General features: G+C 41.2%; 2 protein-coding genes across 5 annotated transcripts; one reads left to right on the top strand and one right to left on the bottom strand.

The window, feature by feature from the left end:
* Positions 1 to 3,123: 3,123 nt before the first annotated feature.
* CAPSL (calcyphosine like) lies at positions 3,124 to 55,076 on the top strand. 3 transcript variants are annotated; one of them, XM_036767242.1, is made up of 6 exons: positions 3,124 to 3,221; positions 35,679 to 35,904; positions 40,901 to 41,078; positions 41,487 to 41,696; positions 45,204 to 45,307; positions 54,570 to 55,076. In XM_036767242.1, exons 2-5 carry the CDS (start codon positions 35,768 to 35,770, stop codon positions 45,303 to 45,305), a joined length of 627 nt encoding a protein of 208 aa, XP_036623137.1. In that variant the 5' UTR covers positions 3,124 to 3,221; positions 35,679 to 35,767; the 3' UTR covers positions 45,306 to 45,307; positions 54,570 to 55,076. The 3 variants fall into 3 exon arrangements, with proteins under 3 accessions (XP_036623137.1, XP_036623128.1, XP_036623120.1); XM_036767233.1 differs by having other exon boundaries at positions 3,128 to 3,221; positions 35,768 to 35,904; XM_036767225.1 differs by lacking the exon at positions 3,124 to 3,221 and adding an exon at positions 3,276 to 3,376.
* Positions 55,077 to 65,500: 10,424 nt separating this feature from the next.
* IL7R (interleukin 7 receptor) lies at positions 65,501 to 95,183 on the bottom strand. 2 transcript variants are annotated; one of them, XM_036742406.1, is made up of 8 exons: positions 95,102 to 95,183; positions 89,021 to 89,159; positions 81,691 to 81,851; positions 77,291 to 77,448; positions 74,044 to 74,212; positions 70,616 to 70,709; positions 68,879 to 68,954; positions 65,501 to 68,152 (listed from the first exon to the last, which is right to left on the bottom strand). In XM_036742406.1, exons 1-8 carry the CDS (start codon positions 95,181 to 95,183, stop codon positions 67,664 to 67,666), a joined length of 1,368 nt encoding a protein of 455 aa, XP_036598301.1. In that variant the 3' UTR covers positions 65,501 to 67,663. The 2 variants fall into 2 exon arrangements, with proteins under 2 accessions (XP_036598301.1, XP_036598302.1); XM_036742407.1 differs by lacking the exon at positions 95,102 to 95,183 and having other exon boundaries at positions 81,691 to 81,830; positions 89,021 to 89,090.
* Positions 95,184 to 121,896: the final 26,713 nt, after the last annotated feature.

The raw sequence follows: 121,896 nt of genomic DNA, 5'->3' as shown, positions 1-121,896 counted from the left end.
GGTTGCTCCCCCCTCCGACCTAGTATAATCCAGCTTTCAAATAGTTCTTATAGAGAATGCACACAGTGTAATTGTATCTTTCAGAGCCAACATTGAATGTTGAGAAAAACGGTTTGTTCTGACAATTTTGAAGTGACAGTTGAAAAAGGGGTTATTATAGAGAATTCTTTATGGAGTGAAGGACAAGGTGTGCATTTCATCTGTGATCTGTGGGTAGCTATGAAGAATCTGTGGAGAAAACTGCGATAAAGAATGTGATAAAGAAACTTTTCTTGTCAGAATTGTCATAAGTGATATAAAAAGACACCTTATAAATTTGTCTTGGAAAAATTTGTAAGGAGTTGGCAAGTAAAGTATATTTTGGAAAGACTACTTTCTATGATTGATGAAGAGGAAACAGAAAAGAGACTAATCCAACTTATTTTCTAAGAGATTGAATTTAACTTTTATTGTAGGGAGAAATGCGAAGAAGTTTCTTAAGAGACTTTAGTCAGTATCTGAAGTGAACCCAAAGATTAGGGACTATTTCCAGAAGAAGTGGAGTTATGCATGGTTATACTATTTTATCATCATATCCAATAACAATACTAGCATTTACATGGCACTTTATTTTTTTTTATTTTTTTAAATTTATTTATTTAACATATTTAGTTTTCAGCATTGATTTTCACAAGAGTTTGAATTACAAATTTTCTTTCCATTTCTACCCTCCCCGCCACTCCAAGATGACGTATATTCTGGTTGCCCTGTTCCCCAGTCAGCCCTCCCTTCTGTCACCCCACTCCCCTCCCATCCCCTTTTCCCTTCCTTTCTTGTAGGGCAAGACTGATTTCTACGCCCCATTGCCTGTGTATCTTATTTTCTAGTTGCATGTAAAAACTTTTTTTTTTGTTTTTGAACATCTGTTTTTAAAACTTTGAGTTCCAAATTCTCTCCCCTCTTCCCTTCCCACCCACCCTCCCTATGAAGTCAAGCAATTCAACATAGGCCACATGTGTATCATTATGTAAAACCCTTCCACAATACTCATGTTGTGAAAGATTAACTGTTTTCCTCCTTCCTAACCTATCCCCCTTTATTGAATTTTCTCCCTTGACCCTGTCCCCTTTCGAAAGTGTTTGTTTTTGATTACCTCCACCCCCATCTGCCCTCCCCTCCATCATCCCCCCCCTTTTTTTATCTTCTTCCCTCTTCCTTCCTGTGGGGTAAGATACCCAGTTGGGTATGTATGGTATTCCCTCCTCAGGCCAAATTTGATGAGAGCAAGATTCACTCATTCCCCCCTCACCTGCCCTCTCCCCTCCTCCCACAGAACTGCTTCCTCTTGCCACCTTTATGCGAGATAATCCACCCCATCCTATCTCTCCCTATCTCCCTCTCTCAATATATTCCCCTCTCATCCCTTAATTTGATTTTATTTCTTTTAGATATCTTCCCTTCATCTTCAACTCACCCTGTGCCCTCTCTCTCTCTCTCTCTCTCTCTCTCTATATATATATATATATATATATATATACACACACATACATACACATTCACTTATATATATATGTATATATATACGTATATATATATGCATATATATATACATATATATATATGCATATTCCCTTAAGCTACCCTAATACTGAGGTCTCATGAATCATACACATCATCTTTCCATGTAGGAATGTAAACAAAACAGTTCAACTTTAAGTTGTAAGTAAGTCCCTTATGATTTCTCTTTCTTGTTTACCTTTTCATGCTTCTCTTGATTCTTGTGTTTGAAAGTCAAATTTTCTATTCAGATCTGGTCTTTTCACTGAGAAAGCTTGAAAGTCCTCTATTTTATTGAAATTCCATATTTTGCCTTGGAGCATGATATTCAGTTTTGCTGGGTAGGTGATTCTAGGTTTTAATCCTAGCTCCATTGACCTCCGGAATATCATATTCCAAGCCCTTCAATCTCTTAATGTAGAAGCTGCCAGATCTTGGATTATTCTGATTGTGTACATGGCACTTTAAAGCTTGTAAAATGCTTTGCATGTTATCTCATTTGATCTTCTCCACCACCCTACTGGGCAGGTGCAGTCATTATCCCCATTTTACAGATAAGGAAACTGAGGCACACAGAAGTTAAGTGACTTCACCAAGGTCACATGGATAGTAAGTGCTATCTGAGAGAGATTTGACCTTAAGTCTACAAAAAGAGTTTACAGTGACTGTGAACTTTCATACAGTCAAAATATTGTAAATAGTTATTTTTGTTCTTGATTTCTTGTTGTTTTTGTTAATAATTTGCTCATATCCACTAATTTGGATATTTATAGAATTATAGGAAAATAAGTAATGGCTCTTGGGAAAGAAAATTTCTCTAATGGGGGTCTGAGTCAATTAATTGCTGAGAAAGAGACTGCAAATGAGTAAGGCAATGTCCAGACATACCGTCGGATCACTATGGAGTTTGGTCTTCCCCACCTATATACTGCAAGGCTGCCACACTGGCAAACCTATTGCCACATTGGCAAACCTATTGCGCTCTTACCTTGTACAGGGTGAACAAATGGGACCTATTATCTAGTCCCACTTGATAGTATGAGGGGTGGGAGAAGGGTAGATAGAAGATGAATCACCTGTAATGTTACCTGGCTACTCTGCGGTGTTGTCACACACTGTAACAAGATCTTTCCAGTGTTAAGTCTCACACGGTAACGAGATATTCCTACAAAAAGCCATCTGAAGAAGTCAAAAGCCGAGAAAAGGTTGCTCGGAAGAAAGGAGTCCATTTTGCGACATGACATTACCTCTCTACGAAAATCATGTCGGGGAGCGGGCAGTGCAAAGAGTACTGTCCTTCTAAAACTCAAATGTCAGATTGTTCAAACTGCACAGTTTCTAGATACCCTCTCTAAGAGGCGGCGTGGCCTTTTACAGGGATTAGCATTGCCTAGACAACAGGTTTGTAAACTTCAAGCTCCGAGGTGGGGGTGGAGACAGGGATTGCCTGATGGAGAATTCTTCCAATCAGTCTCCAGTGTTATCTGTGGGCCTGAACCCGGGAGCTCCAACCATCCAACTGGAGCTGAGAGGGAGTGCCTGGGAGTCCGGAGGGAGTTGGGCAGGTGAGTCTGGGTGGGAGGGGAGGGGAGGCGCAAAGGGGATGGGAAGAGATGGGTTTTCCCCTGTGAAAGAGGCAGCGTCCATAGTTTCAGTTTGAAGCAACTGTTTGCAACAGGTTTGAGGTAAATTAATGGCTTGATACGTTATGCTATTGTGATCCAGTTTATTTTCTCCTATCCTAAAAAAATGACAGATGTTACGGCACCTTCTGAAGGGGAAATTTTCAAACAGTGAAAGTATCCGTGTTCTTGTTGCTACTGGGACGTCATGCTTAGAGGTAAACAGGTGCTGGGAGCTGGGAGAGGCTCTTGCAAAGCTTTGCAGAATGACGGTGCCTCAGAGCTAAGCATTTTGTGTTAGTGTTAAATTGCAGAATTAAATCACATTCAATCGGGGACAGCAGGATGCACTGGAAAGAGTGCTGAACCAGGAGTCGCAGGACCTTAGTTTAAATTCCTGCCTTTGCTGACTACTGTCAGTGTGACCTTTGACAAGGCTCTTCACCTTGCGGGACATCAAGTGCAAAAGAGGTCTGGGCTGGATGTCCCTTCTGGCTCTAAATCTACCACCCTGTTAGGAAGTCCTCACACTAAAGGAAATGATGGATGCTCTTTGTTAAACTCATAGTAAAGGGGATTTCTGCCTTTGGATCCAGGTAGGACTAGGCAGTTCACGAGGTTCTATAATTATTATATTGTTCTTTTTGATTCGACCAAAGAATCACAAATGAACTCTGAGAGGCCTTCTGCTCCATCCATTCTGTCTGTCAGGAGCACCGGCAGACTGGAATCCATTTGTTTTTAAAGGTTTTGTTTTCTCTTAAGTCTTACTAGGATACTTTCACTTTATTATTGTGAATTGTGGGTACTGTGCCAACATATCTAACACTGTTTTGTATCAGATGTTACATGTTTATAATTGCTAAGGAAAGGGTAGGCTACTTAATATGTGAATTTTAAGCAACCGTGTAGTAGAGAAAGAGGAAAGGAGGAGAAATAGGGGATGGTGTGAGTGGGGCATTCATCTGAACGGCTCAGGTTGTTTTTCTAAACTCCTAGAATCTTTGAGCATCTTTCTGAGTAGGACAAGCACTTTATAGCAATAGTCTTTTTTTTTTAAAGTGTTACTTCCTCTTGTTAGACTTTGTAATGGAAAATGACTGAGGAAAATGAATTACCAAGGAGGTCACCATCTAGAATATAATAACACAGTAACCATTGCTTGCATTTATATAGCCCTTCCTTACCTTGTGCCAGGCACTGCCCTGGGCATTTTACAAATATTGTCATTATTACAAATACTCTATATGACACAGGAGCCAACCCAGTGTTTGTGAGAAGAGGATCGGTCCTATTTGCAAAGTGAATTGGTCACACAAGAGGGACAGATTGAATTCAACAAGCATTTATTACACGCCTACTATGTGCCAGGCACTGTGGTAGTTACTGGGGATACAAAAACAAGAAGTAAGCAGCTCCTGCCTTCCAGGAGGTTACACTCTACTGGGGGAAATGACATGTATACATACGGATGAGTCAAAACAAAAAATATACAAAGGATTAGTGGGATTAAGAAGAAGTATGAACAACAGAAGAAATCAGGGATATCTTCCTGTAGGAGGTGGCACTTAAGCCTTGAAGGAAGCTAGGGATTCCAAGAAGTAGAGACGAGGAGGGGGAGCATTCCTTGAATGGGGTTTGCTCCTTATCTGCAACAGCTTTCCCTGTTTATAGCTCCCATGTCGACATGCTTGCAGAAAGGATGTCCGTGGCAGACTTCGTGGAAAATTCTCCCAGGCCTATTTCAGGTTGACGTCTTGTCTTTTGTCTACTCCCTGGCTTTCCTTGCTTTCCAGTTTGGGAATATTCTGATATAGGTGTTCTTTATTTCCAGTGTCATGGGCTTCCAGGGCAAAAGGTCAAGTCAAACAGAAGTTTTTAAAGTGTTGCCAGCTGAAAGACATAATTGTGGGAAACAAAATGATTGATTCTGTGCTGATTGGGAATGTGAAGGAAGTAGTGGTTAAAAAAAAGTTGTCATGCTGCCTTTTGTTTTAACATCACAACCATTTCTGTTTGGGGTCCCTTCACACTAAACCCTCCCTTAAACAGATCAAAAACAACTAATATGGTGACTGCAGCTGACTGTTATATATAGCATTCTGTTTTCTGCTGAGAGGAGGAAGATATGTGTTATTATCTGTTCTTAGGGATCAGCATTGTCTATTATAATTACTCCCGAGTCTTTCTCTTTCTCCTCCTCCTCTTCCTCCTCCCCCTCCTCCCTCTCCTCTCTCTTCTCTCCCTCCTCCCCCCTCCTCCTTTTCCTCCTCCTTCTGTCTTCAGCATTTTCAGAAAATCTACATTATTGTTGTCATTGTGTATATTATTCTCCTGATCCTGCCTCCTTCGCTCTTAAATTTTTACACCTCTCCTTGTGTTTCTCTGAATTTACTATTTCTCTTTTCTTTGCAATATTATTTTATTACATCATAGACCACAGTTTGTTCAGCCACTAGATAGACTGATCTGATTGAACATCCACCTGGTGGTATCACCCTCAGTTGAGGTCCCTCCGACTTCGGAGGAGGCTCTGCCAACATGAAAGATACGTGGGCACTCTGGATGATATCTTAAACCTTCAAGCTAGGTTTGCACTGGGCTTATTCTTGCCAACTTTGACAGGAACTTTTACATGTGAAGAGCTCCCCTGTAACCCCAGTGATGTCTCACTTTATATGATAAATGTATTTCTGAAAAGCTGCCAGTTTACCTAGATGCCCAAAGATTTAGAACAGGAAAAGACTTTAGAGATAATCCACTCTAATACTTTAGTTTTAAAGATAATGAAATAGGGGCTCAGAGAAAGTAAAATTTCATTTCCAGGTCCCACGAGGTCTTCTTGTACTGTTCACTCTCTTCCATGTGGAAGGAGGGGGAATATGTCAATGCTGGATGGATGGCCTGCAAATTTTCTTTTCTTTTTTTATTGGAAACTATGATTTCATTCAAATTCACTCAGCAAATTAGCAACATGGCTGGGTCTCAAACCCACATTTTTCTGACTTCTTGGCCAGAGTTCTTTCTGATATATCAAGCTGTATGTAAATAGGGTCAGATTTTTAATTCACTAGGAAATCTATGCCTGTCAGCCCCTGATATCCATACACCATAACCATGAGTGGCATCATGGGTACTTTTGATGCTTGGAAAAGTCAACATCCAGGGACAGGTTAGTAGGGGTGGTTGTGGGTAAGTGATAAGTGGCCCAGTTTAGAGATGGTCTGTAGTAAATACTAGACCAGTGGAGAATAGCGAAAGGGTGATGCTCACACTTATCATATAACCTTACTGCTAGTATTGAGTATCATTCGCATCAAATACTGGCATTGTGGTATTGACCTTTGCCTGTTAACCCTTCTGGTTTCCTTGGGAAGTGTCACTTATAGCATTTTAGGGTTGTAGGTTAAAGGCTGAACATCTGAGTGAATATAAGGTAAATTTCCACAGAATGACTGATTGTATTATTACTGAAAGAGCAGCCCTTAGGGCAGGTGTACAACTTTACCTGCATCCATGTTTGGAGAAGACCAAAGGAAGGAATTTCAACTTGAATGTGTCTAACACGGCCCACAGAATGGGTTTGAAAATGTGGGTCTACCTCTGCCCTGAGAAATGTCAGTTGATTTGCTTCAATAACCATTTATTAAACATATATAATATACCAGGTGCTTTGTTGGGTTCAGGGGTTACAAAGATAATTAATGAAAAGGTCCCAGTTCTTGCAGGAAGTTCCATTCTACTGAAAGAGTTTACATTGAAGATAGTGAGTAATTTACAGAGTTTCACCTACTCAAAGCAATATAGTCTCTCAAACTAGTTAATTCAGGACCTCGGCTCCCCTGCCCCCTCCGCCCAGCAACTTGTTTATATCAATGATCAAATATGTGCTTGCCAATTTTTTTGCTTTCCTGTGTGTAATGATTTCTTTAGTTTGCTGACTTTCTGTCTCTTTAGGATAAAGATCTGGCAGATTGCCCTGGTTGGGAGTAAACTGTGTTTTCCTGGCAAATGCCTTTGGGACCCAGGCCAGAAGAGAAGAGGAACACAGTGACATAGGGAGAGATATAACTACTAAAAATAGGTTGGACCTGCTGTGATCCCCAATAGACAGCCAATCTAACGAGAACTCTTTATCCCACAAGAATTTAAGCCTTTTAAAACCTGGAAATATTTTGCTACAGCTTCTCTTTATTTCAAAGACAATAAGCTCCTAGGACACAAATCCAATAAAACAACTTTCTAAAGCATTATACACTAAAACTTTTAATTATGGAGGATTGGAATTGTATAGACCAGACCTTATTGTTCTAAGGGGAATATTAATCTTACTTGAATTTTCACACGGCCCTACCAGCTTCTACTAAAGAGGTGTCTTGAATATAGCTCAGTGAGTTTAAATAACTTCCAGGTCCCACAAGGAATTTTGTACAACTTACTTTCTTCCATTTGAAAAGGGAGGGCATATGTCAATGCTGGACGGATGGCCTGAGCGTTTTTGGTCTGAAACTATGGTTTCATTAGTCAGTCAGCCACTACTCATTAATTAAGTGCCTCCTAGGTGTCAGGCATTGTGCTAAGTTCTGAGGATACAAAGAAAGGCAAAAAAAAATAGTTCTTGTTCTCAGGAAGCACACAGCTCAATGAGACAACAAACAAGTACACACAAACAAAATACCTACAGGGAAATAGTCAATAGAGGGAAGGCACTAAAAGTAAAGGGAATCAGGAAAATCTTGTAGAAGGCACGATTTCTATTGGGATTTGAAGGAAGCCAGGAGGTGGAGATGAGGGAGAGGAATGAGGGACATCCAGAGAAAATGCCTGGAGCTGAGAGATGAAATGTCATGTTTGAGGAACAGCAAGATTCAGTGTCACTGAATCACTGAGTATGTGGAAGGGAGGCAAGAATACTAGAAAGTGGGAGGAGCAGAGTGTGAAGGGTTTTTAAAGCTCCACAGAGGATTTTAAATTTGATCCTGGAGGCAATAAGGAGCCACACAGTCAGACCTCTGCTGTAGGAAGATCACTTTAATAGGTATGTGAAGTATGGATCGATGTGGGGAGAGACATGTAGCCAGGTGATCAATCAGCAGGCCGTTGCTATGGTCCAGGTGTGGGATTATGAGAGTCTGCACCAAGGTGGTGGCAGTTAGAGAAGAAAAGGGAGTATATGTGAGAGATGTTACCAAGACAGAACCAAAAGGATTTGTCAGCGAATTAGACATGGGGACAGGGGGGCGGAGAGGAGTCAAGAATAACATGTAAGTTATGAGTCTTGGGAAACTGGAAAAATGACAGTGCCCTTGACAGTAATAAGGAAGTTTGGAAGGGGAAGAGTTAAGAAGGAAAGCTGATCAGTTTTGGACAGGTGGAATTTAAGAAGTCTCTGGGACATCCAGTAAAGGTGTCCAGTAGGTAGTTATAGATATGAGACTGGAGGTCAGTAGAGAGGTTAGAGATGGATGATTTGAGGAATTATAATCGAATCCATGGGAACTGATGCGATCACTAAGTGAAACAGTATTCATACAATAGAGGGAGAAGAGAAGATGGTCAGGACAGAGTCCTGAGGGACACCCAGAGTTAGTGAGTATGACCTAGATAAAAGTCCAGGAAAGGAGACTGAGAAGGAGTGGTCTTATAGGAAAGAGGAGAACTAGGGAAAGTCGTGTCACGAAAGCCAAGAGAAAAGAGAGGTGCTTGACAGTGTCAGAAACTAAAGAGAAGTCAAGAAGGATTAGGACTAAGAAAAGGACACTAGATTAGGCAATTAAGAGATCTATGGTAGCTTTGGAGAGAGCAATTCTGGTTGAATGATGAGGTCAGAAGTCAGGTTGCAGAGAATTAAGAAGAAAGTGAAAAGTAAGTGGAAAGACAGGAATTGGTAGAGACACCTGTTGTAGATGGTCTTCTCAAGAAGATTGGGAGAGGAGAGGGATAGGAATATAGCAGGAAAGAAGGATCAGGTGAGAGTTTTTTGAGGATGAGGGAGACATAGGCATGTTTTTGAGCAATAGGGAGGCAGCCAATAGACAGGGAGAGACTGAAGGTAAGTGAGAGTGAGGGTGATGGAGGGAACAATTTTCTGGAGAGAACCGGATGGAATGAGATTACCTGTGCCTGTGGAGGGCATTTCTGCTTGCCTTGGCAAGGAGAGAGGGCAACCCCTTTATGTGGGACAGGGCGAAGGTGAAGAAAGTGGCAGAGAGCATTTGGCAGATATGTGGTATGAATATCCCCAATTTTTTTCAGAGAATTAGAAGGTGAAATCCTCAGTTAAGGGGGTGGGGGAAAGATGAGGTATGAGAGATTTGAGGAGGGTGAATAGGTTTGCAAAAGTGGGGGAGATAGTGAGTCAAGTAATGAGGTATAAAACAATTGACTTGCTACAGTAAGGACCCAGTTGAAATTATTTAATATTAAGTAATAATGGATTTAGTCAGCATGGTTTTGTTATTTTCTGCAGCTTTGTTGGGTGGTATGTGAGGAATGAAGACAATGAATGGTGGGAGTAATTCAGGGCTGAGGCTTATGTGTGAACTTCTACCAATCAGTAACTGTGTATATATGTATGTGTGCATGTAGGTGCACACCTATGTATATATGTATATACAGTGTGTATATAGTACACACACACATGTATATATACATCTATATATACACATATGTATATATGTCTATACACACACGTATACATCTGTATGTGTATATACATATATAGATTTTTTTATGATTTAATCAGCAAAATTTTGCCTTCTTATCCTCCCACCTCCTAACAGACCTAAAGAAAAACACAGTCCATTACAAACATGTATAATTGATCAAAACAAATGTCAACATTAGCTATTTTAAAAAAATCATATCATTTGTGAGTCTTGAGTCCTTTGCTTATAAGGAGAAGGTAGCATGTTTCAACAATAGTTCTTTGGAATCATGGGCTTTTATTGGGATGGTCAAGTTCCTAATTCTTTTGAAGTTGTTTGGCTTTACTACGTTACTGTCATTTTATAAATTATTCTTCTGGTTCTATTCACTTTACTCAGATTATGCAAGTCTTCCCACATTTCTCTGTAACTATCCCTTTCCTCATTTCTTAGAATACGATAGTATCTGATCACATTTATAAACCATGACTTGTATATATCCATTCCCCAACTTGTGAATACCCTTCAGATTCCCATTCGTTGCCACGTTGGGAGAGTGATAAATCTTTATGAGCATTCTTAGAATTTGTTTTGCTTAGGACTTTTCCCTTCTTTGATATACCTTCCCCCTAATTCCTCTCCCCTGCCCCCTGTCTCTTTCCCACCTATTCCTCTGTTAAATGAAATGTATTTCTGTACCAAACTCTCTCTCTCTCTCTTTCTCTCTGCCTCTTTCTTTCTCTGTGTATGTCTCTCTCTGTATATATTTTTACTCCCTTTAACCAGTTCAAATAACAGTGAGTTTGAATTGTTAGCTATTCCCCTCACCCCCTTTTCCTTGTTTATATAGATGTATACTTGTGCACCTTTATTATGTGAGATAATTTCCCCTAACTTTCTTTCCCTTGTACTAACTTCCCCCTCTTCCCTTGGCATTTTCCCCCACCTTTTTCATTCTTCTTTTGAGATCATCCAAACATAGCAGAATAACATCTAGGTCCTCTGTCTAATTAGATTCCTTTCATGATCCCTAATGATGGTAAGGCTCAAAAGGGACACATGTATCATCTCCCTATATTAGAATGTAAGTGGCTTATCCTTGTTCAGTCAATTGTCATTTTTTTTGTTCATGTTTACCATTTTGTTTCTCTTTACACCTATGTTTAAGCTTCAAAGTTTCTCTTCAGTTCTAGTCTTTTCATGAGGAATGCTTGGAAGTTCTTTGTTTCATTAAAGATCCATTTTTCTCCCTGTGGGATTATACTCAGTTTTACTGGGTAACTTATTCTTGGCTGTAAACACAAATCCTTTGCCTTCTGGAATATCATATTCCAAGTGTTCAGTTTCTTTACCGTGATAGCTGCTAAATCATCTATGATCCTAACTATGTTGTAATTCTTTCTTTCTGGCTGATTACAGCCTGAAAATGTGTTCTTTGACCTGAAAGCTCTGGATTTTGGCTCTGATATTCCTAGGAGTTTTCGTTTTGGAGTTTCTTTCAGGAGGTGACTGGTGCATTCTTTTTATTTTTGCTTTGCCTTCTAGTTCTAGGAGATCTGGGCAGTTTTAAGATTTTTTGAAATATGATGTCTTCTTTCTTTCTCTCCCTCTCCCCCCTTCTTCATTTTCCTCTCCCTTCCTCTTTCCTCTCTACTCTCCTTTCCCTCCTCCCTCCTTTCCTCTCCTTTACCTCTCCTTTCCTTTCCTCTCCAGCATCCAGATAATTTGATGATTCTTAAATTTTTCTTTTGACCCATTTTCCAGATCAGCAGTTTTTGCTATGACATACCTTACATTTTCTTCTATGTTTTGACTTTTGACTTTGTTTTGATATTTGTTGTTGTTTTGTGGAGTAGTTGGCTTCATTTGGTCCATTCTAATTTTCAGAGGAGTGTGTTGATTGCGTAAGTTTTTGTACCTCTTGTTCCAAACTGTTAATTCACTTTCCAATTCTTTCTTCTGTAGTTCTCCTTTCTTTTCCAACTTTTTTCTCAAATAATCTCATTTCATGTATAAGTTTTTAAAACTCTTTAAAAACTCTTGCTTTATATTTTCCAGGAATTCTAGTTGAGTTTGTTCCTAAGCTCTGTTTCTCCCTGAGGTATTGTGTGTGAATGTTTTGGAATCATTATCTTCTTCTGGGTTTGTGTTTTGAGTATTGCTGTCACCACAATAGCTCATTATGGTAGCGCTCTTTTGTTTACTTTTTCTTCCAGCCACTTCCTGACTTCAGACTTGATATTAGGGCTGAGTTCTGTGGCACTTCTAGAGGGAAGTTCTGGGCTGTTCCTCTTTCTGTTTTCTTGGATTTTTTAATATTGTGCTATTCTAGGATCTCAAGGATAGACTGGGGACCTACTGTAAGCTTTCAGTGCTTCCAAAGTGGTTTGATTCAGGCCAAAGTGTGACCATTGTCCCACTAGCCCGAGCTCTCCAAGTTCTTGACCTGAGTTTTGATCAAAGCAATAATAGAATGCCAGCTGGGAAGTTGATCTGGTTCCATAGAAAGAGAAATATAAGGTCCTCTTTGGCCTGGGATTTCTCTTCTTGGTATTGTTCTACCAACCAGCTAGATGCTAAAACTGAGATCCAGCTCTGCTTCTGTGATCTGAGCGAAACTATTGCTTCTTAACTTCTTCCTTCTTAGATATACTACCTTGGGCCTCGCAACCTCAGAATGTCACCTCCCTGAGGCAGACCTTTATAGTTTGCCAAAACTGAGTAGTGGGCAGCAAAGCTGCCCATTGGCACTTGTACCTATTACAGAACCTTTATATGGGTCTGAGGCTAGCTTGGTGTGGGTCTGAGATCTCCTCTTGTCCTTGTGCACAGCCTTTCCCTGGGTGTTAGAGTGCTCTGAGCCCAGCATACTCCTGCTCCAACCTAGTCTTCAGTGTCTGAAAATCTCTGTGTTTCTCCCTATGCTGACATGGGCTGGACAAATGACTCACTGTGACCTTTTCTGAATTTCTCCATCAGAATTAAGTCTGGTGCCCTTTCTAGATCTATTTGGAGGACTTATGGGTGGGAACTCAACTTCCTTGTTCCCTACTCCTCTGCCATCTTCCAATCAGTAACTCTGATCAAACTTATCATCGGGAGTGGGGGGAGGGTGAGTCACTGAGCTGTCAATTGATATGCCCAGAGTCACACTGGTAGTAGGTGTCTGGGACAGGATTTCTTGATTCTAGGCCTGGTTCTCCACCTAACGCCCCTTGCTGCCTTTCTTGAGAATAAATATTAATCAAATTGTGAAAAGAAGTTGGAAGGGATTTAAAAAAATCCTTTCCTAATTCTCAGAGAGCTGAGACATTCCTCCTGAAATATTTCGACTCCTTTTCTCCTTCCTTCCCCCAGGCCTGAAACAGAAAAATTCAAAAAGAGTAAGCATTAAGCACTGATTATATGCAATCCAGGGCAGCGAGATGGTGCAGTGGATAGAGCACCAGATCTGGAGTCAGACTCATCTCCTGGAATTCAAATCCAGCCTCAGAACAGTTACTAGCTGTGTGACCCTGGGCAAATCACTTAACCCTATTTGCCTCAGTTTCCTTGTCTGTAAAATGAGCTGGAGAAGGAAATGGCAAACCACTCCATTATCTTTGCCAAGAAAACTCCAGATGTGGTCACAAAGAGTTGGTAATGACTGAAAATGACTAAACATACATACATACATGTAATGTATTATTCTGGGCACAGCGTGTATGGATGTGTGTTTGTGGAGATATGAAATAATATATGATAAATAAGGAAGCATTTCGAGATAGAACGGCCTGCCCTAGGAGGTAATGTGTTCCTCCTCACTAGCTGTCTTCAAGCAAAGTCAAGATGATCATTTGTTAGTGTGTGGGGTGAGACTGTCTGCCAGCAATTAATTAAAAAAATCAGAGGGCCCTCAAATTCAGGAACAGAAAAACTTCATTATTACGATCCCGTGGAAAAGGGCGGTCTCTGAACTGATAGAGGATGAGTAGGAAGAGGCGGGGCTCAGAGGGCCAAACCCAGCCTTATACTCTAACGTAAACAAGCCCCCGCCCCACCACCACTGGTCTTTTACTCTCTGGTGGAGTCCAGGCTCACAATTTCACAGAAATCTACTACCCCAGGTACAATTTAGCCAATGCGAAACTCTTAAAGACACTTTTTTCCTTATTTGGCGAGGATACAGTTCAGGTAATTTCTTAGTAACCTGAGACTTAGGCCTAGCTGTCAATCAGAAGCCCTGAGCCATGTCCCCACTCCCATTCATTCCACTCAACCACAGAAAGGCCGAGATCCAGATTCTATGAGAGGGCTTCTCCATCCCACTCATCAGGGATGTGATAGAAGGGACCCTTGTTCAGGGACAAGTTGGACTAGATTTCCTGGAGGATTCTTCAAACTCTGAGTTTCCGTGATTCTGTGACTTCAAAAGATGTCATGCTTGCCTTCAAGGAGCTTCAATCTAGTCAGAGTGATAAAGCATTTACACAAATACAATACCTAGCTGTGATTTTTCTCCCTGTAGAGGGCTCCCCAGGGAAGGACATTTTTCTCTGCCAGAATAGATCAGCAACTGTTCTGCAATTTATAGTCTTAGAGTCACTGAGAGATTAAGCCCCTTGTGCAGGCTCAGACAGCCAGGATGTATAAGGGACAAGACTTCAGCTCAGATCTTCCCGACCCTAAGGCTGGTTCTCTGTCCATTACACTGTGCTGTCCATATTAATACAAATTAGAATGGGGTGAGTGAAGAATATGTAGTGTTATGAGATTAAATGAAGAACTGTATGGTTGGTGAGATTAGGGAAAGTTTCATGGAGGAGGCGACGTTTGAATTGGGACTTGAAGGATGGTTAGGATGTCAATAGAGAGAGATGAGGGAGAAGGTATTTCAGGATCACAATGGAAGAGGTGTAAATAGAGGATGAAATAACAGAATCTATCCCTTGGCAAGTCCTAAGCTGTGTGGGACAAGAGAAAGAGAAGGACTGAAGTGACTCCAAAGTTATGAGTGTGGGTTAGCTGGGAAAATCACAGAACCTTAGAGTTGGATAGGACCCCTCTCCCCCGACCCCCAGGTCATCGAGTCTAATCTAATCTGTACTTGTCTAGAGATTCGCTCTAGCACATTCCCAGCTAGTGGTCATCAAGCTAGTAAGGGTGAACCCATTGTTTTCTGCGTCACTAAAAAGGAGCAGAAACATGAGAGCCAAAAGGAAGATTTAATAATAGCAAGCATTTATATGATGCTTTATGGTTTGCAAAGCATTTTCCAAATATTATCTTATTTGATCCTCACAATAATCCTGGGAAGTAGGTGCTATTATTATCCTCATGAAGATGAAGAAACTGAGGCAGACAGAGGTTAAGTGAATTGCCCAGGGCCATATCCCTACTAAGTATCTGAGGCTGAATTTGAATTCAGACCTTTCTTATCCACGGTACCAACTAGCTATACTCTAAGGCCCAGCCAAACTGATCTATCTGCTCAGTTCCTTACCCACAACACTCCATCTTCTACCATCTTGGTCTAAAAGCCTCTGATGTCACAAACATGCCACTCAAACCCATGTAAACTAGGCTTTCCCTTGAGGCAAGGAGGTCATCAAAGACTCCTAATTTTATCAAGGAAACAAAGGCCAAACTCTTCAAGGGCACTTGATTGAATAAGTGCTAAAAGCCCTCCTTAATTACCAATACATTATCTTCCTTGCCTAAAATGCACTCCTTCCATATCTCTGTGTCTTAGACTCCTTAGCTTCCTTCAGTACTTAGCTCAGGTGCCACCTCTTTTCCTGAAATCCCCCCAGCCCCAGCCCCAGCCACTAGTGCCTCCTCCACAGCAAAAATATTTTGTATTTATTTACTTGGTTTAAATATTCTGTCTACAATACTTAGTGCCTGGTACATAGTATGGACTTAATAAGTGCTAATTGATTGACTGACTATATGTATACATAGTCTTTCTTACATAAGCTCCTTTAGACTAAGGATTGCTTCATTTTTGTCTTTTTATCTCATGAAACACAGTAGGTGCTTAATATATGCTTGCTGATTATTTGAAAAGAAAGTTTCTTGGGGGAATTGATAAGGAGTTCAAATTTAGGCAAATTAAGTTTGAGCTGTTAGTTGGATATCTAGCGAGAGTGATACGTATGAAATATTTAACATGAACCCAGAGTTTTGGGGAGTGATCAGAGAGGGCTGGGATATGGATTTGGGGGGAGTCACTTATAGAGAAGTGATAGTTGAAGCAGTGGGAGTAGATGAATTCACTGACAGGTATGGAGAAAGAAGAGAGGCCTGAGGACCTAGCTTTGGATAACAACCCCCACTAAGGGATAGGAAGATGAACCTAGCAAAGGAGACAGAAGAAAAGAAGTCAGAGAGGTGGGAGGAGAACCAGGGGAATGTAGTGTCCATGAAGCCAGTGGAGGGGAAGGATCCAGAAAGAAGGGATGATGCACAGACTCAAATGTGGCAAGGTGAAGATGGAGAAAACATTATATTTTTTGATTAGAAGGGTTATTGATCACCTTGAAGAGAGGAGTTTCAGGGGAGTCTTGGGTACAGAAACCAGACTGCCAGGAGTTGAAGAGGAAGAGTTATAAGGAAATGATGATGATACCTACTGTTCATCTCAAATATCGCAGGTAGAATCATAGAAGAGTCCAGTCCTTTGAGGGATCCTTGAAAAATTCCATGTAATTTAACTCAGCAAATATTTATTAAGGGCCTGCTATGTAGGGAGCATATAGGAGAGACAATGGTACAGTAGATGAAGCCTGCTCTGGAGACAGAAAGGCCTGGGTTGAAGTCTCATTTCTGACACTTACTGGCTGTCTGATTCTGGGAAAAATTACTAAATCTTTCAGTGCTCCAGGCACTCTTAAGTTGCAGAATAGTTGCTCATCCGATTTAATGTTTCCTTCCTGAGAAATTGCCTCCACCAATGAAATCACAGTTCTGAACCCAAAGAAAACAATGTTTGGAGTACTATGCTAAGTGCTTGCGGAAACTTTAGATAACACACAGTCTTTTATATTGTGGAATAGAAAGTCAAATGAGGAACTATGGTGGAGCACAAATAGCCACAGGACTGGATGATAATAATGGTTGACAATGATATTGCACTTTAAGCTTTGCAAAGCACATTAATTTTATTTGATTCTTAACAGCAATTTTATGCGATAACTTTCTGCTGGAGGTATTATCATCTCCATTTTATAGTTGAGGAAACAGGGTTAGAGAGGGCAAGTGGCTTTCCCAATGTGGCATCGCAAGCGATGATGTGGAATGATGGGGTGAGAGCCGTGCAGTAGGAAGGACGCATTGGGAGGGAAGCTAGTTACGATGATGATTGCAACAGTCCAGTCAAGAGTGAATGAATGCCGTAGTCAGGATAGTTGTAAGGGGAATGATAAGGAAATGACAGATACAAGCGATAATATGTAAATTGCTATTCCTGGAAGCATTGTTTATAATAGAAAAAAATGGAAAGCAAACCACGTACCCAGAGATTGAGGAATGACAGGACAACTTGTGGTACGGTATCATGGGAAATGAAAAAGTAGGAGTGTGTTGGAGCCAGCTCCCAATGGAGAGAGACAGAGAGAGATGATAGAGAAGAGAGAGAGAAAGAAGAGAGGGAGAAGAGAAGGGAAGAGAGAGAAAAGAGAGAAGAAAGGAGTGAGAAAGAAGACAGTAGAGAAAAGAAATGAGAAGGAGAGAGAAGAGAAGAAAAAAGAGAAGACAAAGGAGAGAGAAAGAGAAGAGAAATGAAAAGAAGAGAGAGGAGAAGAGAAGAAAAGAGAAAGAGAGGAGAAAGAGGAGAGGGAAAGAAGAGAAGAGAGAGAAGAGGAGAGGAGGAGAAGAGAAGGAGGAGGAGGAGGACGGAGTGGGAGGGGAAAGGAGGAGAGGAGAGATGCTTCTGTGGAACCTGCAAGTCTTTGGCCTCTCTCATTCCTTCTCACTGTCCTTACTTATTCCCAGTCGTCCTTGTATCATGGTTATTAACATAAATATCTCACACTGTTAGTTTGTAAACTCCTTGAGAGTTAGGTCTTTGCTATATATTTGTGTATCCTCAGCGACTAGCACAGTGTCATTAAAAAAACAAACAAAAAACAAACCAAAACCAAAACCAAAATCACAGTTGATGCTTTCTGTTTTTATATCACAGTGACTGTTGAATATATTCCTCTCTCCTCCCCTCCCCAGTGAGTTTGCAACAAAGATTAAAAAAGGAAAAAAAATCCCATTTAACAAAACCAACCAACCCATCACCTGAATCCTCCAGCCTATCCAAAATTCAATACCCACAGAACCCCATCTTTCCCTCTGAAAATGTGTAACTACATTTTCTCATTTCTTCTCTGGACTCAACATTGGTCATTTTAAACATACATCATTCAGTCGTTAAAAAAATAATTCTTTTAGTTTACTTTGTTGCTATATATATATTGTTTACTTAGATTTGCGTATACCCTCTCTATGGATAGAGCCCTGGGCCTAGGGTCAGGAAGACTGGAGTTTTTTTTAAATTTATTTATTTAACATATTTAGTTTTCAGCATTGATTTTCACAAGAGTTTGAATTACAAGTTTTCTCCCCATTTCTAGCCTCCCCCCCACTCCAAGATGGCGTATATTCTGGTTGCCCTGTTCCCCAGTCAGCCCTCCCCTCTGTCACCCCGCTCCCCTCCCATCCCCCTTTCCCTTCCTTTCTTGTAGGGCAAGATAAATTTCTACGCCCCATTGCCTGTGTATCTTATTTTCTAGTTGCATGTAAAAACTTTTTTTTTTTGTTTTTGAACTTCTGTTTTTAAAACTTTGAGTTCCAAATTCTCTCCCCTCTTCCCTTCCCACCCACCCTCCCTAAGAAGTCAAGCAATTCAACATAGGCCACATGTGTATCATTATGTATAACCCTTCCACAATACTCATGTTGTGGAAGACTAACTGTATTTTGCTCCTTCCCAACCCAACCCCTTTATTGAATATTCTCCCTTGACCCTGTCCCCTTGCCAAAGTGTTTGTTTTTGACTACCTCCACCCCCATCAGCCCTCCCCTCCATCATCCCCCCCCCTTTTTTTTTATCTTCTTCCCTCTTCTTTCCTGTGGGGTAAGATTCCCAATTGGGTATGTATGGTATTACCTCCTTAGGCCAAATCTGATGAGAGCAAGGTTCACTCATTCCCCCCTCACCCGCCCTCTCCCCTCCTCCCACAGAACTGCTTCCTCTTGCCACCTTTATGCAAGATAATCCACCCCATTCTATCTCTCCTTATCTCCCTCTCTCAGTATGTTCCTCTCTCATCCCTTAATTTGGTTTTATTTCTTTTAGATATCTTCCCTTCATCTTCAACTCACCCTGTGCCTGCTCTCTGTGTGTGTGTGTGTGTGTGTGTATATACACATACATATATATATATATATATATATACACACACATATACACACACACACGCACACATAGATATACATTCACCCATATATATACATAAACATATATGTATGCATATTCCCTTCAGCTACCCTAATACTGAGGTCTCATGAATCATACTTGTCATCTTTCCATGTAGGAATGTCAACAAAATAGTTCACCTTTAGTAAGTCCCTTGCAATTTCTTTTTCTTGTTCTTTTTCTTGATTACCTTTTCATGCTTCTCTTGATTCTTGTGTTTGAAAGTCAAATTTTCTATTCAGTTCTGGTCTTTTCACTGAGAAAGCTTGAAAGTCCTCTATTTTATTGAAAGTCCATATTTTGCCTTGGAGCATGATACTCAGTTTTGCTGGGTAGGTGATTCTAGGTTTTAAACCTAGCTCCACTGACCTCCGGAATATCGTATTCCAAGCCCTTCGATCTCTTAATGTAGAGGCTGCCAGATCTTGGGTTATTCTGATTGTGTTTCCACAATACTCAAATTGTTTCTTTCTGGCTGCTTGCAGTATTTTCTCCTTGATCTGGGAGCTCTGGAATTTGGCGACAATATTCCTGGGAGATTTCTTTTTGGGATCTATTTGAGGAGGCGATCGATGGATTCTTTCAATCTCTATTTTGCCCTGTGGCTCTAGAATGTCAGGGCAGTTCTCCTTGATAATTTCTTGAAAGATGATATCTAGGCTCTTTTTTTGATCATGGCTTTCAGGTAATCCAATAATTTTTAAATTATCTCTCCTGGATCTATTTTCCAGGTCAGTGGTTTTTCCAAGGAGATATTTCACATTGTCTTCCATTTTTTTCATTCCTTTGGTTCTGTTTTATAATATCTTGATTTCTCATCAAGTCACTAGCTTCCACTTGCTCCAATCTAATTTTTAAAGTAGTATTTTCTTCAGTGGTCTTTTGGACCTCCTTTTCCATTTGGCTAATTCTGCCTTTCAAGGCATTCTTCTCCTCATTGGCTTTTTGGAGATCTTTTGCCATTTGAGTTAGTCTATTTTTTAAGGTGGTATTTTCTTCAGTATTTTTTTGGGTCTCCTTTAGCAAGTCATTGACTTGTTTTTCATGGTTTTCTCGCATCCTTCTCATTTCTCTTCCCAATTTTTCCTCTACTTCTCTAACTTGCTTTTCCAAATCCTTTTTTAGCTCTTCCATGGCCTGGGACCAGTTCATGTTTTTCTTGGAGGCTTTTGGTGTAGGCTCTTGCACTTTGTCGACTTCTTTAGGCTGTATGTTTTGGTCTTCTTTGTCAGCAATGCAAAGTCTGAGACTGAATCTGGGTGCGTTTTCGATGCCTGGCCATGTTCCCAGCCAACTAACTTGACCCTTGAGTTTTTCAGTGGGGTATGACTGCTTGTAGACTAGAGAGTTCTATGTTCCACGTTTGGGGGGGAGGTGCCAGCTCTGCCACACCAGCACTGCTCCTTCCCCAAGAACCCCCAACCCAGACTGGGCTTAGATCTTCAGCAGGCTGTGCACTCCTGCTCTGATCTGCCACTTAATTCCTTCCACCAGGTGGGCCTGGGGCCAGAAGCAGCAACAGCTGTAGCTGCCCCACCTCCGCTGCCCCCGGGGCTGGAAGCCGAACCACAAACTCCTTCCACTCCCGCAGCTTTTCCCACAAACCTTCTCCCACTAACCTTCTCCGCAGTCTTTGGTGTTTGTGGGTTGAGAAGTCTGGTAACTGCTGCAGCTCACTGAATCAGGGCGCTAGGGCCCCCTCCGCCCGGCTCTTGGTCTGGTTGGTCCACGCCGCTCAGGCTGGGCTCTGCTCCACTCTGTTCCCAGCTCCCAGCTCCGTGTAGGATAGACCTCACCCAGAGACCATCCAGGCTGGAGCCCTGCTTCCCTCTGCTGTTTTCTGGGTTCTGCCATTCTAGAATTGGTTCAGAGCCATTTTTTATAGGTTTTTGGAGGGACTCGGTAAGGAGCTCACACTAGTCCCTGCTTACCAGCTGCCATCTTGGCTCCGCCCCCCCGAAGACTGGAGTTTAATTACTGCCTCAGGCACTTGGTAGGTGTGTGGCCTTGGGCGAGTTATTTAACCTGTCTACCTCAGTTTCCCCATTTGTAAATGAGAAGAATAATAGCCCCTGCTTCACAATGCTGTTACCAGGACAAAATGGGATAATATTTGTAAAGCACTTTGCAAACTTTAGATCACTGTACAAATGCTAGCTATTATATTATTTTCCTGATTCCCTTTACTTTGACCGTATCATTTCATATGTCTTCTCGTCTTTCTCTGAATTCTTTATCCTTATCGTTTCTTACTATGCAATAATATTCCATTACATTCACATGCTATGATTTCTCTAGCCATTCTCCAAATGCTAGATATTTATTTTGCTTCTAATTCTTCCAGCATGGTGTCTTACAAACTGTATGTGCTGATGTTTATTGAATGACGTTATTAAATGAAAGCTATTATGAAGCCTTGGGTTTTGGTCTGAGGTTTTGTCCCTTTTGGATTTTCTAGCGTTTGGAGTTTCAGAGCAGTTTTGGAGATTGCTATTAGACTCAGGCCCTGTCAGTGAGCAGCAAAGTTCTACTGGTTCATTGACAGAACTGGAGGCTTCTCTTTGGTGTTGGGATTCTTGCTCTGGGATTCCGCTGCAGGCTTCAGACTGGGTTGGTAGTTGGAGCTGAGATCCTGATCTGCCCCTCAGGTTAGGGCAGCATAGCTATGGTTTGCTTCTAAGCTTGTTCCTTGCTCAGCATTACAGCCTAGCAGGGGTGGGGAACCTGTGGCCTCGAGGCCACATATGACTTTTCCCTCCTCTCTCTGTTGACATCCTAATCCTTCAGGTCCTAATTCAAATGTTGCCACCTTCATGAAACTTCCCCTAATCTCACAACCATATGGTAGGTCCTGAATGGATTCAAAGGGCTGCGCTTGAGGACCTAGAGGGCCACATGTGGCCCTGAGGTCACAGGTTCTCCACCACCGGCCTAGGGTCTGTGACCACTCTTTATCCTGGAATGCCACCACAGGCATTCTGGGATACAATCCTCACCTCAGATGGGCCCCAGTGCCTCAGTGTTAAATAGTGAGTGACAGTTCTCATCTGTTTCTGTACCTGTATGGGGATGATGCCCTGGTATGGCTCTGGATCCTCATCTTGTCCTTGGCACAATCTTGGTCCTCTTTTAGTCCCTAGGTGCTAATATACTTGTGTACCCCTGCATTTCTGGCCGCAGGCCTTTCCCTATGTCTCCCTATGGTGTACTTGACTGAAAAATCACTCACTGTGCTTTATTTTCTTGTATTTCCCCAGCAGAATTCTACCTGGTGTGAAAGAGTTTGGGAGGGGGGTTTGGAAGTGAGTTTTGAGCTCTCCCCTCAAGGGTGAGATAGGGGGATTGTGTCTGTCTGGGAGGGGGAAGGAGGATATTCACAGGAAGAATAGGAGGGGAGAGAAGTGGGAGAGCCCTCTTTGTCACTCATCCCATTAGCACCCTCTTCCCTCGGCCATCCCAGCCTCAGATGCCATCATGGCACTCTACTGGAAGTCTTATGTTATTCAGTACCACTCAAGGTATTTGGTAGGCACTTAACAGGTTAAAAGGATTTTCTTTCAATGTTTACTCGAGTTTTGTTTAAAGTGAAGCCTCTTTTTCTTCTGCCTGACGCTCTTCAGTCTCTCTCAGCTGTGGGTACTTCAGAGTATCATGGTCATCATCATAGATTTATAGCTGGATATTAGATATGATCAAGTCCAATCTTCTCAACTTACAGATGAGGAAACTGAGGCCCAGAGGTGTGAAAGGCCTTGCCCACATATTGTAAATGGCAGAGCTGGAATTTGAACCAAAAGCCACTATTCCTGGACTCCCAGATTTCTGCAGTTTTTCCTTATTGTCTTCCCATAGGGCATGCCACAAAAAAGCTTAGTAAAAACCAATATGCAAGAAATAAAAAGATGTGAATGCCCAGGAAACAGTGGATAAGCATTGCATTATGAATTCAAAGGACTTATTAGTTAATACCTGCTTAGCAGTAATATGTTATTATGCTACGCTGATGATCAGGGTTGTCCATCACTAATATTCACTCCCCCTACCCTCTTTGTGGGGGCTGGACTACTTTCCATCTTGGTTGTAACTGTCTCTCCAATCACTCCCTGGCTGCTTTTCTGGGAATGGCTTTCCTTTCTAACTAAGCTCAGTAAAAAACATGGAGGAAGCTCTATCTCATTAGTACTGTGAGGAAGTTTGGTAAAATGCCCCAGTCCCCTGTACTTGCTGCCTGTCTTCCTTTGGGTACCTCCAGTTAAGTCATATGGCTTTTCCTCCTGCTTTCAGTATTAACTGGCCCACAGGACTCTTTTGTCAAGCCTCTCTGGACGTAGAAACAGTCTGTGGCAGGAGACACGAACGAGTTGTGATCCGTATTGTTAGAAGGAACATCCTTAATGACCAAGGTCACAGTTCTAATGGAGTTGTTCCTAAATTGCTACAAGTCATCCTTACACCTTTTCCCACCCCAGAAATGCAACTTCATCTTAGTTTAAACAATATTTGGGTAGTAGGTAGGTGGGCTATAGAGGCAAGAAAATGGGGCAGTCAGAATATGTCACCTCTAGCCAGGGCACTGAGATACAGTGGCCACGATGCCGTGGGGACATGGGGCTAAGGAGGAGAGTTGCTTCCACATAGCCAGACAGTGCGGAACGGTGATGAAAAACTTCATCATAACATCTTGCATTTGTTTGGTACTGACCATAGCTTTCTGCTAGTTCTCTCTGCCCCAACTCTCTCCGCTCCAACTTTACCCACAGCGGCCAAACTGGTATGCCTGAGGTATAGGTCTGATCATGTCACTCCCCTGGGATTTAATAAATGCCAGGGGGTCCCTATTGCCTTGAAGACCAAATGTGAACTTCCTATTTGGCATTTAGGGCCTTTTATGATCTGGCCCTAACCTAGTTTTCCATCCTTGTTAAACTCAACACCCCTTTGTGTGCTGTACCGTCCAACCAAAGTGGTCTTCTTGTTCCTCAACCTGACATTCCACCTCTGTGCCTAAAATATACCGTCTCCTCTTCTTCATCAGTTAGAATCCTAATTTCGTCCCAAGTTCAGTTCAAGTGAAGCCACCTTCATGATTTACCTCTGTGAGAAGAGGAGCACTCTGAAGAGTTAGGTGAGGTGGTCCTCTTGTGTGAAGCATTCCAGCCACTGCTGGTGATACCCTCTCTTTCCTAACATGACATTTGGGATCTCTCTCACTGTAATACTGAAGTTGGAAAAATCACACACAAAATACATCAGGGATGGGGGCAAAGGAGACCAGATCCATCAATCATAATTCATATTTCTTTTTAAACTTTTCCGTCTATTTGTTCTTTTCCATGTTTAACTCATCCTCTCCTGTTTCTGTACCTGTAAGCAGGCTATTTGTCCTGATTGGAATATCTTCCCTAGTTCTCTCTGTTGACCTATGGTCTGCCCTTCCTTTCTCATTCTACTGGAGTCTCACTCTCTCTCTCTCTCTCTCTCTCTCTCTCTCTCTCTCTCTCTCTCTCTTTCTCTCTGCCTCTATGTTTCTCTGTGTCTCTGTCTCTCTCTTCTTACCTTCTCCCCTTCATTCTTTCTTTTTCTCTGTTTCTGTCTCTCTATCTTTGTCTGTCTGTTGGTGTTGTTGGAAGAGGCCATTTAGTCCAAAGCCCTCATTGTGTGGATGAAGAAACTGACCTAGGGAGATGATGTGATTTGCTTAAGGTCACACAGGTAATAAGCATAATAAGCATTGAACCCAGGTCCACTGGCTCCAGAACTAATTATATACTTCTGTTCCATCTAGTCACTCCAGCAGTATCTAACACCTCCCACCCTCCCTCCCTCCTTTCTCCCCTACCATTTACATCACTATATGACTGAAGTCAGTTGTGCATGTATGTGCATAAGCACTTGTGTTTATATCAACTTGCATTTGTCTCCTCTCCACCACAAGAAGTAAAGCAGGTCAGGTCCTGTGGTTTTAAAACAGGTATTAAATCTCAAACTTAAGTCTATGGGCTGAGTTAGTGTCAAGACCTGGCCGACTGACCAATGGCCCAGGTGGACCTTGGGAGGCAAGTACAAAGCTTTATGGTAATAGTGGAATGGCTTGGTGATGGGCCCCATCAGAGGGACATACTTTCAAAGGCATGTTCTCCCATGTTTTTCCATTTCTACTTCTTCTCGATTCCCAGGGACATTGATACAGCTTTTGTTTCCCTGTTGCCTGGTAAACGTTTCCTTCTACTCTACTTTGAGAAGAGGCTAAGGCACTGCTTCTGACAAAGAATGCAGCACTGTTAATAGTCTTGGAACATGGGTAGGGACTGTTTGTCTTTCTTTGACTGCTCAGTTCTTAGCACAGTGACTGGCCCATGATGTGCATTTAATTGTCAATAAAACCTGATGAAAGTGAAAGACCCCTGTGCAGAGTGCAAGTGATCCCTTATCCATCTGGACCTAGCAGTTAAGAATCACAAGTCTTACCAGAAACCTGAACGTGGGCTTTGGGCCCAGTGGCTTGAATGGCATCAATGTAGTTTATCTAAATGTCACCAGGGGGCGCTCAAAGACAGCTTAATCTGGAGTAGGTCTAGGTTTTCCAGAATCCTTGTTGAGTTTCTTTTCTTTGAGACCAACTTGATTCTTTCTTTTGGACATTGACGGACACTGCTCTAACCATTTATGTCTAAGCACGAAGAAGAGACAAATCTCCAAGTTCCTTCGGCTGCTCACTCTTGATCAGACCCTGTCATCATCTGCTCCCTCTAGAAACAGCAGAGAGTAATTGCACAGGCGCAGGCTGCTGGGTTCCAGCTATCAATCAATCAACATGCATTTATTAAGCACCTACTGTGTTCCAGACACTGTGCTAGGTGCTAAGGATACACATATAATGATTTAATGTCTCCTGGCAAGGAGGTCACATTCAAATGGCTAAGACAGCGTGTCCACATGTAAGTATATAGAGAGTAAAGAAAAAGACTGAGAAACTTTCCAGGAGAGGTAGATGACAGCTTCCAAGTTGACTGGTCCCTAGTGGCTAGCGCAGCAGAGTCTCTTGGGTTCAGTGCCTACAGCTCAACCTTGCTTGCTGCTGCCCAACTCAGGGCAGTCAAGGCCGTGCCCCATTTCTATCCTGCCTGGCCTGGGAAATTTACAGACACATCCCGACACACAGTGGCACTGTAGGAGTAGAAAAAGGGTCAGTTCTGTTTTATTCCCTGCCTAAGGATACTGGCCCACAGCTGCTGCACCTGCACCTATCTGTAGGTAAGCTTTTTGACATTTGGTGCAGGCTTCTACAGCCAAGGATATTCACTGTAAGAGGGCAGACTTGTTATAGGCAACACTTTGAGGTACCTAGAGCTTGTTTGGTGAGTTTATGAGCGTGTGTGTGTATGTATGTGTGTATGTGTGAGGGATGCACCTCCTTGTGCGGTGTCTTCCTCCCTTTCTGGTCTTTATAGCCGTCATGGAGGCAGAATGGTATAGTGGCTCAGACGCCGTGCTTAGAGTCAGGAGGACTTGGGTTCAGGTCCCCCTTTGTCTGCTTAGGAGCTGTTTGATTCTCAGTAAGTTAGCCTCTTGGAGTTTTAATTTTCTTCTCTGTAAAGTAACGGTGTTTGTCTCAGAGACCTCTAAGATCCCGTGTACCTCTACGTCTAGATTCGTATCTATGATCCTGTGGTTCCCCCATTTTGGGAAAGGGAGATTTGGGGTCAGGGGAAAGAAGACGGTTTTTGAGCATTTTCAAACACAGTCTAGAATGAGCTCCCTCCTCTACGTAAATCCTGTCAAGAGGAATATGAGAGTGCTTAGTACCCGGGCCCATAGACTAATAACTGAATTAGAGACTAGAGTTTTGTTTTTCAGTAAATTCAAATCTGACCTCAGACACTCTGACCCTGGACAAGTACCTTAACATCTGCTTGCCTCAGTTTCCTCATCAGTAGAATGGGTTTATAATGGCACCCACCTCCCACGGTTGTTGTGAGGTTCAAATGAGATAATGTTTGCAAAGTGCTTTGCGAACCTTAAAGTGCTGTATCAATGGTAGTTATTAGCTATTTGTTTCCGTTCTTCAGAGGGAAGAGGGCCCTTGAAGTTAACACCATGCTAAGAAGTAAACCTATCCCTACACATACTGTAATGAAAAGGAGTCAGAGAAACCACAAGTCAGACACTGTCAAATAATTCATGACAGGCACAGTTTAAGAGGCCTTGCAACAGAACTGAAGATGACTCTGAGGCTAGAAACCTGGGCAACCAGAAGGATGCTGTCAACAGAAATAGGGAAAATAGGAAGAGAAGGTTCGAAAAAGGGGAAGATAATTAGTTATGGTTTGGACCTCCTGAATTTAGGATGTCTGTGGATTCATTTGGACAGGTCCAAAAGCCACTTGGTGCTACAGAACTGGACCCCTAACTGGGGATGTGGATTTAGAAGTCATCTGTATAGAGATGATGATGGAATCCATGGGCAGTGGTAAGATCTCTGAGGAGAGATATGGAGAGAGAAAAGGGGGTTCAGGACAAAGCTGTGGGGCTAGCTCCATCCCAGTTGGGAAGCAGGACTGTAATGTTGTTCTGTCAAAGGAACCTGAGGAATCATCAAAAAGGTAAGAGGAGAAGCAGGAGGAGGCAGCACATCACACAGGGAAGAGAGAGTATAGAGCAGAAGGGGGGTGGTCTTCCATGGCAAATGCTCTCTAAAGCTCAAGAAGGAACGGGCTGAGAATATACCATTGCTGTGGGCAACTCAGACGTCCTGGGTAACCTCGGAGAGAGCAGTTTCAGTAGAATGGTGAGGTTGGAAGCCAGACTGCAAGGGGTTGAGAAATGAGTGGGAGGAGAGGAAATGAAGGTAGTGAGGGCAGATAGCTTCTCCAGGATACCACCCTGTACCCCCGCTTCCCCTCCCCCAGTTCCTTCAAGTGATCTTTTTTTTTCCTTTTTGCATAATCTTCTATCCCCTCATGTTGCAGCACCCTCCTGTAGACACAATATTTTTCCAATATCCTTCCTAAAAGGTGGTATCCCCAAGGCAGCACAGTACTCCAGGTGAGGTCAGAGCATGGACTAGTAAAATAACACTATCACCACCCTTGTTCTGCTTAAGACTGAATTAGCTTTTGCAGCTGCTCCGTCACATTGTGGAGCCATATCAAGCTTGCAGTCCATTAATATTCCCAATTTTTTTTTAATGAATTGTCATCTAACTACCCTTCCCCCACCTCGTGTTTGCAAGGTTGGCTTTTTTTTTTTAAATTGAAGTGCAAAAAGCAAAATGTATAGCTAGGCAAGGCTAACCATGCAGATCTGGCAGCAGTATACTAGGTTATCATACCTCCCTTCTGGGAGCTGGCAGTAATACCTGTGTTATCTTGTGCCCACAATACCCTTTGATTCATCAATCAGCCTTTTTAAAGTGCCTGCTATATGCCAGGTACTATGCGGGGGTGCTGCAGATAATAAAGGGAAAAAATCAAATCTTTACCCTCAAAGAGCTTAGTGGTGTTGAGGTTTAGGAGTGCTGGGACCCAGAAATAGTGACACGAGGGTTCCACCTGAATAAATTCGACCCAAGCCTCCTTTCAGCCAAAGAAAAATAAGGTTTATTGAAAATCCACCATATTGGCCAGATTCTTTTTTTTTCAGCTCTTTTTTATTTAATATATTTAGTTTTCAGCATTGATTTTCACAAGTTTGAATTACAAATTTTCTCCCCATTTCTACCCTCCCCCCATTCCAAGATGGCATATATTCTGGTTGCCCTGGTCCCCAGTCAGCCCTCCCTTCTGTCACCCCACTCCCCTCCCATCCCCTTTTCCCTTTCTTTCTTGTAGGGCAAGATAAATTTCTACGCCCCATTGCCTGTGTATCTTATTGTCTAGTTGTATGCAAAAACATTTTTTTTGTTCTTGAACATCTGTTTTTAAAACTTTGAGTTCCAAATTCTCTCTCCTCTTCCCTTCCCACCCACCCTCCCCAAGAAGTCAAGCAATTCAACATAGGCCACATGCATATCATTATGTATAACCCTTCCACAATACTCATGTTGTGAAAGACTCACTGTATTTTGCTCCTTCCTAACCTATCCCCCTTTATTGAATTTTCTCCCTGGCCCCTGTCCTCTTTCCAAAGTGTTTGTTTTTGATTACCTCCACCCCCATCTGCCCTCCCTTCTATCATCCCCACCTTTTTTTATCTTCTTCTTCCTCCTTTTTTCCTGTGGGGTAAGTTACCCAATTGAGTATGTTGGTATTCCCTCCTCAGGTCAAATCTGATGAGAGCAAGATTCACTCATTCCCCCTCACCTGCCTTCTCTTCCCTTCCTACAAAACTGCTTTTTCTTGCCACTTTTATGCGAGTTAATTTACTCCATTCTATCTCTCCCTTTCTCCCTCTCTCAATATATTTCTCTCTCATCCCTTAATTTGATTTTATTTTAGATATCTTCCCTTCATCTTCAACTCACCCTGTGCCCACTCTCTCTCCCTATATATATATATATATATATATATATATATATATATACACATACATATATACATACATACGCACTCACATATACATACATATATATGCATATTTCCTTCAGCTACCCTAATACTGAGGACTCATGAATCATACACATCATCTTTCCATGTAGGAATGTAAACAAAACAATTCAACTTTAGTAAGTCCCTTGCAATTCCTTTTTCTTGATTACCTTTTCATGCTTCTCTTGATTCTTGTGTTTGAAAGTCAAATTTTCTATTCAGCTCTGGTCTTTTCACTGAGAAAGCTTGAAAATCCTCTATTTTATTGAAATTCCATATTTTGCCTTGGAGCATGATACTCAGTTTTGCTGGGTAGGTGATTCTTGGTTTTAATCCTAGCTCCATTGACCTCCGGAATATCGTATTCCAAGCCCTTCGATCTCTTAATGTAGAAACTGCCAGATCTTGGGTTATTCTGATTGGGTTTCCACAATACTCAAATTGTTTCTTTCTGGCTGCTTGCAATATTTTCTCCTTGATCTGGGAGCTCTGGAATTTGGCAACAATATTCCTAGGAGATTTCTTTTGGGGATCTATTTGAGGAGGCGATCGATGGATTCTTTCAATTTCTATTTTGCCCTGTGGCTCTAGAATATCAGGGCAGTTCTCCTTGATAATTTCTTGAAAGATGGTATCTAGGCTCTTTTTTTGATCATGGCCTTCAGGTAGTCCAATAATTTTTAAATGATCTCTCCTGGATCTATTTTCCAGGTCAGTGGTTTTTCCAAGGAGATATTTCACATTGTCTTCCATTTTTTCATTCCTTTGGTTCTGTTTTATAATATCCTGATTTCTCATAAAGTCACTAGCTTCCACTTGCTCCAATCTAATTTTTAAAGTAGTATTTTCTTCAGTGGTCTTTTGGACCTCCTTTTCCATTTGGCTAATTCTGCCTTTCAAGGCATTCTTCTCCTCATTGGCTTTTTGGAGCTCTTTTGCCATTTGAGTTAGTCTGTTTTTTAAGGTGTTGTTTTCTTCAGTGTATTTTTCAGCATTTTTTTGGGTCTCCTTTAGCAAGTCATTGACTTGTTTTTCATGGTTTTCTCGCATCCTTCTCATTTCTCTTCCCAATTTTTCCTCTACTTCTCTAACTTGCTTTTCCAAATCCTTTTTGAGCTCTTCCAAGGCCCAAGACCAGTTCATGTTTTCCTTGGAGGCTTTTGTTGTAGGCTCTTTGACTTTGTTGACTTCTTTAGGCTGTATGTTTTGGTCTTCTTTGTCACCAAAGTAAGATTCCAGAGTCTGAGACTGAATCTGGGTGCGTTTTCGCTGCCTGGCCATATTCCCAACCAACTAACTTGACCTTTGAGTTTTTCAGTGGGGTATGACTGCTTGTAGACTATAGAGTTCTATGTTCCAAGCTTGGGGGGATGCACCAGCTCTGCCACACCAGCACTGCTCCTTCCCCAAGAACCCCCAACCCGGACTGGACTTAGATCTTCAGCAGGCTGTGCACTCCTGCTCTAATCCACCACTTAATTCCTCCTACCAGGTGGGCCTGGGGCCGGAAGCAACTGCAGCTGTACTTCTGTAGCTGCCCCACCTCCACTGCCCCCGGGGTGGTAGTGGAACTGTGAACTCCTTCCATTCCTGCAGCTTTTCCCACTAACCTTCTCTGTTGTCTTTGGTGTTTGTGGGTTGAGAAGTCTGATAACTGCTGCAGCTCACTGATTCAGGGTGCTAGAGCACGCTCTGCCCATCTCCTGGTCTGGTTGGTCCGTGCCGCCCACGCTGGGCTCTGCTCTGCTCCGCTCTGCTCTGCTCACAGCTCCCTGTGGGATAGACCTCACCCAGAGACCATCCAGGCTGTCCTGTGCTGGAGCCCTGCTTCCCTCTGCTCTTGTGTGGGTTCTGCAGTTCTAGAATTGGTTCAGAGTCATTTTTTATAGGTTTTTGGAGGGACTCTATATTGGCCAGATTCTTAAAGAATCTGAACATTTGTAATGTTAATATAAGCAGGCCAGATTGAATCCGAGCACTTTCGTGGAAACGTGATCGATCTTATATACGGAAAGACTGTGGAAGGATCTAGGGTTGGCCAAGTAGTGGGAGGAGGATCTAGGGAGGATCTTGATGGGAGTGGCCAGTAGGCTGGGATGACTAGAGGTTGCAGGCCAGGAACCAACAGAATGGGGTTTAGATAGGATCAAGGATGGGAAGTAGTAGCTGGAAGCAAGGGACAATGAAGGACTTGGCCAGGTTAAGGGTAACAGAGTAGGATAATGAGAGGCCTTGAGGGCTTTATAGCCTTAGGAAAAGGCCAGATCAAGTGGGAAGATTCAAGGAGAATTCAAAGGGGTTTCCAGAGCCCATGCCCTGTCAGTGGGGGAAGCAGTTTGTGCACATACACATATATACAAAGTAGATACTAGGAAAATATCAGGTAATCATAGATGAGAGACATGAGGTGTAGGACAAGATCAGGAAAGGTCTCATGTCTGAGCCATGGCTGGAGCTGAGCTTTGAAGGAAGCTAGAGATGCTAGAAGGTGAAAGTGAAGAGGGAGGGCATTCTTGGTATGGGGAATGACCTGTGCGAAGGCATAGGAGATGGAATTTGAAGTTTTCTGGACAGACAGGTGCCAGCTGCTGTTACTATTTCATTTTAAAGATGTGAACACTGAAGCAACAGATGTATTTGAATGATTTAGCAGAATGGCTAACAGACTTCAGAATTCCTGGCTCCAACCACTGATTTAAAGGAAAAAAAAAGAAAGTAAATTATTGATCAAAGAAAGGGAATAGAGCAGAATAAGGAAGAAGAAAGGAAAATTGTGAATGGAGACTGTGCCAGTTTAGCAAATTAGTTCCATAAACAAATCAATGATTCTGTAGGGACAAAGTTCGGGCTGGAAATATTAAGCAAATAACTATAGGAATAGGTATGAGACCAAGCAGAGGGACTAGAGTCCATCTAGAAGGGAAGTTGGGAAGCCTATTTAGAGTCCAATAAGAAGCAAAAGAAGGATGAATTTGTTGAGGCTTTGATTCTAGGGAGGGTTTTCAATAGATTCAATAGTTTATGGTCTATGACATTTAAATAGTTCTGGCTTCAGAAAGGAATGAAATGGAGGGTCCAATAAGATTTTTTTCTTTGCCAAAATCACCCATTCCTTCAGAATGGTGGTGTCAAATAGAAACGTGGCTATTAAACCAAGACCCCCAGCATTTCATTTTGGCTTAGAAAACCACAAATTAACATTACCTACATCCTATTGTATTTTAATTCATTTTATAAAATATTTCCCAATTACATTTTAATCATGTGTTTGACACCTCTGTTTTAGACTTTCCCTCCTCTCCTATAAGACCATTTCACATTAGCCAACAAACCCTGGGCACTTCCTTCCCGTCTCATACCTGTATCTCCATTCCTCTGTTCAGAAAAAAATGGTCTTCCTAATGTAAACCCAATCCCAAAGCCAATTGGTGTGGCTAGATCAGTGATCCTCACTGATCTAGCTGAATGCTGGGCGGGGGGAGAGGACATCTCTTCTGTCTTCTTCAAGTCTTCTTGGAGTCTTCTTTGAGTTTTCATCAAGTAGCTGAGTCTCTTCAGGCTCTCTGGTCACTTAGGTTTCAGGGCTGGGGTTACACCAAAGGACAGGCTTTTTCTTGAAGACCTTTAGTGAAGGGGAAGCTGCCTACTACCCTTCTAGGCAGCCCATTGTACATCTGGATATTTCTCATTGCTTAGTTGTAAGACTATAGTAAGCTTAAATTTGCTTCTGCAACTTCTATTCACAACTGCTAGACTGGCCTGGTCCTCAGGGGCCAAGATGGACTAGTCTAATGCCTCTTCTACCCAACAGGATTGAGGACAACCATCGAAGGCTCCATTAAATCTTCTCTTCGTAAGGCTGGACATCCCCACTTCCTTCATCTGATTCTCACGTGGCCTGTACTCACCACCCTTTGCCATATTGACTATTGTTCTCGGGATGCTTTCCAGCTCATGACTGTCCTTCCTTAAATGAGAGGTCTGAGCTGTACACAGTGCTCTAGATGGAGCACATACTGGAGCACAGTATGGCAGGGTCATCACCTTGTGATGTTTAAAACGTTTGAGAGACATCATTTCTGAGTACTTTAATCATTTTATTAATAAGCCTAGCATGTTTATTAATAAAATAGGTCAGTGGCACTCTTTAATGCCGAAGACCCCTCATGGTGGTAGGCTCACAGTTTATATACCCTTGGAAGAGTAGGTGTTCCTGAGCACCTGCCACCTGAGGTGGCAATTAACTCTGATTGGTTAATAATTAATGAGAGAATGAATATGATAATGAGAGGTGGGTTATATTCCAATAAGAGTCTTGCACAATGACTTGGATCACCCAAGTCTTGGTCAAAGAGACTTCTCAATTTCCATATCACCTGTTTACCAGAAGGGAGAATCCACATTTTCCCAGACCTGTCTGAGTAAATACAGTGAGCAGGAATCCTATTATTAGCCTAAACTTAGAATTTCTTTTACTGTCTTTGATTCAGTCTTTAACCTGGGTAAGTCTTTGAGAAAGATTTCCCAACTGGGTGATTGCTGGATGAGGAAGTAGAAAAGGGGAAAAACTTTGGTCCTGATTCAATTAGTTACTAATATATCTGCCTAGTCCTAGACATTCTGCTTCTCTTTTAAAAAATAATAGATTCTACTGATATCTTTTTACATCACCTAGATTTCCTCTTGTATCCATCACCCTTCCCCTACCAAGGAGCCATTCCTTTTAATAGAGAATTTTTTTAAGTGGGGAGGGGAGAGCCCTGATCAACATATTGAAAAACTTAGGCATTTTATGCAGTGTTCAACATCTGCAAGCCTCCACCTCTGCCAAGCAGTAAGGGGAGGTGTCCTCTCACATCTCTTCTTATGGGCCAAGCTTGTTCTTTACACTTTTGAAATATTTAATTTTGTTTGTTTTGTAGTTGTGGTCTTTCCAGTTCCATTTCTATACTAATAGTGTCTGCTGTTTTCCTGACTCAGTGACTTCATTCTGCACCTGTTCATCTAAGTCTTTACATGTTTTTTCATTCAGTCTGGTTGTCTCATTCTAAGTTTTCTAGTTGTTGTTTGGTTTTTGCCTGACTTGTGATTTAAAAGGTTGGGGGAGTTCCCTGTAAGGAAAGTTTCTCTCCCAGTGAAGGTCAGCAACTGATTTACAGTTTATGGTCTTAGAGAGTGGCCTTGGGACACTGAGAAGTTAAGTGACTTGCCCAGGGTCACACAGCCAATTTGTGTCATTGATGGGACTCAAACCCAGTCTTTCTGTCTCTATCTTCTACCAAATCTGCCTCTCTGGTTTTCATTAGGACTTGATAAATACAATCCAATCAATAAAGGGAAATCTATAGGCACAGACAGGTTCAGTCAAGACCAAATTGCTAATTTCAGCAAAGATAAAATCAACAGAGAGCTAGTGCCTATGGGTCCTGCTTATCACCAGGCCAAGCAGAAGAATGCAAAAGTAAAGGCTCAGGTCTTTGAAGAGTAAGAATTAAGGCCATTGATTCAGGGAGGCAGGTGGTAGATACAAAAGCTTCATAGAGATGTTTTCTCCCAGAGTAAGAAAATTAGTTTTTGAAATATATGACCCAACAAAACCTAGTGGAAATTGGCTGAATATTTTAGAGCTACTGAGTATTGTTCATCTCTGAAACCAGCTGTACCCAAGAATGGATAAATAAGTGATACATATCCCAGACACATTGTCTGTACTCCATAAAAAATATTAATTGAACTGGATAAAATTGAATGTGGGAAATTGTGGAAACTGAGTCAATTCTTGTGAAGGTATGACAAAGCAAGCAATGAATAAAAGGGAGCTACTCTCCAGGTTAGCCTGATGTAAATTTTGTGTAGATAAAGTACAGACTGCATAACTGATCTCTTCTAATGTATACAGTGCTGTGACCAAGGTTCTAGCCCCAGCCCCATCCTGCCAGGCAGAACTCCTCAGGAAGGATTTGGTGACTTGTGAAAATCCTCCTTCAGATGGCTGGGACTGCAAGACATGACAGAGAGATGGCGATCCAGGCCAAGAAAAGGCTTGCTACAGCCACAGACCCCATTGAGAGACTTCGGCTCCAGTGCTTAGCCAGGGGGTCAGCCGGTATCAAGGGCCTTGGCAGGTAAGAAGGAAGCAACCAGTGACATCGTGGTGTGTTGACCAGAACACTAGACTTGCACTGGGGGCAAATCCTGGTTTTGCCAATAATCAGTCGTTTTGATTTCTACACTGAGAAGCAAGAAAATCACTTCAAGCTCTTTGAATCTTAGTTTTTTCATCTGCAAAATGGGGGTAGTTACACTTTTGCTACCTATCTCAATCCAATACACCTGAACGTGAGCACTAATAAAGTGCTTGCTATGTGCAGGGCATCATGGCTGGGTGCTGGAGATACAAAGGAAGAGCTTATCCATATCCTGTTCTTGAAGGATATAGCAACGCCATAATGGAAAAAAAGACAGGCCAATGCATAGCTAGGATACGAGTACTATGTATACTGCAATGTTCTGGTATTGTATTAGATGCTGGGAATGGGAAGAGAAAGCCTGGAAAGTCCTTGCCCTCAAGGAGCTTGCTTTCTATCTCAGACTGTTGTTGAGAAAAAAGTACTTTGTGATTATAGTCAGTGTGGAATAATGCAAAGAGGGCCAGCTTTAGAGCCAGAGGACTTGAATTAAAAAACCCTCAGCTCTGCTGCTTCCTCCTATGTGTGTGACCTTGGGTAAGTAAGTCACTGACGTGCACTGGATCTTGGTTTCCTCAGTTTGTAACTGAGTTTCCTCAGTTGTGAAATGATTTGGCTGGATGACCTCTACATCTATGATTTTATGAAACCTTGAAAGGTAAATAAATCTGAGTTGTTACTCTCATTTTTGCCTTTTTATCATCCATAAAATAAGGGTGTTGGGCTAGATTATTTCAAAAGACATTTTCAATTTTTGGATTCTTAGTGGCTGTGTCCAGAGGAGCCTCTTTGTCATACCTGAAAAGGACTGCATGACTATCCCAACCTCCCTGAGACAGTTTATTCTTTCCATCCCTCCCCTCTCCTCTACTCTATTAAATCAAGCAATAAAAACAAAAACAAAAAACCCTAAAACACAAAAACCCAGAACTCTACCTAGGCTCTGAGTTTATCTTTGTTTCCTCTCTGACTGTGAAAGATAGCGGGTTTTTGAAGGGACAGTGGTTCCTTTCCCCCTCCGTTTGTTCCTAACTCGATCATCTTGTAGCCCCTTCAAACTACTCAAATACAGTTTGATTCAATTAAGCATGAATTCATGAAGCATCTATGTGCTAGGCCAAGTACCATGCCAGATGCTGGGAAAACAAAAGACAAAAACAAAGAAAAAACACACCAGGCAATCCTTTCTCTAAAGTACCTTATGTTCTATCAACACATGGGACCAAAGTAGATGTCTCTTGTTCCCTTGGCAACTACATAACTTTGACACCAAGAAAAGGCACTCTCAGGAACCTGAGAAACTCCTTGGAACACTGAGGCATTCCTTGCTGGGTCTGACAGCTGCTATGCTTTGGACTGACCTGTGCTTGCTCGAGAAGGGATTGGAGCCTCGGCCGTGTATTGGTCAGTTTACTGCTGTGTCTGTGGGGGTGCCCCTGTGTTCAGAGCACAGCCCAGCTCCTAGAAACCGAGGAAAAGATTTGAATATGAAAAAACAGGTATATGAGGGAGGCACAGGGACCAGGGAGAATAGATTTTTGCAGGTCAGAGAGGGGAAAGATGTTTGTTCTCCAGTCTCCTTCAGGTTGGGGACCTGGGGTTCAAGGCTGTCTTAGTGAGTTTGCAGTGACAATAGTTCCCTGTGGATCTGCAGATGAAGGTGGGGCATGTCCTGCTGGCTGAAGATGACAGACTGAGACAGGGCCAGGAACTTTTAATACCCTGATATGAAGGCACCACAGTCACTGTCATTGTTTTGTCTGGCCACATCCATCATCCTTGGTGTAAATCTAGCTCATCTTTGTTCACTATCCAAACTCATTGCCTCATCAACTGTTTCCTAGAGTGGGGCAAGGCCCCCTTTCTAGGTTGTGCCGTGGCAGTGGTATCTCTGATCTAAAGAACGGAGGCAGAATTTAGCTTGTTTGCACTGTGAGTACAGGAACTACACCTTTCATCTCTGTCTTATGCCCACTTCAGTGCCTCCAATAACCTCACATTTGTAAGGTGTTTTGTGGTTAGTGAAACGTTTTACAAGCTATCTCATATGAGCCTCCCTGAAATAGTGTGAAGCAGGCGTTGTTTTATAGACGAAAAAATGAAAGCCCAGAGATATTGAGACTTGCCTAGGATCACACAGCTAATAAATTCCCAAGGGAGGATTTGAACCTCCTTCCTGACTCCAAGTGTGGCACCCTATGCTGACTGCTGTGTCAGCAATGTATTGTTATTCTTTTTTTTTTTTGAGGCAAATTGGAGTTGTGTTGCCTAGGAGCTCTTAAGTATCAAGCGTCTGAGTCTGGATTTGAACTCAGGTCCTCCTGACTCCAAGGCCAGTGCTCTATCTACCGTGCCACCTAGCTGCCCCCAAAATACGTTCTTGATAAATGCTTATTGATCTGACCAGATACACCTTAATTCTCTGTTCCTGGAGGAAACTGGTAGGTTCACTCTCTGTTGGTTGCCCTTCCCTTTGCATTTTCTACTAAGGTGGCCCTTTAGGGTCCCTTCCAGCTACAAATCCTACAATTCTATGAAATACAAGAGATGCAAAGACTTGTACTTGTAGCAACAGAGAAAAAAACTGGCATCTCTCAGGGACTCTTAAATTAGGGGTCACATGGCAGAGTGCCTGGAGGGCCAACCTTGGAGCTGGGAAGACCTGACTTCATACCCTACTTCTGGGTCACAATTACTGTATGGTTCTCCACAAATCACTTAACTTTTCCGTACCCCCAAGCAGCTTTCTAAGCTTACCTTGACCAATGCATTGCTGTTCTCACTTGGGGAATGGATTTTCACACTGGGAGCAACTCTGCATTATAAGAAGGAAGAGTGAATATTCTTTTGGAGATAGAAAATTATGAATTATGAATTCTTTGAAGCTGATTGATATAGGTAGGTAAGAGTCAGCCAGAGACAGTATTTATCAAGAAGTAATGAATTTCCCTCAATTCAACAAGCATTTATTAATCTTATTAATAACACTCCAACTTAAAATTAATTGAGCCAGAATAAAACTTATCCCTTCCCTATGCAAATTATGAAGGTGCTATTAGTCAATAGCCTTTTGTTGTTGTTCAGTCATTTCTGACTCTTTGTGACCCCATTTGGGGTTTTCTTGGCAGAGATACTGGAGTAGTTTGCCATTTCCTTCTCCAGCTCATTTTACAGACGAGGAAACTGAAGCAAACAGGGTCAAGTGACTTTCCAGGTTCACACGGCTAATAAGTGTCTTTAGTTGGATCTGAACTCCAGGCTTCTTGAGTCCAGGCCCAGTGCTTAATCCATGGTGCTACCCAGCTGGCCCTCGCTAGGACAAGGCTTCTCTCAACACTCTCTGTATTGTAAAGGGGCAAGAGTATCACAGAGTAGGAAAGGTTGCAGAAGATGTTCTAGCTGACCTTGTACCAGAATAGAAATCTACAGGATCAGTGATAAGTAGTCAGCCAGACTTCACTCGAAGGCCTTGAATGGGGTGGCCTACATCCTGGGGCAAACTCATCCCACTTTTGGGCATGTTTAATTGTTTGGAAAAATGTTCATGCATCGAGTGCATGCAACTTCTCCTCAGTGCTTCTAGGGCTCTGCTTTGAAGACAGATAGAACAAATTCAGCCAAGCTGGTCTATACCTCACACATGAGATCTCCCATCTTCATGCCTTTTGCACAGGCTGCTGTCCATACATGGAATATGTTCCCTCCCTCTTTAGCCCATCTCTTAGAATCTTCAGTTTCCTCCAAAGTTCGGCTCACTTTCCACTTCCTATTGTACACAAACCTCCTCGCCAGATGCAAGCTCCTTTTCCCTGAAATTAATTTGTATTTCTTGTATCTCCTATATTCTGTATCTATGTATATATTCTTTGCTCTCCAGAATATAAGCTCTTGGAGGGCAGGGAGGTGTTTTAGCCTTGGTCTCTCCAATACCTGATGCAGGTCCTGAGACATACTAAGAGTTTAATAAATGCACTCCGTGATTGATTGACTACTGGAAGTCTTATCTCTTTTTTGTATAACAGCTCTTTAAATGCTTGAAGACAGTTCTCACATCCCCTTAAGTTTTCCCATTCCTCAATTTTCCTGGACAGGGTAGTTTGGCAATGATAACTTGGAAGGCTACCAGACTCTTTCAGTCTTGTACTAACAGTCAGAACTTGATGTTGTGGCCCATTTTGGTGGTTTGGTCTTCATTTCAAGCCAGTTTTTTTCTTCCTACAATGGGACTCTTCACCTAGGAATGGACTTGCCCTCTGTGAATGGGAAAAGTTGCTCCATGTCCTGTTAAGGAAAATGAACATTAGCAGGGAGGCTGTCGTGGGGAGGTGGAGAACTTGCTGGGTGGGTAGTCAGAAGACTTGGGTTTGCCTCCTGGCTCTCCCTCTTATCAGCTCCTGGAACCTTAGGCAAGTTCCTTAATATCTCTTCACCTCAGTTACCTCATCTGTAAGTGAGCGGGGTGGATTAGGTGACCTTTACTGTCCCTTCCAACTCTAAACCTGGGATTCTGGGGTCATCAAAGACCTAATTTCTGCGTGGTTTGGTTCCCTGCCTGTGGATGGTAGGTATTGCTGCATTCTCCCCAATGGAAGACAGACAACCATAATGTCTTTTAGCTAATGGCTCATTTCAGGGAGAGAACTTGCAGCATGTCCTGTCTTTTTTGTTTTAAGTTCCATTTCCCTTTTTGAAAAAGTTTAGAAAACATTGTTCTAGTTCAGTCAGACAAGACAGAACAGAGGAATAATGCTAGTGACTCATGTTTACATGGTACTCAGAGTTTTGCAAAGCACTTTACATGCATACATTATCTCTTTTCTAAAGTGTCTGTATTTTTATGATGAAAAACCTTGACATTGTTTTTTTTTGTACTCCCACACCTATTTTGCTCTTAGTGGCTGTGTATGTGTTTGCATGTGTGTGTTTTCTTCAGAGTATTTCGGATCATGGATGATGATAACAGCCGAACCATCGACTTCAAAGAGTTTGTGAAAGGGTTAAATGATTATGCTGTGGTGATGGAAAAAGAAGAAGCACAAGAACTCTTCAGTCAATTTGATAAAGATGGAAATGGGAAAATAGATTTTAATGAATTTCTTCTCACATTAAGGGTAAGTATCAGAGCACTACATCTGTACTTGGTTTTCCAAATGTTTGCTCTATAGTGTGGTCTTTGTCTTTGGTACCTGTTGGTACATAATGAAGGTGACTAGGACTAGGTGACATCTAATGTCCCTTCTAACTCCGAACCTGGAATTGAAGGGTCATCAAGGATCTAATTTCTGCATGGTTTGGTTTCCTGCCTGTGGATGGTAGGTATTGATGTATTCTCCCAAATGGAACACAGACAACCACAATGTGGTTCAGGGGAGAAGAAAGGAGAATGCTGCCTGGGAATTTCGAAGACTTACCATCATTTGGTCCATTTGTAGATATGCAGTAAATGACAGTAAATGAACTCATCGCACAGTACAGCAGTGCTTTTCTATTAGGTTTGCATTTTTTTCCTCTTCCTGTAGCCCCCAATGTCCAGAGCCAGGAAAGAGGTCATCATGCAGGCCTTCCGGAAGTTAGACAAGACAGGTGACGGTGTGATAACAATTGAGGATTTACGTGGGGTGTACAATGTAAAACACCATCCAAAGTACCAGAATGGAGAATGGTCAGAAGAGCAAGTTTTCAGAAAATTTCTGGATAACTTTGATTCACCCTATGACAAGGATGGATTGGTAAGTGAAGGGACTGAAGCTAAGTGGAGCTTGGCTGATTCAATTTTAATTGTTCAATGTGAAAAGGAACTGGTGAGTTCAGAACTAAACAAATTTTCCATCATATCTGCCTGTAAATAGAAAGAAAGAAAGCAAGGAAGTTCTTTACTAAAGTTTTAAAATGTTGACAAATACTGAAGTACTAAAAATAACTAAGGCAGCCAGATATGTTGTCATAGGTAGCCACAGAAGGAAAACTCTAAGTTATCTGATCTCCATGCATGGTGGGGGAATGGCCTGCTTTGTTTAATTCTACATTATTCTGGTTAACAAAGTATCATCAGTACTTTGGTACATCTGGTACCATTAGTACCATTCATGGATGATCAATTCCTCAAGAGTTAGAAGACAATAAAATATACAAACTCTGAAGACGTTCACTGACCTATGTTTTAATCTCAATATGATCCAATCTTTCTGAGCATGATTTTGAAGGCATTTCAAGATCTTCAGTTCTTCCAAGTCACCATTACCAATATCAGCTTTTGGCTGCATACTAGAGAGGTGAAAGCAGCATCTCCCAGAGTGGTCCTTAACCCATATTTGGAATTGCTTTCTGTTCCCGTTGCCCGCTTATAATGGACATTCCTGGGGAAAGAAATACCAAACATTCCAAATGGAGAAAAGTCATTCCCCATGATTAGTCATGAGTCCTCAGACCTCCTTCTGCTATTTGGTTTTCTGACTTATAACAGCAGCTGGGAAGTTTCTTCCTAGGAGAGTTTTAGGACCCTTAGGGATCTCCCTGGAAGGGACTGAAAAGGTCATCTTTTTGTTCCAATCCCCTCATTTTACAGATGGGAAAACTAAGACCTTGAGAGTCATAGAACTGGTAAAAGCATAAAATCAACCTCTCTTTTACTAGGAGAGGGATATGTGCTAAAAGAATAGTTTGACAGGAAGGAAAAATGGAGATAGGAAAAGGAAAAATATATTATCTTCTGAAGTTTTCCCCAGCTTTTCCCAGAAATCTGTGGCGAGCCTTTATTACTACATTGGCAGCCTCCAGCATTATAGACAAAAGGGGCAATAGAAGCTTTTACATAAGCAATCTTCCTTTTAGTTCAGAAAAATACTTCAGAATGGTAGAAAATACTCTAGCTTTGGAGTCAGGAGATCTGAGTTCTAGCCTTCACTCTGCCACTAGCCATCTGACCTTGGATAAGTCACTTAAAAAAATCTGACTTCAGTTTCCTCATCTTTAAAATAAGGGGCATTGACTAGATCTCAAAGGTTTTTTCTGACCCTAAACTTATTTAGCCAGGAACTATTTTACTCATTGGTTCAATCAATAGTATCAATTTTCTCGTTGACAATTCAGCTTAACTTTTGAAGTATAGTGGTAAAAATGTAGGATGACATTTATCCTTCACATAAAAGAACTCTTTACTTTTGTGGTGGCAGAAGGTACCAGAAGTAAACATTTTAATATCCAAGATTACTGGGTTTAGAGTAAGCCTTTCTTTAAATATTAGAAGTATTCCTGAAAAGTTTCATGAAACCAAACTTTTTTGAATTGTACTATGTTTTAATAGTACTAGGGAAACTCACCATATGAAGGGATCCTCCACTGAATCCCTTTGTAAAGTAAGTTATCAGCCCCAGACTTTTTTTTAACTTGGGTTCTTTCAGAGTAGACTAGCCACCAAACTACTTTGAAGTTTAAGAAATAGCAGTACAAAGCGAATAATATTCTTTTATTCTATATATTCTATATATATTCCATATATATCTATATATTCTACATATAATCTATCTATCTATGTATATTATATATATTCTAATGCCCCTGTAGCCCCCAACATCCAGAGCCAGGAAAGAGGTCATCATGCAGGTGTTCCAGAAGTTAGACAGGACACGTGACAGTGTGATAACAATTGAGGATTGGGGTTTAGAGGATTAGAAAGGGGATTAGAAAGTAAAGACTAGGAAACCTATAAGATGAGTTGGTAGGGGACAAAGATATTTGGAAAACCAAGCGAGGAGAGTGCTGAACATAGTAATTAAACCACAGGGGAAACCAAATATTGGCAGACAGGGGTCTAGGTGGAAGTTGACATTTTAAGAAGGAGTATGCAAATTGGTTATTATATAAATGAGCCATTAGTGAAACTAAGAGCTCAAATAATAATGATTTCAAATTTCCCTGGATCCTATTCATACCCATTGAAGAGAACAAAGTCTCTGACAAATGTTGAATTCTGAGCTATCTAACCGACTTTTTCTCTTTCTGTTTCTCTAGTTACTGTTGGATTCCTTGGAGGATCTTCTCTGTGGATTATTCAGACTCAGTTTTGTGTCTTCTTCCTGTTTTAGGTGTACTCTCTCTTCCTTTCTCTCCTTGTCCTCATTAACACTTTCACAGAAAGACATGAAGATGAAATTCAAATCATTATTACTCTTAGTAGCAGTAGAGATTTAAAACATAACAAAAATGAAGTAGGTTGAAGCTATGGGCTGCAAAGGGGTTTTTAAAAATTCCTCTGTGAATTTCAGATGTCCCTGCCATCCTGAATCCTTAAGGTATAATCAAGGATTGACTAGGAATGTGAATTTCTTAGATAGCCACTCTTTCTACAGGTATAAACGGTGGTACTCTTTGAGTTGAATTCATGGATAAAGTTAGTCAAAAAGCCAAGCAAATCAGTTAGATAATTGGTTGGAATTTGATGACTTTTCCCCTCTCCCTGCCCCCAAATCAACTGCTTAGATAGTTAAATTGGTTATATCTACTGTTCTGGCCTAAAAGGCTTATGAAATAAGATAGATAACATTTCCCCCTCTTTTTCAAAAAGCAAAATGGCCTAAAGTCTACACTTAGAGGAAGGATCCCATTGGCTTAATAAAACTGAGCATAAGCACATGTATAAAACTGAAAAAACAGAAGCCAGTTATGTCTTCTGCTCTTCATACAGTGAAACATTTGCCTCTGATGAAAGCAAAGAATAGAAGATCATTAAACTGGAATTCTGTCTCAACACTTAGAACTAAACTCCAGTCTTTCAAAGGTAGAAAACCCCTTTGCCGTGCTTAGCCTACCATAGCAACAACCTGTTCAATTTCAGTTATGTCGCAGAATGACAATCTTAACCATAGTTAAGTTGTGTTTTGAGTATCAGTCTCACATATCTTCAACAGGCATGCTCTTGATCTTAAGCAAGATGACGCTGATGGTGTGCCACTTTTAAAAAATCTAAATTGGCCTAGAAATTGTCAAGCCTTCTTTATTCATTCTTTGTATCCTTCTCTCCTCCCCCGCTTGTTTTTCCTTCAAAAGGCACATTCCCTTTGGAAAGTGTTTTCCCCACGTACTCTTTACTGTCCATTATTTGGATTCTCTTATTTCAGGTCCATTCCTTAGCTGCTTTAACTTGAAAACCTTTTGGATTCTAGTTTTCTTCTATATCTGGGCAATATAGCAACAAGATGTGAAGATTTCCCTTTCTGTTTTAAATTTTGCCACTGCAGGTTACACCAGAGGAATTTATGAACTACTACGCGGGAGTGAGCGCATCGATAGACACGGATATCTATTTCATCATCATGATGAAAACCGCGTGGAAACTCTAAATGTATGACCTGGGGAACCAGGGTTCTCTTTCCAACTACTTGCTTCCTAGTGATTAACATAGGCTAACCAATGGGACCACATTCACTTCCATTTTTATCTCCATGCCACCAAGCAGTGTGTAGTTACGGCAAGAGAAAAGGGCAAAAAGCGGAAACCCAGCAACAAGAACCTTTCGGTTGGCATGTTTGCTGTAGATTCCTTCCCCATTCTTCCCAGGTATTCTAATTCTAGAAGGACAAGCTAATTAGTTTTAGTTGCTGTGAATCTTCAGTTGGTTTGTTCTAACAAGTTATGTTTTTCCTTTGCAATAGAAGGGGACAAGGTAGTTCAGTTTTGCAGAAAAAAATCTTTAATTTTTTTATTGTGGTGGTTGTTGTTATCACAGTCCATAGTTGGAGTGGATCTCTTTGGAATGCATGCTTCTTCAGAACAGAAGGCAGGAGATGTTTTTTTTAATGTTTCTTTGTGTCCCCAGTGCTTAGCACTATTCTTGACCTACAGTGAGTATTCAATAAATGCTTGTTGATTGACTGAATGGTCTCAAATACCAGCAGCCAGGTTTTAGGGGAAGGAGCAGTTACAATGAAGAGGATCTGGTTCTGGGAAGCAAAGGACCCTGAGTTCCAGTCCTGCCCCTGTTGCTTAGTTCACCTTTATGACATAGGATAAATCACTCAATCCCTCCCCAGAATCTGTTTATTCTCAAAATGAAGGAGTTGGATGAGATTGCCCTTGAGGTTCCTTCCTACTCTAGATCTATGAGGCTGAATAACATTTTGGTGAAATACATGATTACAGAAGCAAGTTTTCTATGAGTTACTGAAATTTGCTTGTGTAGCCGTGGGTAGGTGAGACACCTTGCCTTTTGTAAAGAAAAGAAGTTGAAAAGAAACCCTATATCTTCTCCAGCCTGCAGCCTACAGATTGTGAGCAGCAGTTGGCATTGTATCCATTGGTTCCTTGGGTTCTAGATGCTGTTTCCCGATGCTGGATGGGCCTTGCTCCTCTACTCTGCTGGTACCTATTTGCCGGAGTGACTCATCACCAGGACTAGGTGGTGGATATGATCTTTGTCTTCCCCAGTTGTGTTTTGTTTCCTGTTTTACAGGGGCTTGAGGTGTCACTATCAGATCTCAGCCAACCAACGTTTGTGGCGCTGGAAGGTGTATCTCATCTGACTCAATAACCTCCTTTCTTACTGTTTAAATTCTGGGCCCCATGAGTCAAAAATTCAGAGTAGGCTTCTTGCCTCTGTTAATAATTATATTTCTTATTCCCCTGAGAGGACTCATTTCTTTGAAATGACCTAATGTATTTAACATGCTTTGTATGCTATAAGGCTAACACAGAAGTTCAAGCTATTATCATTATTTTTGGGCAGCTAGGTGGCATAGTGGTTAGAGTGCCAGACCTGGAGTCAGGAAGACTCATCTTCCTGAGTTCAAATCTGGCCTCAGACATTTACTAGCTGTGTGACCCTGGGAAAGTCACGTAGCTCTGTTTGCCTCAGTTTCCTCATTGGTAAAATGAACTGGAAAAGGAAATGGTAAACCACTCTGGTATCTTTGCCAATAAAACCCCAAATGAGGTCATGAAGAGTCAGACATGACTGAAAACGACTGAACGATGGTGATGGTGGTGCTTCCTCTTGAAATACAAAAGTGGCAGCAGGCTCCCAGCAAGGTCCGGAATTCTGTCTTTGTTTAACATTTATACCTGGTACAGGTAGGTTAGAAGGAAGAAGAAAAATGAGCATTCATTTTCAGAACTCTCCAGCATTTTTTCCTTAAATATTTTCTATTTGGTAAATAGTCATGTTTTAAAAAATCACATCGTCTTAGCCTTGAGGTGCCAGTTTCAAAAAGAAGAATGCCTACCAACTTACCTGTCATGTTGGGTATGTGTCACAGATACCCATCAGCTAGGGGAGCAATTAAAATGTTAAAAAAATGCATGATATTAGCAGCCTCAGCTGTGCTTCTCCTTTATCATGGGGTCACGTCGTCTGAAATAGACAAGGCCAAGAGCCGCAAGAGGAAAGAAGAAAAGCATTCCCCAGCTAATGACTGGCATCTCATTCTTCAAAGCACCAGTCTGTGACCAGTTGGCAGGAGTGGTTGACTGACCTTAAGTATTTGTAGGCTGCAGGGGGCGGGGAATAGACAGCCTCTGAGCCACCCTACCCTAGTGGGGCTTTACAGATCAAGATCAATGACTTGATTTGATTGCAAGAGAAATGGCCTACCTATGGGGTACAAGGATGTGATTTGTTGTTCGAAGCGGAATGCTGACTGTGACAGACTCTCTCTTGCTCCTAGGCTTGGCTACCTTACGAAGCCAAATTAAAATATCAATTAAATAAGTTATTTTAGGAGATTCTTTCTGGGGCATTACTAGTCATATGAAAGCCGATTGATTGGTTAATTGTTGTATAGCTGCAGATCTTGGGATCACACTAGGATCATAGATTTAGAACTGGAAGAGATCTCCGAGATCATCTTGTACTCCCAGGAATTTACCTGGGGTAGAGCTGCTAGGGGTTGGGAGAGGAAGATTTACTATCAGATAGCTTCTTATTTTATTTAACTAGTCTTATTAGCAAGACTTGTCAGTTGTTTTTATGTTATTGAAGGATTGCAAGTGCTATCTGCACCCTTTAAATTTCAGTACCCTGAGGCAAAGCCCTGACCACCAAGCCTAGTTTGGGTCTGCCTAGAAGGAGAGCCTGATGCCCTGTGTACAGGTTAGAAGATAATTTTGCCCATACACTTGGACTTTGGGTGCCAGAGACGAGAAAGGGTGAATATAAAGTGAACTATGAGCTAATAGGAGCTAATAGCCCACAAGAGGCAGGGAAGAAGTGGGGAAAGCATAAACATAGCGCTGCTAGAGCTTTGAACTCCAGGGCAATGGGAACACTAAACTGTGTCTGCACAAAGAAAGTCTGAGTTTGAGAAATCAGATTGTGAACCTGATGGAGGAAGAGAGGATGGTACAAGTCAAAGAGCCCTGCTCTTCTTCAGAGCTGGTAATCGTCTCCTTCCTTTTCTTCTCTTGACCTGTGTAGATATAAAGGGAAAAGGTTTGTCCTTTCCCACAGTCTCTGAGGACTCCAGGTTATCACTGGGCTTACCTTTAACCAAGTGCAAAGATCATGTTAAGCACCATATTTCTGGACTCTGGCGTGAGGTTACAATCACACCTTTATAAAATGCTACTAACACTTTTCTGGCTAACAAACCCTTTTTGAGACAAATCTTCCTGTGGGAATTACCTGCCCCTCCCCTTTTTTTCCAGCCCACTTTATTTGTACAGGGCACTCCTGCTGAGGAAGTTTTCTCTACCAACACAGGACTACAACTGTTGTACAATTTGTAGCGTTGAAGAGTTGCCTGGGCCACTGAGAAGTTGAGTGACTTGCTTGGAGTCACACAACCAGGGGTGGCAGAGGCAGTCTGAGGCCAGGTTTGTATCATTATTTCAGCCATCATGTGTTGGGGTGGGGGACTTGAAGCTAGGTGTGTCAGATTCCCGGGTAGATCTCTATCCATTGATGCTGTTTCTTCCCTCCTTAAAACCTGAATGTTAAAACCTCATTCCTTTCAGCTCTGATGACAGAATGATGATTCATACCTGATATTAATTTCTAGACAGTTTCTATTAAGAGTGGGGTGAATGTAGCAGCAAATTAAAAAATTATTCTTAATGACCAAAAATCCATATTTTCTCCCTTTCACCTCTTATGTTCCCATTGGAGAACAAAAGAAATACAGACCCCTTATAACAAGTATGCATACTTAAAGCAAATTCCCATATTGGCTGTGTATATCATTCTGCCTCCCAAATCACCTCTCTGTCAGGAGGTGAGTTGGAAGTGTGTTTTATCATTGGTCTTCTGGAATCATGTTTGGTCATTCCATTGTTAAGAGCTCTTAAGTCCAAAGAAAATTTTGTGATTCAAAGGAAAAAAATAAACATGTGCCTGTGTTTTTTTTAAATAAAAATGGTCCTTGGAAAGCTTCTGTTTTTGAACAGAATGGCTTTACTCCTCCAACTTCATTAGGAAAACAATTCTACCCTTGTAAAAGACTCTGCTGGGTTGTCACAATTGGAAGAATCATAAATTTGGAGCCTTTAAATGTCATTTAGATTCACTATCCTCATTTTCCAGATGAGGAAAGAAAGCCTCAGAGGGTTTACAAGACTTGCTTAAGGTTTCACAGGTAGTAAATGCGGGTGCCAGAATCTGAACCCAAATCCTCTGACACCAAATTCCTTGTTCATTTGAATGCACCCACAGCCTGAGAGGTCATCTAATATCTGTTTCCCCACTCCCACCCCCATCCCTAAGAGGTGAGGAAAGTGCTAGTTTTTGAAAAAAATTAAGTGCAACCAATTCACTGGTGTGACTTTTGCCTAGTAAGTATAAGGGAGTGACTTCTAGAACATAGAAGCAAAAGGGCTGATAGGTCCTAAGTTATGAGATGGAGAAGCTGTGAAAGCCACGGATTCTGGTTGGCACTCTCAGTGTGGGCACTGAGTTGTGGTGAAACAATTCTTTGGATCAAAGTTGCCTGAGCTGCCTCCTTGCTTTATGCACCTGCTTCATCCAAATTCTCTTCCATCCCTCAAATTGAGGGGGAAGCCTCTTTCAGAGCATAGCACAACCCAGCGAGAGTGGGAGTAAACATCATGGATTCAGGTTTTTGAAGCAACCCTCCCTCATGACTGCCAGAAAGGTACAGTATATTGTACTACGAGAAAAATGACCTGGAGATATGGGATGTATCAGACCTTAAACTCCCTCCTTTTCTCCCTCTCCAATTTTTACCTAAATGGAATTTGCTGCTTTATTTCTCTAGCAGTTTATAAAAATGGCAGGTATACAGGGGCAGCTAGGTGGCACAGTGAGTAGAGCACTGGTCCTGGAGTCAGGAGGACCTGAGTTCAAATCCGACCTCAGACACTTGACACGTACTAGCTGTGTGACTTTGGGCAAGTCACTTAAACCCCAATTACCCTGCCAAAAAAAATGGCAGATATGGAAATAAACTGACCAAACATCTACAAAACTACAGAATTTAGTGCCTGGCCTGGCTAATCCCATTGGGTCCCAATAAAAATATTCGGATGCTTGGTCAGGTTGAGGGCAGCAGCTTTGAACCTTGAAGACTCAAATCGAGTTTCACATGAATCTCTCCATATCATTATCATTTATATTAAATTTAGGGCTTGATGTTCAGACTTGCATATCAAGTATGGCAAAATCCTGATCTTAAGCTTGAAATGAGTTGAGCTGGTTTTCTCTTGGAAACTCCTAGTCTACAATGCAAGCAATTTGCTAGAGACATGAACTGGATCTTTCAGGTTATGCCTCAAAGCAGAATTTGGACCCGCAGCTGAGCACGTCTTAATGGGTGCCCCTTTTTAATCTAAAAAAGGAAAATGATAGCATTTATATAGCATTGTAAGGTTTGCACAGTGCTTTATACATATCTCATCTTATCCTCACAACAACTTGATGAGGCAGGCACCGTTATTACCCCCCATTTTACAGATGAAGAAACTGAGACAGAGTGAGGTTAATTTGCCTGCCCAGGGTCACAGAGCTGGTGAGTGTCAGTGGCTGGATTTGAAATCAGATCTTCCTGACTCCAGGTCCAGCAATCTATTCACTATGCTACCTACCTTTCTGCCTAAAAAGCGCTAGAAAGACAACATACAAACTAGACATCAAAGGCTGGAATTTATGAAGCAGATACTTTGTGGTTTCCCAAATACTTTATATGGATTATCTCCTTGGTTTCTATAGCAATACTGTGAATGGTTAGTACCACCCTTACGATTCTTCTACCTCCTCAACTCCCACCTCAGCTGTCAGTTGGCACGGGAGCACCTCGCTGTCTCATGGAATTTTATTATCTTTAAGATACAGAACTTGGAAATTCTGCTCACTGACTATGAACTCCTATCCTTCCGGGGTGGGGAATCTGCGTCCTTGAAGCCACATGTGGCTTTCTAGGTCCTTGAGTGTGGCCTTTTGACCGAGTCCAAGTTTTACAGAACAAATCATTTTATTAAGGGGATTTGTTCTATGAAGTTTGGATTCAAAGCACTGCTCTTGAGGACCTATGGGCTCAAGGCCGCAGATTCCTCACCCCTGCTTTGACCTCTCCTACTTTCTCATTCCCTCTAAGTTTGGGCTTTGACTTCATTGTGACCTTGATCCTTGGATCAATCCCTCTTCTTCCCTTATTTTATCTTTACTTTGCTTCCCACCCACCTTTAACTCCACAGTCTATTACTCAAATAGTAGTCAATAGTAGACTTCACTAGTCATCATCCTAGAAAGATTTAGCCCCATACAGTTCTCAATTAATTAATTCCCATTTCTCAGAACTCCTGTCACGCAATTTCTCCCCTCTTATTCCTGGGCTGCTAAATACTGCTAGAAAAAAGTCATGAAATTTAACTGATTTTACCTACTAGAAATGTGTGGGACAATTCTGGAGTCTCCAACCATGGTGAGGGTAGCAGGGCATGTACTCTCTTCAGGTTTCAGTTAGTGTGAGCAGATGATGGTGTGTGGGGGGAAAAGATAAAACGCAAAGAGAAGGGTTAGTAGCAGACTAGGAATTCTAACGGGCACAGTGGAAGGCACAGGCAGAGTAGGAGAGTGACTGAGGAGGACAGGGATGAATCCCAGGGGGAAGACTATCCTGTAAGAGACTTCGGAATGTGTGCATATGGAAACACACTATACAAACATATGCCCACCTCAGCTCCTCACTAGATGTGACTTAACCTCTCTGAGGTTCAATTGAAATAAGGATAATAATAGCACCAACTTCACTAACAGTTGCAAAGAACCAAATGAGATTATAACGTAAAGTGTTTTGTAAGTGCATATAAAATATGTGTGTGTCTGCCATTAAATGTCCTCATATGGTACACCTGTTAGCAGTTAGCAGCATTTTGCTAAAATCATCTTGGAGTTTCTTAGACTCAGATAGCCTGATACATATTCATACAGTTCAATAGAATATAATCTATAAATAGAACAAATATAAATGTAGGGATAGCAATTGGATCTATGATCAGTCAAAATGCCGCACCCAAAGACCCAGAAGACCACATGTGGCCTTGAGGTCACAGGTTCCCCACCCCTGGAAGGATAAGAGTTTAGTGAGCAGAATTTCCAAGTTCTATATCTTAAAGGTGGTACAATTCCATGAGATAGCAAAGTGCTCCCGTGTCAACTGACAGCCGAAGTAGGAGTTCAGTCATTAGAGTTGAGAAGGTAGAAGAATCCTGATGCCTGTACTAACCATTCACAGGTTAGGAGAAGGGGGAAGGGAAGAAATATTTATATAGCACCTACTTTGGGTGCTATAGGCCCTGTGCTAAGCACTTCACAAATATTAGTAATCATTGATTTGTAGGGAACTCCTGGTGAGGAAATGCTTTCCACCAAATGCAAGTTGGCACCTTCAAGTCTTCAAGAGCTGCCTAGAGAAGTTGTGTCAAATTCAAGTCTAAATAGATCTCTGCTGGAGGCATGTTGACTTGCTAATGTTGCTCAGGTTTTTTTCAGTCCTGTCCAACTCCCCGTGACTCCATTTGGGGTTTTCTTGGCAAAGATACTGGAATGGTTTGCCATTGCCTTCTCTAGTTCATTTTACAGATGTAGAAACTGAGGCAAACAGGGCTGAGTGACTTGCCCAGGTTCACACAGCTAATTTGGTTAGATTTGGATTCATGAAGACGAGTGCCACCTAGCTGCCTTATACTGACTTAGCAAACCACAAATTAACATCATCTCTGTTACAGTTTTATTATTTTCCAATTACATTTAATCTGGTTCTTGGGAGCTAAATAATGTTTTATTTATTGTTATAGGTCAGTATGACACTCTGTACTTAATAGGCAGTCAGTAAATATATGTTGAATGAATGAATGGGCTTCGTTTATAATACAACCTGACATTTTGTGTCCATGTTGTTAATTTGTGCTTTGCCACAACAGTCTGATGCTGGCATGTTTCTTCTACTGAAGGACTTGGAATCATCTAATATGCTCTCGCAGTTGTATGAGCAGGGAGCGGAGACACCTTTGGCAATTTCTACTGACGCAGCAGTTTCTTTATTTTTGTAGTTTCAGTTTTTAGCTTATCCTCAGATAAGCTTCCTCTTATTTGCTAATGTATTGTTGTATTAACAGTGCTCTTCAAAATGTCATTTCTTACCCCTGATAATGGCTTTCTTAATTCTGGATCAGGAGTAGCATGTTGCTTCAATGGTAATTGAATTACTAGGTGTTACTTCATTCACTTATATGGATAAAGTTCTATTTAAGTAGAATTCTCTCATTATGCTTTTTAAACTTGGTAACTCCTTCCTGCCTCCCACCCAAAACTAAGAATAATCATTTTGAGAATTTGATGTAGGCTGGATGGCTTCCATTGAGTAAGCCAAGAAAGTTCCTAGGGAGCTAGTAGTTTTTATGACTTCCGAGGATTAGTGACAATCTTTTCTGACGTTGCTAAGCTGGTGAGGTTGAGGTGGGAAGAAGAGCAGAGCTCAGAGATCCCTCCTTCCTTTAACTTCATGGCCCATTGTGGATGGTATAGGTTAATCCACAGACAACACCCTCTCCTCCCCTCCCTAGCACCCCAGTACCCAAATAGGCTCTTCAGGCTTTGCCAGTCAGATTGTGAAGTCAGAATACATAGTTTTCTAGCAGTCTACCATCTTGTAGGTGGTCTTTCCCTCTTCTCAGCACTTCATGCCACTGGTTTTTGTTTCTTCCTGTTACCCTTGGCTGGTCAGGCAGTTCCTATTTCAGTGCCCCAGTGAACCTTCCCTACATGAACAATATCAATGTTCAGTTCCCCTCTGGGTGCCTCTCCCCATTCCCTAAAGGCTCTGCTCTCTGCAAGCTCAAATATTAGCATGTGTGAATGAGTTAAAGTATTACATCTCCAAGTTTACTCATAAGAACTTTAACAAGTATTTCCCAGAAACAAGTCTTAACCCACATGGCTCTTATCTAGAATTGTAGGTACTCCATGCATGGTGTGGTGATGTTTAAATTTATCCATTGTCCTATTCATGCACACCATTTGGGTTCTGCTTTTTGGGTTAGGCAGGTCAAACCAGGATCCCAGTAGCAACTCCAACCTGTCTTTAACCCAGAATGCTCTTTGGTGGCACCATTTCCTGACTTTGCTCCCCCACCCCCTTTTTCTTCCCTTCCATATGCAGGTTTCCCAAGAGGACTTTCTGGACTATTATGCTGGGGTTAGTGCTTCCATTGACAGTGATGCCTACTTCATTCTTATCATGCGAAAGACCTGGAGATTGTGACTTTTTGGTTCTTGCTTCTTTCTGGAATCAAAGACTGTCCATGGGATGATTTTTGAAAGGATTTCATCACTGTTAATTCTGACATGATCATATGTATGTGGACTTCTGAACGATTTGCTTTTTCTCCTCCTACACAGCCATTGGCACCATTTCCTTAAGGAAAGTATGTACATGGTATTGTTTCCTCACAAATAACCAAAAAACTATCCTAAGACATTAAGAGAGAAAGAACACTTGGCTAGTGTTCAAATAAAATAACCACATGTTAGCATCTTTAAAATTAAGACTATATCTGTTACCCTACAGCTTCCTCTTTTCCCATCTCTTAGATTCCAGGCTGGAAGGAATCCACATGAGAACTGGGGAAAATAAGTAATGTCTGTTTCATAATCACTCTGAACTTACTGTGTGTTTCTTAGTGTATTCTTGACAATCGTTTCTAAATAACATGAAGACATACTTCATCCTAGGATTATTAAAAACTAAAACTAAAACCAGACAACTATATTCAGACTTTAAATTGGGGTCTTAAATGCACACACAAAGGCTTTACACAGGGACTTATATACAAACACATGCACTTGGGTGGACCAGGTGAGTAAGTGTGGTTAACAAGGATAGTGCTGGGAGGTGCTACCTCCTCTAGGTGAATTTCCATAATTTCATATAGTAAGAGATGGACACCATGTGCTGTATCAGCTCATTAGGCTACAAACAAATACAAATACCAAGTATGTGAGGATTCATACTTTTGATGCTGTCTATGGGGCATTAATCTCTGGGACTGTATCCTCTAGTCTTCCTTGAGACAGGTCAGGGTCAGCCTTCTCCATTCCCTCCTTTTTACAGATGAGAAAACTGAGGTACAGAGAAATTACATGACTTATCCAAGGTCATTCAGATAGTGTCAAAGGAGGAGTCAGTCCTCTGACTCTAGAATCTGACCTCTTTCCACTGCATCCCAACATCTTTGAGCCATTTAAAGGAATTGCTGGAAGGGGAGTGGAATAGAGAGATATTTATTTTGCTAGGTGAAAGAAATGAAAAAAAAACCCTTGATTTAGGAATGATACTATAAATTCTGATTGCAGTAAACTAGTGAAGGTAATTGGATATTATTTCAGCTAGAAAAGAAAGTTTGAAGGGAAAAAAAACTTGGTGCAACTATAATTAGCTTTCAGGTTTAACCCTCAGCTTAACCCTTATCCAAAAGAAGAATGTACACATTTACTGGTTTCTTGTGGATTTGAGAAGTTCTTCTTTATCTGAACATGAGAAATTGGAAAGGGAGAAGGGAAGAATGGGCTAAAGTCAGAGATGTCCAAAGAAGGGAAGGAAAGAGCATGTGTAGGTCTGGTATGGTGCAGAGGCTCAGCCCCACCCTGAGAGGCTTCAAGATTTTCAACGCTCATCACTTTTCTAACTCAGTGAATCCCACTCTCACAGATGGCAACAAAACAAAGGGAACTGCTATGGAAATTCATTTTCAGAAAAAAGTGGAAATTTACCTTAAGAATTTTGTTGAAAAACTTTCCATTGTTTTCTATACTAGGAATTCAAACATGAGCTTCTGTTAGTTTTTCGAATTAGACTACACAGAATCCCCAAAGGCAGCTAGTCATTCTTAAACTGACTGTCGCTCTCAGATGTTTTCTTTTGTCGGGAACACTTTTCTATTGAAATGTTACTACGCACATATGGGATGTTGCTCTCCATGCACTTATGCCTGCCAGCCTCATCCCTGAACGTACAGTGGTACTGTCTCTAATTAGTGTAGCTGGTCCAGGGACCTATGTGAAAGTCTTCATTTCTGCCTCTCAGGGTAAAGTGATGCTTCTTAGTATTATCTCTAAATGGAAAACATTTAACCCTTTGTGTCCAAGGATGAACCAGCTGCAAGGAATTTTTCTTTGAAACAGGAGAAACTCCACACTTTCCTTTCCTGTCACAGATGATAATGAAACAAAGGGAACTGCAATGGAAATTCATTCTCAGAAAAAGTGGAAATTTACCTTAAGAATTTTGTTGAAAAACTTTCTGTTATTTTGCCAAAGAGATCTGTGCATAGGGCAAAGTGGAGTTTAGAGTTTCACATATTCATTTAGGTAGTCCTGTGTGTGTCCCTTTACAACTGAGCAATTAAAATCTTATTTTTCTTCAAACTACTGGAGATTTGGATGTTTTCTTTACAGATGTCACAGTGAACATTAACATACTCCCTGGAGCCTGCCATAATCTGTACTTCTGTTGTCCGAACAAGTGTAGTAGATGTGTTCTGCTGCTTCCTTGGCTAAGTCACTGACTTTTTTGGGTTCACCTCCTAGAGTCCTTAGAATCCTTCAGATCTGCTCAAATGCCATCTTCTTCGGGAAACTTTTCGTTTTCGTGTCTCATTCTCACATTACTTTGTGGATGGTTTTTCTTTTGGGGATAAACTTATTTATACGTATGCATGTTTCCACCAGTAGAATATAAACTCCTATATTCTGTAGACTATCTTGTATCCTATAGAATATAGGAGGGATGGTTTCCATTTTATCTTTGTGTTCCTAATGCATGGCATGATGCTTGGTATGTAATAAGCACTTAATAAATGCCTCTTGATTAATCTGTAAAATAAGGGTCTGCACTATATAGGATTTAAGGCAACTTCCAGCTTTAACATACTGTATGCTATTATTTTTTGAAAAAAAAATCTGTAATGAACGTACTTGCGACATAGTACACTATTATAGTTTCGTGGCTATAGGGGAATTCCGGGTGAGGAAACTCCCTTTACCAGTGCAGTTTGGCACCTTTTCTGTCTAAATGATATGGTTTTTTTTTTTGGGCTCAGAGAGCCCGATACATGCCCGTACATAGTTAAGTAGAATATAATCGATTAATGTAACAAATATAAGTGTGTAAGGATAGCAATTTGATTTGTGATTTCATTGGTCTAGGGAACTCCTGGTGAGGAAACTCCTTCTACCAATGCAAGTTGGCACCTTCTCTGCAACTTAGAGTCTTAGAGCAGCGTCTGGAGCACTTAGAGTTTAAGTGGCTTAGTCAGGGTCGCACAGCCAGCATGTGTTAGAGGCAGGACTTGAACCCATTTCATTTCCGTGGCTTTTCCTTTATACCATGCTGCCTAGGTGGATAGAGTTGTCAGGCTTGGAGTCAGGAAGACTCATCTTCCTGAATTCAAATCTGGCCTTAGGCATTAACTAGCTGTGGGATCTTGGGCAAGTCACTGAGCCCTGTTGCCTCAGTTTCCTTACCTGTAAAGTAAGCTGGAGAAGGAAATGTATCCAGTATCTTTGCCAAGAAAGCCCCAAATGGAGTCAAGGAGAGTCAGATACAACTGAGAAATGGCTGAACATCAGCAACAACAAATATTGATTACAATTAATATAAACATTTATAGAGAGCTTTAAGGTTGGTAAAGTACTTTATAATGATGATCTCGTTTGATCCTTACAACCACCCTGTGAAGCAAATGCTATAGAGGTTATTATTCCCTTTTTATAAACAAAGAAATTAGGAGTGAGAGAAAGGCTAAATTACTTTCCCAGGACAACACAACTAGCTGTCTGGGGCAGGATTTGAACCTGTCTTTGAGACTGCAAGCCCAGCACTCCATCTCTTTGCAAATAAATGCAGACATTTAGTAAAGTTGGGCCTTAGGGAACTCTCTTTCCTTTGTGGCTGCAGTGGTTAACAATACAGTTGGAGAGGTGACTGTGAACTAGGCAGCTGGCTGATTATTTGAATGTCACTCAACAGATGTGCTAACTTTCCCAGGACTGAAGTTTCTGACTCTGTAATTTAGTGTTTAGAGACTGGGCTTCTGACTTGGCCTTCAGGGAAGATGCTGTTAAGTATATTACTAACATGGCACCTAGACAGAGAAATAATAGGGCATCAGGGCCAGTCAGAGGCAAAATTATGCAACAGACCTTTGTTCATGCTTTGTTTCCTGTTCATAAAGTCCTCTCTCTCTTATTTTTCTATGTCTATCTTATTGATTCTCAGAGCTGTCCTGGATTGCTCCAGTCAGAAGTGATATCTCTCTCCTCAGATATCCTACAGCACATATTGTCTGTAAAGTATGGAGTTGGACAATATGGCCTCTAAGGTACCTTCAAGTTTAAAATACTATATCTATTTTTATTGAAAAAAATCTTTTAACAAATAGATAGGGGCTGGATCTGTGATTTCGTCAGTATAGGGAACTCCCAGGTAAGGAAATTCCCTCTATTAACAACAGCTTCTTTGTAACTTATAATCTAAATGGTACTGCTACTTCACAGGCTCATTTAACTAACAATTCAAGGCGATAAATGAGGGCAGGAGCCACAATACCTTGTTTATGGTTGGTGTTTAATATATGGTTTAATTGAAGTTGCTTTTATGTAGTCTTCCTTTCCCTATATCTTCTCCCCTCCCTCTTGACCAGGCACAGGTCTCTCCTTTTTAAATATCTTTCTCAGTTTATAGCAATTCCCTTCCTCCTTCAGACGCTCCAATATCCCCTGATGTCTTCTGCCTGCCCTGTAGTTTGACATTTGGTCCTGTCTTCCTTAAAATGCATCTGGTGTTCTAGACCTGTCACTCCATTTCTCCTCTCAGTGTAATACCCAACCCAAACTAACCCAGCCTTTGTTCCGTTCTCACAGGGATTTGCTTTCACCTAGTTAGACCATTTGGACATCAAACTGATAAAGAACCTATTAATTTCTTAGTAGCTAATTTTCGCTTCGTGTGTTTTAACTCCTAAAGGTCTTTATAAAGAAAAATATGACATACATTGGTCAGGATCCTAAGAAAGTGTTGAGATTGTTAGATATGCATGAAAGAGTTTGGAAAAAAAGCTGTATTACTGTGTCTGGCTGGCTTTATCTAGCTCTTTAGTTCTTGTCTCTAGGATAATTTATGTGGCAACCAGGAGCATTTTGGGGCAGAAGGGAGTCTTATCATCCTAGCTTCATACAACTTCTTTGTAGTTTCATTGAGTGGAGTCTCCCAAATTATTTGATGAGATACAGCCTGACAATTAGTGGTTTGATATGAAAAATGTTTAGAAAAAATCAGAAACTTTGAATTAAAAAAAACTTCTAACCCTAAGTCAAAGAGTTGACAAGCTCATGGACTTTGAGTAAGAGTGATGGTTCCACTGTTAAAAGGGAAGGAAACAGGCATTTGTTAAGAACCCAGTATGTGCCAGACACTGTGCTAAGGGGGATTTTTTTCATACCTGTATGAACTTGGACAAATCAATGAAATTCCCTGTGATTCTGTTTCCTCATCTGCAAAATGGGGGAGAAGGATTAGGTTGGTTTGCCTCCAAACACTGTACCCCCAAAGGATAAACCTTGGAATAATGTAAAGAAGCAGATGTATGATTGTTATAAGAAAAATTCCCTAACAAATTGGAGGTATCGAATAGTAGAATGGGCACTAACAGTGGAGCGAGTAGGTGGTGAGTTGCCCCTCACTGGAGGTGATGACTTTTCAGGTGAAGAGGATTCTTGTTCAGGTTCGATTAGACAGCTTCTGAGGTCCCTTCCAATTCTCATATTCTGTTATACTGTGAATAAGGCAGAGAGAAGGCTAAGCATCTCAGAGGACTATATTAAAATCAGCAGCAACAGCACCCTCAACTCAAGGTCAGGGAATTATATATAAGCCTGGGACCTTTTCTTTAACCAAGCAATAAATAAATCAACACCCATTTATTAAGTGTCTACTATGTGCCAGGCTCTGAGAATACAAGTATAAAGAAGGAAACAATTCCCCCTCTCAAGGAGCTTATATTCTAAGGTATCATTGATAAGAGTATTCTCAAGGTTTCTTTTGAAAAGTGGAGTCAGGAAAAGGACCTATGTGTACAAAAATATTTATAGTGGCTCATTTCTGGAAGCAAAGAATTAGAAATTGAGGGGATGCTCATCAACTGGGGAATGGCTGAACAAGTTGTGGTAAATGCTATTATGATGGAATACTATTGTACTAAAAGAAACGATGAGCAGGATGCTCTCAGAAAAACCTGGAAAAACTTGCATGAACTGATGCAAAGTGAAATGTACTATGTACGAAGTAACAGAAATATTCTAAGATGATCAGCTGTGAATGACTTGGCTATTCTCAGCAATACAACGATCCAAGACAATTCTGAAGGACTTAGGATGAAAAATGTTATCCATCTCCTGAGAAAGAACCAATGGTATCTGAATACAGATTGAAGTATACTTTTTTTCCTTTATGTTTTTTGAGGTTTTTTTGGGCTATGTTTTCTTTTACAGCATGACTATTATGGATATGTTTTTCATGACTACACATGTATAACCTATATCAAACTGCTTGTCTTCTCAATGAGTTGGGGTGGGGGTAGGGAGGGAGGAAGATAGAGAATTTGGAACTCAGAGTTTTATAAATGAATGTTAAAAATTGTTTTTACATGTAACTGGGAAATTTTTGAAAAATATATTTATAAAAAGAAAAGAGTCAGGAAAATGGAGATGAGATGAAGTATTGATTAATAATAATTTCACTTTAGTAGAAAAATACCAGACTGCATCTAGTTGGTTGGGAAGATAGTGGTGCCCTTTAATAGTAATAAAGAAAATGGGGAAGAAATGAGGGTTTTTGGGGAAAGATAATGAGTTCAGTTTTGGGCATGTTGATTTTAAGATATTTATAGGACATACAGTTTGAGATATCCCACAGGCAGTTTGAGATATGTGATTGAAGATCAGCAGGGAGGTTAGGGATGGATAATCCCTAGGGATCGAGAATTATCTTCAAAGAGGTGATAATTCAACCCACATGAGCTGACAGAGCCTTAACAACACCCACAGTTAGCCAGAATGACCTGAATGAAGATCCAGTAAAGAAGACAGGTAGGAAGAGAACCAGATGTGAATAGTTTCATGGAAATCTAGAGGCGAGAAAATATTGTTGAGAAGAAGGGTGATTGACAGTGTCAAACACACAAAGAGGTCAAGAAGTATGAAGATTGAGAAAGGGCCATTAGGTTTGTCAATTAAGAGATCATTGGTAACTTTGGAGAGAATAGTTTCAGTTGAATGATGATGTGGGAAGCCAGACTGCAGAGGAAGGAGTGAAGGAAAGGAAGCAAAGGCATCCATTATAAACAACATTTTCAAGGACTGTAGCCATGGAATGGATGAGATAAAGGATGATAGTTAGCTGGAGTGGGCAGCAGCAAGGAAGTAGCTGATAGGGAGAAATTGAAGATAAATGAGAGACTAGGGATAATAAAGGGGCAATCTGCTGGAGAAGGTGAAAAGGAAAGGGATCACTTGTGCCTATAGGGATGTGTCTTTGCAAGAAGGACTACCACTTCATTTGAAACAGAGGAAAAAAGAAATAGTGGCAGAAAGCATTTGAGTGAAGTGAGATGAGAAGGAGAAAAGAAGGAACTCTCAGTTAATGGCCCTTTTTTCAGTGAAAAATGAGACAAGATTCTCAGTTGGCAGAGGGTTGGCAAAGAGGGAGCCATGGCAGGTCTAAGGATGGATGAAAAGGTTTGGAGAACCAGGTGTAGCGAATGGAGTAATAAATCAATTAGGGAGGTGTAAAGTGATTGCTTTGCTTCTGTGAAGGCCCAGTTGATATTATGTACCATAAATCCATAGTGTACCCAGTCAATAGGGTTTTGTGATTTTCTCCACCTCTGTTCAGTAGCATGAGAATAGGAGCAAAGGTGGCAAATGATTGGAGTAATCCAAGGTTGGGGCTTGGCAGGGCATGCATAACAATGGAATAAGGAGGCAAAGGTCTGCAGAGCAGAAGAGTGTGAAGAATTAAACTAGGTTACCAAGGGGTCAAGATGGGGAAAAGAGGAGAGCATAGTCACTGCAGGGATGATGGCCTAGGGAAGGACTGAGGGGTGGAGGAATAGGGATCACTGTGAGAATGAAGAACAGGGAGGATAAGGCAGAGGGAAATATAAAATGATAAAGGATTTTGATTAAATTAAGGAATTTCAGAGTTCATGAGTGTGGAAGTGGAACATTTTGGGTAATGGCAAGCTTAAAGGTATGACCACTTCAGTTCCTAGATGAAATGGGGTGGAGGAGTAAGTAGATCATAGGAAATGAATAAACTGAGGAATTTGGAATTTAGGGTGTTTGAGGGACTATCTATATAGAGAAAAACCACAAACCAGGCACTGAACTCACCGAGGAAGGAAGGAGAGGGTCCTAAATTGGTAGACAAAAGCTACCAGAATCTTGATTGAGGTATAAATATGGATTGAATGAACCTCAAAGGAGGAGAGATTGCTGAGTGATTCTGGTAAAGGGAGATCCTGGGAGTAACAATGGGAAGCAAAGAGTATTTCCACTCCCTCACCATGACTAGTGATTTGGGTATATGAGTGAAAGTGCAACCAGTGTTGGGAAAGGAGGATCAGATACAGCATCATGAGGAGGGAGCCAGGTCTCAGGGAGCACAAGAAGATGGAATGAGTGATAAAGGAAAAAGTTAAGATGAAACAAACTTTCTAACTCATGGGTCAGTCATTCCAGAGAGCATAGCAAAAGGATGCGGGCTGATCTGGAGTGTGATGTTGGGGTCATCATGTCGAGAGGAATTGGGAGTCAGTGGTGGACCAGGAGCCGGACTTGTGCAATGACATCCGGAGGTTCAGAATTACTGAGATCAGGGTTGATCAGTAATGGGATGAGAGTATAACTACTGAAGGATGTATTCAGTCAGATTATCAGTGACTGGAGAAAAGTTCATTTAGGGAGAGGTGGTTAGACTCTTCAGGGCCTTCTCTTGATGTTCAGCTTTGTGAGAGATGTTGCTGCTGAGTTTTACAAGGCCTGGAAGACCTACCCCACACTTGGCAGGAGCAGGGAAAGGAGCAGTGCAGTCTGAATAGGAGGCAGAAGCCAGCAATTTGAGGTGGTTCTAGTCTAGGAAAGGCTTTTAAAGCACTTGGGTTGACAAGAAGGGGAAAAAGGTAGGGAAGCCGGGTGGGGCTGACACAGGCTACTTTGGGAGGCTCAGGAGGCATTGGGCTGGATTGGGGCTGATGCTGGGGTGAAGGCAGAGGCCCTAGGCATGCAGGTGGAATATGAAGCTCCCCAAGAAGTTTCAGGGACAAAGGCACAAAACACATGCAGGGTGGGACTGCATTGGGGGAAGCAGCATTCTCTGGGTAGGCCTAAAGGCAAAGACAGAAGCCACAGGCTAGATGTGTGTGTGTCTTTGTTCTTCTATGGCATTCTTCATATTGCCATTTTGCATTTGACTAGCATAGCCTTCAACAACCCAGGCTCACCTATGGGCTTTAATGAGACACAAATAACACTTTAGCCAGTATCTTGTGTCAATTGTTATTAACTGGTGAAGCTAATATTCAGGAAGGTAATTTAACAATTCATTTGCTTAGAAAAATGAAAGTGCCCGTCATAACCTAGAATCCTTTTCTTTCTTAGTTATCCATGCTCATGAAAAGCATTCAGATGATACAATCAGAGCTCAGACATCACTGCTCCCCTTGTTATAGTGACTCAAATCTTGGGCACATACTTAGGATGAAGAGAAAGAGGATATGAGTCAATCTGAAAACCCAAACTTACAAAGGGGTAATAGTTTTCAGAATCATAGGCCAATGACTGAGGATGGCTATACAAATCATTCATCTCAAGGAGGTCTTCATTACTGATGCTTATAGAAGACACAGAAGGTAACACTTGAATTTTGTATCATTTAATTAAATAAACCATAGAAACATACATTGGTTATTGATTTGGGCACTTAGCAGCTCTGCAAAATATATTTCATGCATATGGAAAATGTGAGCCCAAGCCATGATCTTTGGAGTAGTGAATTACAGGTTTGTTTTTTTTTTAGCCTTCATTTGATAGGTAATGCTTTGCTTTCAGTACTTTTCCTGACACTGACATTCTCTACTGTCCTGACTAGCCTCAAGTCATTCTGCCCCTTGCCACATTGGTACAGGGAACGTCCAGTCTTATGCTGTATCAAGTTCATGGTCCATTCATCCATTGATGAAGATTACCACAAGGAAACCAAAGAGGAACAAGAGGCAAGGGACCACAGGCAGCCAAAAAACAATAATTCAGCCCTTTCCTGCCAAAAGCAAACTAATTTAGGGCTCATTTCCCTTCTTTCTTATGCAGTGCAACCATGTCCAATATCATACCAGCCCGATGCTTTATAAATCTCTTTACTAGTCACGCTCAGTGTAGATCCATCTTGTAAGAGAAATGACAATATTCATCTTTGTTTCCAATGCGATCTGAAGACCTTTCTTTCTTTCAAAAGTCCAAGATTAGGCAGATTCTCTGCTTCAACAGGGAAAGAGACTAGTTAAGTTTAAATGCTATATAGTGCAAGTCAGTGTGTGCATCAAGCATTAGCAGCAATTATACATGTAATGATCATGTTTTTCATATAAATGTGGCTTCTTTCCTTCCTTCCTTCCTTCCTTCCTTCCTTCCTTCCTTCCTTCCTTCCTTCTTTCCTTCCTTCCTTCTTTCCTTCCTTCCTCCCTCCCTTCCTCCCTTCCTCCCTCCCTTCCTCCCTTCCTTTTCCTTTTTCTTCCTTTCCTTCCTTCTTTCTTTGTTTTTCCTTTTTTCTTTCTTTCTTTCATCTCCTTTCCTTTCCTTCTCCTTTCCTTTCCTTCTTCTTTCCTTTCTTTTCCTTTCCTTTCCTTTCCTTTCCTTTCCTTTCCTTTCCTTTCCTTTCCTTTCCTTTCCTTTCTTTCCTTTCCTTTCCTTTCCTTTCCTTTCCTTTCCTTTCCTTTCCTTTCCTTTCCTTTCCTTTCCTTTCCTTTCCTTTCCTTTCCTTTCCTTTCCTTCCTTCCTTTCCCTTCCTTTCCCTTCCTTTCCCTTCCTTTCCTTCCTTTCCTTCCTTTCCTTTTCATAGAAGTTTTGTCCCACTCCATTTCAAACCTGAGCCCATTAATTCCTCTTTAGGCAGCCTGTTGACCCTTCACTCATGGAGGGCTCACCACATTGGTTACAGATTTAGTGCAGATGCCCAATTGGTTTGTAGTCCTACTGCAGCTCAGAACTTCCACCAGTTTCACCCTTCCAACAGTAAGGACTACAGGCATGTGTCTGTTCTCAAATGTGTCTATTTTCACTCATGCTCAACGTTTCAAATGACAACATTATATCAAATCACAGAATTATAGAATGCTAGAGAGAGAAGGGATCTTAGAAGTCCTCTAGTGGAGTGTTGGAGTTCGGTCCAGAACATAGGGCATTTTTTCTTGGCTCTAATCCATTACTCATATAAAACACACCCTTACACCTGGGTTCTCATGCTGACTCTACCACCAACTTTCTGTGTGATCTTGGGCAGATTGCTTAACTTCTTTGTGTCTTGTTTTTTGGCATCTTTCAAATGGGAATAATTATACCAACCTCACAGAGATAATACAGATCATTGTACAAAGCATGTAAGGTAGTAAAATTATCATCATCATGGCATTAAACTAGGTAGGGGAAAGGCTGCCCTAGATCTATTATGCAACATTAATTCCCCAGCTTCACCTCTCCCATTTTAACCTCTCTGCGTTATATTAAGGGATGGCCCTAAGAGGAGAGGGACAGGGGACAGCAGCAAATGGAGGACTGCAATAGCCAGTTGCTTTAATCTCAGTCCTTGAGATTTGGATTAATTCCTATATCTGTCATCTTCCTTCTATGCTTGTAGCTTGCTATACATCCTTGAACTTCCATCAAACTAAGAGAGACAAAAGGTAAAAGCAACCATGTCTCTAAGGTGTCCACAAATTGTGACTTCCAATGAAATCCAATGAAGATCCCTAATATGGCCAGAACTTACTAACTACAAATAAATGTAACATGCTCCATTTCTTAAGTTTTCAGAAGAGCAGGGCAATTCATGGATAAATGCAGGTTGTTGATTGACTAATGCTAACATGAAAGCTTATTCACTTACTTCATGTACTGAAATGCCCTGACATCATAGGTTAGCAATGAGATTTCTTCCAAGAACCAGTAATGGCTACAAACTTTGATAATAGCTGGTCACAGTGAACCCCACAGCCTTGGTAATTCAGAAATCATCATTTTTTCCTACCATTAATCAATTTCAAGTTGAGGACTGTCATAGAAAAATAGAAGAGGTTTTGTTTTGTCCCCAGATAGAATGTAGACAGTGAGATGGTGATTTCCTTAGACTGTAGAGAATTGGGTGAAAGTTTGACCTAGATGATTGTTAAGGTCCCTTTCAGAGCTAAGATTTGGTGATTCTATGTTTCAATCTCAAAAGTCATTTGTATTTTCTATCTTCAGACTCTGCAGATGTGATTCTTGAACCAGAAAAAAGCTCATTTCCCTTCTTTCTTAGAACTGGGGTATATTTCCCAAGACATGGACTTCCTGCTTTGAGTGTGGCATTTCCATTGCCAAAAACTGTCTGTGGTTAAATAGTAAACTACAAAATGGTGTGTGACAGGTAGTTCAGAGCAGCTGGGAGACAAGCTAGAATCGTAGAGTGTCTTTGGCACTCTCTATTTCTATGCCCACATTGCCAACTTTTGATTATGAGAGTGTATCCTGGGTTTATACTTGTGGGTCTCATCCATCACTTGTCCCTCATTTTCTTCATTTCTTCCTTCTTTTCCTCCCTCTGTCTCATCTTTCTTTTCATCATTCCCTCTTCCCTTCCTCCTTTTCTCTTCTTCTTCCATTTTCAAAGAATTGAATAGCTTGGTAATTTGTTTTTGAAATCAATAACAATAGAAGCAAGGGCACTCTAATCTTGTTAGAAGGAAGCATCACTTAACTAGAGAATGGCCAAAGAGATGTTTCAAAATTTGGTTTATGTAGATGCATTACAAATAGAAAAGTTGCCTTTTCTTTTTTATGTTGAGTTATTATCAGAGACTAGATTCTGGCTGGGAAATAGGGTCTCCAAGCAGCCCCCTCTGTTGTTTTTGTTGGCTGTGATGCTCCAAATCATGGATTTCTTGAGGCTCACTTGTTTTGGTAGAAGCTGGACATAGTGACATATGCTTCTTCTTGACTTAACCTCAGATTTGCATTGATGGGTTGTCCTTGGGCAGTTGGATTTGGAGCCAAGACTCCTAGTCTGAGTGGAAAAGGGAATGCCAAGGCACTGTTTCTGGAGTCAGAGCTAAGAAGCAGGCCTCCACAGAAACGAGCTTCATTTTTGCTGTTCTCCTGGTGGTTGGGTGGCTTTGGGGCCATGACCATGGAAAGATCGCATGTATTGAAGTTCCCATGCAGGCAAACTGGGGGTGAGTTTCCTCCATAAGCCACTGGTGGGATGATGTTATTCTCAGATGGCCAGTCAGGGCTGAGCCCAATCTTCTCTGTGACATTGAGGTCTCGGGGGAGCGGGACTTGCAGAAAACCTTCTACCTCTTCTTTGGCTTGAATGCCATCCACTTTATGAATTGGATAGTCCAGGAAGCTTTCTGGATTGAAGCTGATGTTGAAATTCTGGACAAGAAAAGAGATAATGTGTTCAGACATTGAAGTAGAAGAACGTGCTAACAAGAATTCTGGAAAATCATTCTTTCTGACAATGGATCAGGATATATTTCCACAGAATATAAAAAGTGCCCCTCAGCAGATAGTGTTATTAGGACATAAGCCACCAGAAAGAGTTATAAACTCTGGGCAGTGATTTTCTGGTCCTATTTAGGGGTGGGGAACCTGTGGCCTCTGGACCACATGTGGCCTTCCAGGTCCTCAAGTGGGGCCCTTTGACTGAATCCAAACTTCGCAGAACAAATCCTCTTAACTGAAGGATTTGTTATGTAAAACTTGAACTCAGTCAAAAGGCCACAACCAAGGACCTAGAAGGCCACATGTGGCCTCGAAGCAGTTCCCTGCCCCTGAGTTTAACTCCTTGTGAAGCCCAATGTTCCCCTGTCTGTTTTACTCTCTGATAGTATGGTCTTTGGAGGTGCTGTAGCTCTTTTAGGCCCTGGTGGTGCTGTGGTCATCCTCTACAGGCCTGGGAAATTCAGGGATAAGAGAAAGAGACTAGTATCTTATTATGGTCTTCTTTCCCAAAAACTTGTTCATAGCATCCTCCTGGTCACTAGGGAGTGTCTCAGAAAAGGGCCAAGACCTCAAGTTCCACTATCCCTTGTCCTGCAACCCCTCCCCTGGGATGCTCTGCTATCCAATGTCCTGAAAGTTTCAGAAAAAAAATCCAACCTTTTGTGGTTTCCTACACAGCTGTTCCAGAGTCGTCTTGTGGTCAGGAAGGTTGGGCCACAAAACAGGTTTAATTCTGAAATAACAAAATGTTTATAATAAAAGAGGCAGTAGATGCAATGTGGCACAGTGGCTCTATTTCCTACTGGATCAAAATTCATAAGAGGTGTAGTGGATAGAAGGCCAGTTTTAGAAATGGATATCTGGGTTCAAGCCTTCCCTCTGATAGCCCAACAGACCATGGCAAGTTACCTAATAATAATAGTTAATTTTATATAGTGCTTTAAGGTTTATGTAGTGCTTTACAAATATCTCATTTTATCCTCACAACAACTCTGGGAGGTAGGTGCTATTATTAACCCCACATTTCAGATGAGGAAACAAACAACCAGAAATAATGTGACCTGCCCAGGGTCACACAACTAATAAACGTCGTAGGCTGGATTTGAACTCAGGTCTTTCTGACTGTGAGCCCAGTGCTCTTCCCACTGCATTACCAAACTGCCTCCCAGACAATCCTCTAAGATAAAATGAGAATTGGATCTAGTGTTGGAAGAAGCCTCCACATTGGGATTTCCCTACATCAATGAAATCCCAGATCTGGACCAAATCGATAAAAGTATTTATGAGATTTGGGGTCTGTAATTAACTAATTGTGGGATTATGTATAAGTCTTCACTTCCCTTGGCTTCAATTTTACCTTCTGTAAAATAAGGGGGTCTGATTATATAATCTACAGGCTCCTCTCCTGACTCCCAACTTTCTCTAACATGTCACAGAAGCCTCTTTACCTTCCCTTATGGATGTGACTTGTCACCCTGGAAGTGTAGTCCAGCCCTGCAGCCTCTTCCTCCCAGAACCTCCACTTGAAGACAGTTGTCTAGACCAGCCATGTCTTCATTTCTCTTCAGGGTCCATTCCTGACTCTCTGTAATTTCTCTCCCACACACCTTTAGGGCTATCTTTTCCTCTGCTCTCTTCTGCCTTTTCATCTTCTTCTGTGCTATCTTCCCCTATTAGAATATAAACTCCACGAAGGTAGGAATTGTCTTCCTGTTTGTATTTGTATTTTCAGCACTTAGCACAGTGCCTGCCACATATAAATGTTTACTAAATGTTGACTGACTGACCAAATGATCTCTAACCAAATGATCCAGCTTTATCATCCTATGGTGCTAGGTCACATGGTGGAAACAGTGTTAACCTTGGTGCTGAATTTGCTAGGCATAAATTTGCAAAAAGGAAACTCTGGACCATTGTGAAAGAGACTCTTAGTGAGGGAGCAAAGCTGAACACCAACACAATATTTTTGATGCAGACATGGAACCTGAAGTTGGCCCAATGGACCACCTAGAAATAATTGTCAGGTTATTCAAGGAGATAACTTTGAGTGCTCCTCTTTCTTGGACTCCAAACTGTGTCTTGCTTATTGTTTTTGACTTCTTAAGAAATGACTTAGGGGACACACGTCACACAGTGGAAAGGTTCCTGGATTTGGAGTTTGGATTAGAGGACCTGGGTTCAAGCCTACCTCCCTTACCCTCTTTGGTCTCTTGATTTCCTTCCCTGTAAAAAGAGGGAGTTTGGCTAAATTAACTCTAAGGTGTTTTATAGCTCTTGATCATCCAGAAAAATGTCACTGGGACTGAGAATTAGCTGAGAATGAGCAGGGACAGTTGGCTTTTCAATTCCTACAATGCCTTACTACAATCCCTCTGAATGAGAAAAGGACCTTACCTTTTATCCCACAGCAAACAGATCACAACAATCCCCAGGATCCCAGAGAAGCAGCTCAGAGTGATGATGATGGGCGTGACATAGTCCAGCTCCTCTGGAAACCAAGGACAAGGCTATGATTATTTATCCTTTTATCAATATCCTCAGCCTGCTATGGCTTCAGTTACTTGGCAAGTCCATTTTTTTCTTCAGAGTGGTTCTGTGACTTGGAAAATAATTCATGCAGCAATAACATTATTGAGATAAACTTATTCTGAAAGATTTTATAACTATGATTAATGAAATGATAAACCACGAGACCTGAAGACTGAAGATGAAATGGGACATTCACTTCCTGCCAGAGCAAGGATGGATTTAAAATGGAGAGAGAGAGAGAGAGAGAGAGAGAGAGAGAGAGAGAGAGAGAGAGAGAGAGAGAAACCTTGTCAGATATGGCCAATGTGGAAATTTGTTTTATGCAAGTATGTATTAAAGGCTTTGTTTTTCATTTAAAATAATTCACTGAATGGAGGGATAGTGAGAGAGACATTAATAAAAGAAAAAGATAAGTATTTGAATATGAATTTGAGTAGCAGTGTAGCAATGTCCTTAAAGATAACATGTTTGGGAAACTACACCCCCCAAAAGTCCATCAAACACATCATCATCACCATCATCATCACCACCACCATCACTATCCTAATCATTATTGTTATCATCATCACCATTATTACTATTATTTTATAAATATCTATTATGTTACATTATTTTATTCTATGTTTAGGATTGATTTGTATGTTAATAAAATTGTAATGCTTTTTTTTAAACAAAAAAGGGTCCTGTAGCCACAGGCCCGAGATTAAGTGATTTTCTGAATGTTTTGGGGAATTGTTGCTCCATCAAATAGCATTAATTTGAGTGGTGGAGTTAAAACGACTTGCAAGACCAAATATGAACAATCATCAAAGATGTCCCCCACTTCACCCACAATAGGCAGATAATTATTGAGCAAAGAACCTTCCTGGGAGTGAGGACAAGCTGTGAGCTGATTATAAAGATTCAGATAGTCTAATCTAATTCAACGAGCATTTATTAGTGCCTCCTACATTCAAGGCACTGTGCCGGCTACTTAGGAAACTGTAATGGTAATTTAAATTTGAAAATCTTTCCCACCTATTAATAGGCCCACATGACCTGCTCATATCACAGGAAGCCTAAGTCACATGTGGTGGGAGGGGCTTCCTGAATGAGAGGAACAGGAAAGGGTGGAGGAGGAAATGCGCAGAGCAGTTAGAGCTGAGGGAGAGAGCAGATGCAGGTGAGCTAGCTGTGCTGTGAGTGTGTTTGTGGGAAGGCCCCAGTGGGGGGGGGGAGGAGGAAGGTTATGGGATGGTGAGGCTCCATGTTGTGATGTTGTGTTTTATGTTCCTTGCTGTTATAATAAGGTGGACTTACTGGTTTTGGGATTTGCTTGCTGCTTGGATGGATTGGATTTATTGGTTATGGGATCTGGTCCTCTGGTGTCTGAATAAATGTTTTACTTCTTCTACTTTCTATATGGAGAGTCTCATATTCTGTGACGCAGAACTACATAGGCATATTCACAATTATCATCGACATTGTCTTTATTTCCTTGCTGATACAAAGGCAAAATGAACAATCATCTTTGCCCTCAAGGAGCTTATATTCTACTGGGGTGGTTTAACATGCAAAATGATTAATGCATGTTGTCTTTCCCAGTAGAATGTGAGCTCCTTCAGGGTAGGATTTTTTTTTTTTGCTTTCGCTTTGTATCCCTAGTGTTGATCAGTGCCTATGTTCACCGGTGACTGAGAAAGGAAAGAATGCCAATATTGGGGTGGGGAATCACAAAAGGCTACTCCTGGGAGAAATATGTGAACTGAACTTCAAAGGAAACTAAGGATTCTAAGAAGTAGACATGAGGAGAACTATTTAACAAGGCGAATTGAGGAGACCTAGGGAGGACAAGCTGCTGGAAAGTGGGAAAAGGAGGGTCAGAATCAGAGCTATTGGTAGCCCCTAGCATTTTCAGGACAATAAAGTCAGACACTCTCCATTTTCATTCTACACTAGGGCTCCATTCATTTTACGATCTGTGAAATGACAGACTCTCATGTTATACAACCATTAAGTAACTTTTAGGGGTTTAGAATCTTTCAGGAGTTGGTCAACTATAGTTTACAGGCTTTAATTTTTTCAATACTTCCTTTACATTTTAGCTACTTCCTTCTCATTTTCCCTAAAGAAGGTACAACAACAGCATCATTTATATGGCTCTTATATGGAACCTGGAAAATGGAATGCCCTGGTGGGGGCAGAGTAGTCCCGCCCTGCAGAAGTCACCTTCTTCTTCTTCCTCCTTCTTCTTTCCTTCTTTCTCTTCTTTCCTTCTTCTCCTCTTCTTCCTCCTCTATGCCCCATCCATCATCTATCATCCATCCATCTATCTATCTATCTAGCTATCTAATAAAACTAGCTAGCATTTATATATAGCTTTACAGGTTATCTTTATTGATTCTTACAACAACCCTTTGAGGCAGGTGCTATTATCCCCCCATTTTACAGATGAGAAAGCTGAGACAAGTTAAGTGACTTGTCCAGGGTCACATAGCTAGTAAATGTCTGAGGCAGGTTTGAACTTGGTTCTTTCTTACTTCAAGTCCGGTGCTCTTACCCACTATGCCACATAGGTACCTCAACATTGGATATGATTATCAAGTATCCATGTAAGGTGCTGTGGGTGCACAGTGCCTGGCACATAGTAGGTGCTATGTAACTGCTAACTATTATTAAAGTAGTGGTTGGATAACATAGTGGATAGAGCACTGGACTTAGAGCCAGGAAGACCTGAATTTAAATGTTGCTTCAGACATTTCAGATATCAAGTGTATCATCCTGAAGAAGTTACTTAACCTCTGTTTGCCTCATTTTCCTCAACTATAAAATGAGGCTGATAATAGCCCTATCTCTTAGAGTTGTAAGGATCAAATAAGTTAACATTTTAACTGTGCTTAGCATAGTACCTGGCACATACTAGATGCTTTAAATCCTTCCTTCTTCCCTCCCTCCTTCTCTTCCCTCTTGCCTTCTTCCCTTCTCCCTCCCTTTCTACTTTTCCTTTTCTTTACCCTCCCTTTTTATTTCCCTGTCTCTCTCCCTTCTTCTGTCTCCCTTCCTTCCTCCTCTCCCTTTTTTCCTTTTTCCCTTCCTCCTTCCATTTTTCCCTCCATCCCTCCTCCCTTCCTCCGTCCCTCCATCCTTTCCTCTTTACCCTCCCTCTTTCCCTCTCCTGTCCCTCTCCCTTCTTCTATCTCACCTCCTTCCTCCCCTCCCTCCTTCCCTTTTCCCTTCCTCCTTCCTTCCTTCCCTCTCTCCTTTCTTCCTTAAGACAGGCCACAGATATAAACATAGACACAGTCATGGCATACCTGCTTTGGGTTTCAGTGATGTCCTGAAGTAGACACTGGGGCTCCAATCACTCCAGAACCCGGCAAAAAAGTTTCCACCAGGAAGTGACCGTATTTTAACCTCATATGTTGAATTTGGTTGTAGCTTTCTTTCCAGAAGTATTACAAGAGGATAGGTTGAGTTTATGTGCTAAAGAATGAAAGATATAATTTTTGTTATTCTTGTTCATGATGAAAAAATAGGTTATACCCAAGTTTAACAAAGTACAAGGTGTTCCTAAAGTCTGGACACATAGGCAAAAGTGCATATTTTCAAGAAATGAAATGAATGAAATTTTCATCAATATTTTATTTAATTGGAATATTAACAAATAACATCTTCAATATGGCTTCCATCATTTGTGATGCAAAGGTTGATGCGCTTTACAAGATTTACGTGAACTCGATGCAATAACTCCACATTGCCGTCAACTTGAGCACATTCACTCTTTATGCGTTCAATCAAGTGTGTTGCATCTGACTTTTCATTGAGTATACCTTCTCCTTTAGCATACCCCAGAAAAAGAAGTCAAGGGGGCTAAAGTCTGTTAATAGTCCAAATATTTCAAAATATGCATCTTTGCCTCTGTGTCCAGACTTTTGGGACACCCTGTATAACAAGCCAAATTTAATTCAGTAATGTTGCATTTTTGTGGGCTTATCATTTGAAGATCAAATTCCTTGGAGGTCTCTTAACAGGTATTCGCAAGCCCATAGGTGTTATACTGGGCAGGTGGTCCTAACTCCTCACATCACATTATATAGGTGACTGTCTACTTTGTTCATGGTCAGTCCTGACCAGAGGAAAAGGAAAAGTAGATTAGATAAGAAGACCTCTGAATAGGGTCCATTTCATCCATCACTTTACTTTCTGTCTCTGAACTAAAAGAGAAGGCTGAGGAATGTGAAGGATGAACCAAAGTAGGAAATCTTTCTCCTGAAAACCATGAGCCTGATGGCAGATGATGGTGATAATTGCAAATATGTGAGGATACGAAAGGCAGATGGAGGGATGCTTTTGACTTGGAAGGTAGAAGCAATATCATTATGCCCAGAATAAAGATGCCTGGACTATTTCTTTCATTAGCCCAACAGAGGCTTTGACTTAGTGGAGACATTCAGGGACACTCTCATGTTCACTGTAGTGATATGGTCCACCTTGCTTATTGTTTGTGTGGCTACATTTTATATTATGTACTGTATTTCCCTAGTCTTTCTCCAAAATAATTTTCAATGAGGAATCTCAAAAGCCATTTCCCCAGGAGAGGGCCTGAGGCTGGGAGTTGGGGGTTGGGACAATTCTGGGAAAGGGAGGGCAGGGGAAAGGTGACCACTATTGACTGGGCCCAGGAAGTGTCTACTACTGAAGCTCAACCTATAAGCTGGTTATATTGAGGTCCAGACTAAGGAATATGGTGGGAGGGCCACAAGAGCACACAAGTAAAATTTTTAAGACATTAAAATAAATTCTGAACTAAGACACCAAATAAAATGAGCATTTTCTTATACATAACAAAACAGAAGAAGAGGATTGTACATGGAGTGAGATAATACATTTTGAACAATGAGAGAATGGAGGCAGAAGGAGAGCCTCTACTTAATTCTGAAATGGGTGAGTCAGGTTTAAGGAGGTAGGGTTATGTTGGTTGTTAGGATAAAGGGGAATAAGATCTTCCCTGCCCACTAATAGGCCTCAGGTGGAGCCCATTAAGGGAAGCTTGCTCAGGGGAAGCTTTCTTGTAGGAAGGCTTCCATACCTTTTGGTACTAAGCTAATTAGGCACTGAGTCAGGAGGGTTGGGATGCCTTCTGGCTCTGAGCCTATTAGCCAAAAGATTATATATATTCTGAGAGGTGAGCATTTGCTTTGGGGGCTTACTTACAAGAAGGACCTTGTGATTCCCTGGTTGGGACTCTGAGTGGTTGCATGTTCAGAGCTCCCTGCCTGCTCAGAGGTAAAGGCTCTCTTGATTCAGTGGTGGATGTAAAGTATATAGCAGTATTGTTTTGATTCAGGCAGTAGAGCCTGTCTGTTGGTTTTTATTTCTCTGCTTGTACGTTTTCTCATTATTTCTCTGTATTTTCTCTGTTGGCATATGTAATTAAAGAAGATCATTGACCCCTTTAAAGTTGTTTTCCTTACTAAAGCAAATAAAAGAACCTGCACTAGTAGCCATCCTGTCTATGCCAGTGTGGTTGCTGTTACAGTGGTTCAGCCCAAAGTGGATGATCTGGGAGGGGAGGGGAAGAATAGATGAAGGGAAAGTACAGACAAGTCTGAAGCCCAAGAGGAAAATTAGAAAGCCACTCCCTGCAAACCCTGGCAGTATTTATTTTCCCTTGCAATTGGAATAATGGAAGCCCTTTAAACCACTTTTTAAAAGAGTGATGAATTATTTTCAGGGTGCAGGAGTAGGAGAAGATGTGTTTGTTGCTATGCTGACCTACTGGAGTCTTTCAAGTCCTTCAGGCCAGAGGAGGGAGGTGGTATCAGCTACAGAGAGCAGAGGGAGGTGGGCAGCTAGGTAGTGCAGTGGATAGAGCTCTGGGCATGGAATAAAGAAGACTCATCTTTGTGAGTTCAAATTTGGTCTCTAGCTGTGTGACCCTGGGCAAGTCACTTAACCTCGTTTGCCTCGGTTTCCTCATCTGTTAAATATGAGCTGGAGAAGGCAATGGCAAACCACTCTAGTATCTTTGCCAAGAAAACCCCAAATGGGGTCACGAAAAGTCCGATAGGACTAACAACAACAGAGGGAGGGGTCCTGCAAGCAAAGTCTTGACATTTGCTGTGCTGCTAAGCCTTGCTCCAGTGGACCCTGGTCACTGGGGAGTTTCATCCATCATTTGGCCTGGTTTAAAGGAAGTCATTATAAATCATGACTGCATATCCTAAAGCCACACAATAGAAGAGAACTTTGATTCTCCCAGATCTCAGAGTTGGAAAGATGTGTAGTCCAACTTCTCTCCATCTGGTATCAGAGACTCCTCCATCACTTATTGAAAACCTTCCTTTGGCTCCATAGGTAACAGAAGAGAACAGTGGACTTTAAGGGACTCAGAAATGTTCAGAACTGACCTGGCCCTAATATCCCCACAGAGTCAGACTGCCTATTCATTGTGGTCAGTGGATAAAAGTGTAGCAAGAAGACACAAAATAGGAGATTTTCCCTATTAGCCACATATCTTGGATATTCAGAAGGCTTTCAAAAATGCTGTTATCTACTTACCATCCAGTTGCTTTTACTGTTTTCTTGGCGATAGGCTATATCATGGATTAACTCTTTTACATAGTCATTCCATAAGTGTGTTGTATTGAACGTGAGCACAAAGTCATTTGCTGCTTCGCGGTAAGTGATATTAATGTCAAAAGGAGCTTCAGGCTTCACTAGAAATGATAACAGAAAAGAGGTCAGTACATAGGGAAGATAGGAAGCATAAGCAAAAAAGCAACCCCTTCCTCTAGGGCTTCCCCTTCTCTGAATCCTTAATTCTCATCCCTGCCTATATTTCAGGGTCGGGTGGATCAAACGAGATTATATTTGTAAAGCACTTATCACTTTTGCCAGGCACATATTCTGGGTACAAGATATGCTTGTTCCCTTCCTCCCTTCACCTGCCTGGCCCCAAACGGAGAGCAAATCAACTCAATTTCAGTAACATTATTATATTCAATGGCAGCTAGAGTCAGATTCCTCAATATTTAAGCACCCTCAATGCTCCAAATAAGCATCACGTTGGCATGGCACAGGAGGCAGAGTGGTGTGGGGTGGATGTCTGACCTAGAGAGGAATCCAGAGACCTGGGTTCTAGTTCTGGTTCTACCACTGTGGGACCCTGGTCCAGTCATTTATACTGGCTATATTTCATGCCCTCCAAGAGCTGTAACTAGGGCAGGGCTGCCAGGTCTTAGGTCCTAGCCTCTATACTTAGAAGATACCAAAAGCACTTGCAGCCTTCAAAAAGAAAAAAACCCAGTAACAATAACAGAGCTTAGTACTTAATTAGCAAGAAGAATTAGTTTAAATAGGAAGCTAACAGAGACCTCACTTTTTTCCTCCCAGGTGAATGCCTGCCTGGCCAGCCCTGATCTGTTCTCTTTCTTCCTGCCTACCCTCCCATAAGCAACAGGCCAGGGGCAGGGGGCAGTGTCTTAGCTGGAGGACACCTTCCATATCATTCACCCAGCCACGGTTTAGGCCGTCCCAGATTGCTTGGGCTTACTCTATGGCTACTTCTGCCCAGATGCTAAAATTTTTAGGCCCCTGGCTCCTCATCTGAGGATGACATCTCAAATCATTTGAATAAATAATTTAGTGACCAAATGAGAGCCTGCTATGTTTGAGTCAGTGAGGATATGATGATGAAAAAAATAGGTTTCTGCCTCCAAGGAACTTAGAATGGAGTTAGTAGGGGGACAGGATGGATATCCAAATAACTATAATGTACAATAATAATAATAATAGATGTAGAAAGTGCAATGAAGAGGTCCAAGTGGAGTGGTTAAAGAGATTCTAGGAAGGAGACATAATTTTTAGCTTGGAGGTTCATGGAAGGCTTCAAGCCAGGTCCCTGCTCCTGCCAGGGGCAGGCAGGAGCATCCAACCAAATGCTCCCCAAAGGGAGGCAACCCCTGAACTAAGCCTGGAAAAGAGAGAGGGGCAAAGACATGGGATGAGCCTCCATCAAGATCATAAAAGATAGGTGAACTTCAGAAAAACCTGGAAAGATTTATATGAACTGATGCTGAGTGAGGTGAGCAGAACCAGAACATCGTACACACTTAGCAGACATATTGTGCGATGACTGACTTTGATAGGCTTGTCTCTTCTCAACAGTGCAAGGATCTAAGATAATTCCAAAAGACTCATGATGGAAAATGCTATCCACAAGAACTCTGGAGTCTGAATGAAGATCGAAGCATACCTTTTGCTCTCTCTCTCTCTCTGTCTCTCTCTGTTTTGTTTTGTTTCTTCTTTCTCATGGTTCATCCCATTGGTTCTAATTCTTCTTTACAACATAACTAATGTGAAGATATGTTTAATATGAATGTATATGCAGAGCCTATATCAGATTGCATGCAATCTTGGGGAGGGGGAGGTGAGGGAGGTGGAGAAAATTTAAGACTCAAAAGCTTGTGGAACTAAATGTTGAAAACTAAAAATAAATTAATTATTATTTTTAAAAAGATCATAAAAGAGGACTGTAGAAAAGCACAGTAAAGTTTCAGTAGTACAAGGGGTTGTTAGGATAGCAAGCTTCTTTCATAGTCTTCCAAGCTTGGCAGCTGAGCTGGAGAGACCAGGCTTCCTGCCCATCTCTTGCAGGGTTCCCTGTTCTGCCTCAGCCAGGAGGTCGCCCACTCACTCTAGCTGAAGGTGTGGTTGCTGCTGAGTGGGTGGCCTGCTTGTTTACAGGGCTGATCTCAAACAGAGATAGGATCCTTGGAAGGTTTGGCATCTGACCAAACGTAGAGGTACAGAGAAAAGCGATTAGGTGCAAACTTATCTCCTGTGGCAGCTGAGCCTGCTTCTCTCCTGTTGTGAAGGTTCAGTAGAATCAATTCTACGTGATTGGGTGAGGAAAGCTATTATAACATATGCAAATGACCGCTGTGGCCTCTGAGACAATGCATCCGTACTAAAACACCACTCACGTGGGCAAACACATTAATAGTAATTAGAAAAGCAAAGTAAGGAGGGAGATGCGGACAAACATAGAAACCATAGAGGGAGTAATAATCTTTACTCCTGACTCCATTGCTGGTAGACCACTCCTTTCCTCCAATCCAAATCCTTCTCTACTTTCAAGATCCACTAAAAATCTCAGCACCTAAGCCCATTCCCCAAGGCCTTTCCCCCTCCCTATTCCTCTCCCTTTCCCCCACTTCAGGAATTCCTTCCATTTAATGGCTCCCCTTTGCCCACAGAATCAAGTCCATTTTTTGGGGGGGGAGAGGCAATTTCCCCCCCAAGTGTCTGAGGCCACATTTGAACTCAGGTCCTCCTGACTCCAGGACTGCCCCACCTTCAAGATCTCCTGCAATCTGGTCCCAGACAATTTGATGAATTCAGTTCAACTAAATTCAACAAACATGAATTGCTTAACTGAGTTAGGCTGCTGAGGACCCAAAGATAAAAATAACACCAACCTGGATCTCGAGACATTCTACTCTGAAGGGTGTAACACACACACACACACACATGCGTGCGCACACATGCATGCACACACACATACGCACACACACACATGCACACACACATACGCACACACACACATGCACACACACATACGCACACACACACATGCACACACACATGCACACACACATACGCACACACACGCATGCACACACACATACGCACACACACACACAATATAAAAGTTGAAGGAGTGAAAAGGAGAGATCCAAGGTGCCTAAGAATATTTGAGGAGGGAGAGATCATTCTCAGCTGAGGAAATCAAGGAAGGATTCATGGAGGAGACTGCTTCCCGTTAGTAAAATGTTAGCTTCTTGAGGGTGGGGATTTTCAGATTTTGTCTTTTTTTCCCCCAGGGCTTAGTACGGTGCTTGGCATACACTGATAGATGCTTGTTGAATTGAATCACAAGAGAGTAAATAAGAAGGCAGATATTTAAATAAGTTCCCTGACTCCAGAGGCATCTTTCTATTATACCAAGTTAAAGCATTAAATAAATATTAAATAAAACAAATTTATTATTATTTGACTCTGTCAACACAGCGATGTGCATCAATAAGCAACTAGCTGTTTGTCTGAACCAGTTGGTTACCAAGTAGTTATTAATATGTATTAAAAGTTAATAATGATTGTTCATTAACTAGCCAAGTCAATCAAAGTGGTTAAATTAGAGGGGCATCAAGGCATAGACTTAGAAGAATAGGCTTCCAACCGAAGGAGATTAAAATTACCAAGTAGTTTTATTCATTATCTCATTCTAGCTTCATTACAGCCCCGTGAGATAGGTACTAAGGGTCTTGGTATTTTCACTTATAATTGAAGAAATGGAGGTTCAGAGAGCAAGTAAATAGCAAAGCTAGGGCTTGAATCTCGTCGGTTTCCTTGTAGCATGCTAAGTAACAAAAACAGAAAATACTCTAAGAAGAATAAAGGAAAATGGAGAGTGAGGAACTCTGTGAGTGGTAGAAGCAGAAAAGTCTATTCTTTTTTTAAATAAAAATATTATTTAACTTTAAAAAAAAATTGAATTCCAAATTCTCTCCCTCCCTTCCATTCCCTTCCCAACCCATTAAGCAGACAAGCAATGTATCTGTTATGCATGTGAAATTACGCAAAAATATTAGCCATTTTTTAAAAAAACAAGAAAAATAAAGTGAGGAAATTATACTTCAATTTGAACAAAGTCCATACTAAAGGTCATAAAGTGTCACTCCTCCTGCCCTCTTTCTCCTGAAGTACATCGCCTCCATCATCACCTCCTCAGAAGTGTTTTTCCCAGTTCTTTGTGAAAAATCTAAACTCTTAATATAAACTGCTTTCACAATTAGTCATCTCAGCACATTGTAAAGGGACTGTGCCTTGTAACAGACATTATCTCCAGAAATTTAAACAACCACAACCTTGTCCCTTCCCATTGGGTAAGGTCTTACCTATTCTGGTTATCTTCAGTGTTTTGCAATGCACCTTACTTTTTCCAAGTATCACGCATATCTCACAAGCACTAATCAGCGAAAATGATCTTGTTTTCATAAAATAATCCTTTTCTCTTTTCTTCATCATCTCACATTGTCTGTTGGACATAAATGCACCACTGTGGAATGAGATACAGAGCCAGTATAAACCTAGGAATTCTTGTTAACAATTATGATCAGTAGATCTGATGCTGTCCCCTCGTGGCACCCACCCCTCTACCAGGATTTAGGTGTTAGAAAACTAAAGGTGAGTCCTCTGTCCCTCAGCTTCCTAGGTTTGAATATAAACCCAGCCAAACAACCTTGGCAGACAGGAGGGCCAGGGCAAACCAAGGGTGGGTTTGGTGCCCACAAATGACTCAGTGACATTTAAAAAAAATAGGCTGTGATCACTCCCCATAGAATTTTTTTGCATTAAAAATATTTTATTCATGACTTTTATATGACTAATTCTCTGATGAAACCCCCACCCTTATAGAACCCTCCCTTGTAAATAAAGAAAACAGTACAATCAAGTGAGACAGTGACTTTTTCTAACAGAGTATCCCCTATTCTGCATCAATAGTTCCCAACCAACACCAGGAAGAGGGAGGGATAACATTATTTTTAAAGGAAAATGATGCTCTCCTGGGATTAGAGATAAAGAAAGGGGTGGAACAAAGTGGAAATTACATGAGGGACACTTTCTTTCCTCCTTTACAGAAAAATGCATATCTTCAATTGTTGGATTTGGGTTCTGGGTATGACTGAATGGTTTTACATATACTCTTCTCATTTTCTTGGTATAATCAAGTTGGAATATTATGCATTGTTCCTGGATCTTCTGAGAACTGCCTGTCTACCACCTATGAGGTGGCTGAAGACTGGGAATTAATTCTGAGGTAAATCTGCCATATTCATATGCAAAATCCCCCACTATCAAACCACTGTGACACAAGCTTAGAAATAATTAAATGTATTTACTTGTAGGGAATTACTTAAAATCACCCCAATGCACTAGTTTAAAAAATCATTATATATAGTTTATCAATAGAAATTTATACAAAATAAGGCAACAGCGGTCAAATCCTATATAATCTCAGTGTAAAAAAATTTGCTAAGTATATTCATTTTATTGTCGCTACGTCTTGGGATTTTGAAACTCCAAGCAAAAGCCCTAGGCCTTTTTATGCTCACGTATAGTTGTCTTGACTAAGGTCATTTTGAAATGCTGCTACCACACCTACTTCAAAAGTGGGGGTTCCCATTTTGCCATCCCTCATCAATCCCCTTATCCTTGCAGGGTAACCCTTTGAGAGTATTTAATTTCCACTCTTCTTGCTACATTTACCATCCAAATAGTTCAGTTGTAGCATACTTTTGACATGGAGCCTGGCTGCCTAAGTTCTAGGAAGTGTAGTTTGAAGAAGGCGAAATTGTCATTTTCCTGTTCTGGAAGAAGTTCCTGGAGACAGGATGGAGAATTTGAGCTCAGTTCTTCCTGGGCTGCTGAAGAGGAAGGGGCAACCTTACTCTGAAGGAGACTGCAGTGGCATCGAGCAGCACAGATGATGAGGAGAAAGTTGCTGTGGGAGAAAGGAGCACCAGATGCCTAGTGCCTTCATCCATCAAGGTAGATGGCACAAAAGGGACAGGTGGGATCAGTGAGGGGAGCTTTGGTATATTTCTCCCTGGCCAAGAAGCGAGGCAGCCAGCCGGTGTGGTGCTTGTTATTTATTCCTTCCTTTCATGTTTTATACCCAGATGAAATTCCCTGATACCCTGGACTCCTTCACATGACAACACCCTGTTAGCATTTCCATGAAGCTCTGTCAAGGTTTAACTGGCGTAGCCCAACCTAGCCCAAATATTCCTCATGATTCTCTCTCATTGTCTCAGGTGTCTGGAAAGATAGATTTTAAGCTTTTACAGGACAAATTTTGGCTGTTTGGAAACGATCTCACATTTTAGTGTTGCTGCTATAGAACTGGTTGCTCTTCCCCACTTCTCCCACATTTCATTTGAAATCATGTCTTCACAGAATCTATCAATGACCTTTGGTGAATTAGACCTGTAATATTTTTAGTCCAAAGGGATGAACCTGGATCAATGTTGTTTTTTATCCCTTCAATTCATTTGAATATTGGCCTAGTTTAATAAACTAAGAACAGTGGTGCAATAAGATATTTGCCAGATCATGTTTATGATGGAAATTGACTTTAGTGATTTAATGAATTTGAAGCTTATGGTGTATTCGAAGATAGCAGCCACACTGTTGTGGCTCTCTGCCTCTTGAGTGGATCTGATTCCACATGCTCTATGTACACCTGATAGATGTGTGGATCTTCCTAAAGAGGTTTGGAGTGCTGGAACCCCAAGAATGCCAAGGCAGAGTTGCCTGGAATGAATTTACACACTCAAGCCTTCTTTCAGTCAAATGGCAAGGTTTATTGTAGCACCAATAGTAGTGGGCAAAGTTCCTTTGGGGAGCTTGCAACTTAATTGGGGTGAATCTAAAACTTATATGGAAAAGGGGCAGGGAAAGGAATGTTAAGGGTGCTGATTAAGTAGTGCAAGGGGTCCAGGTGTCATTGGCAGCAGGCCTCAGTGACCTATGGATGGGAAAATTCAGGGAGTCAGTAGAGACAACTTTGTTGATACCAGACACAGAGAGAGAAAGGACAGTTTTTTTTTTGTTTAGCTGCCATAGGCATGGACCTTGGGCACGTGCCAGTGACAAGATCCTTAGTCAGGCACCCTGGGAAAGAGTCCTTGGGCCAGTGCCCTGCACTGATAACTTTTATCTGAGGAATTAACAGGGTCAACTCTGTTTGTGTCTGTAACAAGGAGGGAATTTTCTCACAAGGTGTGTGTGGTGGGGGTGGGGGGGTTACTTAGACACGATCTTAGGGCTTTTTAGGGTCCAGGTCCACCACCCCATCATTCCCACCAAAATGGTTTCTTTTAAAAGCACCTTAATCCACCTACTGGTTAATGCCAATTACTACAGAGTCAGGTTTTCATATCATTTCCCAGAACCATTGGGGTCTAGCATCCTCATAAGTAGCTAGGTGTCTCAGTGGAGAGAGTGCTGCATCTGGAGTCAGGAAGACCTGAGTTCAAATCCAGCCTCAGACACTAGCTGTGTGACGCTGGGTAAAATACTTAACCTCTGTTTCAATTTCCTCATCTGCAAAATAGGGATAACAATAAGCACCTACCTTTCACGGTTATTGAGAAATTAAGATGAGACAATTGTAAAGCACTTTAGAAACCTTAAAGCATTATAGAAATATTGGTTGCTATTGCTACTACTACTACTACTACTACTACTACTACTACTACTACTACTACTACTTCTCTACTACTACTACTATATTACTACTACTACACTACTACTACTATACTACTACACTACTACTAGTACTTCTCTACTACTATACTACTACTACTACTATACTGCTTCTACACTACTACTACTATACTACTACTACACTGCTACTACTACTACTACTTCTCTACTACTACTATACTACTACACTACTACTACTACTACTACTTCTCTACTACTACTATACTACTACTACACTACTACTACTACTTCTCTACTACTACTATACTACTACTATACTACTATACTACTACTACACTGCTACTACTACTACTACTTCTCTACTACTACTATACTACTACTACTATACTACTACACTACTACTACTACTACTTCTCTACTACTACTATACTACTACACTACTACTAGTACTTCTCTACTACTATACTACTACTACTATACTGCTTCTACACTACTACTACTATACTACTATACTACTACTACACTGCTACTACTACTACTACTACTTCTCTACTACTACTATACTACTACTACTATACTACTACACTACTACTACTACTTCTCTACTACTACTATACTACTACTACTTCTCTACTACTACTATACTACTACTACACTACTACTACACTACTACTACTACTTCTCTACTACTACTATACTACTACTACTTCTATACTACTACTATACTACTACTACTACTATACTGCTACTACACTACTACTACTATACTACTACTACACTACTACTACACTACACTACTACTACTACTTCTCTACTACTACTATACTACTACTACACTACTATTACTATACTACTACACTACTACTACTATACTACTACACTACTACTACTATACTACTACACTACAACTACTACTACTATACTACTACTACACTACTACTACTTCTCTACTACTACTATACTACTACTACTACTATACTGCTACTACACTACTACTATACTACTACACTACTACTACTACTATACTACTACTACTTCTCTACTACTACTACTACTACTATTATGACTACTACTACTACATTACTACTACTACTTCTCTACTACTACTATACTACTACTACAACTACTACTACTACTACACTGCTACTACACTACACTACTACTACTACACTACTACTACTACTACTTCTCTACTACTACTATTATACTACTACTACTACTATACTGCTACTATACTACTACCACTACTACACTACTACTACTACTACTACTACTTCTCTACTACTACACTAGTACTACTACTTCTCTACTACTACTACTACTACTACTACACTAGTACTACTACTATACTACTACTACTATGACTATACTACTACTATACTGATACTACACTACTACTACTATACTACTACCACTACCACACTACTACTACTATACTACTACACTACTACTAGTACTTCTCTACTACTACTATATTACTACTACTACTACTACTACTACTACTATACTACTACTACTACTATGACTACGACTACTATACTACTACTATACTACTACTACTACTATACTACTACTACAACACTATTCTACTACTACTACTATACTACTACTACACTAGCACTACATTACCACTACTATGCTGCTACTACTACTACTACTACATTATTATACTACTACTACTGTACTACTACTACTACCACTACTACTACTACTACACTACTACTATACTACTACTACTATTATTGTACTACTACTATTATTGTACTACTACTACTACTACTACTACTACCACCACCACTACACTACTACTACACTACTACTACTACACTACTACTACTATACTACACTACTACTACTATACTACTGCTACACTAGTACTACACTACCACTACTATGCTACTACTACTATTATTTGTACTATATAATATTTATATTATATATGATACAGTATATTATTTATATTATATATTATTATATTATATTATTTATATAGTAACTTATTATTTATTATATATTATTATATATTATCAATATATTAATATACAATTTAGATATTAATGACAGCCAAAAGATACTTTGATAAAGCAAGTTGCCTTCCTACTGAACTAACAGTACCTCCCAACTATACTATCTCATGTCATCTTTACAACTTTGTTGAGGTGACAATAAATCATTTCTTCAGACAATGAAACAGGCTGAAAAAGGTGAAGAGCTGGGGTGGGTTCCTCAAGTGCAGCCCTTTGACTGAATGCAAACTTCACAGAACAAATCCCAAAGCCCCATTTAGTTTGTCGTATAATGGAAAGAACATGAATCCAGAGACCTGGGGCCCTGCTCTGTCTCCTCCTACCTGTGTGACCTTGGCAAGTCTCTTCACCAGGGGAGGGGAACCTGTGGCCGCAAGGCCACATGTGGTCCTCTAGGTCCTCAAGTGTGGCCCTTTGACTGAATCCAAACTTCACAAAACAAATCTTTGTTCTGTAAAACTTCGACTCAGTCAAAAGGTGGCACCCAAGGACCTAGAAGGCCACATGTGGCCTCGAGGCCACAGGTTCCCCACCCCTGGTGAAGAGACTTGCCAAGGTCACACAGGTAGGAGGAGACAGAGCAGGGCACCAGGTCTCTGGATTCATGTTCTTTCCATTATACCACAAACTAAATGGAACTTTTTTGTTGTCGTTCTTCTCTTTGCTGCTCGTCTCCTAGTACTCATGAGAACCACGATCCCAGCTCTGCCCGTGGCTGTGTGTACATTTAATTCATTTAAGCAGATATTCATTAAGCATCTACTATGGGCAAGGCGCTGTGTTAGGAACACGAAAGCCACTGCGGTCTGTGGTCCATGCAAAGCAATATGGCGAGAGGGCAGCCAAAGAATCTGACTCAATTGGTTTTTTTTTTTCTTTTCTGAAATTGTTTCTAGGTAGTTTTCCCTTAATTCACTTCAGCTAGGGTTTGTGATTGAGGTTCTATAATTTGGACTTTCAGAATCATTGAAATCTATTCCATTTTTCATCTTGGTCGCTCATTCTATAGGTAGGAGTTGATAGGTAGAGAGGAATTGGTATTTCTCGCTTGGGGAAATGAAGGGTTTTAATAAGGATTTCATAAAGATGCTCTAGGTATTTGGGTATATTGTGAAAGAAACAGGTAAGGAATGTCCCCCTCTTCTTATGGCCAAGTATATAGTTGTGATATAGAAATCCTAGGCTTCATTCATACCTGGGTTACCTAAATATACAGCACGGTTGAGATAGGGCTGATTTGGCATTATCGGGGTGCTTTGGCAGTTGGCTTACTGAAGAAAATGGACTAGATGCAGCCTGTGGCACAATGAATAGAGCACTAGACCTCAACTCAGGAAGACCTGAGTTCAAATACATCCTCAGATACTAGCTTTGTGGTTCTGAGCAAGTCGCTTAACCTCTGCCTCAGTTTCCTCATCTGAAAAGGAGGGGATAACAATAGCACTATATCCCATTGACTGTATATCTTGTTTCCCAGTTGCATGTAAAAACAATTTTTAACATTTGTTTTTAAAACTTTGAGTTCCAAATACTCTCCCTTCTTCCCTCCCCACCCACCCTCCTTGGGAAGGCAAACAATTCCATATTGGTTTTTACATGCCCTTTCACATGCTTTCCTAGCATCTAGGATCTAATATTAAGCTAAGGAGGAAACAGGAGCTCTAGCACTACCAAGGAGAGAGTGTGAAGATGAACTAAGGATCTGTGTGTTTATGATCGCACAAAATGTGTGTGTGTGTGCATGCAGGCATGTATATGTGTGTGTGTGTGTGTGTGTGTGTCCAGTAACAAGCATTCTAAGGCCATTTAGGGTGTTCATGAAATGACAAAATTGGATAATTCTGGCATCAATATAAGAAGTCTTTTTTATCCCCCCAGGAGCATGACCCACAGAAGTACTAATAGAGGCTTTGAAACTTCTATCCTCCCCCGCTCCAAACAAAAACAAAAAACCACAGTAGTTTCTCACCATATCTGGAGCCCCAAACTGGTGCTGTTGAGTGACGAGTCATTGAAGGAACAAGTCAGAGTGTGCTGCTGGCCATGGACTTGCAATTGGCTATAGCAAGTGAACTCATAGTCATCTTGTTCCTCATCTTCAAATCCGTCTAGAGAACAACACAGAGATTATAGTCAAGCAGGAGATTTCGTTAATTTGAAATGTGGTATCTAGCAGTGAGTAGACTTTTGGTTTAAGATATTTTTGGGGGGGTACCAAAGGGTAAAGTTGGGTTTTGTTTATAAAACAATAAAAATAATCATGAATGGGGTGGCGTCAGGGAAAAGAGGGATGAGGTTAAAAAATGATCTAGCATGTGCCCAGACATAATTTCATGATTTAAAAAACACCATATGCTCTCTTCAGTTATTGTATCTAATTTGTGTCATATTTATTTATGAACATGCCATCGATTACTTAGAGTAAATAGCAAAGTCTTAGAGGGAAGGGATTGTTGTCTTTATCATCGTATCTCCAACCATTCTTAGCATAGCATCTCACACGTGGTATTTCTACAGGATCATAGGGTTAGAGATATAAGGGAACTTGGAGGTCATCTTGACCACCCTCCTCTATCACACAGATGGGAAACTGAGTCTCAGAGATGTGAGGCGACTTTCTTAAGGTTACACAGGTACCAAGCAGCAGAGCCAGGGTTCAAGCCCTGATTGTCTGGTGATACATCCAGCATTCTGTCCAGTACTCCATACTATGTCTTAGCCATTCAACAAATCAAAAAAAAAGTTTGCTGAATGGATGGAAAAAGTAAAAAATAGACATTGTGCAATGACTGAATGCATTTCTTCATTCAGACTGAGTTTAGCTTTGCCACTTGAATGCATTAAAAAAACATTTCTTAAGTACTTTCAATGAGCCAAGTGCTGTGGATGAAATCAGAAAAACCAAAAGGCAGTCTCTGCTCTCAAGGGGCTCGTGCCATAATTGAGGAAGATGATAAATGAAATAAAGTTCAGCTTATCCTCTTGGGGACTCGTTTTCCTGTTCTGTAAAATGGTAGATAAAACAACTTCTAGGGTCCCTGCCAATACCTGAATTCTCTGTGATCCCTTAGTTGATCTATTTGCAGAGATAATGTATACCAGTGCTTTTGTTCTTAACCTTCAACATGAATTTAATATTAATTTTAATTTTCCTTTTTTTTTCTTATTAGGGGAGAAGAGCCAACAAGCCTAATAACATAATAGGAATAGAATGGGTATTTATTAAGAGCCTACTCTGTACCAGGTACTGTGCTAAATATTTTACAAATACCATCTTATTTTATTTATTTCCACAACAACCCTGTGAGGTAGGTGCTTTCGTTGTTTCCACTTTATCGTTGAAGGAACTGAGGCAAACGGGTTAAATGACTTGTTCAGGGTCACATAGCTAATAAGTTTCTGAGGCTGGATTTGAACTCAAGTCTTTCTGACTCCAGGCCCAGTACTCTATTCACTGTGCCACCTAGCTGCCTCTAATAAGAACAAGGGTATGTAATAATTAATAATAGACATAATGATAGCTAACATTTATGTAGTACTGACTATTTGCCGGATACTGTGCTAAGCACTTTATAATTATTATCTCATTTATCCCCTCAACGGCAATGTGAGGTAGGTGAAATTATTACCCCCTTTTTATAGATGAGGAAACTGAAGTGGACAGAGAGGTTAAGTGACTTTCCCAAGGTCACACATCTGTTAAGTGTCTGAGGCTGGATTTGAACTCAAGCCCAGTATGTACTAGACATTGTACTTACCTAGCAGCCTCTAATAATTAAACAGTTGGCTTTTATGTAGTGCTTTAAAGGTTTGCAAAATGCTTTCATAAATTATCTCATTTTATTCTCATAACAATCTTATAAGTGCTACAGATCCCTATTTCACAGGTGAGGAAACTGAGGCTGAAAGGTTAAGCGTTTCTGAGGTGGTATTTGGACTATGCTTGTTATCACAGATCCAGACTCTTGTGTCAATGGATCACTTTTCCTACCCACTTGCTAAGGGATCTTAGCTAAGATGCACAACTCCACTGACCAATGGTATTGCGATAATTTGTTTCAGGGACCTACTGGGATGATGAAAAGATCCTAGGTTTAGAATGGGAAGGCCTTGAGTCTATGTCATATGAGAATTAACTTTAAGGAACAGGAGATACTTAGCCTAGAGATGAGAAGACTTTGGGGGGACATGATAACTGTCTTTAAGTATCTGAAAGGTGGTTCTATTGAAGATATATATATATATATATATATATGACTAATTTTGTTTGGCTCCAACAGGTGGAACCAAGGGGAATAGGTGAAAGCCACAAAGAAGCAAATTTAAATTTGATGACAGGAAAAATTTCCTAATGCTTAGAGCTGCCCAATTGGCTCCCTCAAGAGGTGGCAGGTTCTCCCTCCTTGAAAGTCTTCAAGTACTGGTTGGATGACCATTGGTTGGGTATGTTAGAAAATCTTGTGGGGGTCTCTACTTGGGTATAGGGTGGACTAAGTGATTTCTCAGTTGCCTTTCAACTTTAATATTCTGTGTTGGTCCCATGAAGGCATAATTTCTGTGTAAGACATTCTCTAGGAAGTTAAGAATGATCACACTGCATCTAATCCATAGACCATTCAGCCCAGGGCTATAATTTCCAATGGAGGGCCAAGGGACATGAATTCTTCCTTTCCCTGACGTAAGCCTTAAAAAACAGGCATATTCAAGCCTCTATTAACCACTGTTTCCGGCTAATTAGTTAGTCACAGCTATTTGATTTGACTTCTATTGGATATTTGTACTACATCTTAGGATAAGGAGGATTTTTTAAAATATTTCTTAACCACTATGTGAAGCAGCTTTTTCCCTTATTTGTTTTCCTTTACCTTGTTCAAGTTTCAAAGGGTACAAATGTAGGTTGACCTGAACCATACTTCATGAATTTATAAAATCAATATCTCCCTCCTCATACTTTGCTTTCCCAGACAGAAAAGATTTCCTCTTCTCCCTCCCTCTCCCCTTCCTCCTTCTCCTTCTCCTCCTCCCCCTCATTTCTTAATTCTTCTTCCTCTTTTTCCTCCTCCTCCTCCTCATTTCTTCATTCTTCTTCTTCTTCCTTCTCCTTGTCCTCCTCCTCCTTCTTCCTCCTCCTCCTCTTCTTCCTCCTTTCCTTATTTTTGGCCCTAGCATTTCTTTTCCCATCATTCTATCACCTCCTCTTTGGACCTTCTATAGTTCTGTCATGCATAATCATTATAACCTGTCTTGTTAATCCTCAAAGGAAGATAGGCTATGGGACAAATTTGGGGGAAGGCTGGGGTTCACCAGGTGGTTTAGACCTGTGATTTCATTGACATGAGGGAACTTCTGGTGTGGAGACTCCTCTCTCCTCTTACTGATACACATCAACTACTTCCCTGTATTTTATGGTCTTAGTTGCCTAGAGCATTGAGAAGTGACTTGCCCATGGTTCCATAGCTCCATCAAAAATGAAACTTGAACCCAGGTCTTCCAAGACCTGCCCTCTGTCTGCCCTCTCCCCATGGGTTAGATTAAGTCCCTCTAAATGTATCAAACTCAGAGCAATACAAGATTAGTCTGGCATTATAAAGATGTTCCACGGAGCTTAGTTTGCTTCAATGTATCAGCTACACCGTGTGTACAGAGTCTACCATCCTTTCATTAAAGCGCTTGTTTTTAGAAGCAATTTCTTCACGGTTACCTTACATCTTGGTTCTGGCACATACTAGCTGTGTAACCACAGGCATGTTTCTCTATTCTGCTGAGCCTTAGTTTACCCATCTGTAAAATGGGGATAATACTCGGTACCACCTATCCAGCAGGGTTGTTGTCAGGAAGAAACTTTGTAAACCTGTAGCCGTTGTATAATGGTGAAAAGGATGCAGCAGTGTAAGATGCTGTTGGGGACCATCATCCCTGAGCTTACCGGAGTTTTCGGGTTTTTTTTTCTTTACAAACAGCATCTGGCAAGTTACTGGAATTCTCCAAGTCCAAGGAGGCTGGAAAGTCTTTGGATGCCTCAGGAGGTAATTTAAACAGAAATTCCCAAGTTCAGACCTTGCTGATGGTCGAATTCTTGGCTCCCTGCCAGGCTCAGCTCAAGCACCACGTCTTTCGAGAAACCTTTCTTAAATATGCTAGTTGTTAGTGCCTCCTAACCAATTACTGTTTGGTCATCCAGTTGTGTCCAACTCTTTGTTACCCAAAGCCCATAGCATGCCAACACGGTCCACGGAGTTTTCTTGGCAAAGATACTATAGTGGTTTGCCATTTCCTTCTCCGGTGGATTAAGGGAAACAAAGGTTAAGTGACTTGCCCAGGGTCACAGAGCTGTTCAGTGTCTGAGGCTGGATTTGAACTCAGGTCTTCCTGATTCCAGGCTCAGTGCTCTACCCACTAAGCCACTTAACTGTTTCACAACCAATTATTTGTATTTATTTTGCAAACATTCTATATTTATTAATCTAAGGTCATGTATGTTGTCCCCTCTTAATCGTATATAAGCTTTGTTTCTTCAGCACTTAACTTAGTGCCTGACACGTCATAGGGGCTAAATAAATGCTGCTGAAGAGTTGATTAATTTATTGACTTGTATGCAATCACTCCCAAATTAAAATGTGTCAGAGTTGAGGTGACTGTTCCCCGAAGGCATATGTAGTATTCTCCCTCCCTTTTCACCGGAAGTTAAAACACATTCCAAGTAAAACCAAATTTTCCACGTGAGTCACAACTCGGGGTTTTAAGAGAGATACGGTAAAAAAAAAGATCACAATATAAGTTAACATGCATTTTCTATGTTCAATTTTCATTTTTGTTCAAAGTATGGACTACATTTACTCTTAACTAATAAGCATCTCTGTGAAATGATTCATAATGTAGTCAGACTATGAAAAAATGTTAACTATATGACTTTTGTTCTGTGACGAGAAAATGTCAGTGATTTTCCCTATTTAGTAGTTATATTACGTGAAATATCTAAACTGAGTCATTAGGGTTGGTGGGTTTGATTCCACCTCTCGGGAAACGTTTCAAACTATCAAAGTAAAAGAACTTAATTTACAGGAATGAATTGATATGAACAAACTCCCCAAAGTGCTGCTGTTCGCTTCCTTCTTGCCAACTGTTTGCTGGAATTCCTATGGATTGGGCTCTCTCTTTGTATCTATGTTTCCTAGCATTAGGATTATCACAGCAATGATTCATCCCTTCATTCAGACTCTAATAGTGGTTTGCTAAAGAAAATTAACCTATTCAGGATCTCAGGTAAGCTGATTTCAAGGAAAAATTCAGTTTTTTTCTTGACTAATATGTTCTAGAGATTTTAAAATCAAGTGGTGGGATCTAGTGGAAAGAACAGTGGCTTGGGAGATAGGAGAGTTGGATTCTGGTCCCATGCTTGCTGTTTTCCAGCAGGACAAATTGTGTGGAACCTCCTAGATGGGAGGATATCTGAGATCACCCAGTCCAACCTCTCCAGACTTTTTATTAACTGCAGAATGAAGAGATTGGACTCTACCACTTCTAATGTCCCTTCATGTGCCAATATTTTGTGATCTCTTCTGTTAAAAAACTTTAAGCTTTAGTGGGGAATCTCAAGCATCGTGGTGTTGTCACCAAGTCTATGCTTTGGGAGTTCCCTAAAGCCCTATTGAATAAACTCATAAGGTGCAAATGGCTTGGAGTTTTCTACTTGGGATTAACTCTTAAAATCTATTGCTTATGGAGGTTACAGGTCTCTATCCTTTCTTTAAAAGAAATTATATCCACCCAGATTTAAGGTCCAGCTTTCAGAGAGGCTAGTTCCTTTCTTCTGGATATTTAGGAGTTAAATTATAAAGCAGGAGTCAATATGACTGCCCATTCTCCAATGCTCTTGATTCCCAGAATAATGGTTTTTAAGTCATCATCTAAATCCTCAGTCCTGATCAGCAGCACATGCCAAGGTCCTTATCACTCTCCGTGAGTCCCTAAGACTCTCATGGCTCTGAACAACCCCAAAGAAATCTTCAAAGTCCCATAATCCTAACAAAAAAAGTTTGAAATGACTCACCATCCTGTTCGAAGCCACTTTCTCCAGAAGAAGAGTGAAGTAAAAAGAATATGATACCGATAGTTGTACTAAGAACTGTCATTTTGAGAAAGAAAGAGAGAGAGAGAGAGAGAGAGAACAAACTGGAGCTAGTGAGAATCTGTGCCTGTGTTAAGTGAGAGAAAAAGTTGGGGATGCAGCTTTATAAACCAACACTAAGTAACTCTGTCTTGCTTAACCACAGCCAGGAGGAAATATAAACACATGAGAAATGAAGACAAGTGTCAGTAACAGGAAGCCTGAGTATTTGTTGAATTGTAGTAAGTAGAGAGGATGGCTGAGTTTTTACTGGAAATGGGGGCTTGTGAGCTCTTGTTTGCTGCAGCTCCTGGGGGTTCTTCTGGTCTCCCCTACTTCTAAGCTTATTGCACACCAAGGCAGTGGTTCCAAATAAAGTACCTAAGTGGCTACGGATGAGAAATACCCATACAGGCTCCAAGCAGGATACAAAATCCCTGTTGTTAAAACAGAAAAAAAAAAAGTGAGGGAAAGATTGTCAGGTCCCTTCCAGCTCTCTAGAGGGTATGATTTCTTAGCTGAACAGAGAGATTATGTGCCCTCACAGAATTCTTTTAAATAAACTGGCTCCTTAGTGCCCTTAAAGAGCCAACTCAACGGCTACCCAGTCAAATGCGACCTCCTCGAGGGCAAGGACTGTCTTTTGCTTTTTTGTATATCCCCTGCACTTAGCATAGTGCCTGGCACATAGCAAGTGCTTACGAATTATTTGTTGAGTTGGATTTACAAAAACCTGATTTAACCACAACCTTCTAGAAATCTTTTGTACGAGAAGAATTGTTCCCTTATTTTAGGCAGTGTTTTACACATTACTTCTCTAAGGTCAAATCATTAAATAAATTGAAATTTAGTGGATAGAGAGCTGGTCTTGGAGTGAGAAGACTGAGGTTCAAGTCCTACCCCTGACACATACCGACCATGGGCTGGCCAAGTCACTTAAGCTCTCAATGCTCTGGGCAATGCTCTAGGATTATAAAGGTGGCGAGAAGGTGACACCTGAATTTATAGAAGGAGGCTCTTCGTATAGGAGATCCGTATACCAACAAAATCATAGATCCCTATCCCTATACGTGTGTGTGTGTGTAATATACACGTCTGCCTATAGATACTATAGCAATCTATATCTATCTATAATATATACACACATATCTATATAGGATAGATACTGTGCTATAAGATATTGTAGATGCTGTATTACAGCTACAATAGAATATATATGTATACAGGTAGTATATATCTACATATCAATATCTACATATATTATTTATGACATATATTTATAAAATATATAATTACATATAACTATATGTAATTATAAAAATATATTTTAATATAATTTATCTCTATATATTTATAGCTAGCTGTTGTCTATCTACCTATTATCCATCAATCTATCTACCTGTACTAATGGGATTCGAAAAAAACATGGGAGGATGAATTATCAAAAAATAAGTTGGCAAATGAGTGTGTCTGGTTATCTGAGCCATGATCATTGGCACATCTCCTTTGTGCGAGTAAGCTAGATTCAAGAGAAGACCCTCAGAAATAGTATAGAAATAGTAACATGGAAGTCTGACAGAGGTCAGGAACTTTGAAATATATTTAGAGTTCAGTCACAGAAACAGAGTTGAAAGGGAACCTAGAGATCATCTAGTCCAACTCTCATTTTGCAGGTGTGGAAACTGAGATCCAATAGAGTTGCTATTCAAATCTAGGTCTTCTGACCCTAAGTCCTTGACTTATTCCCACCATATTGACTATTTGTGGGTGATATTTGCCTTAGGCAAAACTTCTTTAAAAATATAATGGTCAAGATGGAGATGGACTCCATCTGCTTATCTGCTGGACTCACAATTTTTAGGAGGAATTAAGGGTAGATACTGTCCTGGGACAAGAGGTAATGAAACCAAGCCTCGTCCAAAGGGGTCAGATCAGTCATAGTTATTGGCCAATTAATTTACTTCAGGAAAATCAATCAGAAATAGAAAGGTCAAATGTGAGTGAGGGACCTCTGGGATGGGAACAGTAGAAACCTCCAGGGACAGTGAAGGAAGCACAAGTCACCATGAGGCTCATGGAGATGTCTCCTGGTCAGGCAGAGTTCCACATCCAGATATAAGAATGGGAAGCAGGTTCTAGGAAGAGTAAGAAAGCTAACCCTCTTGCCACACCTCACCCATTAAACAAATCTTGGTCTAGGAGCCTAGGAGTGTGGTCTATGATCCAACTGAGATAGGATTGGGGCCAGCTCAAAAAAAAAATAATAACGGGGTTCATTTGGAAGAGCAGAGGGTCAGGAACTTCAAGGACACCAGGAGAAAAAGATGTTAAGAACTATATTCAGTAGTATCAGACTTTAAACCATATTATAAGGTGAGAGCTGTGTTGAAGCATAAAATGAATAATATTGATGGTTTTAAATTAAAAATTTCCTGTATAAATAAAACCTATGTAGCCAAGAATATAGGGCATGAAGAAAATAGGGGAGAAAACCTCTCATAGACAATCTCCCAGTTAAAATGTGATTGGATCTGGAATATTGTTGTGGTGTAGGGAATGATGAGCTGGGGGGGATTTAGAAAATTATAGAAAGACTTGGACTTAAGAAGGAAGATGCTATCTACCTTCAGAGAAACAGATGACAGGTGGAAATAAGCATAATATGGTCATATGTATATGCACTTTAGTATATATGTGTCTGTTTATGGATCGCATATGCACATATATATGGGGAGTAATTATATATACATATACACACACACATATGGGGGAGGAAGGGGAAAAAATAAAATAAAAAGTGCGCAGCAGAGAACAAAAGAAAATCTACAAGAAAGCAAAGAAAAGCTGGACAACTTTGAAAACAATGTGTAATGCTTATTACATAGATTTTTTTGAAATGGAAATTTATTGCTTTATATTGAATCTTCTCATGTTCTGCTGTGCATATGGTAATTTTTTCTTGTTTTGTATTTAAGTTTAAAATAAATTTAAAACTTTTAAAAAAAGGATTGGGACCAGCTGATTGGGGTCATAGGGATGTAAAACCTGAAGTGCTGACCAGGTTAGGGGGAGGAGGTCTGTGACAGAGTAGGGGGACCTAAGAGAGATTTAGACAGCACTCTCAGTAGTGTGCACAGGAGACCAACATTAGTTTGTCAGACTTTTGCCACTTTTTCCCTTTGGCGTGTTATTTTTCACCCTTATTTGGGTAAGCTGTGTAACATTTCTGGGCAGAAGTTACCTTATCTGTAAAATGAGAGGGATGAAGAGAGCTCCGGATCTAAACTCAAGACCAGGGTTCAAATCTTAGTTCTTTTACTCTTTGACTACCTGTGTGTCCTTGTGAAAATCTCTTAATTCTCTGGTCTTCAGTTTTCTTGTCTGTAAAATAATGAGGTTTATTACCCTATTTTATGACCTCTGAGGCCTTCTTCTAAATCTATGCTCCTGTGATCCTATAAGACCTAAGGTCCCTATCAGAACTAAATATATGATGCTATGATCTGTCAGACAAGTAGGAAGCTTTGTATTCAGGAGGCCAGCATCTTCCTCACTATACCACACTGGATCTAGACCTGTCATTACATAGACTTGGAATCTGTGTCTCTTCAAAACCATTAAGAATTGTAAAATGACCCTCAACCTAAAGCCTGCATGTTGCATGAGCTAGTCTGTCTCTTTCTTCCCCATTCTTATACAAGCAGAAAGGCAGGGTGAGGAGGTTTGTGGGTTGCTCTGGGTTGTTCTCAATGAGAAGCTTATGAATAATCCCAGCCATTGAAGTCCGTCTTCGGCTGGGAGAAAGACACTGAACAAGAGGGGATCTTTCTTGCTTCTGGCCCTTTTTTAGACTTGATGGCACCCATAGAATATTCCAGGGTGTAGAATGGAGGAATGATGGTGGAGAAAGTGGTTAGAATGGGCAGCAGCAAGCCAGGTAATTGGCTCTGCCTTTGAGAAGTTTTCCCCAAAGGTTCAGAAAGGGCCAAACTCTAAATGATCCTTTCAGCATCTTTGTGATCTCCAATAAGAGCTACCCTCCTCCTTTTAATATCGTTAATTCAACAACCTGGCTAGGAAAAATAAGAAACCAGGTGATAAAAATCAATACGGGCTATTCATGGGGGTGAGTCCTTTATGAAATCACAATCTGTGAGTTAACCAGCACCGCATCCACTGCCAATATTATATTTACACCTCCCTCTGTAGAGTTTGCGCACGAATCAGGAGCTGAACTGGGTCATGTCTCTTTAAATTGTCTTGTTTATCACTTAAATGGACTATCATTTTGATTTTATCTCCTTCCTTCAGATGTGAAGAAGCAAAAGAACAAAAAAGGGCACAATATTTTGGTTTAGTGTCTGATCTTCGCCTCGGGGGATTTCCACTGGTGTGTTCTCTTTGGGTGGGGACAGGGGATGCTCTAGGAGGAGCCAGAGAGAAGGGTCCAAAGTAAACTGCCCCAATAGATGAGGAAATGAAGTTGAGGTCTTTGAGGATTGAGGAAATGGAGGAAAGACGACGTTGAGGAAATTGCCTGAGGTCTTTCCCAAAGTCTGGTTGCTGGACGATAATCTGACTTTCTTTGAGAGAATGAAGAGGGGCCAGGGGAGGGAAAGGCAGGAGCAGTCCTTTGATTCTCTGGACTCCAGGGACAAACACTGGTATCCATGAGAGAAGCTGAGACATAAAAAGGGTAGCATTGGGTGGGTGGGGAGGATGGGAAGGGGAAGGTTTCCCTCCTCCTCTCTTATCCCCTCCCCTCTCTCCCTCTTTTGTTCCCTTCTCTCTTTCCTTTCCCTGAGGGGGAAATAATATATTCACAGATTAGTAAATACAAAATATACATTTGAGCATATATAAAAGTGTATAAATGACCATTTTTAGTGGAAGAAGGGGTTGGAGTACTAGTAACCGAAGGGATTAGGATCAGAAAAGGCTTTTTATAGGAGGTGGCACAACTTGCCAGGGGACAGCTAGGTGGTGCAGTGGATGGGGGGTGGGGGTCAGGGAGACTCCTTTTCCTGAGTTCAAATCTGGCCTCAGACACTTGACACACTTACTAGTTGTGTGATCTTGGGCAAGTCACTGAACCCCAATTGCTCTGCCTTCCCCCTTCACAAAAACAAAAACAGACACTTTTATTAGCTATGTGACCCTGGGCAAGTCACTTAACTCGATTTGCCTCAGTTTCCTCATCTGTAAAATGCTCTGGAGAAGGAAATGGTAATTCACTCCAGTATATCTGCCAAGAAAGCCCCAAATGGGGTCACAGAGAGTAGGACAGGACTGAACAACGACACAAGTCTGTGAGGCAGCGAAGCCTTTCTAGAGGGGGAAGGAAGAGGGAAAGCATTCCGAGCATGTGCATGGAAATGGGAAATGGAAGCCCTTGAGCAGTGGGATATTTAGCAGGACAGCTGGGCTGAACTATAGAGTGTGTGAGGGCCCTTAAAGAGTCTCAGCTTCCTCGTGGGTAAAATGGGGATAACTCCCTGAAGGCGATTATGCTTGTCATGCAAAGTGCTTTGTGAACTAAAGTACTACACAAATGGGAGCCGTTATCTGTATTGCTACCGCGCCTTATTGTTGCTATTAGTTTGGTTTTTTTGGAGGGGGGAAGGCAGGGCAATTGGGGCTAAGTGACTTGCCCGAGGTCACACAGCTAAGTAAGTGTGTCAAGTGTCTGAGGCCTCATTTGAACTCAGGTCCTCCTGACTCCAGGGCCGGTGCTGTAATCATTGCACCACTTAGCTGCCCCAGTGTTAGTTATCACATTTCAAAGGCTGACCCAGATTGGAAGGCTCCTTAGACGACATCGAGTCAATGCCCCCGTTTCCTGCCCTTTCCTTCCACTTGAGGAAATGATGCACACAGGTGAGTAAAGGCAAATCTGGCCCGAGGCACTTCCTAGCTGTCTGGCCCTGGAGGAGGCACCTGGCCTCCTTCTGACTCGGTTCCCTCATCTATGAAACAGGGACAATCGTAGCACCCACATTTCAAGGAGCCAGCATATGTAAAGTATTTTGCAAACCTTAAAGTGTTATATAAATACCAGTGATTACATTAGGCAGCTAGGTGGCACAGCAGATAGGGTGCTGGGCCTGGAGTCAGAAAGACTTGAGTTCAACTACGGCCTCAGACACCTACTGGCTGTGCGACCTTGGGCAAATCACGGAAATGCTGTTTGCCTCAGTTTTCTCTTCTGTGAAATGGGTACAATAACACCCCCCCCCCCCCCCCCCCCCCCCCCCCGCCTCCCAGGGTTGTTCTAGGGATAAAGCCCTTAGCACAGCGCCCAGAACACAGTAAGCGCTGCATAAATGTCCACCCTCATCATTGTTTCTTTTAAAGCAGGATGGTGCATCTTCCCTGTTTCAGAAGCAGAGAATTTCAATTCTTTTAAAGCTACCATTCCTTCACAACTTTTACGACTTTCGATGCTTTTACCACTAGATAGACAAAAAAAGTAATTTCTTTTCAGAGTTGCACAGGAAGACATTGCAGCCCAGGAAGCCCGATGGCATCATTTTGACTCCCAAATAGTAAGTTCAGTTCCCACTGTTAATGAATCCATTTGAAAACCTTATTAATTCCTTGTAAGGATAAATCCTGGCTGAAGTTATGTGATAGGATCGTATATTTAGAGCTGGAATGGACCTGAAAAGTCATTTAGTCTGACGTCTTCACTTTCTAGATGAGGAAGTGAAGACATTCGAGAGGATGGGCTCACCCACGTTCACACAGTTAGTAAGCATCACCCCCGGCCTTGACCCCTGACTTGCTGACTTCATTTCCACTCCACCATGTTTCTCTCTGGCTATAGGTCTTTCTTTTCTGCCCTTATCAGAAGGTAAAAGATTTGGGAGCAAAGACCAGCACAATTTTTTTTTTCTTTCAGCAGTCCTAGGGACAGGATAGGGATGAGAGACAAACTCTATCCACAACACATATATTTTCCTGAGTTAGATTTCAGACAAAGCTCAGGAAATAGAACCTAAGGACTTGCCTTAATCCTTCAAGGGTATTTCAGTGTGGGTACTCCTTCTGATGTAGAGCAAAGGATCCCTCCTAAGCTGGGGATGGTCTCTGCGAGTCGTTGTGGCCAAAACAGCATCGCTTTGGGGTGACTCTGTTGGGAGCTCTCCAGGCCTTGGATGCCTTGGATGACATTTCCCATCTCTGGGCTGCCTTCCTTGTCTTTCCAGCTTGGATAGGACCTACCAGCATTTGTATGGCCCTTGTGAATCTGTATCTATCTCCAGGCTACCATGCTGCTGTAAAGTAGGACTTTCATTAAGGTGACACACAGTGTCCAAGAGAAAAGGGTAAAGGGTTCAAATTTACTCAGCTGGTGATACAATGACAATGAGACTGTTTTTCAGTCGTTTCAGTTGTGTCTGAATCTTCATGACCTCATGTGGGTTTTTCTTGCAAAGATACTGGAGTGGTTTGCCTTTTCTTTCTCCAGCTCATTTTACACATAGGGGACTGAGGCCAACAGGGTTAAGTGACTTGCTCAGGGTCACACGGCTAATAAGGGTCTGAAGCCAGATCCAAACTCAGGAAAATGAGTCTTCTTAATTCCAGGCCCAGAACTCTATCCATTGCACCACTTAGCTGCCCCTAATGAGACAATTAGGGGCAAAACTAAAGAAAAATTGTTATGATGTGCTGGGAAATCTGAAATGCAGATAGCAGGCCAACAAAATTCTTGGAAAAGTCTGATTTTTGTAAACAGTTTGAAAAGCTCCAGCACACTTATATCCCAGTGATCTCCTATTCTGAGCTACAATGAGTAATATTTTCACATGGGACAAAACACAGTGTTGGGGGCGGGGTGTGGCACAGAGGACAATCTGACCACAGGTACAATTATCTTGGCTCAAAGGGCAGTCTGATTCTTCCTTCTATATGGGTTAGAAAAGAAGATGAGTCCTTCAAAAGAGGTGGCATGGTGATGGGACCCCATTAGGGGAGGGGTCCCTTGGAGGTAATTACACCATATAGTGGCCAGTAGAAGACACTGAGGAGGAAGTACATTCCCTGTGTGGGTGTCCTTGGGCAAAGTCCTATTTGCCTCATCCTAGTTGCAATTCTGGCTTTATTTCTGACCTTCTTTTCCTCGTGATAAAGACTAAATCATAGAAATAATCTTCCCTCTCAAAAACACGGTTCTCGCTCAATGGGAATGGTCCTGTTAGGCTCTGAGACCCTAAGGAGCAGGGTAATGAGGTCTGGGAGGGTAAAGCAGACTGGAAGAGCTATGAGGAAATCTGACTTGGTTCCAAGGTAAAATGAGTTAGCCTCATCAGCTTATCATTCTACGCTGACTCAGTCTCTGGGGTGATTTGGGGGAGTCCCATCATTTTGAAGTCTCATTTCCAGAAGTAAAACATTTTCCTTTTTTGTGGCTCTTCTTTCATCTCCTTTTCCTCCCTACCCCATATCTTTTGCTTTTGTACCTTTCTGTCTTTTGCATTCTGGGCAGTGTTTGAAATGTCAGAGAGACCAGGGTATCCTGCCCTGGTGCATTTCAATACTGTGTCTCCAGCTGTTACAAAAATGACTTCTATATGAGTCACTTACTACTGAAGAAGTTTTTGGCAGACAGCTAACAAGGCAGGTTTCAAAATTTGGACAATTGGGAAAATGCTTTTCGACAAAGTGTCTTTCTAATTACCTGATGCACTGGTTTATTGATTGGGAGTTTATTGTAGGCACAAAAAGTATGAGTGCTGGTATGTTTGACTCTGCCTGTCCCCACCCCATTTCAGACCAAAGGGCCCTATCAGGTCTGCCTGGAACCCACCTAGAACTCCAAGATGGAACTCGGCACAATATCACCATAGGACTTCCAACTTCTTTGTTTGGCATTCAAGCTCTTCACAACCTATCTGTCAATACTTTTTATATGTCCCTCCCCTCTCTTACATATGGCACCGCATATCCCATCTGTCTTTGGACCGGCTGCCCCCATGCCTGGAATGCTCCCCCTCCTTACCACCTTCTCTTATGATCCCTGGATTCCTTCAAACCTCCGCTCAAGCTATCCCTTCTGCAAGAAGCAGAACACAGTAGGTCCCTTTTGCTGCTAATACCTTTCCCTTTAAGGTTACTTCCCATCTCTTTGGTGTGTATCATATGTGTAACTATGGACAGATGACTCCCCAATTAGAACATAACCTCCTTGAGGTCAGCACTGCTTTTGATTTTTTTTTCCTTTGTATCACCAGTGTTTAGCACAGCGCTTGGAGCATAGTGAGCTTGTAGAGTGATAAGATCTGCCCTGGTCATCTGGATGAAGATCAAACAGATAACTTGCTGGCAGGCAGTCAGAAGTAAGTAGTAAGCAGAAAAGAGCAAAGGAAGTAAAAAGGGAGGGTGCATATAGGACAGATATAATCTCTTTTCATCTCTTCAAATTGTTTAGATGGGTTAATATGGCTGCAACCTCTCTCCCACCCCCCCAACTTGATTTGAGACCACAAGACCTAAGGTTTGGGGTGGGATGTGGCACAATCCCTCTTTTACCAATCACTAACTTTGGGACCAATGACCAACCCTTAACTGCTACATGCCTTGGTTTCCTCAACTGTAAAATGGGGATAGTAATGCCTTCAGTACTATCTTATTGGGTTGTCGGAATGATCCAATGGAGTAATGTAGATGAGGTGTTTTGGAAACAGTAAAATGTTATGTAAATAAATGTCAGCTCTCATGATCCCTTGGATATAACGAAGATGGAATTGGGCATGATTTGCTCTTTCTGGAAGGAGTTCATAGACTTTCACACTTGGAAGTAACCTGAGAGATGATCTAGGATAATCTGTATTTGTAATAGGAACCTCATCGAGATATCCTAACTGGAAGTTTTCCAGCTTTTGCTTGAAGACAGAGAGTGAGGGTACACAAATAGATCAGCTCGATGAAGGCAAGGACTGTTTTTCATTTTGTTTTGTGTTCCCCACACCTGGCACAGTTAATTGCAGGTATTAGATGCTTAAGAAATGCTTGTGGAATGAATGAATGAGTAGATGAAAGAAAGGAAGGAAGGAAAAAGGAAAGAAAGAAAGAAAAAGAAAGAATCCACCACTTCCCAAAGCTCAGACACGCCGAACCTAGGGTTAACATAATACAATTTAAAAATCTATTTTGTTTTGAAATAATTAAAATCCATCTTTTCTCCCTGACAATAGAACCTACCTTGTGGGTTTGTTGTGAGGATTATGTTACGGGCTGAGTTAGAGCTGAGCCCTGCTCTCCTCAGACCTCCAGGCCCAGGGGCCTGCTGAGATAGACTCAGGGCTTTGGGATGTGGGTGGAGCCAGGAGGAGGGGTCTCGCCTTTGTTGCCTCCCTAGCAATTCCAGGTCGGACCTGCCTGACCACGTGGAACTTCCAGCTCTCTGGCAGAGCATGTGGAACTTCCGGCTGCCTGACCAAGTGGAGTTTCCGGTCTTTGCCTGGACTGCCTGCCCGCAGGGAGCTTTGGGTAGTGTGGGAGGAGAGGGGGAGGAGAGTAGGCAGAGTCAGGGCGGTCCTAGGACCCAGGTGTATTAGCTTTACCTGTCTTTCACCCACGTAACCAAAGAGTGTACCTACGTCACTAAAGGTATAAATATGCTGCTTGCTGAAATAATAAACGGAGTCATTCACCATCTTGTTCGGCTCCCGCCCCGTACATTGTCCGCGAGATCAGGTCCTTTGCTTAGGCAGAGGCCTGGGGCTTGGGGGGAACCCCGAGCGTAGTCACGAGGCTTCGGAAGCTCGTGACAGATTAAATGAGATAATATTTGTAAAGCACTTAGCATAGTGCCTGGCACATAAGAGATACCTAACAAATGCTTGTTCCTTCTCTTCTGTCTCTCCCTCACCCTCCCTTCCTCCCTATCACCTCTCCCCTACTTAAAAAGAAAGAAAAAAGGAAATTCTTGTAACAAATATGCATACTGAATCAAAACAAGTCCAGTATTGGTTGGGTCTAAAAATGTGTGTCTTGATCTATCCCCTAGGGTCCATCACCTCTCTGTCAGGAGGCAAGGAACATTCTTCATCAACAACCCTTTAGAATCATGGTTGATTATTGCTTCGATCAGAGTTCTTAAGTCTTTCAAAGTTGTTTTTTACAATGTTGTTATTGTATAGTTTGACATAGTATTTTAAACTTTCATCATATCTATTTGGGCTTTTAGACTCTCCAACTGTCACAAGGCACAGAATTGAAAGGTACTGTTCGTGAAGCTCAGTAAAGAAATGTTGCTGCCAGGAATGATGATGAATACCTGTAGCCTTTGCTGCTGTGAAGGTTGGTGTTCTGAGGTAAAGTAGGGTTAAAGCTGACTTGGTGCCTACACTCAGTCTAGCAATCAGGCTGCCCAAGAAGGGGGTGAAATGGCCCAGGTCAGAAATGCAACAGGACAAAACTTCTGTGCTAAATAGCTGTGCAATCTGGCTATGAGTGCCTGCTGTGCTTCTAGCCTAGTTGAAATAGAGAAAGAAGAAGGAGGAGGAGGAAGAGGAGGGGAAGGAGGAAGTAGAGGAGGAGGAGGAGGAAGGGGAGGAAGAAGGGAAGGAGGAGGAGGAGGGGGAGGAGGAAGGGGAGGAGGAGAAGAAAAACAGGTGAAAGAGGAAGAGGAGACTTTGGCTAAGGGTTGTGAATATGGCTATTTGCAGGAAGGGCATTTCTAAGGCAGTAGTCCAGTATCTGTCATCTGTCCCTTAACCAGTGCATGCCTACATTCACATTGCTTTTACTAGGATAAAGAAATTCTGCATTCAGAATTGTAGTGCTTTTGCTGTGATCATTGGAGCCCTCCAGGTTAAAGGTTTGAGGAGCAGCAGCGGTAGGGTGCTGAGAAGATACTGAGGAGTGGGATAGGCTGGGATTGGAGATGGGTAAGCCACAATGTGGACTGAGGTCAACTTAGGGTAGGGCTGGCTTTTGTGAAATAATGGAATCTTTTTATTTTGAAGGTGAAGATTTTTTTTTAATCCTAAACTGTATTACCAAGTCAGCTTTAACCCTACTTTAGTTCAGAACACCAACCTTCACAGTAGCAAGGACTACAGGTATTCACTACCATTCCTGGCAGCATTTCTTTACTGCGCTTCACAAACAGTACCTTTCGATTCTGTGCCTTGTGATGGTTTGAGAGTCTAAAAGCCCAAATAGATACGATGAAAGTTTAAAAATATTATGTCAAGCTATACAACAACAACCTTGTAAAAGCAACTTTGAAAGACTTAAGAACTCTGGTCAATGCAATGAACAATCCTAAACTTATTACCACAGTGAAGGTTATGATTTTTGATCCATAATTCAAGGATAGAAAACTCTAAAGAGCCATTGGCAGTGTTTTGGTAACAAGGAAAACATATGTTTTCTGGAAACAACAGGGATTGTTTCATTTTTTGCCTTTGTATCTCCAATACTTGCATCGTGCCTGGCACATAGAAGGCACTTGATAAATTGTTTGATCTACCAATACATCATCTTCATCAACATTATTATTATTAATCATTACCATGTCATTACCATTTCTGAGGAGCAAGAGGATGATGCTGCAGAGTCCTCTGAAAGTCCTATGTGGAAATTCCATCGTTATTCAGATGGTTGGCAGAGTTGTATCTGCCAGAAACCATTAGGAATACTTGTCCTTTATGACTGACCTTTATGATATTCTACCTGTCAATTACAGGGGAAGAATAATTACAGTTCACTGCCTTATATTAACATGAGCAAAATGGTCTCGCTGGAGCAAGATGAATTTGGGTTGAACTGGTCAGCTGATAATCAATCAATTTGTTAAGGCACCAAAAATGCTCAGCATAAATCCTATCTGTGATATTTATCACCTGTCTGACTTTGGGCAAAGTACTTCACCTCCTTGGCCTCATCTGTAACATCCTCATCCATAAAATTCAACCCTGGACTAAATGGCCTCTGGATCTCTTCCAGCACTAGATCTATAATATTTTTCTCCTGAGAATGTGGTTGCTGAATGTAATTCTTAAAACCCAAAATTTTCTAGTTTTAGCTTTTTCTCCAGAACTATTTAGTGTTATGGTTTCACTGTATCATTTAGCCAAACATAGCTTGTATTGAAGAGTATAATGTATGTGTGTGTGTTTATGTATGTATGTGTTTTGACATACCCTAACTTGGCCATAAGCTGGTAGTTCTTGGGTGTTTTCTTGTGGGGACAAGGATAGGGGTGCTGGGGCAGTCAGGCATGGATAGCTACTTTAACACAACTAACCTATTAAGGGATAACCGAGGTTTGGGGGACATGTATGTCAACACACACAATTATAGTTCCTGAGCCCCCACCAATATGCTTTCTATTTATTCAAGTCAGTCACAATAATATCATTAACTCTTTATTTTTTTCATTTTTAAAAAAATTTATTTAACATATTTGGTTTTCAGTACTGATTTTCACAAGAGTTTGAATTACAAATTTTCTCCCCATTTCTACCCTCCCCCCCACTCCAAGATGATGTATATTCTGGTTGCCCTGTTCCCCATTTAGCCCTCCCTTCTGTCACCCCACTCCCCTCCCATCCCCTTTTCCCTTCCTTTTTTGTAGGGCAAGCTAAATTTCTACTCCCCATTGCCCGTGTATCTTATTTTCTAGTTGCATGTAAAAACTTTTTTTTTTCATTTTTGAACATCTACTTTTAAAACTTTGAGTTCCAAATTCTCTCCCCTCTTCCCTTCCCACCTACCCTCCCTAAGAAGTCAAGCAATTCAACATAGGCCACATGTGTATCATTATGTATAACCCTTCCACAATACTCATGTTGTGAAAGACTAACTATATTTTGCTCCTTCCCAACCCATTCCCCTTTATTGAATTTTCTCCCTTGACCCTGTCCCCTTTCCAAAGTGTTTGGTTTTGATTACCTCCACCCCCATCTGCCCTCCCCTCCATCATCCCCCCCTTTTTTATCTTCTTCCCTCTTCTTTCCTGTGGGGTAAGATACCCAATTGAGTATGTATGGTATTCTCTCCTCAGGCCAAATTTGATGAGAACAAGATTCACTCATTCCCCCCTCACCTGCCCTCTCCCCTCCTCCCACAGAACTGCTTCCTCTTGCCACCTTTATGCGAGATAATCCACCCCATCCTATCTTTCCCTATCTCCCTCTCTCAATATATTCCTCTCTCATCCCTTAATTTGATTTTATTTCTTTTAGATATCTTCCCTTCATCTTCAACTCACCCTGTGCCCGCTCTCTCTCTCTCTCTCTCTCTCTCTCTCTCTCTCTATATATATATATATATATATATACACACACATACATATATATATACACATACACATATATAAACATATATATATGCATATTCCTTTCAGCTACTATGATATTGAGGTCTCATGAATCATACACATCGTCTTTCTATGTAGGAATGCAAACAAAACAGTTCAACTTTAATAAGTCCCTTATGATTTCTCTTTCTTGTTTGCCTTTTCATGCTTCTCTTGATTCTTGTGTTTGAAAGTCAAATTTTCTAGTCAGCTCTGGTCTTTTCACTGAGAAGGCTTGAAAGTCCTCTATTTTATTGAAAATCCATATTTTGCCTTGGAGCATGATACTCAGTTTTGCTGGATAGGTGATTCTAGGTTTTAATCCTAGCTCCATTGACCTCTGGAATATTGTATTCCAAGTCCTTCGATCTCTTAATGTAGAAGCTGCCAGATCTAGGGTTATTCTGATTATGTTTCCACAATACTCAAATTGTTTCTTTCTGGCTGCTTTCATTATTTTCTCCTTGATCTGGGGGCTCTGGAATTTGGCAACAATATTCCTAGGAGATTTCCTTTTGGGATCTATTTGAGTAGGCGATCGGTGGATTCTTTCAATTTCTATTTTGCCCTGTGGCTCTAGAATATCAGGGCAATTCTCCTTGATGATTTCTTGAAAGATGATATCTAGGCTCTTTTTTTGGTCATGGCTTTCAGGCAGACCAATAATTTTTAAATGATCTCTCCTGGATCTATTTTCCAGGTCAGTGGTTTTTCCAATGAGATATTTCACATTGTCTTCCATTTTTTCATTCCTTTGGTTCTGTTTTGTAATATCTTGATTTCTCATCAAGTCACTAGCTTCCACTTGCTCCAATCTAATTTTTAAGGTAGTATTTTCTTCAGTGGTCTTTTGGACCTCCTTTTCCATTTGGCTAATTCTGCCTTTCAAGGCATTCTTCTCCTCATTGGCTTTTTGGAGCTCTTTTGCCATTTGAGTTAGTCTGTTTTTTAAGGTGTTGTTTTCTTCAGTGTATTTTTCAGTATTTTTTTGGGTCTCCTTTAGCAAGTCATTGACTTGTTTTTCATGGTTTTCTTGCATCCTTCTCATTTCTCTTCCCAATTTTTCCTCTACTTCTCTAACTTGCTTTTCCAAATCCTTTTTGAGCTCTTCCATGGCCTGGGACCAGTTCATGTTTTTCTTGGAGGCTTTTGGTGTAAGCTCTTGCACTTTGTTGACTTCTTTAGGCTGTATGTTTTGGTCTTCTTTGTCACCAAAGAAAGAATCCAAAGTCTGAGACTGAATCTGGGCGCGTTTTTGCTGCCTGGCCATATTCCCAACGAACTAACTTGACCCTTGAGTTTTTCAGTGGGGTATGACTGTTTGTAGACTATAGAGTTCTATGTTCCACGTTTGGGGGGGATGCGCCAGCTCTGCCACACCAGCACTGCTCCTTCCCCAAGAACCCCCAACCCGGATGGGGCTTAGATCTTCAGCCGGCTGTGCACTCCTGCTCTGATCTGCCACTTAATTCCTCCCACCAGGTGGGCCTGGAGCCAGAAGTAACAACAGCTGTAGCTGCCCCACCTCCGCTGCCCCAGGGCAGTGGCTGAACCGAGAATTCCTTCCACTCCCGCAGCTTTTCCCACTAACCTTTTCCACTGTCTTTGGTGTTTGTGGGTTGAAAAGTCTGGTAACTGCCGCAGCTCACTGATTCAGGGCACTAGGGCCCGCTCTGCCTGGCTCCTGGTCTGGTTGGTCCGAGCCACTCAAGCTGGGCTCCGCTCTGCTCCACTCCCAGCTCCCAGCTCCCAGCTCCGTGTGGGATAGACCTCACCCAGAGACCATCCAGGCTGTCCTGGGCTGGAGCCCTGCTTCCCTCTGCTGTTTTGTGGGCTCTGCCGTTCTAGAATTGGTTCAGAGCCATTTTTTATAGGTTTTTGGAGGGACTCAGCAGGGAGCTCACGCTAGTCCCTGCTTTCTAGCTGCCATCTTGGCTCCACCCCCGCCCCCCATCATTAACTCTTTAAAAAAAGAATCTGGATTCAAAATTAGAAGAGATCTTATAGATTGTCTAGTTCAATTCCTTCATTTTATTTAAAAATATTTTATTTTCAGATCTGCATTCTCTCCCTCTCACATTTCCATCTCATCTCAATTAAGAAAGCAAGAAAAACAAAATTGCTCTTACAAACATATGTAGTCAGGCAAAATAAATTTCTGCATTAGCCATGTTAAAACAAATAAACAAACAAACAAAAACAAACTCAGTCTGTCCTCTGAGTTCCTCACCTCTTTATCAGGAGGAGAAGAACATATTTTATTTTTAGTTCTCTATAACTGAGGGTGATCATTGTGCTGATCGGAGTTCTTAAGCCTTTCAAAGTTGTTTGTCTTTATGCTGTTAGTGTTTTTGTATAAATTGTTCTTCTGGCTCTGCTCACTTTGGTCTGCATCAATCCATACAAATCTTCCAAGGCTTCTCTGAAACTATCTCCTTCATCATTTCTCACAGCACAATAGATTCATTACACACATATACCATTGTCTAATTTAGAAGCAACACCCTTAGTTTCCAATTCTTTGCCACCACAAAAAGAGCTGCTATAAACATTTTTGTACATATGGGTTCTTTTTCTCTTTGACTTTTGGGACATAGACTTAGCAGTGGTATTGCTAAGTCAAAGGATATGCCCATTTTAGTAGCTTTTGAGTATAGGTTTAAATTGCTTTCTAGAATGTGTGAAGCAGTTCACAGTTTCATCAACAATACACTTATGTTCCTGTTTTCCCATAGCCCTTCCAGCATTTGTCATTTTTTCTTTTTTTTTTTGTCAACTTTGCCAATCAGGTAGGCTTGAGGTGGTGCCTCAGGGTTTTAAAAATTTTCATTTCTCTAAATATTAGTGAGTTAGAGCATATAAAAATACGCCTATTAATAGCTAATAGTTATTCTGAAAACTGCTTATTCATATCCTTTGATCACTCATCAATTGGGAGATGGATCATATTCTAATACGTTTGAATCAGTTCCCTATATGTCTTAGAAATGAATCTGAGAATCTTGCTACAAAATTTTTTTCCCATTTATTTGCTTCTCTTCTAATTTTGGCTGTACTGGTTTTGTTTGTGCAAAAACTTTTAAATTTTACATAATCAAAATTATCCATTTTATATTCTGTGAACACCTCTAACTCTTGTTTGGTCATGATCTCTTTCTCTAGATTTAGCTATGTCTGAGATGAGTAAATTGAGATTTTTTTACTGAAATAGTTTTATTGTCTATTTTTCCTGGTTCTTCACTGAACATTTCCTTTAAGAATTATATGCTGTGCCATTTAGTGCATATATTTTAGCATCAATTTTCATTCATTGTCTATGCTACCTTTAAGTAAAATACACTTTCCCTGTTTATGCCATTTAACAAGGCCTATTTTTACTAATGCTTTATCTGAGTTCATGATTGCTACCCACCTTTTTTACTTCAGCTTAAGCATAAGAGCCTTTGTACCAATCAACTTTTTAAAACTTTTTATTTTTTGCATCTTCCTCTTTCAAGTGTATTTCTTATAAACAACATATTGATGGATTCTGCTTTCTAATCTAATCCGCTTTTGTTCTTGCTTTATGCCTTAGTTTATCTCACCCTCATAGCTATAACAGTTAAATGTTTATTTCCCTTCATTTGATTCTCATATAATTTTTCTTCTCTTTATTTCCTACCTCCTCTTCTTTAAGAATTTGTTTTGCTTCAGATTGATCCCTCTAATCTACCTCCCCACTCATTCCTTCCTCTTTTCCTTTTCGCTCCTGCTTCTCTGTTGAGTGACATGTATTTCTGTATCTACTTGTAAGTTTATTCCTCTTTTCTTTGACCAGTTCAATGAGAGTAAAGTTCAAATGTTGTGCAGGATCCCTCCTCCCATTTCTCCTTTATGTGAGATAATTTTCTCCATTTTTCCTCTCTCCCATCCCCAAGAATATTCTTCTACCTCTTCCTTTCCATTAAAAAAAGATCACTAAAACATCAGAACCACTAGTAGTCTGTCTAACTAGACTTTCCTATATTAATCTACATGTGTGTGATGATTATAGAGTTATGAGGGAATGCAGGTATCATCTCCCTATATTAGAATGTAAACTATCCTTTTTTGTCCCTTATGATCACTTACAAATGTTTACCTTTTTATGCTTTTCTGAATTCTTCTATTTGTATTTTAAATTTTATATTTAGCTCTGGTCTCTTCATCTGGAATGCTTTGAAATATTTTATTTCACTAATGTTTGTTTCATCATTTTCCATTTCAAATATCATTATCAAAAATATTTTATTATCTTATTAAAGAAATACATTTCTTTCCTGTAGGATTACACTTGCTTTTGCTGGAGAGGTTATTTTTGGTTGTAAGCTAAAATTTATTATTAGCTCTCCACTCCTTTATAGTACTGGGTGCTAAACCTTGTGTGACCCTGATTGTAGCTCCTTGGTACTTGCATTCTTTCTGTCTGACAGCTTTCAGTATACTTTCTTTGACCTGGAAGCTCTCAGTTTTGACTATAATATTCCAGTGAGTTTTCATTTTGAGGTTTCTTTAAGTTGGAGATCAGTGGATTTTTTTTAAATTTCTTCTTTACTCTCTGGTTTTTAAGAGATCTGGATAGTTTTATGATTTCTTTAAATATGATGTTTAGGATCATCTTTTTGATGAAGGATCCCCCATGTGTCGAGTGATTCTTGAATTATCTATTCTCAATATGTTTTCCACATAAATTGTTTTTGCTATGGGATTACTTACATTTTCTTCTATTTTTTTTCAGTCTTTAGACTTTGTTTTAATATTTATTCTTGTCTTATGGAGCCATCAGCTTCTATTAAATCAATCCTAATTTTTAGAAAGTTTTTTTCTTGAATGAGGCTTTGTACCTCTTATTCCAAGCTATTACTTTTCTTTCCAAATCTTTCTTCCATAGCTCTTATTTCTTTTTACAACTTTTCCTATATCACTCTCATTTATTTTATCACTTTTTTTTTAGCTCTTTACAAAATCTTATTTCATCTTTCCCAGAAATTATGATTGGGCTTGTGCCCAAGCTGTGTTTTTCTTTGAGATTTTGTCTCTTGATATTCTAGAGCTCTTTTGTTCTTCTGAGTTTGTGTCTTTGGGCCTCTCTGTTACCCTAATGCCTCTTTTTTGGTGGGGTTTTCCTTTTGTTTGCTAATGCTTCCAGCCCATTTCTTGACTTTAGATTTCGTGTTAGGGCTAAGCTTTGTGTACTTCAGGAGAAATGTCTAGGCTGAGCTTTTGTCCTGTTGGGTCCTTCTACTGCTTTCTTGGGTGGGCAAGGTGTTACTTAGTACTATTTTATTCTGTATTCTGAAATAGCTGAGGAAACAAAGTTTTGAGCTTCTAAGCATATTGATTTATTAAGCGAGGCATGCCAATTGCATACCAAATCAGGACTAGACTTCCTCAGCTTGGCACTGGACCCTTGAATATAGGGGGAAACAAATTTTTTTTTTTTAACAATGAACATGACCTTTTACTATTTGGCCAAAAGCATACACTAGAGATACCTTGGCAAATCTTAGCAGAACTTTTTTTTTTTAATGCAATTTATTTATTTAACATATTTGGTTTTCAGCATTGATTTTCACAACATTTTGAATTACAAATTTTCTCCCCATTTCTACCCTCCCCCCCACTCCAAGATGGCTTATATTCTGGTTGCCCTGTTCCCCAGTCAGCCCTCCCCTCTATCACCCCCCTCCCCTCTCATCCCCTTTTCCCTTCCTTTCTTGTAGGGCAAGATAAATTTCTACGCCCCATTGCCTGTGTATCTTATTTTTTAGTTGCATACAAAAACTTATTTTGTTTTTAAACATCTGATTTTAAAACTTTGAGTTCCAAATTCTCTTCCCTCTTCCCTTCCCACCCACCCTCCCTAAGAAGTTGAGCAATTTGACCTAGGCCACACATGTATTATTATGTATAACCCTTCCACAATACTCATGTTGTGAAAGGCTAACTACATTTTGCTCCTTCCCAACCCATCCCGCTTTATTGAATTTTCTCCCTTGACCCTGTCCCCTTTCCAAAGTGTTTGTTTTGATTACCTCCACCCCCATCTGCCCTCCCCTGCATCATCCCCCTGCCTTTTATTTTTTTTTTTATCTTCCTCCCTCTTCTTTCCTGTGGGGTAAGATACCCAACTGAGTATGTATGGTATTCCCCCTCAGGCCAAATCTGATGAGAGCAAGGTTCACTCATTCCCCCCTCACCTGCCCTCTCCCCTCCTCCCATAGAACTGCTTCCTCTTGCCACCTTTATGCGAGATAATCCACCCCATTCTATCTCTCCCTATCTCCCTCTCTCAGTATGTTACTCTCTCATCCCTTAATTTCATTTTATTTCTTTTAGATATCTTCCCTTCATCTTCAACTCACCCTGTGTCTGCTCTCTCTCTTTTACATATATATATATATATATATATATATATACATAAAACACATATATACATATACATACACATACATACATATACACATAGATATATACATAACACATTCACTTATATATATACATAAACATATATATACATACATAAACATATATATATATACACATACATGCATATTCCCTTCAACTACCCTAATACTGAGGTCTCATGAATCATACTGATCATCTTTCCATGTAGGAATGTAAACAAAACAGTTCAACTTTAGTAAGTCCCTTGCAATTTCCGTTTCTTGATTACCTTTTCATGGTTCTCTTGATTCCTGTGTTTGAAAGTCAAATTTTCTATTCAGTTCTGGTCTTTTCACTGAGAAAGCTTGAAAGTCCTCTATTTTATTGAAACTCCATATTTTGCCTTGGAACATGATACTCAGTTTTGCTGGGTAGGTGATTCTAGGTTTTAATCCTAGCTCCATTGACCTCCGGAATATCGCATTCCAAGCCCTTTGATCTCTTAATGTAGATGCTGTCAGATCTTGGGTTATTCTGATTGGGTTTCCACAATACTCAAATTGTTTCTTTCTGGCTGCTTGCAGTATTTTCTCCTTCATCTGGGAGCTCTGGAATTTGGCAACAATATTCCTAGGAGATTTCTTTTTGGGATATATTTGAGGAGGCGATCGATGGATTCTTTCAATTTTTATTTTGCCCTGTGGCTCTAGAATATCAGGGCAGTTCTCCTTGATAATTTCCTGAAAGATGGTATCTAGGCTCTTTTTTTGATCATGGCTTTCAGGTAGTCCAATAATTTTTAAATTATCTCTCCTGGATCTATTTTCCAGGTCAGTGGTTTTTCCAAGGAGATATTTCACATTGTTTTCCATTTTTTCATTCCTCTGGTTCTGTTTTATAATATCCTGATTTCTCATAAAGTCACTAGCTTCCACTTGCTCCAATCTAATTTTTAAGGTAGTATTTTCTTCAGTGGTCTTTTGGACCTCCTTTTCCATTTGGCTAATTCTGCCTTTCAAGGCATTCTTCTCCTCATTGGCTTTTTGGAGCTCTTTTGCCATTTGAGTTAGTCTGTTTTTTAAGGTGTTGTTTTCCTCAGTGTATTTTTCAGTATTTTTTTGGGTCTCCTTTAGCAAGTCATTGACTTGTTTTTCATGGTTTTCTCGCATCCTTCTCATTTCTCTTCCCAATTTTTCCTCTACTTCTCTAACTTGCTTTTCCAAATCCTTTTTGAGTTCTTCTATGGCCTGGGGCCAGTTCATGTTTTTCTTGGAGGCTTTGGTTGTAGGCTCTATGACTTTGTTGTCTTCTTTAGGCTGTATGTTTTGGTCTTCTTTGTCACCAAAGAAAGAATCCAAAGTCTGAGACTGAATCTGGGTGCGTTTTCGCTGCCTGGCCATATTCCCAACCAACTAACTTGACCCTTGAGTTTTTCAGTGGGGTATGACTGCTTGTAGACTAACGAGTCCTATGTTCTACGTTTGGGGGGGAGGTGCCAGCTCTGTCAGAGCCGCACTCCTCCTTCCCCAAGGACCCCCAGTCTAGGCTGGGCTTAGATCTTCAGCAGGCTGTTGTGCTCCTGCTCTGATCCGCCACTTAATTCCTCCCACCAGGTGGGCCTGGAGCCAGAAGTAACAACAGCTGTAGCTGCCCCACCTCCGCTGCCCCCGGGGCTGGAAGCCGAACTGAGAACTCCTTCCACTCCCGCAGCTTTTCCCACTAACCTTCTCCGCAGTCTTTGGTGTTTGTGGGTTGAGAAGTCTCGTAACTGCCGCAGCTCACTGAATCAGGGCGCTAGGGCCCCCTCCGCCCGGTTTCTGGTCTGGATGGTCCACACCGCTCAGGCTGGACTCTGCTCCACTCCGTTCCCAGCTCCCAGCTCCCAGCTCCGTGTGGAATAGACCTCACCCAGAGACCATCCAGGCTGTCCTGGGCTGGAGCCCTGCTTCCCTCTGCTGTTCTGCGGGTTCTGCTGTTCTAGAATTGGTTCAGAGCCATTTTTATAGGTTTTTGGAGGGACTCGGGTACGGAGCTCACTCTAGTCCATGCTTACCAGCTGCCATCTTGGCTCCGCCCCCCGGGAAACAAATTTTTATACATTAAAAGAAAACAATTGACAGGATATAAGCCAAGATAGAAAATTAGGTAATCTGACTTCTAATTAGAAGACAGATTAGGGGCTTTCCAAGTTGGGAAAGAGAGAGCAAACAAGTGCAATTCCCTAACATCAGATAAAAGAAGTGTACTACTCCCCCTCAAATGTCTGTATTCAATCTAAGGAACAAGGAAATAGTAATTGATTTACCAATATTGGACCAATTTTCAGATAAAACATATGGGTTGTTTGAATGTATACTTGTGGGAAAACTCCTTGCATCAATCTTCAGATCTGACTGGGTTTCTGGTCAGCATAAACTAGGTCCTTAATTAAGGGCCTCTAAGCAACAGGTAGAGGTGGTCCAGCTTCCTGGCCATGCAGGGCTACGTTCAAGAAATGCAATAAAGTTTTATCACAATCCTCATAATTGAATGTTTTCTCACAAGACAGAAATTGTACTAGACCCACAATTGAATAGATAGAGAACTGAGTTAGCTCTAGAACTGAATCGTAAGATGGAGTTAGCATGGTGTATTTAATTTCCACAATTTCAGGATTAATAGGACAGTTCATGCTAGTGACTGCAAGCTTTCAGTGCTCCCAAAATGGTCTGATTTAGAGCAAAGTCTGATAACTAACCTCTTGGTCTGAGTTCCTGACGTGGGCTTGTGCCTATACAATGCTACTGTGGGCTTGCCCCTGGTTGGAGTTCCAGTAAACTGCTGCTGGAATCAACCACTATCATTTATCTAAGAAGCTCAGAGAGAACAAACTAAAAGCTGGATGCTGGTCTCTGGTTTGTGCCCTAGTTATTTCATTGCAAATTTTAGACTTGACTGGAAAATGAAACTGAGAACTTACACTTCTCCTGGGGTCAGAGTCATATAGCTACTGCTTGCTTCTGAACTTCTTCCTAGCTAAGTACACTGCCCAAGACCTGTATTTCCTTACTCTAGAACACCTCCCCTGGACTCACATCCCCTCTTCAGTCAACTCTTGTTCTGTTATGAGAAGGAACTGAGTCGTGGGTGACAGAGCTGCCAGTGAGCACCTGGTTTTGCACAGAGCTGCCAGTGAGCGCCTATTTTTGCACCCTACATAAGGTTGGTGTCCTCATATTTGTCTTGGACCTTATCTTGCCCTGGTGCATAGCCTTATCCTCTTTCAGTCCCTGGGTGCTGGAATGCTCATTGTGGTATGCTCCTAGCCAGACTTCTCCCCATTGTACACAGGCCTTTCTGACTTCTTAGGCAGAGCTGGTCTGGAAAAACAGTTCACTGTGACTTTTTCTTGCATTTCCCAATCAGATTTAGTCAGACACATTTTCTAGATATTTGTGCAGGAGGCGTGTTAGATGAGCTGGTCTATACTTCTTCCTACTACTCTACTCTGCTGTCTCTCACTCTCCAATACTTTCAGTCATTTTTCAATCATATCTGACTCTTCATGACCCTATTTTGAGGTTTTCTTCCCTGCTCATTTTACAAATGAGGAAAAGGAGGCAAACAGGGTGAATGACTTGTCTAGGGTCACATAGCTTGAAAGTTTCTGAGGTTGGGTTTGAATTCAGGAAGATGAATCTTCTTGATTCCATGATCAGTGTTCTATCCACTGTGCCAAACTGCCCCTATACTATTAATTTTTAAATGTGAAACTTTTAAGATTTATTGAGTAGAAGACAAAAAAGGCTAATTAAAATATATTCATCCACCCATAAACTCGAGTCATAACCTTCCACCAACGCATATGATGTCCATAGAGAAAGAGTGGGCAGAAACTTGGAAGGGAGACGTATGAGTAGGAAAACACGAGCCCTTAAGGTAAATCATGTTTCTGAATTTCAGGCTTGGATGTCAGTGGTCTGTTTAGGGAATGGTCTGTACTATGTGCCACTTGCTGGGTGACATTCCTCCTCTTTTGTGCCTCTCCACTTTCCTTCTGGATAAAGCCATTTCTCTGTTATTCTTGAGACCACTGAAGCAGCATTAAGCTATTTTAGCTAATAATAACCTTAAATCAGCAGTCTGCAGAGCTTTCCAGTTTTGTTCCCATAGCTAGCCTCTTAGGCAGCATGACACACTTTCAGTTAAAAGCAATTTTCTTTAATCTTGGGATTGGTTAAAATTATTCAGGCATTGCTTTCTATAGACTGGATGATTTTCCCCTCTTAAGCCATTTGTGGTTATTCACTTGTTTCAGTCACATCCCACTCTTTGTGATCCCATTTGGGGTTTTCTTGGTAAAGATTCTGGAGTGCTTTGCCATTTCCTTCTCCAGCTCATTTTACAGATAAGAAAACTGAGGCAAAACAGAGTTAAGTGACTTCTCCAGGGTCACACAGTTAATAAGTATCTGAGACCAGAGTCAAACTCAGGTCTAACTTCAAGCTCAGTGCTCTCTCCTCTGCACCACCCATCTATCACAGGGCAATGGAGGGAAATGTAGATGAGCCTTTGAGGAGTTTCCCCTCTCTTAAATTGTAAATGGTGCTAGAGAGCAAGGCAGCCTTTCCCCAAACCTGATCTTCAGATTCTTATTTCCTCAGATTTCTTTCAAAAACAATACAGCTCTCCTCCAATCAGATCAGCTCCCTTCATCTAAAGCAGACTCAGTTTCTTGTTAGCTTTTTATTACTGGAGCCTTCTTAGTCCCATCAGCTTTTATGTCTTCTGTTTGGATTTCTGGTTTTTGGTGTCTTGACTTCTGTAAACACCTTTATAATGGGCTTCTCTCTCTCTCTCTCCTGAACTAGTGTGTCAACAACCCAGCTGGCAGCTTCTGTGGGGGTATAAGATTCACCCACAGCCAACACCCAGAAAGCTGCCAACAGCACAGGTTCTTTTGATCTGCTTAATTAAGGAAAGCAAGGTGAAGGGGTTGACAAGCTTACTTTTAATTCAAATATCATTCAGTTAGTTCAGGGGAAAAAAAACCAGCACTCTGAACTTCAAAACAAAATGCAAATTACAGACATCAATAGACTTTGTCTGATTCAAGTCCCAACAGATAGTTACCACAGTTCAACAAAGTTTCAACATCTGGGTTTACAAGCTGGAGGGCTCCTTAGCTACAGCTTCCCAGAGTCTCCTCATCAACACCATCTCCAGAGCCCCGCACCAATAGCTCTGTCCTCCCTTCTTATAGGGCTTTAGACATCATCAGACATCATCTGAATCACCAGAGCTCAGGCTCTGGTGATTGGTTCTTGAGTTGGCCCCTCCCCTTAGGACCCTGGGATGTTCACATCCACATGGATTACATTAACACCTAATGGGGTTTGGGCCTGGGGCTTAGCACCTAGTAAAGCTCACTGAGATAAATTGAGTCACTCAAAGAAAACAAAGACAATTCTGGTTACAACTAGCTTTGATGAGGTTAAAGAAAAATGATGGTGGTAGGGAACCATAGGTTTTTAGGGGTTCTTGAGACCCCAAAATACCAACACGCTGGGTCCTGCTGAAAGAATTCGACCCAAGCCTTTTCAGCCAAGGAAAAAGACAAAGTTTATTAAGGATTTGCCATAGTGGGTTGTCTTAAGAAATCCCACCCTTTGTGACGCTTGTCTTCACAAGTGGGCCAGATTCAATCTGAGCTAGATTGAATCTGAGCACCTTCATGGAGGCAAGATGAAATTTATATACACAAAGATTGTAGGAGGGATCTAGGGTGGTCCTGGGGTGATGGGAGGAGGGGTTTAGGGAGGATCTTGAAGAGTCTAAGGAGGAGCTTGATGGGACTGGGATGAGGTCAGACTCCAGGAACCAAGAGAATGGGATTAAGGGTGGGAAGTAGCTGAAGGCATGGATATTGATAGTATTCAGGGTGAGAAGTAGCTGGGCAATAAAGGCCAAAGCTAGGTAGAGATTTGGGCCTAATGATATGTAAGGTTATAGCCTCAGGCCAAGGCTGGATCAAGTGGGA

Source organism: Trichosurus vulpecula, chromosome 1 (assembly GCF_011100635.1).
Source record: "Trichosurus vulpecula isolate mTriVul1 chromosome 1, mTriVul1.pri, whole genome shotgun sequence".
NCBI lineage: Eukaryota > Metazoa > Chordata > Mammalia > Diprotodontia > Phalangeridae > Trichosurus > Trichosurus vulpecula.
This window is presented reverse-complemented; position numbering and strand designations above follow the sequence as displayed.

Coding starts and splice junctions, on each gene's coding strand:
- CAPSL (XM_036767242.1), top strand. CDS start 35,768: ATGGCTGGGACTGCAAGACATGACAGAGAGATGGCGATCCAGGCCAAG. Junction 35,905..40,900: donor GGTATCAAGGGCCTTGGCAG/GTAAGAAGGAAG, acceptor TGTTTTCTTCAG/AGTATTTCGGATCATGGATG. Junction 41,697..45,203: donor CCTATGACAAGGATGGATTG/GTAAGTGAAGGG, acceptor TTGCCACTGCAG/GTTACACCAGAGGAATTTAT.
- IL7R (XM_036742406.1), bottom strand. CDS start 95,183: ATGACAGTTCTTAGTACAACTATCGGTATCATATTCTTTTTACTTCAC. Junction 74,213..77,290: donor ACAGTAAAAGCAACTGGATG/GTAAGTAGATAA, acceptor TTCATTCTTTAG/CACATAAACTCAACCTATCC. Junction 68,955..70,615: donor TGTTTGCTGTGGGATAAAAG/GTAAGGTCCTTT, acceptor TTGTTATTTCAG/AATTAAACCTGTTTTGTGGC.